Source organism: Oncorhynchus mykiss, chromosome 12 (genome assembly GCF_013265735.2).
Source record: "Oncorhynchus mykiss isolate Arlee chromosome 12, USDA_OmykA_1.1, whole genome shotgun sequence".
Taxonomy (NCBI): Eukaryota; Metazoa; Chordata; class Actinopteri; order Salmoniformes; family Salmonidae; genus Oncorhynchus; species Oncorhynchus mykiss.
The window spans coordinates 56,260,855-56,405,033 of NC_048576.1; the positions used below are offsets into that span (position 1 = coordinate 56,260,855).

Below are 144,179 nucleotides of genomic sequence, written 5' to 3' on the forward strand. Positions count from 1 at the left end.
CTGTCAGCATAGTGTCCAGAGCATGGAGGTGCTACCAGGAGACAGGCCAGTACATCAGGAGACGTGGAGGAGGCCGTAGGAGGGCAACAACCCAGCAGCAGGATCGCTACCTCCGCCTTTGTGCAAGGAGGAGCAGGAGGAGCACTGCCAGAGCCCTGCAAAATGACCTCCAGCAGGCCACAAATGTGCATGTGTCTGCTTAAACGGTCAGAAACAGGTGAAAGCAGGTTTACATTGTGCACATGTGACAGACGTGACAGTCTGGAGACACCATGGAGAACGATCTGCTGCCTGCAACATCCTTCAGCATGACCGGTTTGGCGGTGGGTCAGTCAAGGTGTGGGGTGGCATTTCTTTGGGGGGCCGCACAGCCCTCCATGTGCTCACCAGAGGTAGCCTGACTGCCATTTGGTACCGAGATGAGATCCCCAGACCCCTTGTGAGACCATATGCTGGTGCGGTTGGCCCTGGGTTCCTCCTAATGCAAGACAATGCTAGACCTCATGTGGCTGGAGTGTGTCAGCAGTTCCTGAAAGAGGAAGGCATTGATGCTATGGACTGGCCCGCCCGTTCCCCAGACCTGAATCCAATTGAGCACATCTGGGACATCATGTCTCGCTCCATCCACCAACGCCACGTTGCACCACATGCTTTAGTCCAGGTCTGGGAGGAGATCCCTCAGGAGACCATCCGTCACCTCATCAGGAGCATGCCCAGGCATTGTAGGGAGGTCATACAGGCACGTGGAGGCAACACACACTACTGAGCCTCATTTTGACTTGTTTGAAGGACATTACATCAAAGTTGGATCAGCCTGTAGTGTGGTTTTCCACTTTCATTTTGAGTGTGACTCCAAATTCAGACCTCCATGGGTTGATAAATTTGATTTCCATTGATAATTTTTGTGTGATTTTGTTGTCAGCACATTCAACTATGTAAAGAAAAAAGTATTTAATAAGAATATTTCATTCATTCAGATCTAGGATGTGTTATTTTAGTGTTCCCTTTATTTTTTTGAGCAGTGTACTTTATTTTACAGAAATGCCAGGTATTTACTTAAAAAGTACATGGTAAATACACAATAATAGCATAATAGCTTTTATAAAGCTATCATGTTAAAAGTTATTGCACTCTGCTTGTTTTTCCAGGTTCCATAATAAGGCTGCTGTGTCTGTCAAAGACTGCTGTTTGTATAGTCAATGGGGAGACAGGCCTACTTAACACCTCATTCACTGACAATCACAATGCCACTGAGACAGGGCTATCAGCTGTCGGCAACAAATGGAGCAGCTATAACTTCTGGATTTGTTTGACCCTGGCAGTGCTGTCTGCCTTCCTGATTGGAGGAAGTGTGATGCAAGAAGAAGGCTAGACATTTTTTTTGCTCCTTTGCACCCCAGTATCTCTACTTGCACATCTATAACCCCAGTGTTTAATTGCTGAATTGTAATTATTTCTCCACTATGGCCTATTTATTGCCATACCTCCCTAATCTTAGATTTTTCTATTGTGTTATTGACTGTTCGTTTGTTTTTCCCATGTGTAACTGTCTTGTTTGTGTCGCACTGCTTTGCGTTATCTTGTCCAGGTCACAGTTGTAAATGAGAACTTGCTCTCAACTGGCCTACCTGGTGAAATAAAGTTTAAATAAAAAAAATAGCCTGTAATGAACAGACAAGAGCAGGTGAGTGTCTTCTAAGGAAACAATGTTTAAGGATGCAGAAAAACAAAAAGAGATCTACAGTATAGGGCTTTGTTCCTGTTCATTGAAATGAAATGGTATCGACTGACAGTAGTTCTTGCACTATGACCTTACAGTATGATATTTCAGCTATCCATAAGAAAAGGGAAATTGAACAGTACATCCAGCCACTGTTAAAGGTTGTTGTAGCACTCGAAACTGGGCAGGAACCCTGACCGGAGCAATGCACTGTCTATAAAGGGTTCTCTTATTCGGTTATATAACATTTGATTGAACAAACTGTACTAGCATCAAGGTTTTCTGAGGACATGACACAACTTTATGGCCTTTACAGGAGGTTGGAACTTAAAGTGATGTTTCACGTCAAGCAATCAATCAACTTCATTTGTTTATTGCTTGATGTCATTTATTTGTTTGTCTTCTATTTTATTGAGTGCTTTGTCTGTGTTTGTGCAGGTGAAGGTGGTCATGAATATTTAAAGGACTGGCTATGGTGGGGTGGCCTTCTAACCAGTGAGTTTGTTTTGCCAAGTAGCGAAATCTACTCTCAATATTCACCAGAAGCACTGTAGGGCTGGAAATTGCCAGGGACCTCACGATACAATATTATCACCATACTTAGGTGCCGATACGATATGTATTGCGATTCGATACTGCGATTTAATTGCAATTTGATGTTCCAAATATAATGCTCACCATTATTTCTGCTGCAGAGAGACAAGAGAGAGCATGATACCTTTTTTGGGGATCAGTCATGGAAATAAAAGTCCTGTAAACATGTTGGCTCACTATTTAGAAAGGAGAACAATCTATAGGATGAAAATACATTTGTCTTGGCTCAGGTATAGCCAACAAGCTACTAGTGTTAGCTAACACTACCAATCGATTTAAAAAAAAAAAATTACAAATCCATACTTGGAGTCAAAGTAATAATATTGCGATATGTAACTGTATAAATATTTTCCCCTCATCACTAACTATATGTCATATGGGAGTACTTGTATTTTGAGTAGTTTCACTACATTTCTGTTGGGCTACTATCACGACTTCCACCGAAATCGGTTCCTCTCCTTGTTCGGGCGGCGTTCGGGGGTCGGCGTCACCGGTCTTCTAGCCATCGTCGATCCACTTTCATTTTCCATTTGTTTTGTCTTGTTTTCCTACACACCTGGCTTTCATTTCCCTCATTAATTGTTGTATATTTAACCCTTTGTTCCCCCATGTCTTTGTGTGGAATTGTTTGTTGTAAGTGCTTGTGCACATGTTGTGCGTTGTTTTTTTTACAGTTACCATAAATGTTTGTTATTTTCTGCTTCCCCAGTGGGTGCCGGCGAAACGGCCAACTTTGCAACATACATGTTTGCCCCAGCTACTGTGGTGATTCCTTTTGGCACTCTGAGTGTCATTATAAGGTACCCTTACCTCTCTGTTACCTGGCTTATATCTACATACAGCTAGCTATCATTACATTCTCTCAGGTGCCTCACTTTCCATGACTGGAAAACCGTATACCTATGTCACAAACCAGGTACCCATCCAACCTTTTTATGCGAGTAACGAGCAAAGTACATGTCTGATAAAAAATGTAACGACAGGCCTGATAGAAACAGAACATTTGTGTCACGACTCCTACCAAAGGTAGCTCCCCTTCCTGTTCGGGTGGTGCTCGGCGGTCGTCGTCACCGGCCTACTAGCTGCCACTGATCCTTTTTTTTCCCTTGTCTGTTTATTAGTTACACCTGTGTTTAGTTAGGTTAATTGGTTGGGCTTTATTATCCAGCTGGCCCGCCTGCTGGGTGTGCGGGATTGTTTTCTGTGTACTATTGTGCACGCCTGTAAGTCACGGTTGTGCGTTTATGTGTGTTTTTCTGGACTGTTTAGTTCCCTGTGCTTTGGGGCATTTGTTTTGGGTGGCATCGTTTTCACCGGTGTGGTGAATTAAAAAGTATCGCTACCCTGAACTCTCTGTTTCCTGCGCCTGACTTCTTCCTCCACTACACCCCGGCCATTACAATTTGTCTGTAAACTTTCCAAATGTCGACAAAACAAAATACGCTAGACAAGATGTGATCTTTTTGTGTCGGTAAAATTAACTATGCGAGAAATGTCGGTGGAAATGCTTTTATGTGCAAATATTGATATAATAACTATTATATCGAAGTGTACTTGGAGTCACGCGATGACATGTTGTGTGGTCCTCCCACTATGGCTCGTCGGGAAAGCATGCATTTTCTTAGGCTATAGAGTAAATAAATGATAATGAACATCACAGAGTGGTGAAAGTGCAAGGTTGGAGCTTGATGCTCCTTTCCAATTAATATTGAGGGTCTTATTCTGGTGACATTGATCATCTATGCTTGGCTGCCATCTGACAAATAAAAATTATATTTGTCCGTAGTAATTTCATCATGTAGGCTATACCCGCACTGCATCTGCGAGCTGTTGGCGAGAGAGCCTGTGCCAATACCAAAATGTGCACAGTTCCTATACACTGAGTGTACAAAACATTAGGAACACCTGCTCTTTCCATGACATAGATTGACCAGGTGAATCCAGGTGAAATATATGATCTCTTATTGATGTCACTTGTTAAATCCACTTCAATCAGTGTAGATAAAGTGGAGGAGACAAGTAAAATGATTTTTAAGCCTTAAAACAATTGAGACATGGATGGTGTATGTGTGTCATTCAGAGGGTGAATTAGCAACACAAAATATTTATGTGCCTTTGAACATGGTATGATAGTAGGTGCCAGGCGAAATGGTTTCAGTGTGTCAAGAACTGCAACGCTGCTGGGTTTTTCATGCTCAACAGTTTCCCGCATGTATCAAGAATGGTCCACCACCCAAAGGACATCCAGCCAACTTGACACAACTGTGGGAAACATTGGAGTCACCATGGGCCAGTATCCCTGTGGAACCCTTTCGACACCTTGTAGAGTCTATGCCCCGATGAATTGAGGCTGTTCTGAGGAGGTGTTCCTAATGTTTTGTGAGAAATGCACCATTTTTTTGTGAGAGCAGAGTCGAAAATGCCCTAGAATATTTTTTATTCGGTACATGTGAATTTAACGGCTAAAGGTATTTTTATGTGCAATACCTCATCCCGCACAGCCTTTTATCTGCCACAAGTCAATTTGATGTAAACATATCTCTGGTGGGAAAATGCATACTGTTTATATGCAGATTTTAGAATATTCGCATGAAAATCTGTTGCCAATTAGTTGAAAACCTAGCTAGTGTTATCATGTTGTACCCTTATGTTGGTATATGTGAACGAGTGCTGAGTGATTAGTGCTGTTTGAGGTCTGTTCATTTTTCTTTTACATTAAATGCGCTATGCATTATGTGGGTTCAATGCTGTAACAACACAGAATAAAACAATTATTACAAGTCCCATGATGGCAGTGACTGTCCGATACTGCTTATCACTTATTAACCATCATTTATTCACATTTGTTTTATTTGATGACTTAATTATTTCATTCCAAGTCATCATCTCATCTCTATAGAGCTGCTGCCTATGCTGTCTGACAAAAAACAACAACATTATTTTAGGAGTTCTTCAAAGTAAATCAACTTAAATCTGTTTTACCTCATTTCTACCACCATGTTACATGTGCAGTAAGAGAAAAAAAACTATAGTCCACCTTTATTTGCTCAATATGAAAGTGGTCAGATGACGCAGATGCTAAGATACAGGACTGGTTTGCTAGGACAGACTGGAATATGTTCCGGGACTCATCCGATGGCATCGAGGAGTATACCACATCAGTCACCGGGTTCATCAATAAAGCATCGATGACATTGTCCCCAGAGTGACCGTGCATAGATACCCCAAACAGAAGCCATGGATTACAGGCAACTTCCTCACTGAGCTAAAGGGTAGAGCTGCCGCTTTCAAGGATCAGGACTCCAACCCACTAAGCCGATGTAAGTAAGACCTTTAAACAGGTCAATATTCACAAGGCAGCAGGGCCAGACAGATTACCAGGATGTGTACACCGAGCAGGCGCTGACCAACTGGCAAGTGTCTTCACTGACATTTTCAACCTGTCCCTGGCCGAGTCTGTAATACCTACAGTTGAAGAAACAAAACAACCATTCATTGTGTAGCTGGGACCCCTGGGATTGCAAAGAGAGGAAGATCTTCAAAGATAAGTGATTTATTTTATTGCTATTTGTGATTTTGTGACGCCTGTGCTTGTTTGAAAAAGTATTTTGATGTGGCGCACTGTCCTCAGATAATCGCATGGTATGCTTTCGCCAAGGCCTTTTTGAAATCTGACAATGCAGTTGGATTAACAAGAAGTTAACCTTTTAAATGATGTAAGACACTTGTATTTTCATGAATGTTTAATATTACGATTTTGAATTTCGTGCTCTGCAATTTCACCGGATGTTGTAGTGGAAAGCTAGCGGGACACCGAGACATAAGAGGGCTTGTAAAAGTAAGCATTTCACGGTAAGGTCTACCCATGTTGTTTTCGGCGCATGTGACAAATAACATTTGATTTGGATAAATAAGGCATACATTTATGGCTGCTAAATACCAACTATCAATCACTAAGATCATGTATTTTCAGGTAGAGATACCTCGCGAAGCAACTGCTCTTTACGCCTCTCAATCACGCGTTCTTCTTTCTTCTCTTCATCGCCGTGCCTGCCCCGTAAGCGGCAATGGATTGTGGTCATTGTAGTTAATTACAATGTCTTCTGCGCTAAACTATGGAGAATATCGGCCTGATGGAAACTACAACTCCCTACTACATCACACAGTTCGGGCTTCATCTGATTTATCTCTAGAGAAACTGTGTATTGAGCTCACAGAAAAAAACTGAATGAAATGGTTGGTCAATTAGTTGCTTAAAAACCTAACATGGACTCAGAAATTCAAAAGTTTTGAGAATGTTTCTGGCCAAAACTTACCTAAAAAACTATTTAATTGTCAGGAGCTGTTCTGTGTAAGTCATTGTTTTACAGCAATCTGCTGTTTTGGGGTTTGCATTGATATTGAAATGACTGTAGTTGTGGCTTCTCTCTCGACTGAGCACCCCTGTTCATGATGCATCAAGGTATTTAAAAAGGATATGGTTATTTCAAACCCAGTATCACAGATTATTACGAAATAGACACAATTTGAAAATGTGTACAGGCACACGCAAAAGTATACTTTCTTTGTGTGCAGTACATTATTTTGCATACAGTGCATTTCAATCACAGATAAAGACAGTAAGTTACTTCAGACAGAAACAATAGGAGGGAAGTTGTTGGGGAGGATGAGTGGTTGTATAATGCAAATGTCTAGTAACACAAAGGTTGTGTGTTCGAATCTCATCGTGGACAACTTGAGCTAATTAGCAACTAAATTCTACTACTTACCACAGTAAAATTGTCAAAGGTTCCAGCCACCCTAGCCATAGACTGTTCTCTCTGCTACTGCACGCCAAGTCTAGGTCCAAGAGGCTTCCAAACAGCTTCTACCCCCCAAGCCATAAGACTACTGAACATCTAATCAAATGGCTACCCAGACTACTTGCATTGCCACCCCCCCTCCCCCCCTTTAAGCTGCTGCTGCTTTCTGTTATTATCTATGCATAAGTCACTTTAATAACTCTATGCACATATATATTACCTCGATTACCGTACTGGTACCCCCTGTATATAGCCTCTCTATTGTTATTTTACTGCTGCTCTTTAATTATTTGTGACTTTATTTCTTATTATTGTAGGTATTTTTCTTAAAACTGCATTGTTGGTTAAGGGCTTGTAAGTAAGCATTTCACTGTTGTATTCAGCGCATGTGACAAATAAAATGTGATCGGATTTTTAGCTACATTTCATATCTTTTGTAGAGGCATTGTTTTGTCTGAGTCACTTCCTTGAGTGTGTGTTTATGTGTGACTGTATCTGTGCGCACACGTGTGCCTGTACATGCGTGTGTGTGTTTGTGTTGCTCTGGTTCCTTGTGTATCACTATCCCAGTCTCAGCGAGGTGTACTGTGGAGAGGAGAGCACGTTTCCCCCATCCTCACACTTCAATCCCTGTTCCCTTATGACAATCCTCATCATATCCAATTATCTGAACGTAATTCAAAATAATACCATGTCTGTTCTTTACGTTAATTGTATGACTTTTAAATGATAATCTAAAGACTGCGTTTGGAGTTTTAGAACATTAGTGGTTCATGTTTCACATCGTGCATTTAATAATAAGCATGCAGTAGAAAATAAAGCTTGACTGATAGCCAAACTTAATAGCTCAAATAAAAGCACCAAGACATTATGATGTCACAAGCAATACACAAGATGTCCAGTAGATGGAGTTACGCACCCAGTTATAGACAAGTCTAACCATTCTTCTGGTTTAGGCTACTTATCACCCATACTACCATAGACGACAAGAACACAATACCAGCATGCAGAATAACAGATATCTTAAGTTCGTACATATTATACAAAAACAGCTTGGACTCTTAAGAGAAATGTCTACTTAGGGTGTATTAGGGACTATTGTACTATCTTGATATAGACGCATTAGCAGCCTACATTTGTGACAGACAGTATGAACCAGTCAGCATCAGTCAAAGGTCAGGGTTGTGGCTTTGAACAAAGTAGTTTCACTGCACAATTTAGTTAATCAGCTCTTTGATTGTGAAGAGAGTTTATCCTTGTCTGATAATGTCCCAGAAGCACAAGCAATATGGAAATATATGACTTTTCTAAACTTTCCATCAATTTGCAATCAGTATAGCTAAGAGATGATCATCTTGTGTTTTTCTACTCCAATCATCGGCATTATGATTATGAAGAAGGGCTGATTATGTCGGTGGCTGAGGAGGAGAAGGACTCATTCTGTTCTGTAATAGAAAATATGGAAGATATCGCTGTTGTTTGCTTCATTGACCATAATGGAGTGTTGATGAAGTGATTTAGTCTCAGTCATTCATCAGCCAGTGCGTCAGTGAGCTCACCCCGTTCCTCCTCATGTTTATCAACCAGTTGGTTTCTGCCTTTGATGGTCATTTAAATCCCTAATCTTCTCACAGGGATTTGTCTCGCTGCCACTCAACTTGAAACAACATTTTGGTCACAGTAACATATTATGTTGTGCTTCCCTCCTTCAGTCGTTCTAGTTGTGTATAGTGACAAAAACATGTTATTAACTGAAAGTGGCAAGGGATTAAATGCATAGGCCTTCATAAGTCTGCGCATATTTCCTTTTTTTTGTAAAATGCCTTTTGTTCACCCTCATTGTGTGTTGTGTTAATTACTGCGATCACTCACCATTGAGTCCCGCTAGGGGTTCCAGCTGCCTCCCACTCAAATGAAGGATGCACAGAAACTAAATTATCAACTAAACCACACTATAAATTGTCTACCCCTGGCTAGATTGTACCAAGTAGAGAGATCTTTGTAATATTACTCATAAAGCTTACATGTAGCTAACCTTTACGTGTAGTAGCAATTCCATTCAGAAACAATTCCTCGTCAATCTACACATAATACCCCAGAATGACAAAGCGAAAACAGGTTTTTAAAAATGTTTGCAAATGTATAAAAGTTACAAAACAGAAATAACTTATTTACATACTTTAAGTATTCAGACCCTTTGCTATGAGAGTCGAATTGAGCTCAGTTGCATCCTGTTTCCATTGATCATCCTTGAAATGTTTCTACAACTTGATTGGAGTCCACTTGTAGTAAATTCAATTGATTGGACATGGTTTGGAAAGGCACACACCTGTTCATATAAGGTCCCACAGTTGACAGCGCATGTCAGAGCAAAAAAGACAGGATAGTGTCGAGGCACGGATCTGGTTAAGGGTACCAAAAAAAATTCTGCAGCATTGAAAGTCCCCAAAAACACAATGGCCTCCATCATTCTTAAGTGGAAGAAGTTTGTAACCACCGAGACTCTTCCGAGAGCTGGCCGCTCTGCTAAACTGAGCAATCTGGGGAGAAGAGCCTTGGTCAAGGAGGTGACAGAGTTCCTGTGTGGAGGAGAAAGTTACAGAAGGATAACCATCTCTGCAGCACTCCATCCAAACAGGCCTTTGTTGTAGAGTGGCCAGACTGAAGCCACTTCTCAGTAAAAGGCACATGACATCCCACTTGGAGTTTGCCAAAAAGCACATAAAGAGACCTCTCAGACCATGAGAAACAAGATTATCTGGTCTGATGAAACCAAGATTGAACTCTTTGGCCTGAATGCCAAGTGTCACATCTGGAGGAAACCTGACACCAAATGGTGGTGGCAGCATCATTCTGTAGGGATGTTTTTCAGCGGCAGGGACTAGGAGACTAGTTAGGATCGAGTGAAAGATGAATGGAGAAAAGTACAGAGGGAACCTTGATGAAAACCTGTTCCAGAGCGCTCAGGACCACATACTGGGGCAAAGACCTTCCAGGACCTAAGACCTTCCAACAGGACAATGCAGGAGTGGCTTCGGGACAAGTCTCTGAATGTCCTTGAGTGGCCCAGACATAGCCAGGAATTAAACCCAATCTCTGGAGAGACCTGAAAATAGTTGTGCAGCAACGCTCTACATCCAACCTGACAGAGCTTGAGAGGATCTGCAGAGAAGAATGGGAGAAACCCCCCAAATACAGGTGTGCCAAGCTTGTAGCGTCATACCCAAGAAGACTCGAGCCTGTAATTGCTGCCAAAGGTTTTTCAACGAAATCTCCATTGATCTTTTTATTTATTTTTTATTTCACCTTTATTTAACCAGGTAGGCTAGTTCAGAACAAGTTCTCATTAGCAACTGCGACCGTGCCAAGATAAAGCAAAGCAGTGTGACACAGACAACAACTCAGAGTTACACATGGAGTAAATAATAAACAAGTCAATGACACAGTAGAAAAAATAAAGTCTATATACAGTGTGTGCAAAAGGCATGAGGAGGTAGGCAATAAATAGACCATACGTGCGATTAATTACAATTTAGCAGATTAACACTGGAGTGATAAATGAGCAGATGATGATGTGTAAGCAAAGTAAATCAAATAAAAACAGTATGGGGATGAGGTAGGTAGATTGGGTGGGCTATTTACAGATGGACTATGTACAGCTGCAGCGATCTTTGGGGCTGAATCTGTGTTTGAAATTCACTGCTCGATTGAGGGACCTTACAGTTAATTGTATATGTGGGGTACAGAGATGAGGTACTTATTAAAAAGTCCAAGCAACTTATTATGTGACTTGTTAAGCACATTTTTACTCCTACATTTATTTAGGCTTGCCATAACAAAGAGGTTCAATACTTACTGACTCAAGCCATTTCAGCTTTTCATTTTCAATACATTTGTTGAAATTAATACATAATGCCACTTTGATATTATGTGGTATTGTGTGTAGGCCAGTGACACACTCAATTTGACCCCTTTTAAATTCAGGCTGTAACAAAACAAAATATGGAAAAAGTTTTTTTAATTTCTTTTTTATTAAAAGAGGGTGTGAGTACTTTCTGAAGGCACTGCTACTACATGATATAGGCAGCAAGGATAGTAATGCCTGTCATATAAATCCTTTGTGGATGTTTCAGAAGCTTGACGAGCATTTCTAATATGTTAGAAACGCTCGTCAAGCTTCTGCACTCATAACTCAATTATTTGTTGCCTATAGACGTTCAAGCCTCTCCAGATGCAAGTGGACCTCCAATGCCACCATAATCTGATTAACTTCAATCAGGCATTTCCCTCTCCTAATACATAGAAGATGCATTAGACATTGTGGAGCTGTCATCCTAAGTACATAAGGAAGAGGCATTATAAAGACTCCATATTTTTTGATGTGTGGTAAGGTCAAAGTGCACGTGTCCATGTGTTAAACATCTGGATGTCTAGGCTGCCAACCAGAGGCAACAGTTTGAAAGGAGTTTCTTTATGCACACTTTATGGACAACACAACCTGTCCAATGGACCAACTTTAGGCTACCTGCTATTAGAGAAATCTCTGTGTCTGTGAAATAATGTCCAATCATCTTTGTGCACGGATTCGATCACATGCCTTATGGCACACTTGATATCGTACAGTTTAACACTCACTTTGAACACATTTCATAATATCACATTCTCAGCACATTGGGCTGCACATGTGCATCAAAGCAGGGACCGAGAGACTGAAAAACAGCTTCTATCTCAAGGCCATCAGACTATTAAACAGCCACTACTAACATTGAGTGGCTGCTGCCAACACACTGACTCAACTCCAGCCACTTTAATAATGGGAATTGATGGAAATTGATGTAAAATATATCACTAGCCACTTTAAACAATGCTACTTAATATAATGTTTACATACCCTACATTACTCATCTCATATGTATATGTATTCTTAGCAGTATTCTTGGCAGACTCGACAGCCTTGGTTTCTAAAATGATTGCCTCGCCTGGTTTACCAACTACTTCTCTGATATAGTTCAGTGTGTCAAATCGGAGGGCCTGTTGTCCGGACCTCTTACAGTCTCTATGGGTGTGCCACAGGGTTCAATTCTCGGGCCGACTCTCTTTTCTGTATACATCAATGATGTTGCTCTTGCTGCTGGTGATTCTCTGATCCACCTCTACGCAGACGACACCATTCTGTATACTTCTGGCCCCTCCTTGGACACTGTGTTAACTAACCTCCAGACGAGCTTCAATGCCATACAACTCTCCTTCCGTGGCCTCCAACTGTTCTTAAACGCAAGTAAAACTAAATGCATGCTATTCAATCGATCACTGCCCGCACCTGCTCGCCCGTCCGGCGTCACTACTAGTGATGCTGGACGGCTCTGACTTAGAATGCGTGGACAACTACAAATACCTGGGTGTCTGGTTAGACTGTAAACTCTCCTTCCAGACTCACATTAAGCATCTCCAATCCAAAATTTAATCTAGAATCCGCTTCCTATATCGCAACAAAGCATCCTTCACTCATGCTGCCAAACATACCCTCATAAAACTGACCATCCTACCGATCCTCGACTTCGGTGATGTAATCTATAAAATAGCCTCCAATACTCTACTCAACAAACTGGATGCAGTCTATCACAGTGCCATCCGTTTTGTCACCAAAGCCCCATACACTACCCACCATTGCGACCTATACGCTCTCGTTGGTTGGCCCTCGCTTCATACTCGACGCCAAATCCACTGGCTACAGGTTATCTACAAGTCTCCACTGGTAAAGCGCCGCCTTATCTCAGCTCACTGGTCACCATAGCAGCACCCACTCGTAGCACGGGCTCCAGCAGGTGTATCTCACTGGTCACCCCCAAAGCCAATTCCTCCTTTAGTCGTCTTTCCTTCCAGTTCTCTGCTGCCCATGACTGGAACGAATTGTAAAAATCTCTGAAGTTCGAGACTCACATCTCCCTCACTAGCTTTAAGCACCAGCTGTCAGAGCAGCTTACAGATCACTGCACCTGTACATAGCCCATCTGTAAACAGCCCATCTATCTACCTACCTCATCCCCATACTGGTATTTATTTATTTATTTTGCTCCTTTGCACCCCAGTATCTCTACCTGCACATTCATCTTCTGCCAATTTACCATTCCAGTGTTAATTGCTATATTGTAATTACTTCGCCACCATGGCCTATTTATTTCCTTAACTTACCTCATTTGCACTCACTGTATATATACTTTTTGTTTTCTTTTGTTCTACTGTATTATTGACTGTGTTTTGTTTATTCCACGTGTAACTGTGTTGTTGTATGTGTCAAATAGCTACGCTTTATCTTGGCCAGGTCGCAGTTGCAAAAGAGAACTTGTTCTCAACTAGCCTACCTGGTTAAATAAAGGTGAAAAAAAATGTATATACTGTACTCTATATCATCTACTGCATCTTTATGTAATACATGTATCACTAGCCACGTTAAACTATGTCACTTTGTTTACACACCCTACAATACTCATCTCATATGTATATACTGTACTCGATACCATCTACTGCATCTTGCCTATGCCGTTCTGTACCATCACTCATTCATATATCTTTATGTACATATTCTTTATCCCTTTACACTTGTGTGTATAAGGTAGTAGTTTTGGACTTGTTAGGTTAGATTACTCGTTGGTTATTACTGCATTGTCGGAACTAGAAGCACAATCATTTCGCTACACTCGCATTAACATCTGCTAACCATGTGTATGTGACAAATAAATGTGATTTGATTTGAAGTTTACCATTGTGTAACATTAAGAGATGTAATGAAACAGAAACGCTTCTGACTCTGCAGCAACCAGGCTCATTCAAGGACTCAAGTCATGTCGGTAGAATTGCAAGGTTGGCATGGCAACATTTTTGGGGGACTGAAAATGGAGAGGTAGAGTGTTAACACCTTGAACAATGAAGTTCTCCTTGAGTGTGTAACGATACTGCTGTGCTGCCTAGGCTCCCTAGCCCACTAGTCTAAGACCAGACACAGACAGTTGACTTGATACAAGACGGGTTTATTCTTCTCCACCCTGGGCTCTGGGGAGATCTGCTTCATTAGCCCAGGCAGGCAATAAGGGTCAGTCCACTCTGGAGGGACGAGCTATTGTTCATTTGTTGTCGCCACATAGAACGATGGCCAGAGGTTGACAACACATTAGATCACGTGATGTACAGAGTGATTGAGCCAGCGCTCATCTATCCTGGAGAAGTCTTAGATGAGGATGCTATGGTTTATACAGTGCGTACTGCAAGCATTGCATAAGGCACACGAGAGAAAATGAAAAAGTCAAGTCAACAACAACAGAAATCTTTCAGCTCCAAATTTCTCTTATCAGCTGTAACAATGCTCCTATAATGCTCCCCACTCAGGGACTTATTCAACTGGAAGTGTGAAGGAGGGAGATGGAGAGAGCAAGAGAGGGATAATAAAGTGCTGTCATTATTGCGTGGTATATCAGGAATGGTGTCTTTTTTATTTGATAAATACTTGCAAATATTCCTGAATATTCCTGATGAAAAGGCACCTTTTCATATGAGCTTATGGCGTCTATGTGATGTCAAGAATCAGCGAGCTCACCCTGTACACAGTGAGTTTGGGATTTCAGCTACAAACCTTTTAAGATGCAAAGGTGGGTGGCAGAGATAAGAGTGGGACAAAATGATTATATTTAAGAGCCCCATACTTTAATGCACAAACTTATTTCACTCACAAAGGAAAATAAGTCACTTTACTACCTGTATGAAGATGTATAACTCTCAATAGCCTGTCAGTCCATGTCAAAAAGCCAGTTCATTCAAATTCAGAGGTTGGCAGTAAGTGTGACTGCAGATAAGAAAGGTTTTCTTTGGTGGATGATGGAGATCCATTTGGCTCTCTAAAGCTAAAAAAAATGAACTGCTTTAGAAACCGTCTAATGCTTGAAACTTGGAGAATACTGTCAACTAGCAAAATTCGATACTGAACAACAACAAAAATGTATAAAATGGTCTCACTATCATACAGTCATGAAATAATAAAACAACAACATTAGCTTCAAGAGACAACCAAGTGGGCGTAGACATTTTGCAACCATACAACGGTCAGTTATCACTGGACCCAACGCTGCTAATAGAAATACAAGGGAGAGCATAAACATCATGTAAAGAATTATGTTTATTCACAAATAAATCAGATGGCATAACAGAATAAAAAAATGTAAAGGCTCAGCCAAATTAAAATGCAAATAAACTATCTATTTTAGATTGGTAAAACAGATTCGATATGTGAATGCTTCCATACAGCCAGTACACAGTAGGTAGTGTAAAGCATAGCAGAGAGAACATTCGACCAACCTTTACTTGGCAATACTTAATTCCCGACTTGGAAGACTTCTAAACTTCCATGTCTAGTTGCAGGGGGTTCATTTGAATTTAGAAAATGCTCCTTTATTAAATTCATGTTTTGCTCCATAAACTAATCCAACAATGTGTTCCCCTGTACACATTGTTGGATTACTTCCTCTCTTCCTAAAACACTCACTTGCTATATCAACTCAAAACAGGAAGGAAAAGTGGGATCCTTGGGATGTCCAACTCGGACGACACCCCATTGAATATTAATGTAAGGGTTAAGGTTAAGGTTAGGGTTAGGTAAGGGTTATTATAGTTCAATTTGGGGTAAGGGTAGGGTTTAAGATTTGGGTTTAGGATAGAGACGTCCCAGAGCCCAGAGACTATACACACTCAAGGAACCATGGAACCTTGTGGGTAACAGCTATATGAAGGTGGCAGCAGGTAGCCTGGAAGTTAAGAGCGTTGGGCCAGTAACCAAAAGGTCGCTGGTTTGAATCCTTCAGTCGACTAGATGAAACATAACATTTGTTGATGTGCCCTTGAGCAAGGCACTTAACCTCAATTGCTCCTGTAATTTGCTCTGGATGAGAGCATATGCTAAAATATAAAAAACGACAGTTGAAGTCGGAAGTTTACATTCACCTCAGCCATATACATTTCAACTCAGTTTTTCACAATTCTTGACATTTAATCATAGTAAAAAATCCCTGTCTTAGGTCAGTTAGGATCACCACTTTATTTTAAGAATGTGAAATGTCAGAATAAATAGAGAAAATTATTTATTTCAGCTTTTACTTCTTTCATCACATTCCCAGTGGGTCAGAAGTTTACATACACTCCATTAGTATTTGGTAGCATTGCCTTTAAATTGTTTAACTTGGGTCAAACATTTCAGGTAGCCATCCACAAGCATCCCACATTAAGTTGGGTGAATTTTGGCCCATTCCATTCCCCCTGACAGAGCTGGTCTAACTGAGTCAGGTTTGTAGGCCTCCTTGCTCGCACACGCTTTTTTGGTTCTGCCCACAAATCTTCTGTAGGATTGAGGTCAGGGCTTTGTGATTACCACTCCAATACCTTGACTTTGTTGTCCTTAAGCCATTTTGCCACAACTTTGGAAGTATGCTTGGGGTCATTGTCCATTTGGAAGACCCATTTGCGACTAAGCTTTAAAACCTGTTGAGGCGAGGGGTTCCCCTACGGGAACTCCACCCCCCCCCCCCATTCAGCTGACACGGTGGGCAGGGAATGCAAAAATATTCTTAGAAATATTTAACCTCCACACATTAACCTGTTAGATCTCTAGGGGCGCTATTTCATTTTTGGATAAAAAACGTTCCCGTTTTAAGCGCGATATTTTGTCACGAAAAGATGCTCGACTATGCATATTCTTGACAGTTTTGGAAAGAAAACACTCTGAAGTTTCAGAATCTGCAAAGATTTTGTCTGTAAGTGCCCCAGAACTCATTCTACAGGCGAAACCAAGATGATGCATCAACCAGGAATTAGCAGAATTTCTGAAGCTCTGTTTTCCATTGTCTCCTTATATGGCTGTGATTGCGCAAGGAATGAGCCTACACTTTCTGTCGTTCGCCCAAGGTCTTAGCAGCATTGTGACGTATTTGTAGGCATATCATTGGAAGATTGACCATAAGAGACTACATTTTCCAAGTGTCCGCCTGGTGTCCTGCGTGGAATTCGGTGCGCAATTGCCAGCTGCTCGTACTTTTCCATTTGATATAGGGGAGAAACCATGTGTCCAAGAACGATGTATCAATGAAGAGATATGTGAAAAACACCTTGATGATTGATTCTAAACAACGTTTGCCATGTTTTCAGTCGATATTATGGAGTTAATTTGGAAAAAAGTTCGCGTTTTGAGGACTGAATTTTCGGATTTTTTTGGTAGCCAAATGTGATGTATAAAACGGAGCTATTTCTAATACACAAAGAATCTTTTTGGAAAAACTGAGCATCTGCTATCTAACTGAGAGTATCCTCATTGAAAACATCAGAAGTTCTTCAAAGGTAAATTATTTTATTTGAAGGCTTTTATGTTTTTGTTGAAATGTTGCGTGCTGGATGCTAACGCTAATGCTAACGCTAAATGCTAACGCTAAATGCTAACGCTAAATGCTAACGCTAAATGCTAACGCTAAATGCTAACGCTAGCTAGCTACTTTTACACAAATGATTGTTTTCCTATGGTTGAGAAGCATATTTTGAAAATCTGAGATGACAGTGTTGTTTACAAAAGGCTAAGCTTGAGAGATGGCATATTTATTTCATTTCATTTGCGATTTTCATGAATAGTTAACGTTGTGTTATGCTAATGAGCTTGCTGATAGATTTACACAATCCTGGATACAGGGGTTTTTTCATAGCTAAACGTGACGCAGAAAACGGAGCGATTTGTCCTAAACAAATAATCTTTCAGGAAAAACTGAACATTTGCTATCTGAGAGTCTCCTCATTGAAAACATCTGAAGTTCTTCAAAGGTAAATGATTTTATTTTAATGTTTTTCTGTGTTTTGTGTAAATGTTGCCAGCTGAATGCTAATGCTAAATGCTACGTTAGCCATCAATACTGTTACACAAATGCTTGTTTTGCAATGGTTGAGAAGCATATTTTGAAAATCTGAGATGACAGTGTTGTTAACAAAAGGCTAAGCATGAGAGCTAGCATATTTATTTCATTTCATTTGCGATTTTCATGAATAGTTAACGTTGCGTTATGGTAATGAGCTTGAGTCTGTATTCACGATCCCGGATCCGGGATGGGGAGATCAGAAAGGTTAACAAGTCCAATACCTCAAATGAAAGACAAACACCTTGTTCATCTACCCAGCGTATCAGATTTTTAAAATATTTTACGGCGAAAACACAGCATATATTTATGTTAGACCACCACCAAAACAAAGAAAAAACATAGCCATTTTGTCCAGCAAAATATAAATTGACAAAAGCAGGATTTTAAAAAAAATCATTCACTAACCTCTTGAAAATCTTCATCAGATGACATGTTACAGAGTACATTTGTTTTGTTCGATAATATGCATTTAATATCCATAAATCTCGGTTTACATTGACGCCATGTTCAGAAAATTCTCCAAAATGTCCGGAGGAATTATAGAAAGCTACGCCAGATAACAGAAATACTCATCATAAACTTTGACTAAAGATACATGTTCTACATATAATTAAAAATATACACTGTTTCTTAATGCAACTGCTGTGTCACATTTTTTTTTTACGTTACGGAAAAAGCCTAACATTGCATTCATGTTCATCTGGGGCTGATTGGAACAGCCGAAGCACTCGAACGCAAATGCACCTCACGCACATGGAAATCTTTTGCGACACTTACTACTTTCCTTCCCATTAGGTCAAAGTTCACAGCAAATGCTCCATTACACTTTCTACTGAATGAGGACATCTAGTGGAAGACATAGGAAGTGTTTCCAGATCCATAACTTGTTGGGAAGGGAGGGGGCGATGACGTCAAAGTTGCCCCAACTTTCAGGATTTCAAAACTAGTTTGGAAGATTGCCTGCCCTGTGAGTTCTGTTATACTCACAGACATCATTCAAATGGTTTTAGAAACCTCAGAGTGTTTTCTATCCAATATTATTAATAATATGCATATATTGGCAATTTAGGACAGATTTTGATGCAGTTCACTATGGGCACGCAATTCATCCAAAGGGGAAATACTGCCCCCTATCTCTAACAGGTTCTTCCTGACTGATGTATTGAGATGTTGCTTCACTATATTCATGTAATTGTCCTTCCTCATGATGCCATATATTTTGTGAAGTGCACCAGTCCCTCCTGCAGCAAAGCACCCCCACAACATGCTGCCACCCCCGTGATTCACGGTTGGGATGGTGTTCTTCAGCTTGCAAGCATCCCCCTTTTTCCTCCAAACATAACAATGGTCATTATGGGCATGCAGTTCAATTTTGTTTCATCAGACCAGAGGACACTTCTCCAAAAAGTACGATCTTTGTCCCACGGGCATTTGCAAACGTTAGTCTGGCTTTTTTATGGCGGTTTGGACCAATGACTTCTTCCTTGCTGAGCGGCCTTTCAGGTTATGTCGATGCACTGTGGATGCATAAACTTTTGTACCTGTTTCCTCCAGCATCTTCACAGCATCTTTGCTGTTGTTCTGGAATTGATTTGCACTTCTCACTCCTTCCTGAGCAGTATGACGGTTGCATGGTCCCATGGTGTTTATACTTGTGTAATTGTCTAATCAGGAATGTCAATTCTGGTAGGAGTAGTAGATGGACAGTGAAGACGTGGAACTTTCTTTTGGTTTGAGTTTCACACATTCGTTTGTACAGATGAACGTGGTACCTTCAGGCATTTGGAAATTGCTCCCAAGGATGAACCGGACTTGTGGAGGTCTAATATTTTTTTCTGAGGTCTTGGCTGATTTCTTTTGATTTTCCCATGATGTCAAGCAAATAGGCACTGAGTTTGAAGGTAGGCTTTGAAATACATCCACAAGTACACCTCCAATTGACTCAAATGTTGGCAATTAGCAATCAGACGTCATGACATCATTTTCTGTAATTTTCCAAGCTGTTTAAAGGCACAGTCAACTTAGTTTACCTGTATGTAAACTTCTGACCCACTGGAATTGTGATAGTGAATAATAAGTTAAATAATCTGTCTGTAAGCAGTTGTTGGAAAATATTACTTGTGCCATGCACACTGTAGATGTCCTAACTGACTTGCCAAATCTATAGTTTGTTAATGAGTGGTTGAGTGGTTGAAAAACAAGTTTTAAAAACTCCAACCTAAGTGTATGTAAACTTCCGACTTCAACTGTATGTGGTTAAACAGCTCCATATCCCTACAATGTGTATTGAGGTGACTTGTGTCACAAATAGGCCACTGCTGTACATCATGTAGGAAATAAACATCCTGTTTTCCAATCTGAGGCTATTCTGACATGTTGTCTGACATTTTAGACCAAGTGTGTAGATGATGTCCAATTTCATGCAAATTAGTTCAGTGGTTGATTCCATAGCCATTGATACAGGTGCTTCTTCACACAGGCAGGTAGACTTGAATCTGGGTGAATCTACAGTACTGATTTCTACATAGATTTTTTTAAATTTAACTAGGCAAGTCAGTTAAGAACAAACTCTTATTTACATTGACGGCCTACCCCGGCCAAACCTGAACGACGCTAGGCAAATTGTACACCGCCTATGGGACTCCCAATCACGGTTGGATGTGATACAGCCTGGATTCAATCCAGGGACTGTTGTGATGCCTCTTACACTGAGGTGCAGTGCCTTAGACCGCTGCGCCACTCAAGAGCCCACTTGGGATGCTGGAGTGCCTTATCAGTTTACAGCTGCTGGAACACTCTTCCATTTCTATATTTCGCTCTCAGACATTGTGATAAAGTTATTTTAGAATCCATTTCATCCTGTAGTGCTGCAATGCTGTGCAGATGATGTGTCTGTTATCTGTGTGCAGAGATATAGTAGGCTCACTGAATTAGATATTCATCTGAATAACGTTTTTTACAGTGTGGGGTAGATCTACTAAACCATTCTTGTACCGTAGGCATGTGCAGATACTGTACGAATTGTACTGGTACTGTATGTAGGCCTATGGAACATTGACATGCAGGAAACTGCAATATATAAAACATTAGAGGTTGCATTTGATCAGGTTAGATACTGGATCAATGTTGATGATTCACTTACGAACCGACTAGTGGAGCAACATCATCAGACTGTCTCTATATAGGGAACAAGCTAATAATACTAATAATACAATCTAAATCAGCAGAAAATTTAATTCAAATATTTAACAAGAACCAAGATCAGATTGAACTAGTGACTTAGCCCTGTGACACTACAAGACTTCCCCAGAAAGTTTTAATGAGGGAACAATATAACGTAATGACCCATTAACTCACAATTATGGGCTTCTCAACTAATTGCCAGCTCTTTTTTAGCGTGTGTCTCCCCTCCTGATGCCAGTGCAGTCATTAGTGTTGTGTTATGCTGTCTGGTGCCTCCAGTTCACAACAGAAAGAACAAAAGGTCCTGGACCAGGGATAATCCACTAGATTCAGCTTGAGCGGATCATTTGTAGATTGCAAATTCACAGCAAGAAGCCCAAACAAGACCCCTTTTTGCCCTCAGAACAGCCTCAATTCGTCAGGGCATGGAATCTTCAAGGTGTTGAAAGCGTTCCCCAGGGATGCTGGCTCATGTTGACTCCAATGCGTCCCACAGTTTTTGTCAAGTTCACTGGATGTCCTTTGGGTGGTGGACCATTCTTGATACACACAGGAAACTGTTGAGCGTAAAAAACCCAGCAGCGTTGCTGATGCGCCAGGCACCTACTACCATACCCTGTTCAAAGGCGCTTAAATATTTTGTCTTGCCAATTCACCCTCTGAATGGCACCCATACACAATCCATGTCTCAGTTGTCTCAAAGTTTAAAAATCCTTCTTTAACATGTCTCCCCTTTTCATCTACACTGACAAAGAGATTTAACAAGTGACATCAATAAGGGATCATAGCTTTCACCTGGATTCACCTGGTCAGTGTCAGTGTCATACTCAGTGTATATCTCTCTGTTATGTGTGGGGATACTTTGGAACAGATTTCCAAAATTATAATCACTTGGATATGCTGGTATTTTTACAGTCCATTATGTACAACAATAAAAAATAAATTATCAGTAGCCAGTTGAGGAACCCCGTCCTATAGGTGTGATGCATTGGACATTTTGTCTCTTTGAAGAGTAAAAAGTCTTTCACTCAGAGAAAATAACAGAAAGAAAGGAATAGAAAGGAACAGAGGGAAACAGACAGATAAAATCTAAAACACTGCCATTTGAGGCCCAGTAGGTTTCAGCTAGCCCTGAAATTGGATCAAGTCTGAACCTTTTTGTCTTTCTTTTAAAACCACAAAAAATGCCTCAGGATGTTTCCTGTGTTTGATATCGAGTGAAAATGGGCTGGGGTTTCTCCGACAGCGCCTTGCCTGGAAAGGTCAGCTCCGTGGGGGAAATTAAAGTGAGAACAAATGTGGCATTTATTATGATCAATACCCCACTTTGGGCCAACAGGAAGAGTCTCCCAGCACAGCAGGCCATGTGAAAAGAAGACCATTGAGACAATGATCTATGTACTCAACACCAAACACACATTAATGTACAGGTACTCACCTGTAGGAAAATCAGGGGAGGGTAAATAGGAGAAAAGGTTTTACTCCTACGTAGTAATGAGGTGGGATCCACTTGATACCTCCAGTTTCAGATACTTCATCAGGCCTTTTGTGAGGATTCTAAAAGGCACTCTTAAAACAATTACCCATCTTCAGTTCACTGATTTAATGACACTATAGACTATAGAGAGGAAAAGGAAAAGAGAATCCAGACAATCCCAGTCATGTGGTTACAAAAGTTATTTTATTGAGAGCACTGTTACTAAACTATGTTTTATTTCCCCACCTATTGAAATCCAAGACACATCTTGGATCAGTCTTTTCTAAAAGCTATCTCTCTTGAGACAAATGTGAACACAAAGACATAAGGTAGCTGTTTCTTGCATTTTTAGAAGTAAATTAAACAAAGTAGTGGCAGACCAAAAATAGTATTTAAAGGACAACATACATTGAATCTCACTATAAATGCACAAAATGAATTGGACTGAAAATAGATTAAAACAAAACTGTCTGAACCAATAGTCAACTGAATGGAACACCATTTCAATATCATCAGGGTGTCTGCACATATAGTTCATATCATACAAATGTGGATGTTATTATTAGTTTTTAAACAAATTGATTAAGGTACAAAAACATTTTCAGTTATGTGACACTCCCTTTTATTGTGCTATGCCAAAGATGATGACAAATAGGGAGAAAATGTATAGAATACAATTACTCTCAAGTCATACAGTAACATATTAGGTGATGGATAGTAACAGATACGATGGATGGCTGCTCAGTGGACTATGAGATGCTTTCCCTTAACAGTAGAATACCATGTATAATATACAGCGTGTATTTTGAGTCCATTTTAAGAGTGTTCTTAAAAGGGAATGTTTATCACAAATCCATTCATGTACTGGTACTCACCTTAGATGTACTATGGATCAGCTGTGGGAAACTGTCTTCAATCATATGCCTTATTTTAATTTAGTAGGTTTAAAAGAATGAAACGTTAGTGGATTTGTAGAGTTAAATAAAAAGGCACACCTTAATTTGTGGGCTAATTCTGCCATCCTCTCACATCCCCTCATTTGCAGTTCTAAAGCCACTCTATTAATCATCTCATTAATGTCAAAGATGTTAAACCACTAGATGTTGTACTGCCATCTACTTACCAGCTAATTGGTAGTGGAACATTTCCATCTCTTTGTCAATGGCTTATACTTCAACCCTGAAGTATTAATGGCAAAATGCATCATGAAATAGCAGGTAGAAATTATAATCTCTTCTATCTGTACTCCGTTTAATCCTTTCACCTTAGTTTGAAATCTAGTTGGATTCTTGCCAAACGTCACTGCACTTAAAGGATATCACTGTGGTATCAAATGACAGGTAATAGATTGCCTACAGACTGGTGGTTTGAAACATTTATGAACAACAGAGAAAATGGTTGGGAAATATGTCATGTCTGCACAAAAACTTCACTCTAAATAGTCATTTCAAAATGTCACATTTTTCTCCATGTCAGGTGTTGAGCAAATTAGAGAGGACATCTGTATGAGGCATTCCATTTCAATGGAGTGACATTAACAGAATGACAAAACAAAATCATCCAGTCCTGTGATGTGTCCTTCCAGTGCAAACATACAACAATACTTTTATTCAGTATACTGTATGCATCTATAGATAGTGTACTAAGTGGATGTGAGCCAAATGTTTGGATTTGGAAATGCTTGGATCTTTGTGTCTCGAGGAACAAAACCACTGTTCAGTATAAGGCAGACGACATAGCTGTTCATGACTGTTATTGACATATCAAAGTAAACAAGACAAACTGAATTGGCATAGTGCAATAAAGTGTCACTATTCTTGGGTTGGGGGAAGAGCTTCTCTTTTTAGATACACCCCGAAATTATGCCCTCGATCAAAGTCCAAGACAGCCTCTTTATTGCAGCAGAAGAGATCCGGATAAATCTCTTTAGACAAGTCATTTTGTTCGTATTTTCTATCTTCAGGAGTCCAGCGTGAGCAGTCAGTGAATCCTCTTGGCAGTAGTTCAGTGGCGGTTGAGCGAAATGCCGCAGTGCAACACTTTCCCACCTTCTCTTTTTCCTTTCCTCATTTTTGTGGGGTTTGGGGAAAGGCTGCCCGATCACATGCCCGTGGTGCTCAGGCCCATGCCCGCCTGGCTCATGCAGGGGAGAGTCTGGGCAGCTTTGGGGAAGTCATGGGCGACCAGCCGTCCGTTCTCTCCCCCGCTCCCTGTCCTGGTCATTCTGCTCAGGGTGGAGCTCAGCATGGCCGCATCAATGATTTGCTGCATGGGAGAGTTTCATTACACTACTGTGTTACATAACAACAACACAGAGGAACACATGATAGTTACGCATGAACTCTACTGAACTCCACTAAGGTAATCTGTTGAACTATTGAACTCTACTGAGTTAATCTACTTGAACTCTACTGGGTTCATTTTCCTTTTCTGAGTTCAATCCTTCGGTTATGCGTAAAAACAATACAAAATTACTTGAAACAGCTACTAAGTCATCATTATCGATTCAGTGACTTTGTATAAAGCAGGGATTTGCAAACAGACAATCCTGACTTCTGTACTCTGAGTCACTCAGTTGCTTTTATTCCCTTGTAAACTCTTGTGAAAGATGAGAGCATGAACTCATTCTCTCTGCTTATTTCTCTTTGTTTATTTCACACAGTGGAGAGCCATGTGCAATAATTGTAGCATGCAAAATACGAGGCCGAACCCATAACAATAATGCAAGCAGAACCGCGCGGCGCTAGCTCCCAGCCTACTCTCTTTTGCATTAGTTTAACATAATGAAACCCTGTAGGCTTGAAACTGGAGCTAATGATCTAGATGTGGGCTGCTACATCCTCTGTGTATAAATGATTTAAATCCAGCACACTTCAATGGATTCCGAGGATTATGCTCTTCGGATGATGCAGACTAATTGGTATATTCGCAGCAGCGATTTGTGGCTGTGATACTTTAAACACAGCAGTTATGTGATTCTGCTGTCTACACGACATGACAAGGAAACATTTTCAACAGAACGGCTGTTCATGCTGGAGAGTTGAACGTGTACTGTAAAGCAGGCATGTAATCATATATACATTCAAATATAATCCCGTCATTAAATCACTTCTGCTGCTCATATGCAACAACAACAAAAAAGTCCCTAGTTTCACGTCTTCTTAACTGATGTAATTGGATGATCGTTTTTTTATATATAAATACATTCAAACCCAAAACGTTGTTTGGGAAACCCTGCACTAGCTGTAAGTAGCTCTGGATAAGAGGCTCTGCTAAATGAATACAATGTTGTTGTTTTTTATTATACATTCTAATATTAAGCATTAAGTTCCTGAGGTTAATGAGAAGTGGCAAATGAAAGTTATATACAAGTCTGAACTAACTCTCTGATAAGATGAAAAGATACCCACATCTTTGATCTAAATAGGAACTTCTACTCTAGCATGATCAAATGCATCTGCCAGTTTAAAATGTGATTGTTTTCAAGGGTCACCAGAGATGGAGATCACAAACATTAACACAGACGACGTCTCTATTTCCAGAAGATACAATACACCACAAGGGGAGACTGAGTACTGTACAACTAAGAAGTGGTGTGACATATTCTCCACCTACACACAAACTCTTCAGCACAATTACTCAAATCATAGTCATCTAGTAGCTGTAGGACTGCATAGAACCCTTCATTAAAGCAGCTCTTTGCCCCACAAAGTGCGTTAGTCTTCAGTCCTATAGTTGAGTGGGATGTACAGTATCTCTGTATGAGTCATAGGGGGCGGCATAAGTAGACAATAATGGGTGCCAAGGTAGAGTCATGAATATTGGCTCTTATTACATTACAGAGCCTTCGTCATTTCATAAGGGTTATGGCAAGCGCTGCCTGTAGTCCTGCACTTACCTTCATCCTCCTGGACTCAATCCTGGACTTGTAACAGAACTCGACCAAGGCCACGAGCATAGCCAGCCCCAGCCCACCAATCAAGATGTAGAACACCCCAGCCACATTGCTGAGGCTCAGAGCACTGGTCTTGTCCTACAGACACAGAGACACAGGGTGAGCTGCACCAAATCACGCCCAAGAGACACACCACAGCACATCATAATACACAAGTATAAAAGGTAGGATAAACATACAACTGCTCTCTAAGGCTACTACACTGTCATAGTGACCTTATACGGCGCATACCATTAAGCGTGCCTTCGTGATTAATCAACAGGTTATTGTTTATCACCTATAAAGGTGCTGGCATGTCTTTCTAATTTAAGTGACTCCTATCAACAACAAACTTGATACAGTATGTGTCTAAGACTGACGGAAACATGCAGAGTCATGCATATCTAACAAGCTTGGGGTGAACATATCCTCAGAAAGTAGCGAATTCATGTGCATTTATGGTATACTGTATCTTTTACGTGACATAATTTCCACTCAGTCAAAATCACATATGCATTAAAAACCATGAATTCCATTCTACATCTCCTCGCTTATTTATTTATCCTTTACTTAAACCAGGAAGTCCCAGAATTATATGTAGTTGGTGTTGTGTATTCTAAATAGAGTGGATCCATGCAAGAGGAAAAAAGGTCAACATTGTTTTAGGTTTACTTCATAGGTAGGGGTACCTCTATAAAATATCATTACATTTTCAAATAAATGCACCAAATAAGGGAGGGCAATTGGTTCCGACAAACCATAGTAGTCATGACACCACAAGAGGGTTGTGCACATCCATGACATGCATGGTCTGGGTTTGGGTCTGGTGCCTTGGGTCTTATACAATAGCATGCACACTGTCTAAACAAAAGACAGAGACGAGGAACACAGCACTAGAGGGGCCGATTCTGGGAGAGAAGATCGAGATATGGAGTTGGTCTCGTATCAAGGGCTTTCTCTCCGCACCGTCATTTACACTTGTGTCTCTTCATTCGATTTTGAAAGTTAAGATCACAAATCAATCTAAATTAAATTCAGTCAGCAAACTGTGAATACTTTGTCCGTTGATGACTCAAGAATATCCCAGACATTGGGAAAGATGGTATTGGAGCTGACAGTAACTTTATGGTTTTTAGCCATGTTTTTCATATACAATACAACTTCTATTTGTTATCATCACAATTGGCTGCATCAGCATTAGCTACTCGGATTTTGGAGAAGAGAATCCAACACTAGGTATACGTTTTGGTTAGATGAAACAAGCATTTGCCAAGATCTAATTACGGGCCGTTGACTTATCCATCGGACGTGAGGACACAGCAATTAACACTAATCACTAAGGTGTCTGAGTTCCACAGCTGACATGAATCGCAGTTATAAGGACACCAGTTTGGGTAAATGGCAGATTGGAGACAAAGAGAAAAAGTGCTGAGTGCTAGGGAGGGGACGAGGGACCTTACAGAAGTGCTAATGCTCAATCTTGGTGTTAAGTATAGGACCAACACATGGACTGACCTTTCTTCCGGAGTCCTTGCTTCCACACTCTCCCTTATCGTACCACCATTTGTTCTTTAGTTTGTCTAAGACGGCTTGCTCATTGAGTTTCAACACCGCTAGGTTTACGGGGATTCTTCAACCAGGGAAATAACATAAATAACATTACCCATGTTATCTTATGTTATTCAGCACATAGTAAACATACACCCATTATTATGTATAGATATCTAGATAGATAAACAAAAAAAACACAATCACAACTTGAAACTGTCACTGCCAAAGTGATATGCATTAATACTCCATCTAGCTTTGTGTCCTTTCTCCCTACTGCAAGATGTGTATTACTATATCACTTTGGGTAACCGGCAAAATGTAAACACTCAGATATGCAAACCTGTCAATTATTGTTGCTCTATAAAGACAGTAGTTGAGAAAACATACTCAAAACTGTGTTCTTTCCGGGATTCCTAATAGAACTAATTTGAATGTAAACGGCACATTTTTGAAGAATTTATAATACAGTATAGTTCTACGGTTACACAAACTAACGTCACCAAGGACGACGGGGGATTTGTGGTATTGCAGCCAGTGTGTTTTTCAAGGTACATTGCCGGTTACCCCCATCGTCGTGGTTACCCGCTAGGTTTCTCATACTGGGGCTGACCTTGGAATCACCTCCCCCGCTGCCGCATTCGCCCTTGTCGTACCACCATTTGTTTTTCAATTTGTCCAACAGGCCCTGCTCGTTCAGTTTTAACACTGCCAAGTTTACTGGGTTTCTTGAAACGATAATAGAATGATACTGGTCAGCATTTATGGAGATGTGATATGTGGTGTGTGGCAGAGGTAGTTCAGAAATAAGGTCTAAATACTAAAAAGTAGGAATTGTCATCAGAACAATGAGGAATGTATAAAATAAAAAAAAGGTAACTAATAATGTGGCTGACACTGTACAATTAAGAAAAACATTTGTTTCTAGTATGTACAAATGATATAATATGGCTAAACCATGACAGATTTTACCAAGTCAGACAAGGATTGTAGGTAGGAGATCTATATACATGTCAGTGATGTCTTAGATTTTGGTGTGTGATTATATCGTTCTATGAACATTTCCTGAAATAAGTAGTTCCCTGGATAAGGAAAAGACGTAAATAGCCAACTTGCTGATTCACTTTGCAATATTCAGTTTCCGTCAGTCATCATTCATTCATTGTGTTATTGTTGTGGTCAAGGAGCACCCATCCAAAGCCTTCACCCTTTGCTATTGCAGATCCACTGTGGACAACCCTCTCATTACTAACATGGCAGAAGGTGCTGCTGAAAAGAAGACTAATGGAAACATATAGCAGCATGAACCTCAGCAAGCTAGAGTCTTTCTCAGTAAAACCCCTGAATTCTTTCTTATCCAGAGAGAATTGGAAAGAAAGAGGTCAGTCTGCCTTTTGGATGAGTTAAAGAAATCCACATCCTGTATTAGGATTAGTAGCATATATCTTTGAGAGCATCGGTTTTCTTGTGATGCAGCTGACAAAATAAAGGGATGTGAGTGACGTTGATGTGGGGAAAAACAGGAAGGAAGAACATTACGTTTTCAACAGGTAAGGCAAGATTAGGCAAGGGTGAGATGGAATGGTGGGCCACATCAGAAGCATAGCAGTGAATGACTCTTGGTCCAGTTGTGTTTCAAGGATATTATGGAGAACTGATTACAGTTTACAACTTTATGATGGTGGATAAGGGTGTTGTCCGAATCTGACAGAGCAACATTGGTCGTATTTGGAACTCATGGTGAAGAGATTTTCCAAATGATCAAAAACAAAGCTCATATAGAATACTGTGCATCTGATGTGGCACAGTTGTTACAGTTCATACAGTAGTTATTTCAACAGCATTTTCTACTTCCAACATACACAGACAATCATTAAAGTGCAAATATAGTACACTGTGGCATGGTGATCATTGATTGGTTAGAGCTAGTTTTAGATGGTTCGTTCTCAAGAGCAAGATTTTTGCAACTTCAAGAATATAGAATAGGAAAACATCAATCCCATATACAGTACGTAACTCCAAATAAAGATCAATTCACATAATTGGCTCAGAACTTGATAGCGAATTTGAATTCCCAGCCACAGTGTGATACAAGACAGTTAATCTCAGAGCATGTATGAGGCAGTCCAGCCCAGTCTGCACCAGCCATCACATCAGTGAGTGTAACTATGAAAGCCTTTGTGAAACACCACTCTCTTCAGTCACATTGATAAAGATAGTATATGTGTATCAAACATATGTGATGCAGGTAATGTGGAATTGGTAGACTATAAACTAGGTAAATGACATGAGTGATCAATCAAAAAGGCTGCTAGGTGTGGTTGCCAAAGCCTATGGGCTATGCGAATGGTTCATTAAGACATGTTAATATGAGGAAAATAAAATCGGATTGAACACAGATGCATGGAAAGTGGTGAAACTCATGACTTCCTAAATTTGACATAAATAAAACTGGGTTACAGTGCCTTTGCCTTGAAATAACTAGGCAAATACTGGGTAATAATTGTTTTTTGGTACTAAAATAAAATGGTAATTAAATCATGAGAGATGGTACAGGAAAGGTAACAACTAAAATGTACGATTCTATTTCTCGGGCTGTTTCTTGCAAAAATTCTGATTTGATATTTACTACCAAAGTACTCATCTCTTGTAGTGTCTCCATTGTCTATTGTGTTTCCAAATTCATCCGTCTAACAGCACCACAGAGCTTGAAGACAAAAAGCTGCAGGTAGTAACATCAGGGCTTCATTTAAAGTTCCTTTTAATTGGCTTTCATGTACTATATGTCAAGACTGAATTTATATTGTCATAACCGTTGTCGTCCCGTTTGCCTAGTTATTTCCTGGAGAAAGACATTGTAACATGATATTGTATGAATAAGTAAAAGGACTGAACAGTCATGCTTCCAACATAAGTACGTGTTGATGATACTTTATTAACTTCATTAACTGAGTTGAGACAGTGGGGACACAAGCATTCTAGAATTCTGGTGAGAGTGGTTACAAACCATAAGTACAGTATAGTTATCTATGGCTGAATGAGATCTCACTATACCACCACATGAACTATTATGTAAGTATTATGCATTATTACTGAAACAGACAAAATGTGCATAATTTACCCATGAATTGTGAAATTAATATAACATTTAACTAAATGTATTGAAGCAAATATCTCTTCACTCATTATTATCTACATTAGAATTACATCTGGAAAATCATTTATAATTTATGTAAGCTCACTTACCTCATTGTGGCATTCACATGTAAAACACAACATGTGGTCGATCGTCATGGTGATGTGACCAGCCTGTAATTACCTTAGTGCTGATCCCTTGGGCGTGGCAATGCCGTATCCTTTAGAGTCCAGGTTCCCGCCCACCTTCATAGTGTCACATGGTTTCCTCTGCTCGATGTACTCGTTCATGGTGGACTCCAGCAGGTAAGCATACCTCCCTTTGGACTTCCTGACCCGCACCACGCCCTCGTCTGTGGTCTTCACAAACACTGACGGGTCGGCAGACTTCATGTAGGACCACATCTTCTCAAACACGGCGATCTTCGATCTCTGGGGTGCAAAAACATGAATGACTTGAGTGAACTATAAAGGCTACAGATGTGCTCTTTGAGAATGTAACCGTCACATCAGAAACTATATAGCCACATCATGACTTCCTCCAGAGTGGCGCAGCGGTCTAAGGCGTCACTACAGACCCTGGTTCGATCCCGGGTGTGATCGGGAGTCCCATAGGGTAGCGCACAATTGGCTCAGCGTCATCCGGGTAAGGGGAGGGTTTAGCCGGGGTAGGCCGTCATTGTAAATAAGAATTTGTTCTTAACTGACTTGCTTAGTTAAATAAAGGTTAAATATTTATTTTTTTAAATTACTATTCTTTTTCAGTGATAACATCTAGAGGCCCAAAAAATTGTCAATGACTCCAGTCACCCAAGTCATAGACTGTTCTCTCTGCTAGCGCACGGCAAACGGTACAGGAGCGCCAAGTCTATGTCCAAAAGGCTCCTTAACAGCTTCTACCCCCAAGCCATAAGACTGCTGAACAGTTAATCAAATGGCCACCTAGACTCTTTACATTGACCCCTCGCACCCTCTTTGCTGTTACACTTCTGCTACTTGCTGTTTATTATCTATGCATAGTCACTTTACCCCTATCTACATGTACAAATTACCTCAACTAACCTGTACCCCCGCACATTGACTCGGTACTGGTACCCCCTGTATATAACCTCATTATTGTTCTTTTGTGACTTTTTATTTCATTTTTTACTTTAGTTTATTTAGTAAATGTTTTCTTAACTATTTCTTGAACTGTTAAAGACTTGTAAGTAAGCATTTCACGGTAAAGTCTACACCTGTTGCATTCGGCGCATGTGACAAATACAATTTGAGTTGACTTCATTAAAGCAGCAGCTCACCCTGAAGAACTCTTTGGTGGAGCCTCCGTCTAGGGTACCATAGGCGATCTCTGTCTGCTTGGCCAGGTCCTCAGCACTCTCTATGGGTGACACCATCCTCTCTACTGTGAGGAAAGCAGCCAGGTTGGCCGTGTAGGAGGAGATGATGATGAGGGTGAAGAACCACCACACGCCCCCCACGATGCGTCCAGAGAGGGACCTAGAGAGAAGAGAGAGGTATCTTTAATTATCAAAACATTGCCAATCTACGATAGAAGCAAATGAAAAGGGAAAGTGTTGCGTGAGGTGAGTGACAAATCCATTTTTCAAGAGTAAAACTAATCGTTTCTTGGCACACAATGACACTGCATTGCATTCTGTTGACACTACGGATAACCACTCAATCAATTGGATAATCACAGTTTCTCACAATGCCACAGGTATAGTGAGATTTCTAACATACACAATATGAGCAAAAGATATGCTCTTAAAATAGAGAGGGGGGGGGGGCGTGTTTGCGCCACAGGGTTTTTTCCTCACTGTCGTTGTACCGTTGGTACTTTATTTAGGAGTAGAGATTTCTTTGGTGGGTTGGGACTTATAATAAACGACTGTGCAAACTGGAATTTCCTTGCTCTCCTGACTCCTGCACCTACCTCTTCTTAGGAGGCACCTAACACTTCCGTTCAACTTTTATGGTAACAAAAACCCTCATTTGCTGTATGATTTGGAAATGTTGGAACTGGGCCATGTCGGTTTCTAAAAGAAAGCACAATGGCTAATCTTTTGCAGTGACTTTCAAACTGAAAAAGCATACCGCTTATAAGTGCCAAACACTGGCCGCACAATCTGCAAGATCGATTGTATATTCAAACAATTTCCATGTAAATGCTGCCTACAGCCCACACGTCTATGCAAAAGACGAATGATTGTGTTTCTATCTCCTGCCTCGGTATAGGCTCTGAGATTAAACAGGCTATGATGTTGCACTGCTTACACGCAGAAATGCTGTAGCCTACCGATACTGTCAAATATTTTAAATAGGCTTGGTCTATTTACTTTTGAGCGTGGTCGACTATCAAATGAGCGATGGATAAATGGTAGCCTACTATTTGTTGTGTAGCGGGAATAAACCAGTCATGTCAGAAAAGGAGAAACATGCCCTGTAATATGATTGATTTAGCCCTATATAATAAAAGTAAAATATATTAGGTGGGATGCTGCTACAGTGGGGCAAAAAAGTATTTAGTCAGCCACCAATTGTGCAAGTTCTCCCACTTAAAAAAATGAGAGAGGCCTGTAATTTTCATCATAGGTACACTTCAACTATGACAGACAAAATGAGAAAAAAAATGCAGAAAATCACATTGTAGGATTTTGAATGAATTTATTTGCAAATTATGGTGGAAAATGAGTATTTGGTCACCTACAAACAAGCAAGATTTCGGGCTCTCACAGACCTGTAACTTCTTCTTTAAGAGGCTCCTCTGTCCTCCACTCGTTACCTGTATTAATGGCACCTGTTTGAACTTGTTATCAGTATAAAATAAACCTGTCCACAACCTCAAACAGTCACACTCCAAACTCCACTATGGCCAAGACCAAAGAGCTGTCAAAGGACACCAGAAACAAAATTGTAGATAAGCAGCTTGGTTTGAAGAAATCAACTGTGGGAGCAATTATTAGGAAATGGAAGACATACAAGACCACTGATAATCTCCCTCGATCTGGATCTCCACGCAAGATCTCACCCTATGGGGTCAAAATCTTCACAAGAAAGGTGAGCAAAAATCCCAGAACCACACGGGGGGACCTAGTGAAAGACCTGCAGAGAGTTGGGACCAAAATAACAAAGCCTACCATCAGTAACACACTACGCCGCCAGAGACTCAAATCCTGCAGTGCCAGAAAAAAGAACACCATACCTACTGTGAAGCATGGGGATGGAAACATCATGCTTTGGGGCTGTTTTTCTGCAAAGGGACCAGGACGACTGATCCGTGTAAAGGAAAGAATGAATGGGGCCATGTATCATGAGATTTTGAGTGAAAACCTCCTTCCATCAGCAAGGGCATTGAACATGAAACGTGGCTGGGTCTGTCAGCATGACAATGATCCCAAACACACCGCCCGGGCAACGAAGGAGTGGCTTCGTAAGAAGCATTTCAAGGTCCTGGGGTGGCCTAGCCAGTTTCCAGATCTCAACCCCATAGAAAATCTTTGGAGGGAGAAGAAAGTTTGTGTTGCCCAGCAACAGCCCCAAAACATCACTGCTCTAGAGGAGATCTGCATGGAGGAATGTGCCAAAATACCAGCAACAGTGTGTGAAAACCTTGTGAAGACTTACAGAAAACGTTTGACCTCTGTCATTGCCAACAAAGGGTATATAACAAAGTATTGAGATAAACTTTTGTTATTGACCAAATACTTATTTTCCACCATAATTTGCAAATAAATTCATTAAAAATCCTACAATATGATTTTCTGGATTTTTTCTTCTCGTTTTGTCTGTCATAGGTGAAGTGTACCTATGATGAAAATTACAGGCCTCTCATCTTTTTAAGTGGGAGAACTTGCACAATTGGTGGCTGACTAAATACTTTTTTGTCCCACTGTATTTGATCTCCTCCAATGGCAAATGTACAGTGCCTTGCGAAAGTATTCGGCCCCCTTGAACTTTGTGACCTTTTGCCACATTTCAGGCTTCAAACATAAAGATATAAAACTGTATTTTTTTGTGAAGAATCAACAACAAGTGGGACACAATCATGAACTGGAACGACATTTATTGGATATTTCAAACTTTTTTAACAAATCAAAAACGGAAAAATTGGGCGTGCAAAATTATTCAGCCCCCTTAAGTTAATACTTTGTAGCGCCACCTTTTGCTGCGATTACAGCTGTAAGTCGCTTGGGGTATGTCTCTATCAGTTTTGCACATCGAGAGACTGACATTTTTTCCCATTCCTCCTTGCAAAACAGCTTGAGCTCAGTGAGGTTGGATGGAAAGCATTTGTGAACAGCAGTTTTCAGTTCTTTCCACAGATTCTCGATAGGATTCAGGTCTGGACTTTGACTTGGCCATTCCAACACCTGGATATGTTTATTTTTGAACCATTCCATTATAGATTTTGCTTTATGTTTTGGATCATTGTCTTGTTGGAAGACAAATCTCCAACCCAGTCTCAGGTCTTTTGCAGACTCCATCAGGTTTTCTTCCAGAATGGTCCTGTATTTGGCTCCATCCATCTTCCCATCAATTTTAACCATCTTCCCTGTCCCTGCTGAAGAAAAGCAGGCTCAAACCATGATGCTGCCACCACCATGTTTGACAGTGGGGATGGTGTGTTCAGCTGTGTTGCTTTTACGCCAAACATAACGTTTTGCATTGTTGCCAAAAAGTTCAATTTTGGTTTCATCTGACCAGAGCACCTTCTTCCACATGTTTGGTGTGTCTCCCAGGTGGCTTGTGGCAAACTTTAAACGGCACTTTTTATGGATATTTTTAAGAAATGGATTTCTTCTTGCCACTCTTCCATAAAGGCCAGATTTGTGCAATATACGACTGACTGATTGTTGTCCTATGGACAGAGTCTCCCACCTCAGCTGTAGATCTCTGCAGTTCATCCAGAGTGATCATGGGCCTCTTGGCTGCATCTCTGATCAGTCTTCTCCTTGTATGAGCTGAAAGTTTAGAGGGACGGCCAGGTCTTGGTAGATTTGCAGTGGTCTGATACTCCTTCCATTTCAATATTATCGCTTGCACAGTGCTCCTTGGGATGTTTAAAGCTTGGGAAATCTTTTTGTATCCAAATCCGGCTTTAAACTTCTTCACAACAGTATCTCGGACCTGCCTGGTGCTTTCCTTGTTCTTCATGATGCTCTCTGCGCTTTTAACGGACCTCTGAGACTATCACAGTGCAGGTGCATTTATACGGAGACTTGATTACACACAGGTGGATTGTATTTATCATCATTAGTCATTTAGGTCAACATTGGATCATTCAGAGATCCTCACTGAACTTCTGGAGAGAGTTTGCTGCACTGAAAGTAAAGGGGCTGAATAATTTTGCACGCCCAATTTTTCAGTTTTTGATTTGTTAAAAAAGTTTGAAATATCCAAGAAACGTTGTTCCACTTCATGATTGTGTCCCACTTGTTGTTGATTCTTCACAAAAAAATACAGTTTTATATCTTTATGTTTGAAGCCTGAAATGTGGCAAAAGGTCGCAAAGTTCAAGGGGGCCGAATACTTTCGCAAGGCACTGTATCTGTTTTATCATTAGGCCTACATTTATGTTTTTATTAGACTACCATTATTATAATTCCTGTGCATCAAACAACGCTACTTCCCCCAAAATGACTATATTTGCTTGCAATACAGTTTATCAACCGCTAGAAATTGTGCGTGTGCATGGTCTGAGATTTGCATGCAGATACGCATACTTTCTCGTCAAGTTCAAAAGGGATCAACACCAACCTTTGCGGGAAAACTGGCGCACGCAAACCTTTGATAAATGAGGACCCTGAACCCATCCTTGGTCTAAATCTGAGAGCCTTCTCACGTTCTGCTACAAATGTGTTCTAAACCACAGCAGGGACAGAGAGTTGCTGCAGCATGTCTGCCCCAAAGATCACAGCGTCGCTGCGAAACAGTGATCACATTTATGTAAACAGAAACAAGTATTGTTGGATTGTCTTTTGTAGGCTGCAGCCATCCAATTATTATGCATTGTATGAAACAATCTTCTCAAATTCTGGCAGATCAGGCGTAAACAAACATGAAAGTTGTGTGGGCCGAGGGGAAGATGGGGAAAGCTGATAGATCTGTAGCAAATGGCGTTCAGCCTTACAGAAGCACTGAGGGTAAAAGCAGATTTCTCAAAGATGACACTTCTCTCTTGGAAGCAGCAAGGCAGCTAACCAAAGCAGAGTAATTGTGTGAAAATAAAAATAGCAAAGTGTTGTTCTCTGTTGTCTTAATCAAAGCAGAGGATAAGCTGACTCCAGTATTTGGATTCACCCTGCATATTCGGGGAGAAGAACATCCTCACCCACAGACCTGTTTCCAAATCCAGAAATCACTGCAATCGTTTCTCTGGAAGATTTGCTGAACAAAAGCTTGTTTTATTGCCCCGAATCCCTGCTGCACAATGCAGCTCACACACTAAAAGAGAATTTAAAAACAGCAACAACAGAGGGAGCCCAGGAATAGGGGTGGGGGGTGGCATGTGAGAATGCCACTGATAATACCAACAATTGAAAGCAAAAACAACTAGAGAAGTACATTTCCAGAAGAAAATGTGTCTTTGCTAGCTTGTGGTTGTGAAATAACTTATAGTACTGGGTAATTAGTAATGCTAATTTATGTAAATATAGATGTTAACGTTGTTTAAATGTTTGTAGATTATATTGTTAAAGAGCAGTAGCATTTAACATGTTTACCACTGTGTTTTTATAGTTGGCATTGAACCCATTAAGTTGTATGCTAATTTACGCAAATGAAATAGCTTTGTAGTTCATAAAGATTTGAAAGTTGGTCTTGTAATTGACCAAGGAGCAGGACCATTTGGAATAGCTACCACTGTGTTCTTATTCAAACCCATGTTATTTTATGCAAATCATGTTTGTAATTGTTATTGTTGAAAAAAAATGTATAGCATAAAAAATCTGAATGCAAACAATATAAGTTGGGTCAGTCTGAATATCTCAACGTTGGTTTGGTGTTGATAGCTTAAACGGTGAAAGAGGAGATGGGTCTAGAATTTTTATTTATTTTTATCATTCAAGTCTCGCCCCTTTTTGCAATTGAAATGCATTGGTAGCTAATTTAAGACAGAGAAATTTAAGACAGAGAATTTAAATAATGAAGTTAATTTAGAGTTTCTATCTTGAACGGTTAGAAAGTAGTGGCACTGTGAAAATCTACCTCTTATTGTCACCATTTACTCTAATGTAAATATTGTACGTTTTAAATACATAGCAAAAAGTATAAATTGTATCAAAAAGCCTTTGATATGAAATCTAAGCAGGGTCGTTCTCAGCATCTTATCGTTGGTTTAAACGGTGAAAGAGGAGATGCGTATCCATTTTCAAATGTTTCACCATTCAAGGCTATGGCTGTTGACTTGCATTGGGTTTTATGCAAATATGGTTGTAGTACAAAAAGCATAAGAGGTTTCAAAAAGACGTTCTTAAGGAACCTGAAGTGGTCTGTCAGCACAGTCTAACGTTGATTTGGTGTTAATAACATAAGCAGTTTAAGCGCTAGATAGAGCAGAATAATAATAATAACAATAATAATAACGTAAGTATGTAAGAAATCTAGAGTGTTCTTGCCTTCAGCAGGTACACTAATAAGCCATTTCTTCTTTTCAACTTCAATTCATGGCAGCTAACAGGCACAAGAACTGGACACAGGGGAATGCTCCAGGTCCAGCCACAAGATGGGAAAAACCTCAGCATGGTCGTCCAGTTACACTTCCAGCATGTTGGCAGCGGGGAACTCTTCTAAAATTGACATTTGTTTACTTACATTTTCGTGAAAATGCAACTAACTGGTCAGCAGGGTTGATATTAATGTGGATAGCTATAACACTGCCATCAATTCAATATAAGAGGTAATGAGGTACAATAACGATACACAAAATTGCCAATGGCAACAGTAAAATGAAAATTACATAATTTCCCAAGTGTGTGCTACAGCAAACACATGCCCACACGCATACACACACACACACTAAGTTCTCCGTCACGGTGAACTGTCCTCTCCAAACATTTCAGCTCATCAGAGGGAGGCAGTGTTATGTCAGTAGGTCTTTCAGCCAAGTCTGAGCAGGTAACGAGTCTCCAGAGGTCTGTATTATCTGAACAGGACAGTGCAATGATAGCAGTACACAGCTCAGATGGGACGGTCATCTCTGTTTTTGACAGAACTATTGTTCTGTTAAACAATGTTGAGCATGTCATAACACTCAGGGTGACTGGGTCACCTCTGCACTGTGAAAGGGCTGTGAGGCACGCAGGGTTGAGTTTCTCTGTGTGTGTGTGTGTGTGTGTGTGTGTGTGTTTGTGTGTGTGTGTGTGTGTGTGTGTGTGTACGTGCATGACTGTGTGTGTGTGTGGGTCGGAGAAACAGTGTGTACTGTAAAAGGAGGAGAATGTGTGAGTGTGTAAAGGTTTGTAGCTATGGGATGGTTGGGTGTTGGGGTGTGTGTGTAACTGCAGAGCTGAAATGACAGGCTGTGCCTGGGGGAGGAAGAGGAACGTCTGGGCATCTGGTCACGCTGATCACATCTGCCTGGGGCCTGGAGATCTGACCCTTTCAAAACCATGGCTCACTGCAGACACAGACAGGAGGACAGGGGGACTAGCCAATGATTACACAGTGATCCTTCTCCACTGTGTACACCAGCGGAGGCTCCTCAGAAGAGGAATGGGAGGACCATCCTCTTCAGTGAATTTCATTTTTATTTTTTTTATTTTACAAATGTAAAAAAGTTATCCTTTTTAGATAAAACTATTAATGTCACCAAATAATTGATTAAAACACTGTTTTGCAATGAAGGTCTACAGTAGCTTCAACAGCACTCTGTAGGGAAGCACCATGGTTTAGACACCTAGCTTCCGTCCTCCTCTGGGTACATTGACCAATACAAAATCTAGGAGGCCCATGGTTCTCACCCCCTTCCATATACTCACGCAGTAATTATGACTTCTTCCAGAGGACATCCAACCTATCAGAGCTCTTGCAGCATGAACTGACATTGTGTCCACCCAATCAAAGGATCAGAGAATGAATCTAGTACTGAAAGCATAAGCTACAGCTAGCTAGCACTGCAGTGCATAACATGTGGTGAGTAGTTGACTCAAAGAGAAAGACAATAGTTGAACAGTTTAACAAATTAATTTCTTCCAAAATTAAGGAGAAGCAAGAGAGAACTAAAGAAAGATTTTTTTCAATTGAGCTTTCTTAGCTAGCAAATTCAGCAAGCTAGTTCAGCCTACTCAAACACCCAGCTCAAACCAAGGGATACTATGTTAGCTAGATGGCTATGACTATCCAACACAACACTGGAACTCTTCCCAGGCAAGGTACGTTTTTGGTTTTAAAACAATGAACTGTTCTTACAAGTTATCAGGGGTGTATTCATTCCGCCGATTCTGTTGGAAAAAAAACGCTTATTAAACGGAAGCAAATGGAACAAAACGGGGATAAACATAACTGAATTTGTCTAATAGAACATTCTCATTTGCAACGGCTGGACTAATAATTACACCCTAAATCAGCTAGATGCAGGCAAGAGTGTGCAAGGCGGTATTGAATGTGTGACTGTCCAAGTGTCACCACCCAAAAAATTATTGACTTGTGTGCACCTACGTTATAAACTTTCATTCATAGGCTAGGTTGTAGCAACCTCATGATATGTATAGGAAAAACTTACAACTTATGTTGTAGCTTAAACCTATCACTGTTACATTGAACTGGGTGAATGGAATATGAACGACAGTCATCCAATATGTGGTAAAAGAAATGAGGCCATGCTCATTGAAAAAAAGAAAAAAAAAAAGTGTCCTCTCATCTTAAATGGCACCGACCGCTACTGGTGTGCACACACATACACGTTTATTTCAGTAAGTTGATATCACCCTGGCTAGTGGCAAAATATGTGCTGTCAGAAGAAGCCAGATTATATTTAATTATATTAAAACCCATCTTAACCCTTTCACAACTCACCTATCTACAGAAGCCTCTTATGACATAGGTAAGTATGCAATACTTGTCCAGTAAATTACATTAATATGGTGAGAAATGTTACAGTAATGTTAGAGGTGCAGCACACATTCCTCCAGCAATAGAAGAGGAGCGTATGAGACAGAGTGAGAGGGGCGAGGGCTGGCGAAGGTGTTCATAATCAACACGGTCATTTCTTCACTGCCTCACTCAATCCCTCAGTAAAACTCAAACTATTAGATTGCCTCATTGAATGGGAGAGAATCCCATCAGCTTTACACAGGGGAGAACAAAAAGTTTGCTCTAAATCTAGCTGTCATGTATACATTGAGTATACCAAACATAAGGAATACCTTCCTAATATAGAGTTGCACCTCAGCATTTTGTCCTCGGAATAGCCTCAATTCCTTGGTGTATGGATTCTACAAAGTGTAGAAAGCATTCTAGAGGGATGCTGGCTCATGTTGACTCCAATGCTTCCCACAGTTGTGTCAAGTTGGCTGGATGTCCTTTGGGTGGTGGACCATTCTTGATACACAAGAGAAACTGTTGAGCATGAAAAAGCCAGCAGCGTTGCAGTTCTGGCAACTACTACTGTTCAGAGGCGCTTAAATATTTTGTCTTGCCAATTCACCCTCTAAATGGCACACATAGACAATCCATGTATCAATTGTTTTCAAGTTGTGAAAATCCTTCTATAAAACCTGTTTGGGATAGGGGGCAACATTTTCACATTCGGATGAAAAGCGTGCCCAGAGTAAACATGGCGGGCATGTTGTGGAGTCAACAGAAGTCAGAAATAGCATTATAAATATTCACTTACCTTTGATGATCTTCATCAGAATGCACTCCCAGGAATCCCAGTTCCACAATAAATGTTTGTCATGGCTTGTTTTTGTGTCTGAGCGCCGTACTCAGATTATTGCATGGTGTGCTTTTTTCGTAAAGCTTTTTTGAAATCTGACACAGCGTTGCATTAACCTTTTCATTTTTGGAAAAATAACGTTCCCGTAGTAAACGGGATATTTCGTCAGGACCAGATGCTAGAATATGCATATAATTGACAGCTTAGGATAGAAAACACTCTAAAGTTTCCAAAACTGTAAAAATATTGTCTGTGAGTATAACAGAACTGACGTTGCAGGCGAAAGCCTGAGAAAAATCCAATCCGGAAGTGCCTCATGTTTTGAAAACGCTGCGTTCCAATGTGTCCCTATTGAGCAGTGAATGGGCTATCAACCAGATTACTCTTTCTCCGTATTCCTCGAAGGTGTCTACAGCATTGTGACGTAGTTTTACGCATTTATGTTGAAGAATACCCGTAGGCGGCTACATTGCGCAAGTGGTCACCTGATGCTCCCAGAGAGATTCTCGCGTAAAATACAGAGGTAGCCATTACTCCAATCGGTCCTATTGAAAAACAAATTATTTTTCGTCGTTTTCGTGACTGCAATTTCCGGGCGATTTCTCAGCCAAACGTGAAGAACAAACGGAGCTATTTCGCCTACAAAAATAATATTTTTGGAAAAAAGGAACATTTGCTATCTAACTGGGAGTCTCGTGAGTGAAAACATCCGAAGCTCATCAAAGGTAAACGATTTAATTTGATTGTTTTTCTGATTTCGGTGACCAAGTTACCTGCTGCTAGCTGGACAAAATGCTATGCTAGGCTATCAATAAACTTACACAAATGCTTGTCTAGCTTTGGCTGTAAAGCATATTTTGAAAATCTGAGATGACAGGGTGATTAACAAAAGGTTAAGCTGTGTCTCAATATATTTCATTTGTGATTTTCACGAATAGGAATATTTTCTTGTAATATTTATGTCCGTTGCGTTATGCTAATTAGTGTCAGATGATGACAACGGTCCCGTTCACGGGATGGGGTGTCACTAGAGGTTAAGGAGAAGTATATCTTTCATTCTGTGCATAACACTTGTATCTTTTATCAAAGTTTATGATAAGTATTTCTGTAAATTGATGTGGCTCTGCAAATTCGCCGGATGTTTTCGAGGCACAACATTACTGAACATAAAGCGCCAATGTAAACTGAGACTTTTGGATATAAATATGAACTTTATTGAACAAAACATACATGTATTGTGTAACATGAAGTCCTATAAGTGCCATCTGATGAAGATCATCAAAGGTTAGTGATACATTTTATCTCTATTTATGCTTTTTGTGACTCTCTTTGTCTGGAAAATGGCTGTATGTTTTTTTGTGACTAGGCTCTGACCTAACATAATCATATGGTGTGCTTTCGCTGTAAAGCCTTTTTGAAATCGGACACGATGGGTAGATTAACAAGATTTTAACCTGTGTCCTCCCATTCATCTACACTGATTGAAGAGGATTAAAACAAGTGACATCAATAAGGGATCATAGTTTTCACCTGGATTCACCTGGTCAGTATGTCATGGAAAGAGCAGGTGTTGTTAATGTTTTATATACTCAGTGTACATGCTGAATTAATTAATTAATGATGGATGGATTAATGCAGCTTTATGTCTGTTAAACGAATCAGTGATCTGTAATCAGCATGCATTAAGACGTCACATACAGACATTTACCGCAGAAGTTAAACTAGGCGTTAAGCGGCTCCTGTGGGTTGCAATGTGATGCGCCCTCTCCAAGTGGCAGTGCTGACATTTACAGAGAACAAACACATTTTTACCATGAATAAATAGCTGGGGTTTGCCCAGAAAGCTGCTCCTTCCATCTCCCATTGCTCTTGTAAAGATGTTGTTCTTCAAAGTCACGTTTCGATCTGGCTGTTTGGAGATTATCATCATTATGCACAACATGGCAGGTCTGCTAGTTACCGCATTCTCTGACAAATAACATCCTGCCAAACGCAGCTGGCCGACCAGTCTTTAAACTGCTCCCTCAGAGCTGTTGTCTATATATAACATTTGAGTTGTTGCACTGCAGGCCTTCTCACTGAACTCCCCAGCATGGGTAGCTAGTTGACCTTTCTATTTTTACTGACCTTCAGGGGACCTTTCACAATCCCCCACATCTCAGCAGCAAATTAGACCCCCTCAGAGATACAGTACCATCACTGTAGTGTACATACTCGCTCAGCCTCACATTGCACACCGTGAAATGTATGCAATACTGAAGAACCTACATGTGTATACAAAACACTTAGAACACCTGCTTTTTCCATGACAGACTGACCAGGTCAATTCAGGTGAAAGCTATGATCCCTTATTGATGTCACCTGTTAAATTCACTTCAATCAGTGTAAATGAAGAGGAGGAGATAGGTTAAAGCCTTGAGACAATTAACACATGGATTGTTTGTGTGCCATTAAGAGGGCAAGTGGGCAAGCCAAAAGATTGAAATGCCTTTGAACAGGGTATGGTAGTAGGTGTCAGGCACGCAGGTTTGTATCAAGAACTGCAATGATGCTGGGTTTTTCACGCTCAAAGGTTTCCCATGTGTATCAAAAATGGTCCACCACCCAAAGGACATCCAGCCAACTGGACACAACTGTGGGCCAACATCCCTGTGGAATTCCTTCAACATCTTGTAGAGTACATGCCCCAACAAACCGAGGCTGTTCTTAGGGCAGTGGGGGGGGTGGGGGGGGGGGGGGTCGTGTCCAACTCAATACTAGGAAGGTGTTCCTAATGTTTGGTATACTCAGTGCAGATTCTTGCCGTAAACAATCTCAGAATGAGAAAGAGCGAAGCATAAGAGTCTTCAAACTAATGGGAGATGTGTTCTTATATAAGTAGTACCTCCATTGTGATGTGTTACTGATTAAGAGACCCACTATGTGTGAGAGACATGAATGTAGCTTATCTGTGCTCTGGCCCCATGGGTAAAGAGCTCCTCATCCCACTGAATTCTTCCATCACTGTCTGACCCCCTGAGGTAGCAGGGAGGTGAATCACCACTGTGTCAGGCAGACCTCCTCTCCTCTGACAGCCTAGGAGACAAAGTCAAATCACCCGTCCGCCCAGAGGCTTAGACTATGAAACCCGAGAGACAGACAGAGAACGAGAGAGCGGGAGAGCGCTCCCAAGCAAGTCAACTGAGGAGAAGGCACTTAAATGTTGGGCAAAATAGCAGATAAGAGAAGATCAATGCATTTGTAAAGATTTAATTTAGAGCAATCACCCATCTGCAGTACACCACCATGCCTGGTCGGAGAGTATAAAGGGACAGAGGAATAGGGGAGAGGAAAATAAACATGTACAGTACAAACTAAGACGAAGTGCTTGGGAGGTTCTTCTCCTGAAGCTTAACCATTCTGGCAGAGCTAAATGGACGCATCTATGACAGGGAAAACAACATCTGTCACAGGCAGCTTTCTGCAAATGTAATCTAATTTGAGCCCATTAGTTCCCCCAAAGTAAAAGGATACACATGTCCTACCTAAATGTCAGACGGTGGCTGAGGAGCCAGCAGTTAGCACAAGCCAAGCGCCCAGAGGAGGGGGAGGCAGTGAGCCATCAGCAGGAACTTCACCAAACCGACCTGCACTATTGATCTTGTAAAGAATCCCCATATGACTTCATGAGAGGATAAACATATAATACACAAATGTTAACTGAGCTGAGGTGACAGTGGAATATGAAAGAACAAAGGATGCCAGGCGAGGATCAGAGTGTCTTTACCTGCAGGCAGGCAGGCAGGGACGCAGGACAGTATGGTCAGTTGAAAACAAAGGCGCAGGGCAGGGAATTGTGATAATGAGAATGGAACTCCTGCCCTATGCCAAGAGAGCAGTACGTAAGGAGACACATACATACGACCAAAGCAATTGCAATCCAATATGTGTCTGTCATTTCCTTTCTGTGAGATACACAGGTGGCACAATGTCAAAAAAGGGTTGCTTTATTGTTAACTCACTGGAAGGAATGCATCAGGTAAGCACCATAACCAAATATATCTAGTTACTCCAATTCTTCTTTTGAAATTGACATATCTACTTACAGAGAATCAGCATGAAAAAGAAACCCTCTTTTGTGTCCCCAAAAAGAACACTATCTTAAGGAAACCTTTGGATCTCCTCTCTGAGAAGCGTCTGTTGATGTCCCTGTCTGCCCTGCTAAGAGCACAACAAGCCCCTCCAAAAGCAGCCTCCTGGACTCTGTGCACTGGACTCTATGCACTGGGCCCTGGGGCTTGACCTGGGCTAGGGTACCCCTGGCCTGGGTCTGGCCTGGACCTCATTACTACTGCCGTGGGTTGTCAATAGAACAAAACCTCCTCAAGGCCCAGTCCAGCCATAGTGTCTGCCAGTCAGTCTGTCACTCTGCTCTGCTTCTGTCCTGTTCTACAGGATGCCTTTGTATCCTGTCTGCTGATGTCTCATCTCCGCTGTCTTTACTGTGGGGTAATTATTTTTGTTTACTGTGGGGTAACTACTTTTGTTCTTGACCTAGTTCATCACCATGTGGACGTGGGTATGGAGGGGACAATGCATTTCATCACACTGGAGGATTTATCTTTAGCAGAGTGCAGTTGCAGTAGATTGACAATGGTCACCTGCCTTTATCAGTTCAAATGTTTTTACGCATTACCTGGGTTAATTGTATTTTCATTACCTTGGTGTTAATCATAATCATTTATTTTGTTGTAAGACATTGTATGGAGGATCTCACCGTTAACAAATACCCTATTACTCAAGTACAACAATAATAAAAAAAACACAATTCAAGATGATGTCTGCTGATGATGACACATAGTAATACTGATGAATGAGGAAGGACGTTAACGTTGTTAATAGAAACACTACAGTTAACAGCAGGGGTAGAAAACAGATCACCTACCTTGGCGAGATGTCACAGCCCTGCTGCATGAAGGCGCCCAGAGAGAACCACAAGCTGTTGAATATCCCAAACTCATTGGTGTGCCCCTCGTTCTGCCCCTGGCCCTGTCCCTGTCCTTGGCCCTGGTTTTGGCCCTGTTGGGACTGGGACTGACCTGGCTCTCTCCTGGGACTGGAGGACGATGGCTGGTTGTGCTGCTGTCTCTGCGGCTGCTCTTGACCCTCCTCCCCATCGGAGTCGTCCCCCTGCCACTCGTACGGGCTGAACCGACTGACCAGGAAGAGAACCACGCTCACGCCAATGTAAGCAAACACAATGCACATCCAGATCTCGTAGGCCAGAGGATCCAGGAAGGAAAAGACTCCAGGTTTGGACTTGGTAGGCTTCTTGATCATGATGGAGATGCCCAGGGACATGAAGGGCTTGGAGAAGTCGATCACCTCCTCTCTTACCAGGGTGATGGTCAACGGGGCTACTGCCACATCCGCTTTCTAGGAGGCAAGGAGATAATTACGTGTTTATCTATGTATCCATCAATTCAAATCAATTCACCAACAGTATCCCTACACTCAGAAATCCCATCTCTGTACTCGTCCTTCCACCCATAAAGTCTTCAAGTGGAGATGACAAAAGTATTTCCTTAAGGTGAGGTGAAGGAATGTAAATAACTATTCCCATGGGCAGTGATTAGCATACACAACAGTAATGGTAAACTCTCTTTTCATAAGAGAGGACTTTCTGAGATATCTCTCTCTAGAGAGCTCCAGCTTACATAAACACTCAGTCTTTTCAAGCTGAATAATAATGAATCGCTTTCAAGAAATATTAGGCTTACTACTCTGAGAGAAAAAACAAAAACCCTCCAAGCGAGACTTGATTTGGTTGAGTCCACCCAGAACCTCTGTCATTGTATGGACAGAACATATTCTACATTACCCTAGACCAAACTGTTAGAGCGTATCTTTCATCTCAAGTTCCTGAGGGCAGAGAAATAGGGTTTGACATGATTCCCATGAAAAATTGAAGATATGGGAAGTGACAGTTTGGTAAGGGACATTTTCAATAACAGACTTCCTGGAATACACATCCAGCTACTGTATTGTGCTCATTCTGTTGCCTGTTACTCAACTTTTGGGGGGGTAACGGGCAACAGCTTTCGACTATTTGGTACCTTACCACTTCAACATTGACAGCCTGTCTGGGCCCATCTGCATTGTGTAGTTATGTTTTGACATTGAGGGAGCTGCTGGACATGTAAAGTGAGAGGTATAGTATACCTTTGTCAGAACATATCTTAGAGCTCATAGGGACACATTGTGTCCTGGCTGAAGCCAAGCTGTGACACACTTCTCCGACACATTGTTATTCTTCTCAAAGATGTTTACAGTGCCTTGCGAAAGTATTCGGCCCCCTTGAACTTTGCGACCTTTTGCCACATTTCAGGCTTCAAACATAAAGATATAAAACTGTTTTCTACACACCTGGTTTCAATTCCCCATTACATGTTCATTATTTAACCCTCTGGTTTCCCCCATGTTTGTGTGCGTGTTTGTTCTATTGTTCAGGCTGTATCTGACGGCTGGTATTTTGTTACCGGGCTTTGTTATTACGCCCGTTTATTTCCTGGTATCGGTATTTTTACAGCACCGTAGTATTGTGTTTATACTGGTGTTATCTTGTATTAAATACCTTGTCCACGCATCTCAGCTCTCCTGCGCCTGACTCCTTTCACCAGTTACCGACAGCCTTGACATACTCATTCATATATTTTTATGAACATATTCTTATTCATTCCTTTACACTTGTGTGTATAAGGTAGTTGTTGTGAAATTGTTAGGTTAGATTACTTGTTAGATATTACTGCATGGTTGGAACTAGAAGTCCAAATCCGGCTTTAAACTTCTTCACAACAGTATCTCGGACCTGCCTGGTGTGTTCCTTGTTCTTCATGATTCTCTTTGCGCTTTTAACGGACCTCTGAGACTATCACAGTGCAGGTGCATTTATACGGAGACTTGATTACACACAGGTGGATTGTATTTATCATCATTAGTCATTTAGGTCAACATTGGATCATTCAGAGATCCTCACTGAACTTCTGGAGAGAGTTTGCTGCAATGAAAGTAAAGGGGCTGAATAATTTTGCACGCCCAATTTTTCAGTTTTTGATTTGTTAAAAAAGTTTGAAATATCCAATAAATGTCGTTCCACTTCATGATTGTGTCCCACTTGTTGTTGATTCTTCACAAAAAAATACAGTTTTATATCTTTATGTTTGATGCCTGAAATGTGGCAAAAGGTCGCAAAGTTCAAGGGGGCCGAATACTTTCGCAAGGCACTGTATGTTAACCGTACTGGAAGTATTGGAAAGAAATAAACTGCACCACAGTATGTCCTTTGGCTACAGCAGCAACATAACGTACAATGTAGATCTGTACGTGTTCCAGAGAACAGAACATTATTTATCTGAAAAGCCACACTGAATTTGTTTTGTGTATTTAGTATGTGACAAACATCCACTAATGAGATCATTGTCTTTTGTAGACATTTGTTAGGTTAAAAATAGGTTTAAAGTAGTGTCTGGTTGAATATTGAAGCATATCACTGGGGAAGAGCAATAGTGAAGGTTGTGATGCAGGTATTCCCAAACTGAGGTATGCCCAAATCAAATCAAATTTTATTTGTCACATACACATGGTTAGCAGATGTTAATCCGGGTGTAGCGAAATGCTTGTGCTTCTAGTTCCAACCATGCAGTAATATCTAACAAGTAATCTAACCTAACAATTTCACAACAACTACCTTATACACACAAGTGTAAAGGAATGAATAAGAATATGTTCATAAAAATATATGAATGAGTATGTCAAGGCTGTCGGTAACTGGTGAAAGGAGTCAGGCGCAGGAGAGCTGAGATGCGTGGACAAGGTATTTAATACAAGATAACACCAGTATAAACACAATACTACGGTGCTGTAAAAATACCGATACCAGGAAATAAACGGGCGTAATAACAAAGCCCGGTAACAAAATACCAGCCGTCAGATACAGCCTGAACAATAGAACAAACACGCACACAAACATGGGGGAAACCAGAGGGTTAAATAATGAACATGTAATGGGGAATTGAAACCAGGTGTGTAGAAAACAAAGACAAAACAAATGGAAAATGAAAGTGTATCGGCGATGGCTAGAAGGCCAGTGGCGTTGACCGCCGAACGCCGCTTGAACAAGAAGAGGGACCGACTCCGGCGGAAGTCGTGACAGAGAGATGGTCGAACGGCATAGGTAAGATGCAGTAGATGGTATGGAGTACTGTATATACATATGAGATGAGTAATGTAGGGTATGTAAACATTATAAAAAGTGTGGTACACGCAACGCCAAATAAAAATGTGATTCACATTTTTCTTCACATTTTCAAACAGTCCATTTATATTTTCTAACTGGGCTATACATTTGGATTAGTTTTTTTCCCTCACCTGAGTAGCCTTGTTTCACTGCCAAAAATCTAATTAAACCATCTAGTTTTCAGCGAAATAACAACACAATGTCAAATACAGGTAGCTTAGTCAAATAATGAACATCAATCACATTAACCGTTACTCTCTCGCGGGAATTCCACTAACAGTCCATATGTAGCCAAACGTAGCTGCGGCTCATGTTGGTATCTGTACTGATGGCTCAAAAGCCATGACAGGGAGACATAGTGGAGTGGTAACGCGCATGCAAGTAGTTGTTCCCGACGCCACTTGGGTACACTGCAGCATCCACGAAGAGGCTCTTGCTGCCAAGATGTTTTGGACACTACAGTGAAAATGGTTAACTTTGTTAAAGCAAGGCCCCTGAACTCTCGTGTATTTTCTGCATTATGCAATGATATGGGCAGCGACCATGTAACGCTTTTACAACATACAGAAGTGCGCTGGTTATCAAGGGGCAAAGTATTGACACTTTTTTAAAAATTGAGAGACGAGCTTAAAGTTTTCTTTACTGACCATAATTTTCACTTGTCAGACCGCTTGCATGATGACGAGTTTCTCACAACTGGCCAACTGTGTGAGGTTTTTTCTCGCCTGAATGATACGAATCTTGGATTACAGGGACTCTCTGTATCTATATTCAATGTGCGGGACAAAATTGAGGCTTTGATTAAGAAGTTGGGGCTCTTCTCTGTCTGCATTAACAAGGACAACACACAGTTCTTTTCATCATTGTATGATTTTTTTTTTGTGTGAAAATGAACTCAAGCTTACGGACAATGTCAAATGTTTTATAGCGAAGCACCTGAGCGAGTTGGGTGCGCAATTACTCAGGTACTTTCCCGAAACGGATGACACAAACAACTGGATTCCTTATTCCTTTCATGCCCTGCCTCTAGTCCACTTACCGATATCTGAACAAGAGAGCCTCATTGAAATTGCAACAAGCAGTTCTGTGTGTGTGGCAGGCTTATAATGATGGCAAAAAACAACATTTGAGAGTGTGCTGACCCTGGTGCTAGAGGGGGTACGCAGCTGGAGGTTGAATGTTTGAAGGGGTACAGGACTATAACCAGTTTGGGAATAGGGATGGTACAATCGTGTGTACTGTTGCAAACATTGTACCACATTTGCAGCATTCTATTTTAGTTACTGCCAACTTTATAAACCGAATGAGCGGTTACATTAAAAATGAGTCAGGCTGTGTCAACTTAAAAAGCTATTATTGTCCTTGCCATTGGATGAGTTCCATGGACTGCTGTGTTGTCGGAGAGTGTATGATAAACACATTTGTCCTCTTAGAGCCTAGTGAGGTGCCTGGTATGTTCAGGAGATGGTTACTAACCCCATAAACCAGCTCGCCCACCATCCCGTTCCACATCTTGGACTCAGCGTCTCTGGCTCCGTACTTGCCATCGCTCACGACCTCTAGCTTATAGGTGTAGCCCACATGCTTGGCGATCTCGGCGGCCAGCTCCACACAATAGCCCTCATACTTATCGTTCCCCACCAGCTGCTCGTGGTTCTTCTTTAGCATCACATATGGAGATTCCTTGGAAAAATGAAGGACAATATTGGTTGTCTGGTTCTTTTACACATTTTCATCACATATTGCATGCATTCACCATGACTCTTTCAGGGGCATTTATTATAAAGCTTTCCTTGTCTACCTTTCTTTGGGATAATGTACACGATACGGTATACTATATCACCTTCTATGCAAACATTGGGCAGTGGTATAGTGCAATTTTTTTTAATAATGTCATCATTTCTCAATCAAAGTTTGTACTGACAGATGTAGCCTATTGAATATCATTGTAGAATAGGCCTATGCATAAAATGCATCCTCCAATTGCAACATCTGCCTATGACCACATAAAGCTTGAAGAAAATGTTATATTTTTAATATCCTCAAACAACAAGTGGCGCGTGCAGTTGATATTTTTTTTGTCTATTCAGCTTCAGATAAGAAATGACTGAGGTGTTTTTGGTGTAACATATTATAGGCATACTATGCTACAGTATATGCTATTATACCGAACCAAAATATAAACGCAACATGCAACAATCTGTCAATTAGGGCCTAATGGGAATACAAATATGCATCTGTTGGTCATAGACACCTTATAAAAAGGTAGGGGTGTGGGTCAGAAAACCAGTCTATCTGGTGTGACCTCCATTTGCCTGCCTCATGCATTCGTGACACATCTCCTTCGCATACAGTTGATCAGGCTGTTGATTGTGGCCTGTGGAATTGTCCCACTCCTCTTCAATGGCTGTGCGAATTTGCTGGATATTGACGGGAACTGGAACACACTGTTGTACATGTCGATCCAGAGCATCCCAAACATGCATAAATGGGTGACATGTCTTAGAGAACTGGGATGTTTTCAGCTTCCAGGAATTGTGTACGGATCCTTGTGACATGGGGCTGTGCATTATTATGCTAAAACATGAGATGATGGCGTGGATGAATGGCATGACATCGATAAAATGCAATTGAGTTTGTGATCCGTAGCTTATGCCTGCCCATACCATAACCCCACCGCCACCATGGGGCACTCTGTTCACAACGTTGACATCAGCAAACCGCTTGCCCACACGACGCCAGACACGTGGTCTGCGGTTGTGAGGCCTGTTGGACGTACTGCCAAATTTTCTAAAATGACATTGGAGGCAGCTTATGGTAGAGAAATGAACATTAAATTCTCTGGCAACAGCTCTGGTGGACATTCCTGCAGTCAGCATGCCAATTGCACTCCCCCTCAAAACTTGAGACATCTGTGGCGTTGTGTTGTGTGACAAAACTGCACATTTGAGATCGGCCTTTTATTGTACCAAGCACAAGGTGCACCTGTGTAATGATCATGCTATTTAATCAGCTTCTTGATATGCCACACCTGTCAGGTGGATAGATTATCTTGGCAATGGAGAAATGCTTACAAACAGGGATGGTAACCAATTTTTGAGTATGGAAAATGTCTATGATTTGACATTTTAGCTCATGAATCATGGGACTTTATATTTTGTTCAGTGTATATTTGGTTCTGTAATGTAAAATACTAATGAATCATTATGTGATCTTGCAAGACATTGATTTAGCTTTGGTGTACCTTTACTAATCGAGCATCATTGTGAGAAGTGAGAAGTTTCTATTTGTAATATTATTATTGTTATTATTATTATTAAGTGATGAGTAGAACTAATAGGCAACAGATCTTGATGAGAGTTATTTTAAGCGATTTGAACACGCTTTGAATCATGGTGGTGAAAGAACAGTACCGTAACCAAGTGCTCGCATATCGTTCTGGGTTCCTCTGCGCAAGAGGAGTCCCATGGAGCTTCATGAACGTCAAGGCAGACACGCTGTAAATTTGGATCCTTGATCTCATTGGTGTGATGATGAGGTTCATGCGGTGGATCAGTTTGTCTGAATATGCAACAGAGGTAGTACTTTTCTGTAAGCTAAGCTCTCGGACATTAGGGCGAGTTCAAGTGCGTCATACGTTAGCCCCAAGTCCATAACAAACTGTTTTGAGGACAGCCGTTTTAGAAACCCCTGGTAGAGTATTCTGTCTATCTTGCTATGTTGGATTTGGCCCGCTCAAAGTGGTCAAGCGTCTGACCAACGGGCCTACGCACACACACACACACAGCTACAGTTATTCATAATTCACGCCACTGCCAGAGAGAGAGAGAAGACAGGGAGGAAACCACCATTTACCTACCTATAGGCTGCAATAGCCTACATATTTATGTAGTTACTCGTTCTATCGTTTTCATGGAATTTTTGTGGTAATTAAATCAGAATAAAATGTACTGAAATATTTTTACCAGGCGTGCTACAGCAGCACTACATCCCTGACCATGGGGCTTCACACCAATGTATGTACATGTCTTTGTGTAGCCTACAGGAAGGGGCCTTCAAATGGCATTATTCATGGCCACCCTCTCGCACCTTCTCCTTAGTGTGGGTTGACTCAGATCTGATGGGCGAGCAGCACTCCTGCTATTTCTGGCTGGCCAGGCCGGGGTGACTGTAAAGGGGCTGTGTGGAGCTCTGCCCTCCAGATAAAGCAGAACAGAGCTACTGCGAAAACATCCCTCATGGCAAGGCTACAGGTGGACACAGCATAGCGTACAATCTGGAAATAGACCATAGTGTGGTCGAGATGGTGGTGTCAAAAGGACAGAATTAAGAGTTTAGATTAGGCCTGAAGCATTTTGAAACAGGTAAGGGCTCTCCCTCCCTGATCCCTTCCTACCTCATGTAGATAACTTGACCCACTGGAATTGATAGACCATTTCAACAGGGACGGCTTACATGGATGAATGTGCTGTACAAAATAGAAACCCTGCAATTAGGATATGAAAAGTTTAAATAAATACACTCTCCAATTTCTCTGGGAGAGTTGCCAATCATTTCTATCCCTTTGTGAATCTAACCAAAAAAAATCCCTATTTTTCAGTATAGCCTTTCCACCTGGCCGTCATTCTCATGCCAGTTCGTTCGACTGGCAGTGTTATTCAGCACAGCCGACGGGACTGATCAGAGGTGACCTGAACCTCTCTGATGTGTTGATATGGCAAAGCTACAACGGAGAAGCTGAATGCAGTCACCATGCAGAAAGGGAAAGAGCATAATCAGCAGGCTTGCCAACTCTGACCGCTCGGACTTCATAGCCAGGCAGGAGAGTCGCTTCTGGGACAGCCCTCAAAGACACACTAATACCACGGCTTCTGCTGCCAGGGCATTGTCATATGACAACATGAGAGAATTTGTGTATCTGTTCTTTTGCTTGCAGCTACCTTCTGTTTACAAAGCTGTGCAGATATCACTAGGGCCAAAAAATACAGACAGTTCTCAGGACTGTAACATCCTACTGCACTGCCATACTGCCACATGGGTTGATAAAAGTGACTCTACTGTTCTGTGTTTCCGTACCAAACGCAGCTGTAAACAACTGTCGTATTTTGGTCCATGGAACATTATCACCATACAAACACAGAGCCTTTCAGTGAAGCTAGTGAGACTCACAAGGATAGTGGTCACGACGTATGTCCTGTTTTGCAGTCCGAAGAATTCTTCAACCACCGGCGTGTATACGGCTGTGTTCACATAGTTCTCATTTTCATTCCAGTAGCCCACCTGCAGTCGGAAGAGGTACAGTATGTCAACACACATAGCAGAGGAAATCCTACATTTCTATTTATAGTGTAATTCGTATGAACATACTGTAGTGTATTGTGGGGATAAGCACATCCCTTAACTCATATGGTTAATCCCCTAGCTAGTCCTTAAGCCATACTCCGTGATAACCAACGCCTCCTACTGTACTTCTTGGCCAGCCTGTCCTACTCTCAGGTTGTAAGACTGTCTTGGTGATAACATTAAAGAGAAATATACAGCCATCTTAATGCACAAACTCCCTGCATACTAAATGATAAGAGGAATTTGCTCCACATATGCAAGATCACTAAGTTCTATAGCTAATGTGCCTCTGGTTGTCATGTGAAATATAAATGGGTATATTATAAACTCAAAGAACTAGGGTAACTCATGTTCTGATTCAATGTAAAGAAATTATTTGCATATGAATAACATAATATGCAAATAAAACAACTACGCAATGAAAGCAAATACAGTATGTCCTATTCTGACATGACGTGAACATTGGAGACACTCATTATAGACAATGCCATTTTGTTCATTTTACTGTTATGTTTTGCTTGGCTCCAGCTGTTCTTGATGCTGGGCATATTGTTAGTAAAAGACCAGTCCATTTCTATTGAAAAATAATTTGTCATTAACATTAAATCAATCATTAAATCAAACATTTAAATCAAATCGGATGGATTCATTATATTGTGTCTACTGTGTTTAGGTCAAATATCATACAGTATACTGTCTAACTGTACACAATAGATTTCCCCTGAGGATGATAAAGAGGTTGATTGATAATTATAGAGATTATAGACAAGTCCCGATTCACCTTCAGTGGTCCACTTGGGCTCAGCTCCATTATGCTGACCGTGAAGTTGGTCCGATGGCCTTTCTCGTTAAACTGGACATGTCCAGTCAATCCCTCAATCCGAACCTGTGGGACAAACCAGATATAGACCAGGATTGGTATGAAGAACTGCTAACTCTCGGAATCTGAATAACGCTCAAGGCTTTTTAAGTACAGTACACAAAGAAATCAACATCTGCTACATTTCACACAATACTGTATACATCATCATAGCTACAAGCAGAAATAGCATGACATCATTTTTCTTATCTCAAGAACACAAGATTGCTATCTCAGGATTATAATATTACCAGTTGGTTGGGTTGACATTGCATGATGTCTAACATAATACAGTATAAGTCTCCAGGTCACAAGATAACTATCTAAGAATTACATATTGCTCATAGGCTTGCAATTGCTGTTTCTCAAAATGTTGGTGGGCCTGAAACTGAGGGTTTTAACGCAATAGTACTTAATTAAGATGGTATTGTATTTTATTGCATTGTATTTTATTGTATTGTACAGTATTTCTCATTGTCATACATGATTCATTACCTGTGCGGCTAGTATTGAGTTTGAATCCAAGTCATTGTCATCCAGCTGTGGCTGTGGAGTGTGTGATGCTAACTGCCTACCTGCTGTAGGGCTCTCTGGATGTCGATACCCTGGCCCCAGGGAGCTGGTGGGTTGGCCAGACACTCGCCAGCATTACCTCGCCGGGAAATGTCAATACGCTGCTTCCGAAGGTTCTGAAACGCAGTTGCCATGACGCTCACTCCGTCGTATGTGAGGGCTCCTGTGTACTGAGAGGGCAAATCCGAGGAGGCAACATTAGAGGCTAACATACGTTTATTGTAACCTTGAACACTTGAATAGGGAGATCTCTGAACAATGAGACAGTTCGATCATACCTTCATTCTTCCCTTGGGTAGTTTGAGGTCTTTGCTGTCAAAGTCCACCCACTCCTCTATGGCCTTGCTGACATTTTCGTCGGAGTAGTTCATTAGCTGGAACCCGGTGATATTGGCACCACTCTTCTGGAACTCGGTGAAGTTCATGTCCAAAAAGCCCTAGGAAAGAAACCGAAGTAAACTTGAGCTAAGTAAACAAAACAGAGCCAAAAATGTCCCAGCCGTAATGATGGTGCAGATAATTGTATGGCAGTCTCTTTTCAGAGTGCTGGTATTGAAAGTTTTGATTTCTCAGAGCTGCTATTCAGCTGTTCAACCCCACTTGAGAAGCCAGAGATTAAAAAGTCCATGCAATCATTACAAATCTATGAAGCGCAGGACAAAAAAAACACTTTTCTACAGTTCGACGAGCAATCTCCGCAGCTGTCTTTTCAACTTCATCTGCCCACTTTTGTTATATTGATTTACAAATATGACTACTTATATTCATGCAAAGACAGAATAACACAGTTGTTTCAAGTCAAACACAGGACGGCACTCTCACAGTCTTCAAGCACGCGGGTAAGTGTGCATACTAAAACATACAGCAGACACACATCAAGAAAATTGCCTGAGGACTTCAAATTGGTACTTCAAAATTGAATTGTTCCAAGTGCTTTCTTTGATTGACGTAAGGATATGGTGGGCAACCATGTGGGAGAGACTCCCCTCACCGTATTTGCATTTAATTACCTGCATCTCCTTAGTCTAAGAGCATCAAACTACATTAAACCTCCCATCTGGAGTCATACTGCAGCTTGCCTCGGAAACAGGCTTCAGCAGACACTATTTTAATGCTTTCTTTGAATGATAAAAGTCCCATATTCACATATTTCATTCTTACCCCGAGGCTACAATTAATCAGAAGAACGCTGGAAGTATAGGGGATCTTCACCGGTTGATAACTAAGATCAAGTCTTGTTACATAGGCCATGCTTAATCAATAAAGAGAGGTAGTGTGAATGTGTTTGTGAGTTTATGTTTGTGTGTGTGTGTGTGCCCCCCTTCAGAAAATAGCTCCCATGGTAATGAACCGCAGGGATCCTATTCACACAAAGTGTTGCATCTTGCTGCCTTTATGATCATCATTATTCTAGAGTTGTCAGCTCCCCCGTTTACTGGACCCAATTATAAACTAAGAAATCCTACTTGTACAATTGCAGTTTTGGGGTGTTTCTTTTTCATAGCACAATCCAATTATGAATTTAACAATCCTGCCTGTGAAGTCACTGTTTTTTTCTCTCTCTGTTTCACAGTCCAATTATGAGGTCTACCACAAATGTTTCCAGATCTCTGAGTTGAGCCCTCTAGAGTGCACTTTTAAACCATGCTCTTGACATGCAACCTCAGGCCAAACGTACTGCATCCTCTCCTAAAGAAGTACTCCGTATAACACACCTAAAAGTTAACCCAACATACCACTAAAGCAATATGCTAGCTTGTTGCCTCTAGGGCGACAGTTAACTTCAGATCTCTGTATGAAGCTATGCTAACGTGAGAGTCAACCATAGCAATACAATAACTTACTAGACACTACAGTTCTATTTCTATGGAAACGTCTATACTTACAGTACACCTGGATACAGTAAGTGTAAATGCAGAAGCATTCTAACAGAGTCCCTTCTGCCTCATATTTATTGTATCTACTATAAGATCATAAGGTCCCTGCTGAATTTGATTTACCATCACAGTGCTTATCATTTTAGCCTACTAACAATAATAAAGTGATGGTGGCCATTGAATATAAACATCAAGCAATGAATTGAATCCATTGATAATTTAGGAATAACTTCTGTTTAGTTATGCAAAGGAAACACACACACACACACACACACACACACACACACACACACACACACACACACACACATTCCAATACCAAATACATAAGCACAAGTATAGTGTAAACATGCACGCCCTTACTCTTACACACGCACACACACACTTACACACGCACACACACACACATTTTCCTACACATAAAAAGCTCAGAGCCTTGCAATTCCTTGCAGGAGGATCATTCCCTTGCTCAGCGGGTAATCAGCAATCTGTCTACATTGTGTTCTGCATAGACAAGCAGAAGAGCTACAGTCAGTCAGATACAGAGAAGATGAAGAGGCACCAATACATGGAACAACGCCACCATCGATAAATCTAAACAATCAGTTTCTATCAATGCTGCATAAATTTAAGCTACAGTTGTGCTTCAAAGTGTTTGATCCGTCAGTGGGGATGGAGTTATTATTTTACTTCTCACTGTGGCATCTGTAGTGTTGTGAACAAAACAAATTCATACAACTTTCACAGTAGTGTTTCCTAACTGGGAGTTTCAGTAATATCTACGATGACATTTGAAATAGATTGAAAATAAATAATGAAATTGTATTATGCAATGGAGCTTGCATATTGCATTAAAGCTTCCATCGTTTCAGAGAGGGCCAGACTTACCAGGTTTGCCAATATGTAGTGATACTTTTTTAGGTTTTTCTTCTGAGCAGCGATCTGGAAAGGATAATAGAAAGGAAAATGATGTCATTTGGATCAAGCATTTTGCATCACGTCTAATGAAGATGAGGCCATTTCATTACAGATGTGGATTGAAGCGTCCCATTAATCGTGGTCATCCCAAAATAGGAGCTAATTGGTCCCATATTTGAGGAATTAATTGTTCATCACCCATCTCTGCCTGGATGTCTGAGTAAAATATCAGGGATCAGTAGAAAATGGGCAGCTGGAACAACTCACCGTGGAGGGCTGGGAAGGATCTGGCATATGTCACTGTGGGAAGCCCAATTAGATCTTTAATGAATACATGTGCACAATCTGCATCAAAATCACTAGTACACCTGTGATTGACAGGCCCGGGACAGCCTCTGGCTTTGGGGACACAAAATGAAGCAGCCGTCAGGGTTAATTGAGCCTGACCACTGATTTCCAAATGCTCATCTGAAACCTACACCTAATTTCACTAGCTCTCTGCTATTCAGACACCATGGCTGCATTTACACAGGCAGCCCATCTCGTATCTTTTTCTACTAATTGGTATTTTCCAATAATTGGCAAAGGATCAGAATCGGGTGACCTGTTGGCAAAGTGGACACAGAGGAACATGTATGAGTACAGGGCCTGTTCTGCTGATTATCATGTTGATGTCAAATTCTAACATCAGTATACAGCTGTCCATTGGAAAAAGACAGTACTAAAGAGATCTTACATATTCAAAATAGCTCAAGGGAACTGTTCTCTCTCTCAAACAAGATACACAACATTTATAAAAAGATTTTTGATCGTTTTGAAAGATAAAAAAAAAAATATACTGTATATATTTTTAAATATACTCACTGTGGGGATGACATTTCCAGTACAGTAAATAACTTTTACCAGGGAACTGTTGTTGTTCCCGGAGAACTGACTGATGTTATGATCTAAAATCATAGATATCTTTCTCTTCACTACAGACCTCTCTCCACTATCCCCTGTCCAGAGACTGGTAAAGTATAGCTCAGAGACACCATCGACATTACATGTTCAAACTGAATCCTTTTAACCCCTTACACTCAGGGGAAGTGTTTCGTGCAGAAGAAATATGGAAATGCATAACCATGGTTCGAATTTTAAATACAGAACAGTTGAGATTATGGGAACATTAGACTAAACGTCAGGACACAACAGTTCACTTGACACAAGAGGGAATACAAACATTACTTGATTTGATGTGCATTTGATCTTTACTGTACTTTTTGCTGCATTTGTTGATAACTAAATCTGAAAATACACTCAGATATTCTTGGAAAATTTGGGGTAGGAACTGTCCAAAGTGTGTACAGTTCCTAAGTAATTTCAATGCACTTTGGTGACTCAAAGAGTCTTCAACCACAAGTTGCTTTTTGAGTTCTCCTAGCTGTGTCGTTGAGGAACTAAAACAAGCACACTTAGTTTTGGCCTGCATCCCCGCCTTTACACAATTACTGTTGTTTACACAATCCAAAAACGGCCCATTATAAATCTCAATCTGGGTCAGGGGGAATCATTTGGAAGCGTGTTCTATTGCCAACATGACTAGTTAAATTATAAAATACAATCTTAGTGTTAGGCTTTCACAAGGCAATTCAGAGAAGCGGGTTGTCATTATGTGCGGTTCATCTCAAAATTTCTTAAAAATACAAACATAGGCATTCTTGTAACTGTACATCAAACCGTGTATATCACATGAGTTTTATGGAAATGAAGTGCACTTTAACTCACTGATGTTTGGCTTGTTTGTGACATTAAAGCAGAATTTATAATCTTTAATGTCTCATCTTTCAAAATACATAGAGTCCTCGTAATTTACAGGATTTCCCTTACTCGGACAACAACAAAAAATTGCAAAAGTTGCCCAATTACCGGGAGGGATGGGAGCAACTTCTTGTTGCGCGCACAGTGTTCAAGTTCTAAACAGTTGTAAAGCAAAACCAATAAATTTCCTGAGCTCTAACATGTTACTGAGTACAAAATATTACTGCGTTCCAATTTTGGCACTCAGTGTCCAAATCTGCCATTTTCAACCAGTATAAAGGTACAAGTGTAAAAGGCTACCTGAACCCTTGTCAATACCTTGAGTGGGAAAACTTAATGTAACGATGACGCCGTGAGTCGAGAAGCAGGTGCAGGTAAAACGTTTAATGAAACCATGAAACAAGACAGTAACAGATGCGAGGTAACATGGGTCGTGGGGGACAGCAGCTGCTAGGGGACCAGGAACCACCGGCCTGAGAAGGGAGACATGAAACAAGTGTGAGATACGGTAGTGACTGGGCAGCTATAACCTATACGTCATCTCATTGAGCCTCCTTGAAAGGCCCCACAAACCAGGGGCTCAGTTTCTTGCAGGGCAGGTGGAGGTTCCTGATAGATCCCCTGGGTGGAACACAGGGGTCTCACTGTGGACGGTAATCTGAAGTCTCAGGTGAGCGTCGCTCCACACTTTTGCATGCCGGAACCACTCAACCGCAGGAGCCTTGGTCTGGCCCAGAGTCCATGGAGCCAGGGTCGGCTGAAAACCCAGAACATACTGGAAAGGAGTCAACCCAGTGGAGGAGTGTTGCAGTGAATTCTAGGTATACTCTGGCCATGGAAGGAATTGTGCCCACTGCCGGTCCAGACAGTGACTCCTTAGGAACCTCCCCAGCTCCTGGTTCATCCTCTCCACCTGCCTGTTGAACTGAGACCGATACCCAGAAGAGAGGCTGACCGTGACCCCGAGCTTCTCCATGAAGGCCCTCCATACTCGTGATGTGAATTGGGTGCCACGGTCGGAGACGATGTCCTCCGGAAGGCTATAATGCCGGAAGACCTGCTGGAAGAATGCCTCAGCAACCTGGAGAGCAGTGAGGAGACCTGACTTCACAATCTATCCACCACCACTAGAATGGTGGTGAAACCGTCAGAGGGGAGATTGGTTACAAAGTCAATGGATAGATGAGACCAGGGTTGCTGAGGCACGGGAAGCAGTAGGAACTTCCCTGCTGGAGCATTCCAGGGAGACTTGATTTGGGCACATACGGAACAGGAGTTGAAATAACAAGTGACATCCTGTGCCAAGGTGGGCCACCAGTACTTCTCAGTGATGGAGTGGATGGTGCGAGATATACCTGGATGTCCAACGACGACAGTGGGGTGTGCCCAGGTCAGCAGCCGATCCCTTATCCTTGTAGGAACGTAGGTGTTCCCGGCAGGACAGTTCAGGGGTACGGGCTCCCTGGCGGCTCTCCACATATACGTCCCAGACCACAGGAGCTACTAAGTCCAAGACCACAGAAGCTACTACTCGGGAGGATAGGATTATAGGCTCACTTAGGACAGGGCTCTCTCCTGAATCGTAGAGGTGGGACAAGGAATCGGCCTTGGTGTTCTTTGAGCCTGGGCGACATATAAACCTGGTGAAGAAAAGGGCCCACCTGGCTTGGCGCGGATTCAGTCTCCTCGCTGTCCGTATGTACTCCAGGTTCCGATGGTCGGTGAGAATGATGAATGGTTCCCCTGTCATTGAGACAAAACTGCCCCACGCCTACCTCGGAAGCGTCCACCTCCAACACAAAGGATATAGTGGGAGCTGGATGTTTCAGCACTGGGGTGGTGGTGAAACGTCCCTTGAGAAGACTTTTAGATTAACTAACTTCTTAGTAATGACTCGGGACGTCGGGTTTGATACGAAAGCTTATTTTAGTAAGAATACTTGTTTACGTTACATTTAACAACAATTGTTTTGGTACAGAGCAATGCAGGTAAGATGCTGTTGGAAAGTCAGCCACAATCATCCGCACCTGCACATAATTGGCGCGTTATCACTCATTCCTCTCGCAAGGCATTCTGGGACTTGCAGTCAAAAAGCGTAATTCAACACAACCCAATACAATTACATATGCAAATAAATCTAAAGAAATATCTTTAGATACAGTTCAAAGAATAAACTTAAACATTAACTCTGTAACACATTAAAGTTACAACATCCTCCCCCCCGATGAACAATTGTGTTCATCTAGATCTCTAGGCAATATATCAACTGAATAGGTCTCCTCAACAAAGTCCCTGAAGCAGTACGAACTGAACATGATCTAACTAAGCCATCTCGGCCTGGAAACAGTTCCTCAATCTTTCCTAGTTTCCAGGTTTGTCTGGGTAGGTTATCTTCTCCAATGAGTACAACGTCACCCGCTTTCAGTGGGGTGGGCTGTGGTGTGTCACAGCGGTGTGCTGACTTTAGATCCAGCAAGTAGTCCCTTCGCCAACTGTTTCAGAAACTGGTCACAAGTCTCTGCCTGTACTTCCATCTGCGTGTCATTTCCCCCTCGTTTAACGTTGGGTGCTGAGTGTCAGCTGGAAATGGCTTTGGAGGCAAAGAGGTTAGTCTTTTACCCACCAGGAAGTGTGCTGGGGTCAGGGGTTGTGGTTCATCCACCTCATTGTGCACGAAGGTCAGAGGCCTAGAATTTAGGATAGCTTCAACCTCTGTCAGGACTGTGCATATCTCTTCAAAATTAAGTGAAGCTCTCCCAAGAACCTTTCGCAGGCATGTTTTTACTGACCTGATGAGTCTTTCCCAGAATCCGCCCCACCAGGCTGCTCGCTCTGCGATGAACCTCCAGGTGATGCCCCTTTCTGAGAAGAACGCCTAGAGTTGGGGCTCTTCGATTGCCTTCCACAGCTCTTTCAAGTCCTGATCAGCTCTCTTGAACGTTTTTGCATTGTCTGAGTAGATTACCTTGCATAATCCTCTCCTTGAGATGAATCTTTTTAGAGCTAACAAGAATGTCTCTGTTGACTGATCTGAGACCAGTTCCAAATGCACTGCTCTGGTTACAGCACAAGTGAACAGTGCAATGTATGACTTCTTCACAGAACCATTTTCTTTCACATAGAGCGGTCCTGCAAAATCCACACCTGTGACTTCGAATGGTGGGGATTCAGTTATTCTGTCTTTTGGTAAAGGCGCAGTGACCTGCTGTCCGGCCCTTGCCTTGAATCTCTTGCACACTATACATCTTGCCACTGTGCTCTTGACTAGCTGCCTAGCACTCAAGATCCAGTATCGCTCTCTGATTTGTACTAGAGTGTCTCTTGCTCCAGAATGCATCACCTTCTCATGTTGGTACTGTATCAGCATTTCTGAGTATCTGGACTTATTGGGCAGAACCCATGGGTGCTGCTCTCTGAATGTGAAGTTGGACTGTTGCAGTCTTCCTCCTACACTGAGTAGTTCGTGTTCGTCCAGGAAAGGTTTCAGTTCTCTGATTTTACAGTCATTGTTTAGGCTTTTTCCTGCCTTCAGTAGTTTGATTTCCTGTCCGAAACTCTGTTGTTGTGTTACCTTAATCGAGTACTTTTCTGCATCGAACAGTTCGTCAGCAGTCAGTTCACCTTGCATCTTTATGGTTGTACGAGCATTGGCTATGAATCTCTTTATCCAGGCAGTGACTCTGAACACTCTTTTCAGTTTGCTGTACCTTTGCTGTCCAACACAGGTTCAGTGCTGTCTGTGCTGTTTGCTGCGAGTTGTACAGTAACCTGGCAACTGGACTTGAGTTCTATATTCACCTCTTCCGGAACCTTGTTATCATCAGTCTCTTCGGACTGATTGGGTGATGTCAGAATTCTGGGTCCATTCCACCATAGCTCGCTCTGTGTCAAGTTTCTAACAGTTTGTCCTCTTGTAGGGAGGTCAGCTGGATTAGTTGTCCCTTCAATATGTGACCATGACTCTGGATTGGTCAAGGACTGGATCTCCGTCACTCTGTTCGCAACAAACTGTTTCCATTTCTGAGCTGAGCTGCAAATCCAATGCAGCACGATCATCGAGTCTGTCCACATGTTAATCTGTTTTTCTTCCATTTTCAGTGTGGTCATCAAGTTGTTTGCTAGTCTCGCTCCAATTACAGCTCCCATGAGCTCCAGGCGTGGCAGCGTCATTTTCTTAAGTGGGGCTACCCTGGACTTGGATGCGACTAGACTTGTTGTTTCCCTGTCTTGTGACTCACCTTGCAAGTAAGCTACTGTAAGCCCTTTCACTTGCATCACAGAACACGTGTAGTTTCAGGGTGTGGTTATTCTGTGGCCGCATGTCTGTTCTGTACCACCTTGGTATGGTGAGCTGGTGTAACTGGGGTAGTTCTGAACACCACTGTTGCCATTCTCGTGTCAGATCAGGTGGTAATTCTTCGTCCCAGCTGAGTCCCCTCTCCCACATTTCCTGGAACATGCACTTGATCCTGATGGTGAAGGGAGTTAAGAAACCAAGAGGGTCGAAGATACGTGCAGACGACTGCAGAACACTTCTCTTTGTGTTTTCCTTTTGCTTTAGAATGCTCAGTAGCGGCCTGAGGTCAAACACAAAGTCATCCGTTTCCGGCCTCCATACTAAACCTAAAACCTTCAGCACTACTCCTTGTGTTTGTAACGTCAACGGGTGGTCAGTTGTCGTACTCTCCTCCCATTTTGTTTTCAATTCAGGAGAATTGGTCATCCACTTGCAGAGGTCCATGCCTGCATTCGACAGCATTCGCTTTGCAGTTGTTATCACAATGTAAGCCTCTTCAACATTGCGTGAACTTGCAATGAAGTCATCTACGTAGAGTGACTCTCTCAGTATCTCTACAACTTCTGGTTGTTCTGTTTCATATTGTTTCAGGTGCTTCCTGATTGTAGCTGCCAGCAAAAATGGACTTGGGGAAGCTCCAAATACCACTCTTTTCATCCTCAGCACACGCAGCTCCTCTTCATTTTCTCCTCTTGGTGGGCCAGTGAGCCATAGAAATCTCACGGCGTCTCTGTCTCTCTCTGCTAGGGATATCTGCAGGAAAGCTTTCTTGATGTCTGCCATGAATGCGATCTCATGTAGTCTGAACTTTATCAGAACGCTGAGCAGATCTGGATTCAGGTTCGGTCCTGTGAGTAGACAGTCATTGAGAGATGGACAGCCATCTTCATGGGACGAGGCATCAAACACCACTCTCAGTTTTGTTGTCACCTTATCTTCTCGGAGTACTGCATGGTGAGGTAAGTAGTATTTTACGTTGTCTGCACTTGATGCGTTGTCCTTGGGCACGTCCTCTGCCATATCTTGTTGTAAGTAGTCTTCTACTACTTCATTGTATCTGCTGTACAACGTCACATCCTTCTTCAGCCTTTTCTTCAGACATTCAAACCGTATAGTTGTCTTGGAGTTCTGGCATTTCTCGTTTCCATGGCAACTCCACATGGTATCGCCCATCTTTGAAGGTGGTTGTTTCCTCAAACCTTTGTAGAGCCTCGGTTTCCTCTGAGTTCTGTGTTTTCTCGCTTAGAATACCCAGAGACTCAAGCTCCCAGAATGCATGCAATTGCTTGGAGACTAGTGTGTCTTCATCAAGTGGGATGAACATGCAAGTTGCCTCGGCGACACTTGACATGGACACGGGTCCCTGCACCGACCATCCAAAGGTGCTCTCTAAAGCAACTAGCGTCTCCGTCAGTCGCTCCACTCTGCCTGATACTATCTGCCAGTAGTAGTCTGCTCCTATCAGGACAGAGAGTTCAGGATCATTGTCATCTCCTGGAAAGTCTGCGAGCTGCAGTCCCCTTTTACTGAGCTCATGCTGAATCTGTTCACCAGGAACCTTCATCACAGCTGTGCACACTTGTGGGGTTTCAATTGCCTCTATCTCTATTCTCTGCTGTTTGTCCCAGACATTCTCCAAGATGACTTTCACTGTGTTGCGTTGGGACGTTGCTGGGGCAGAGGAGCCAAACGTGTGAAGAGTGAGTGCCTCTTGTCTGATTACTGGTAGCTTCAAGCCCTTCACAAGGTTTTCATGTATGAAACTTCTTTGACTGCCTCCATCTAGTAAGCAACGAGCTATCTTCCTGCCCGATGGGCCTTCTACCCATGCCTTTGCCGTTTGTAGCAACACAGTGTTCTGTCCATCTGGTTTCATCTTCACTGAATGGGGAATAACTGAGGAAACAACAGCATCTACAGAAACAGTAGGGTATTGCACCTCCCTCCTCTTACTGGTACAAACCGCAATGTGATGTCTGCTTCCACATGACACATCTTTGACTTTACAGAATTTTGCTATGTGTCTCTGTCCTAAACATACAAAGCATCTTCCCATGTTCTTTAGTTTCTCTTTGCGTGTAGCAATATTGTAGTCAGTGCAGTTTTCTGATTTGTGGTCTGCACTGTCACAAAATAGACACGTTTGTTGTTCCTTCTGGCTGGTTGTATGCAGTGCTGCAGCAGAGGGCATGTTGGGTCTTTTTGTTTTCATTTCATTGGAGAAGCATGACTTGTTCCATGGTTTGCTCTCTTTCTGTTGGTTGTATGATCTTGTCATTTGTAGCGCTCTCTCCCTGCTTTGAACCTCTTTCTGTAGGAAACTGATAATCTCAGACACTTTCCATTCATCATCTACTCCCCTCTGACGACTATAGTCAAGAGCTATGTCCTCTGGAATCATCTGCAGTAAGATTGGGAATAGTAGGCTTCCATAGGTTTCTGACATTACACCCAGTGATTCCAGGCTCCTAATCTGAATTTCACATTCATCATATAGCTGCCTCAATGCATTTAGATCAGAGGATTTCTTCACAGGTGTGAGATTCAGCAGATGACATATGAGCACTAATCACAAGATCTTTCCTTCCAAATCTGCTCTTGAGTAGAGTGATTGCATTATCATAGTTACTGTCTGTTAACATCAGTCCTGCTACTGCCTTTGCAGCTGGTCCAGTGAGATATGTTTTCAGATAGGTAAACTTCTCTTTTTTACACAGTGAATCATTGTTGTGAATAGCAGTCTCATATTGGCTCCAAAACTCCTGCCACATACTGACATCTCCATAGAATTTCTCAATAATCAACTTCGGTAGCCTTACTGATTGTCTCTGTGATATGTTTGAGTTAGCGTCACTCACCCGGGCTGGTAGTGGATTGACGTCCTGTTTCTTCGTTATCACTCTTTGTGCACGGCTCTTCAGCATGATAATGCGTTCTTTGTAATCCTCCGTGCATGCAATCTCTGCCTCCAATCCGTCCAATGGCGTTAACTGTTCAATTCCACGATCGAGCTCAAACAAACTGTCCTCCTTAGCGGATAGCAATTCCAACAATGTACTCAAGTGATCGGTATCCGGATTTGACTGGGATATTTCCACGTCAATCTGATTCAAAATCTGCGTTGTTGCGCCTCGAATGGTACCCCGCTTTCGTCTCATTCTTTCTGCTTCATGCCGACGTTCCTCCTCAGCCATTTCAGCCACTTCTTCGTCGCAGCTCATATCCCGGGTTTCGGCACCAACTTTTAGATTAACTAACTTCTTAGTAATGACTCGGGACGTCGGGTTTGATACGAAAGCTTATAAGAATACTTGTTTACGTTACATTTAACAACAATTGTTTTGGTACAGAGCAATGCAGGTAAGATGCTGTTGGAAAGTCAGCCACAATCATCCGCACCTGCACATAATTGGTGCGTTATCACTCATTCCTCTCGCAAGGCATTCTGGGACTTGCAGTCAAAAAGCGTAATTCAACACAACCCAATACAATTACATATGCAAATAAATCTAAAGAAATATCTTTAGATACAGTTCAAAGAATAAACTTAGACATTAACTCTGTAACACATTAAAGTTACAACAAAGACAAAAGGCCTCATCGGCTGATGGACCCTCCCTTAAGGAGAGAGCTGAAATTCCTGATGATCGACAGTAGAAGTTGGCAAACTTCTAAAACCGTTGTACTGGCCATGACCTGACTGCATCTACTTTCTTGTCATTAATCTTCACTCCCTGCTGGCTGATTTGGTAACCCAAGAAGGCCCTCTGATGGAATTGACACTTCTCAGCCTTGACGAACAGTTGATGGGCTAGGAGGCGTTCCAGGACTGCTCGAACATGTGTGATGTGATCCTCCAGATTAACCAAGTAGATGAAGATGTCATCAATGTATACGATCACCCGGCGTCTGAGCATGTCCCTGAACACCTCGTTGACGAATGCCAGGAACACTGACGGAGCATTGGCTAAGCCAAAGGGCATCACCAAGTACTCGTAGTGGACAGACATTACGCTGAATGCAGTCTTCCACTCATCCTCCTCCCGGATGCGGATGAGATTGTAGGCACTCCGCAGGTCCAATTTGGTGAAGAAGCGGGCCCCGTGGAGCTGCTCGACAGCAGACGGCACCAATACTTCTTCGAGTCCTCTGTAACCAGTGCAAGGGTGTAATCCTCCACCCTTCTTGGCCACGAAGAAGAACCCAGCTGACGCAGGAGATGTAGAAGTGCTGATGAACCACTGTTGGAGCGCCTCCTGAATGTAATCCTCCATGGCCTGGGTCTCAGCCACAGACAGAGGGTAGATGCATCTGCATGGAGGTGTTGCATCAGCAAGCAGGTTGATGGCACAGTCCCAGGGGCAATGAGGGAGATAGGTGGCCCGGGTCTTGGAGAATACCTCCCTCAGATCCTGGTACCTCCGGGATGTTGGGCTGAAAGGCAACCAAAGGGCTCTCAACCGACATGGAACCACAGGGAACAGGGAAACAGGTCCTCTGACATTCAGGTGACCAGTCTGTGATTCTCATCCTCGACCATGAAATGGTGTGGTTATGGCGTTGAAGTCAAGGGAGGCCGAGGATGATCTTGTGAACTGGTGATGAAGGGGATATTCTCCTGATGATTGGACTCCACAGTGAGGGTAAGCGGTTGAGTGATGTGTGTAATGGTTCCGGAACCTAATAGCCGACAATCAGGGCCTTGCAGCGGAAAAGGAGAGGAGGGCGTGTATGAAGTAATATTGAGAGAGGCGGCAAGGGTCTGATCCAGAAAATTCCCTGTGGCACCGGAATCCACTAAAACTGTTGACACAGGACATGAGGGACAGTTTATTGTGTTATTAGCTTGTTTATTTTTGACTCCATGTGTAACTCTGTGTTGTTGTCTGTGTCACACTGCTTTGCTTTATCTTATCCAGGTCACAGTTGTAAATGAGAACTTGTTCTTAACTACCCTACCTGGTTAAATAAAGGTTAAATAAAATAAATTTAAAAAGTCAACCAACGAAATGGACACCAAAAAATAGCCTAGCAGGAAGTGATGAAGAATATTAGCTCCTGGCCCAGGGGATGGCAGATCACGTGACCGTCCCGCTATTCTAGTAGATCCAGGATTTAGCTGTGCCGGACACCGCTGGAGTCTGTGCCCTCCTTGACCACAGTACATACAGAGCTCCAGTTGTATCAGTCTGCAGCGCTCCGCCGCGGGGAGGTGTGTGACCCCTACCTCCATGGGTTCAGGCTCTGATTCCGAGTGTTCGCTGAAGGAGGGAAAGAAGCAATGAGAATGCCGACACTCCCGGAAAAGGTTATGAGCGCGTCCAGGGTAAGGTTGTCGTCTCGGCAGGCCAATTCCGTCTGGACCTCGTCGCGCAAACCTCTTCTAAATAGCGTGCGAAGCGCTGGAAGGTGAGCGCGTACTCAGCAGCAACCTGATCTCCCTGCCGTGATTGAAGAAGATGCTCACCTCCCTCTCTACCCTCCGGGAGATGATCAAAGATCCATTTAAACAGAGCCATGAACCCCTCATGAATTTAGCTCTTCTCCTCGACCGCCGTAGCCCATTCCAATGCCCGCCCTGTCAGCAGAGAAATAACCGTGGCAACCTTACACCTCTCGGTAGTAGGGGTTTCCATCTGGTGTGTAAAATAAAGTGTGCACTGAAGTAAGAAGCCACAGCATTTGGATTGGATACTGTCATATTTCTCTGGGAGGAATAAATGGGCATCGCTTCCCTGAGCAGTTTGCTGAATGGGCTGTTGGGCTGGCTCACTGGGTAGGCTGGTTCTAGAGTATTCTCCACCTCCTGGAAATGTTTGAGATCCTACAAACTGCGAAGGACCTCATCCATGGGCATCCCCAATTGTGCCAGCTGGTCATGGTGCTGAAGCAGAAGGTAACCCTGTTCGTCGACCGTCTGAGAGATATCCAATTTTCCTGCTGCTTCCATTTTTTTTGTTGGTAACAATGACACCATGAGGAAAGACGCAGGTCAAACCTTTAATGAACACAACAAACGTGAAACAAGACAGCGTGACAGAAGCGAGGTAACATGAACACAGGTGCAGTACCAACTGAGGAATGAACAAAAGGGACCTATAAAGGGGAGGTAATGAGGTCCAGGTGTGAGTCATAATTATGAGTGCCAGGTGCGCGTAATGATGAGTGCCAGGTGTACGCAATGATGATTCCCAGGACCGGTGGTTAGTATTCCGGCACCGTCGCACGCCGGAGGGGAGGAGCAGGAGTAGACGTGACACTTAAGTAAGAGGAGAAAGGGTTATTTTGTCACTCTAGCTGAGTGGTCCTCTTGTTGGAGTGAACCCATCCCACCATTGAAGTAATGTGTCTAGTTTACATCTATCTCCCTTTTCATTACTGGACAGTCTGTCAATCCAATGTTATTTACCAGGTTGAGGATCATGTTGAGTCTCTCCAGCTCACAGTCCAGGATGATGTTGTACTCCTTCTTCTTCTCTAGGTCCTGAACCACCTTCAAGAAGGCCGTCTGATCCATACCACTGTCCAGGTTCACTGATGTCACCTGCCATGTCTTCTCTGCTGCAGTGTCCAGAATCTTCTGGAGTACTGTCAGGCCTAAATGACAAGACAAACACCAAAGGAAAATACTAATTAGTCTGGGCATATTTGAGTAAGTAAACCAAACTTAGGTCTATATATGTAATTTCTTTTCATCCTTTGTAGCCACTTAAATTGCATTTACACCTGCTTACTTGACCTCACCTACTGTATGGAGCAAGTCACAACAATTTTGTTGTGACCTACAAAACCTATTGAATTAACAGAGTTGATTTTCTCTAATCAGCTTCTATAGAAGAGTGCCTTCATAAAGTACTCACACCCTTTGACTTTTACAGCATGAATTTAAAAAGTTTTACTTTAAGATTTTGTGTAACTGGCCTACACACAATACCCCAAAATGTCAAGTGGAAATATATTTTTCAAAAATGTATTACAAATGAAAAGCAGAGTCAATTAGTATTCAACCCATTTGTTATGGCAAGCCTAAATAAGTTCAGGAGTAAAAATGTGCTTAACAAGTCATATAATAAGTTGCATGGGCTCACTCTGTGGACAATGATAGTATTGAACATGATTTTAGGATGACTACTTCATCGATGTACCTCACACATACAATCATCTGTAATGTCCTTCAGTCGAGCAGTGAATTTCAAACACAGATTCAACCACAAAGACCAGGGAGGTTTTCCAATGCCTCTCAAAGAAGGGCACCTATTGGTAGATGGGTAAAAAACAAACAATGTATTTCCCTTTGAGCATATTAATTACACTTTGGATGGTGTCTTAATTCACCCAGTCACTATAAAGATACAGGCGTCCTTCCTAACTGAGTTGCCGAAGAGGAAGGAACCTGCTTAGGGATTTCAATGGTGACTTTAAAACAAATACAGAGTTTAATAGCTGTGATAGGAGAAAACTCAGGATGGAACAACATTGTAGTTGCTCCACAATTACTAACCTAAATGACAGAGTGAAAAGAAAGCCTGCACAAAACCCAAATATTCCATAACATGCATCCTATTTGCAAGGCACTAAAGTAAAACTGCTAAAAATGTGTCAAATAAATGTACTTTATGTCCTGAATACAACGCATTATGTTTCGGGCAAATCCAACACATCACTGAGGACTGCTCTCCATATTTTCAAGCATGGTGGTGAATGCATCATGTTATGGGTATGCTTGTCATCGTCAATAACAAGGGAGTTTTTTGGGGGGACAATAAAGTGAGGGGCGCCACCAACCCAGAAGATTGGGTGATCTCGCTCTCCGGGGCCAACTTGAGTAAAGTCTTTAATCAGGTCAATACCCACAAGGCCGCGGGGCCCAATGGTATTTCAGGGTGCATTCTCAGAGCATTCGCAGAACAGCTAACCAATATACTCAAGGTCATTTTCAACCTCTCCTTGTCCCAGTCTGTAATCCCCACATGTATTAGGATGGACATCCTTCCTGTTCCCAAGAACTCAAAGGCTTCATGCCACAATGAGTACCGGCTTTAGCACTCATATCTGTAATCATGAAGTGCTTTGGTGAGGCTGGTTATGAGACACATCAACTAGATCCACTCCAATTTGCATACCGCCATAGACAACGCAATCTCAATTGCACCCCACACTGTCCTCACCCAACCTAGATAAGAGGAATACCTATGTGAAAAATGCTGTTCATTGTTTACAGCTCACTGTTCAACACCATTGTCCCCTCCAAGCTCGTCATCAAGCTTAGGAAGCTGATGGAGTGAGACTAAACACCTCCATCTGCAAACTGGAACTTGGAATTCCTGATGGGCCGACCCCAGGTGGAGAGGGTAGGCAACATCACCTCGCTAAGCTGACCCTCAACACGGGGACCCTACAGGGGTGTATGCTTAGTCCCATCCTGTACACCATGTTGACCCACCATCACAAGTTTGCTGACGACACGACTTGGTAGGCCTGATGACTGGCGACGCTGAGAGCCTACAGGGAGGTGGTCAGTGACCTGGCAGTGTGGGGCTGGAAGGACTACAGCAAATTTGGGCATGAGCACGCCCTCATCCACAATGACGGGGCTGCAGTGAAGCGATGTCAAGAGCTTCAAGTTCCTCATGTCGAAATCACTAAGAACTTAAAATGGTCCGCACACATACGCGCAGTCGTGAAAAAGGTTAAGGCATGGGCCGTCAGACCCTAAAAAATATATACAGTTGCACCATTGAGAGCATCTTAGCTGGCTGCATCACTGCTTGGTATGAAAATAGCACCGCCCTCAATTGCATGGCGCTACAGAAGGTGGTGCGGACAGCCCATTACGTCACTGGCGCCGAGCTTCCTGCCAACCAGAACCTCTATATCAGGCAGTGTGAAAGGAAGGCCTGGAAAATTGTTGACAACTTCAACCACTCAAGCCATAGACTGTTCTCTCTGCTTCCGCACGACAAGCGTGCATCAAGCCTGACATCAACAGGCTCCTGAACAGGTTATGATCCCCATACCATATGACTGCTAAATAGCTAACAGCTGAGTTGACATTTTCTATTTTATTCCTATATTTTTCACTGTCTATTCACAGGGCCCTACACACTAATCACATTGATACTCCAACACACATACAAACACTCACTCCATCATTTGCTCTCACACACATAACATGCACATGCATGTATAGTTGTTTTCAACTCTCTAGAGACAGCTGGAGTGGTAGAGATCGGCTATGAAAAGCCAACTGACATTTACTCCTGAGGTGATGACTTGCTGCACCCTCGACAACTATTGCGATTATTATTATTTGACCATGCTGGTCATTTATGAACATTTGAACATCTTGGCCATGTTCTGTTATAATCTCCACCCGGCACAGCCAGAAGAGGACTGGCCACCACTCATAGCCTGGTTCCTCTCTAGGTTTTGGCTTTTCTAGGGAGTTTTTCCTAGCCACCGTGCTTCTACACCTGCATTGCTTGTTGTTTGGGGTTTTAGGCTGGGTTTCTGTACAGCACTTTGAGATATCAGCTGATGTACGAAGGGCTATATAAATACATTTGATTTAGATTTTTTTAGTGACTCTACACAGATCCACTCCCATACAATCATCATATATGCTGCTGCTACTGTTTATCATATATCCTGATGCCATGTCAAGCAATAAGGCACTGAGTTTGAAGATAGGCCTTGAAATACATCCACAGGTACACCTCCAATTGAATCAAATGATGTCAATTAGCCTATCAGAAGCTTCTAAAGTCATGACATCATTTTCTGGAATTTTCCAAGCTGTTTAAAGGCACAGTCAACTTAGTGTATGTAAGCTTCTGACCCACTGGAATTGTGATACAGTGAATTTTAAGTGAAATAATCTCTGTAAAAAATTGTTGGAAGAATTACCTGTACCATGCACAAAGTAGATCTCATAATCGATTTACCAAAACTATAGTTTGTTAACAAGACATTTGTGGAAATGATGAAAAACGAGTTTTAATGTCTCCAACCTAAGTGTATGTAAACTTCCAACTTTAACTGTATACTACCACCGTTCGAAAGTTTGGGGTCACTTAGAAATGTCCTTGTTTTTGAAAGAAAAGCACATTAAAATAACATCAAGTTCATTAAAAATACAGTGTAGACATTGTTAATGTTGTAAATGACTATTGTGGCTGGAAACTGCTTTTCAAAAGATATTATAAATAACTACATAGGCGTACAGTCTAAAAAAAAGGCCAGTTTTATTGCTTCTTTAATCAGGACAACAGTTTTCAACTGTGCTAACATAATAACAAAAGTGATTTATAATGATCAATTAGCCCTTTAAAATAATAAACTTGGGTTAGCTAACACAACGTGCCATTGGAACACAGGAGAACACAGGAGAACACAGGAGAACACAGGAGGTGGTTGCTGATAATGGGCCTTTGAATGGCTATGTAGATATTCCATTAAAAGTCAGACGTTTCCAGCTAAAATAGTCATTTACAACATTAACAGTGTAGACAATGTATTTCTGACTCATTTGATGTATTTTAATTAAGATTTTTTGTTGTTGTTGCTTTTCTTTCAAAAACAAGGACATTTCTAAGTGACCCCAAACTTTTTAACGGTTGTATGTATGGTATGTATGTCGGTATGTATGTATGTGTGTATGTATGTATGTCGATCCAGTATCCCTTGACATTTTAAATATGGTACTGGTACTGACCCTGTATAGTATACTTGCTTACTTTATCATGTTATTCTTATTTCTCCTGTGTTTTGGTTTTAACTTGTTATTTTTAGTTTTACATTGTTATTGTTACTGCATTGTTGGATTTAGAGCTTGCAACAAAGGCATTTCTCTGTACACGTGCATGTGACATTAAAACTTGAAACTAGAGCTAAGCACAGGCAAAATCCCACAGGAAAACCTGGTTCAGTTTGCTTTCCAACAGACACTGGGAGCCAAATTCACCTTTCAGCAGGACAATAACCCATAACACAGGGCCAAACACACTGCAGCTGATTACCAAGATGTCATTGAATGTTCCTGAGTGGCCTAGTTACAGTTTGGACTTGAATCGGCTTGAAAATCTATGGCAAGACATGGCTGTCGAGCAATGATCAACAATCAACTTGACCGAGCTTGAAGAATTGTGTACAATCCCGGTGTGCAAAGCTCTTACAGACTTACCCGGAAAGACTTGCAGCTGTAATCACTGCCAAATGTGTTTCTAACATGTTTATTTTTCAATACATTTACAAAAAACGTAAAAAAACATGTTGTTTTCACTTTATGGGGTATTGTGTGTGTGTGTGTGTAGATGGGTGAGAAAAACAATTGAATCAATTTGGAATCCAGGCTGTAACAAAATGTGTAAGTCAAGGGGTGTAAATACTTTCTGAAGGCACTGTACATACTATGTGTACTCTTGCCTTTAAATCCACCTTGGTAAATAAATGGGTATTATAAATTCATAATGCTTTTTGATCAGGAGTGGTTTGTTTAGCACAGTGCCACTGCATAGAGGGAACAGAGGATATCACCGAGCTAAACAGCAGACTGCGTGCGAGGCAGAGCTGCGCAGGTTGTTTTCACACCAGTCACCTGAAATCACTGTCACCACACCTAAAATTGACAGCCAAGCTGAGGCACCATGCTGCTGTCTGCATGCCTATTTATTCTCCTCAGCCAAATTATATGTGCTGCTTCGTATCTGCTTTCCCAAAGGCCCAAAGTTTAAAAAGGGACACATTTAGCATTTCAAATGGCTTCCCCCCCGTTTAATACTGGAAATGGAAAGGCTAGAGTATTTTGCAATGAGGAAGACAAGGAGGAAGTATGTTTGAAGACAGCTAATCTGAAGACATTATGCAGTTGGGGGTGATCATAGTAAAAAGAGCCTATGAAGTGGAGGGAACTACTTCAGTGGCCCCCCTCTCCCCTTCCTTCCCCCATTCACGTCTCTTCTCTCCTTGAGGAACACGACTTGGAACTTAGATGGGTGACGTGCGACTGCAGCTGAACCATTTGAATTAATGCCATTCCTTCCCTGTATCAATGCCTTTCCTTCCCTGTATCAATGCCTTTCCTTCCCTGTATCAATGCCTTTCCTTCCCTGTATCAATGCCTTTCCTTCCCTGTATCAATAACACCGGCACATCAATATTCCCCCCCATATAAATTTCCTCCGATTTATGTTCACCCATATGTTTAATGATGTGGTGGAGGAAGTGAGGCTTGGGTTTTCTTTCTCGTGTGCCCTTCTGTTTATGTAAATCCGTTTTGAAGCAGAAGTATTAGCATGAAAATAAGGATCGTCTGTTCTGAGACATTGTTTCTGACATATCGTACACTCCCCTACACATTTAAAGTACTTGGACAGTGAAGCTAAAATGTTTAATTTGGCTCTATATTCCGGCATTTGTCTTGATAAAATGTGTCATATGAGGTGACAGTGCAGAATGTCACCTTTTATTTGATGTTATTTTCATATTTTTTACCACTTAGAAATGAAAGCAATTTATGAACAGTTGAAGTCGGAAGTTTACATACACTGAGGTTGGAGTCATTAAAACTCGTTTTTCAACCACTCCACAAATTCCTTGTTAACAAACTATAGATTTGGCAAGTCGGTTAGGACATCTACTTTGTGCATGATACAAGTAATTTTTCCAACAATTGTTAACAGACTGATTATTTCACTCACTGTATCACAATTCCAGTGGGACACTAAGTTGACTGTGCCTTTAAACAGCTTGTAAAATTCCAGAAAATGATGTCATGGCTTCAGAAGCTTCAGAGAGGCTAATTGACATGATTTGATTCAATTGGAGGTGTACCTGTGGATGTACTTCAAGGCCTATCTTCAAACTCAGTGCCTTATTGCTTGACATCATGGGAAAATCAAAAGAAATCAGCCAAGACCTCAGAAAAAAATTGTAGACCTCAAAGTCTGGTTCATCCTTGGTAGCAATTTCCAAATGCCTGAATTTCCAAATACCAGAGTGACTGTCTTCAAATCACATTTTTGATCAAAACAGACAGCCTCCTACAAAGTACCACTGCTAGGCAATCTTGTTAAGGCAACAATTAACAATAGAGCTAAAACAAAAGTATCAGATGCAATTTAAACACACCAACTTCAGCTTTGACCTGAAAATGACCAACCTGATAAATTACTTTATAATTCATCAGGTAAGTAGGCTACTTAGCATTTTCATATGTTATAGTATAGAGGCAATTCCAGGCATTGTTAAAAAGGCAAGCCGCCACCTTTAGGATTTGGTTGGCGGATCGCATTCAACTTTTAGGTGCCTTCACCTCCACCTACTGTACTGTTGTGTGACCTACCTACATTAAATTCTTCATATGGTAATATAAAATTATTAGCCCTCTCAACAACAAACAAAACACCACCCCATTCCACTATTTAACCCTATCTAATCATCCTCCAGACCAACGGTCTGAGAGGACAGAACACTCCCGAACTCTGTCTTTCTGCCCCTGAGAAAGGCAGTTAACCCGGGTGCCGATGACGTGGATGTCGATTCCGAGGGGTTGGGTTAAATGCGGAAGACACATTTCAGTTGAATGCATTCAGTTGTACAACTGACTAGGTATGCCCATTTCCTTTTACCACTCAACACCCCCTGCAACTGTTTTGTAGTAAATCCTCGTAATCCTAAGTACTTCTCAGCTGGTGCCACCACAACCTCTATTTTCTGTGACTTCTGATCCATTTATGCAGTACAATTGACAAGCATGGCTATGAATGCTAAAAAGCCCACCTTACTGAAGCACATACTCTTCCCATCGCTCTCTGTCTACTCACAGGAATCATTTCAGTATCCCTCACCTTGCAACCATCTTCCTCTACCACACTCTTCACTGCTTCGGCATACAACACTTTCTCTACTTCTCTAACCCTGGCAACCTCAACCTGCCTTTCTCTCATTGGACACCTCGAAACTCCAGCCCCATTGGCACCCCCACAACTTTCTTCACCGATACTACACATTCCTTCGCCTCATGCACTCCTGCACACTTTCATATCTAGGAATCTCCCTTCTACACACTGCTGTAACATGCACATAAACTTGAAACCTTAAACATTGTAGTATTTCAAAACAAAAGCTCTCAAGGGATAACTTACACTTCCTAACTTGTCCTTGTCAGGCAAAGACTCTACACCAAAACACAGCAGGACAGACAATCACTTCTCTGGTTCCCCACGCTCTCCACCGGGGGTCTGCATCGCACCAAATGGCGGGCATCACAGACACTGGCAATATTACATTTCTGATCCTCCTCAACACTCAATGCCACCTCTGTTATCACTTCTTTCAAAGGCGACTTGCTCCGGAGAGCAAAGAAAGTCACATGTCTTGTCCCTAATCACGTGATCCGTAGCGCCCTCTCCCTCTGGACTGAAGAAACACAATAAATCATCACTATTCCGCTCCGAGTTACTCTCACCAACTCAAAAGTCCCCAACCTCTTCTCCACCCAACCTTACACCACATATGGATCAACAAATCTCACTGCCACTGAGCCAGAATTATCCTTTTCATCCTCGGGACGAGGCCCGACCTCGGCGGTCCTCACCGCACGTACTACATCCATACTTTCGGCAGGTTCCATCTCTAAGAAATTAGAACCTGTGTTCTAATGCTGTTGTTCGAATGCTTTTTGCACTTGGCACCAACCTTCCTCATCACACCGCTTCCCTCTACACTCAGCTCCTTCTCAGCAGTCATCACTGTACCGCCCCCACAATTAATTTGTCCTCAATCTCTTCACGTTCACTTTCCTTCTCTAACTCTTCCAAAAGTTCTGTGCGATCTTCCATTCCGTATTCCCTCAAAACATAACTGCCTTGAGTAAGGCAGTTAACCCCTAACAATTGCTCCCTGGGTGCAGATGATGTTGATTAAGGTAGCCCCCCAAAACCTCCTTGGCATGAACAAAGTGGGAGATGATTTCTTTAGTTGTGATGTGGGAGAGATTGCTGTTGTTTTTCTCTGGCCCTCTGTTTATAGTAGTACATGTTGTCTGAATCAACCAGTGGGTGACCTCAGTACCAAAGTCCTCAGAATTCTCTCTAAAACAACAGCTTTGTTCAGAAGGAAGAGCATAAGATGACATGTAGGTCTGGGTAGAGAAGAAATTATGAATATAGATCTCTTTCTACACCGCATATGATTTGCATAAACATTAACAATGCATATCATTTACCAAAAATACCCAAGTACACCCAAATGGAGATCATACATTTGGAACCACAGCAAGCTGCTGCCTTTCTATATCAAGCTATCACTGGAGCCATGCAGTCTATGTAGTAATGCACTCATAAAATTAGTCACAGCTTTTAATTTGTATGCAGATAGAGCAATTACATCATGCATACGTGATGCACAGGGCTAAGACTTTTCCTGACCATGTGATCTGGCAAGAAAAATCTCCTAGTGATGTGTGCTATGTATAATAATTTTGCCTTTGCATTCATTAGCAGTAAAAACAAAATATTTCATGCTCTGAGAGAGATTGAATGGTTATCTAAGTCTGTTATTTTCTGTCATATATAGAAACAGAAAGTGGCGTTTTTCAAATTTTAGTTGCGACATGGATTACGCAACAGATGACAAAAGTAGGTTGTCAAAAGTAACAGTGAGGTTTAAATGCATTTAATGTGAATTAAAACACTATGTCGAATCACATTTTTAAACTGCCTCTGCTCGCCTTGCAATACACTTCCTGTCGTCTCTGTACAGGCACATAGAGCTCATCTCAGCAGCTGTGAAATTGTCTCACACTGGAGAGCAAACCAGCTTTATCGTCCACTGAGCAGCACTAACCTGCAGATAAACTAGGGAGACAAACGCTGTGCTCCCTCTATCTGTCTCAGCGCTAGCAACGCGTCACACCACTGCAGCAGTGAAACGGAAGAGATCAGTGTTGGGATTGGCAAAGAAAGCAGCCTGGGCTCCTATCGGTCCCTTTCTCTACTGCTTTCACTGACCTGCCCATCACAGCTCCTCTAAAATGTTGCACAAACCCAAATTCAATTTCTGCACTGTCTCTATTTGTGTAGTGTAGATTTTTTTAACCCCGATATACAGTGCGGATTTTGGTCTTTATAATATAGACCATGTCTAGGTTTTAAGAGGCTGAGCCTTTGTTGTGAAACATTGGTGTTGTCTTCCTTTTCACTATTGCAAACATATGTGTAAACTAGCAAAGAGGAGCCAGAAAACTGGCTTACAATTATAAAGAGTCACGGGAAAACAAAAGACACCATACAACACAAAAAGTTAAAAACAAGTTAAACCTTTTACAGTCCTCTTGTAGTCTGTGAGGGCAATCATTAGGGCCAGGACGATACCAGTATCGTGATACTAGTTAGTATCTAGGCAAGGAATTTAACTTCTTTAGAAATGCAGCCCTAATGTTGTAAACAAACATCAGGACGGTGTTGTCATCCAGAGTCACATGCATTTATTTTCCAATCTATAACACACAATATTTTACATTCAGAAGGTTTTTAAAGGACCAAGGTCTGCTTCATGTTTGAAGTTTAGTCATGGGGGAAAAAAATATTGTGAAACTGCTATCGTTCCAGCCCTAGCAATCATACTGTAATGTAACACTTAAGGGAAAGTGGGATACCTAGTCAGTTGTACAGCGGAATGCATCTTCCACATTTAACCCCTCTGAATCAGAGCTGCCTTACACTTACATCATCTGCATCCGGAGAGCAGTTGTTGGGGTTTAACTGCCTTGCTCAGGGGCTGAACTACAGATTTTTACCTTGTCAGCTCAGGGATTTTATCCAGCAACCTTTCAGTTACTGGCCCAATGGTCCTACCCACCAGACTACGGGGAATCATGTCTTGCCGTATGGTTACAAAACTGTTCTCTGGAGTCTAGCCTTGAGGCGTCACACAACGGAGCAGGGCAGTGTGGTATCTCGAGGCCTGAGCTCTGGCTTTAGAGTTAGAGTAATGCAGGAGTGATTCATCTCTGGTTATATCCTGAAGAGTACATATGTAATGTAAGCCTCAGCGCACGCACACACACACACACACATTACACAGACACATAGTCACAGACATAAACATTGGAGTGAAGTTCCCTAAAAGGCTTAAATAACCACTGACTGTGCGGTGCAGTATCCAGGCAACAGGGCTTGAATCAATGGCGGTGAGGGGGGTGTGTCACTCGGATGTGTCATGAAGAAGTCGACAACCTTGAGTTCCTTGTCCAAGACTAAAGCGCTATGGCTAGATAAACAAATCGATGGAGCATTTGTCCCGCTGCATGGATCTCACCGGAAATATACAACAACAAAAAATTATCCATTGTCAAAGAACCACTTGTGTGCAGATCACACACTGTACATGTTAAAAAATAAGCAAGCAAGTACACATTATGTAATTATATTTGTTCATCTACGGTTCAGACACTTAGGTCTACATGTCCTGGGCACATCCACTGCATCAACCAGACTCTGCATCATTAAGCAGTTCACATCTCCTACTAGCTGCATCTGTTTCTGATGGCACTGAAGTTGAGTGAAGGTTACAGTTGAGTGGCTGCAAATTGAAGAGGAACACGCACCAGGGGCTCATTTCCCATAGGAGACCATCGCAGTTAAATATGCCCATCCAAGCACAAAATGTGCATTGAGGACGTACAGTTTACAGAGTACAGCTTACACATCTAGAGGAGCTTCTGGCAGAATACCAAACAACGCATTTAACAAACACAAATACATCCACAGATGTTGTAAAACAATATCACATACCATATACAGCATGGCAACACTCATTGTCAGAGAGGAAACAGTATAGCAAACTTTAATTGGACGAGTCTGACTGTACAACATTCCAAACCGTTTCAATTAATGCCACTCTGAACTGAGAGAGAATACACCTAACAAATATCAACAATATATCCACAAATACTTCAATAATAGAACGTATCCAGAATGATAGCTTGGTTACTTCAAATGTATCCACAACAACAATTGCAGAGACGCCTGAGCTTAACATTGATCAACTGTGCTTTATCTGTGTATTGTGAAAGTATGCATCTCTTTTTGCCAAGTAGCCTAGTGTACAGTTTGACTTTCTCAAGAGGTTCCACAAAACAAAAATGACCGAATGATGAACAGTACCTGAGTGTGAGCTGTACATGTAAACGAACTTGGTCCATTTGTAGTGCTGGATCAGGGCAATGAGGGGCTCCTGGAGTTCCGGTCTCAGCTGGATCACAAACTGGTTGTTGGTTTCTATGGGGAAACTGGGTGTAACAAAGCAGACGTGGAGAGCCCCACAGAATGACATGAGCATGTTCATGGTCTTCCTGTCATACAGTCCGATGATGGCGTAGACTCCTTTGGAAAACTGTGAACAAACTGTGGAGAGGAGAAAAGAAAGAATGGGAAAGGTGATCACATCTGATTGCTATGTTTATTCATACAAAAGACTGAACAGACAGGAAATCGGTGAGATATTAGAATGGGTGTAGGCATACATGTTAACTCCCCTAGAACAGAGACGGGACTGCCTTAAGTAGGCCCGGGGATACATTTTTTTAAAAGGAACTCAGTCGAGGTCTCAACTTACTGTATACACAAAGTGCAAATTCGAAATTTGTTTGTGCACCAGCAATTTTTCTCTTATGTCAGTCACTGATAGTCACTCAATTAGCCCGTGTCAGCAAACAAAAAAAATGTGATCGGTTAATTAGTCTAGCCAGCTTTCTAAGCGTGCAGTGATCATGGTTGAATTACCGACCCGGGTGGCCCCCACTCTCGGATATCATGTTAAAAACTGCAAACATTTCTCTCCACCCTATGGATCAGTAGAATTGCATGAAATTACTTATATTACAAATATTCTCTCTGCCCCATGGCAACATTTTTGAATTGCAGTAAAATTTGTAGACTTGGAGGAAATTACTATAAAAAAATGATCTCCTCTGTCAAGGAAACAGTCCTACTTGTATGAGAACATCATATCAGGAATGCAACATAGTATTATCCCAGCAAACAGGGAACATTTCCAGAACATTAGCGAAGATTCCCATTAAGTTCTATTTAGGGTTTTATCTATTGGGATGATAATTTTTTTGATAAATAAAAATGTTATTTAATTATTTTAAATGAAATATCCTTGGAATGTTCTCCTAGCATTCACTAAAATGTTGTGCACAACATCTGTACCAACCACCATAGAACATTCCCAAAAAGTTCTCATTAGGTTTCCAGGTGATAACACAATGTACCTGCAATGTTTTCCCAGCAAACCAAAATTTGATTCGTCAAGGTTGTGGCAAATGTTTTCATAACACAAAAACTGTCCAGTTGCGCTGTTGATTAAACCATGTTTGTATGAAACATTTGCCAGAACACATTTTGTCTGTTCTTTAAAGGTTCACAGAATGTTTCATTAGGTTGTGGGAACAGTCGGGTTGGGTACATTGTGGGGACATCACAAAATATATGTTCCCAAAACCCCAAAACTGTCCTGTTGTGTGAATGATTATACAATGTTTCTTTTAGGCTGCAAAAAAACATTCACCTGATGTTACAAGAACATTCTCAGAACACATTTTGTCTGATATGTAAAGGTTCTCAGAATGTTTCCTTGGGTTTTGGGAACATTGTGGGGATATGAGTTCCAAAACACAAAAGTGACTGAAACATGGTCCTGCTCCTCTTTTTTTAACCAGCTCATGTTTAAAACAAATACAATGTGTTAAAACACCACTGGAGATACAGCTCAATACTATACCTGCGCCTCTGCTCTAGCCATTTTGTTTGCCTCCCTGTTGTGCTGTCTATCCGTCTCAGCATCTTCTCTGCTGTCATTATGTGCTTCTTCTTGTTCTCTGTCTGTCTTAATGCCTTTATGTTATTAAAGCCAAGCTAATGACTTAAGATAAATTGCAAATTAGTGCCTCTCATGTGTTTTCCTACCATAAGTTTTAATTAATATTACAGGGCTCCCGACTAACATTTTCCCCTGGTATCACTGGTGCCATTAACTTTTACAGTTTGTGGGATCAGCCCATGATTTTGTCGGACCCAAAATCATGAGGAATCATCTTGTGGAGTCATTCATCAAGAAGTATGATACATAGACTACTGAGGTATTCAATAAATAAATGGTTTCATCTAACAGCTCCAAGCAGGAATGCATGATTCAAGATATTTTAATGGGCAACTTTAATCCAGTGATTATCATTAATTTTGGGTTGACAATTAGACTATAGTTACTGTCAAAATAGGACTGCATAATGTCTTAATTTCTTTTTGTACAATAGAGATGAATCTTTATGTGCACTAACTAATATCCAAGCTGGTCATTAGAAATAGACATTGATTTGAAAAGGACGTAGAACGTCCATATATACATTTAAAAATGTAAAAAAGATCGCCCAGCACTGGGAGAGCGCGAACTCATAGGTCATCCTGATCTCGCAGGCTTACATTCTGTTTTGCTACAAATATAGTCTGGCCACGACCAGATTCAAACTATTTGAGCCCCTCCCTTCCATCCACTGTATGGCCAGACCAATCAACATCCTCTGATCAACTGTGGTTTGCAGAAGTCAAATCATAACAAAACTGTCTTCTCTTGAGGAGGTTGGTGTTGATGCTGGTATAGCGGCAGTTATATCAGAACTGGAGGGCATAACTTAATTGAAAGAAAAGAAAATAACAGCATTGAAGGCTTTTCTCAGGAGTGAAGACATATTTGCTCTACTCCCGACTGAAGTTCGCCAAGAGCTTGATTTACCAGCTAGCTCTGTTTGGTAGACAAGAAAATGTGGCAGATTGAGTGTCGTCATTGGTTGCCCTCATGGAAGTTCACATCACATACACATAGTAAATATACAGCGCATTTGGAATGTATTCAGACCCTTTGACTTTTTCCACAATTACTTTACAGTCTTATTCTAAAATTGATTAAATTGTTTTTTCCCTCCTCAATCTAGCTACCCCATAATAACAAAGCAAAAAATGTTTTTTAGAAATTTGGGCATATGTATTAAAAATAAAAACTGAAATATAACATTTACATAAGTATTCAGACCCTTTGCGCTGTACATATTACAGCCTCAAGTCATCTTGGGTATGATGCTACAAGCTTGGTACACTTGTATTTGGGGAGTTTCTCCCATTCTTCTCTGCAGATCCTGAAGCTCTGTTGGGTTGGATGGGGAGCGTCGCTGCACAGCTATTTTTTCAAGTCTCTCCAGAGATGTTAGATCGGGTTCAAGTCCGGGCTCTGTCTGGGCCACTCAAGGACATTCAGAGACTTGTCCCGAAACCTCTCCTGCATTGTCTTGTCTGTTTGCTTAGGGATATTGTCCTGTTGGAAGGTGAACCTTCGCCCCCAGTCTGAGGTCCTGAGCGCTCTGGAGAAGGTTTTCAACAAGGATCTCTGTTCATCTTTCCCACGATCCTGACTAGTCTCCCTGTCCCTCAAGATGAAAAACATCCCCACAGCATGATGCTGCCACCACCATGCTTCACTGTAGGGATTTTGCCAGGTTTCCTCCAGACATGACACTTGGCATTCAGGCCAAAGAGTTCAATATTGGTTTCATCAGGCAAGAGAATCTTGTTTCTCATGGTCTGAGAGTTCCTTAGGTGCCTTTTGGCAAACTCCAAGAGGGCTGTCATGTGCCTTTTACTGATGAGTGTCTTCTGTCTGGCCACTCTACCATAAAGGCCTGATTGGTGGAGTGCTGTAGCGATGTGCGTCCTTATGGAAGGTTCTCCACAGAGGAGCTCTGTCAGAGTGACCATCAGGTTCTTGATCAGAACCAAGAACCTGTTGCATAATTTGCATAATTGCATCATTTGATATCAAGCGAGTCCTTGCTATTGATAAAAGACAATACTGTGCAATCGCCTACATCGACCTGGCCAAGGCTTTCAACTCTGTCAATCACCGTATTCTTATCAGCAGACTCAACAGCCTTGGTTTCTCTAATGACTGCCTCGCCTGGTTCACTAACTACTTCTCAGATAGAGTTCAGTGTGTCAAATCGTAGGGCCTGCTATCCGTACCTCTGGCATTCTCTATGGAGGTGCCACAGGGTTCAATTCTCGGGCTGACACTTTTCTCTGTATATCAATGATGTCGCTCTTGCTGCGGGTGATTCTTTGATCCACCTCTATGCAGAGGACACCATTCTGTATACATCTGGCCCTTCTTTGGACACTGTGTAACAAACCTCCAAACAAGCTTCAACGCCATACAACACTCCTTCCGTGGCCTCCAACTGCTCTTAAATGCTAGTAAAACAAAATGCATGCTCTTCAACCGATCGCTGCCCGCCCAACTAGCATCACTACTCTGGACGGTTCCGACTTAGAATATGTGGACAACTATAAATACCCAGGTGTCTGGCTAGACTGTAAATAAACTCTCCTTCCAGATTCATATTAAGCATCTCCAATCCGAAGATAAATCTAGAATCGGCTTCCTATTTCGCAACAAAGCCCCCTTCACTCATGCAGCCAAACATCTCCCTCACTAACTTATCTCCCTCACTAACTTTAAGCGTCAGCTGGCAGAGCAGCTTACCGATTGCTGCAGCTGTACACAGCCCATCTGTAAATAGCCCATCCAACCAACCAACTATCTACCTCATCCCCATATTTGGTTTTGTTTTTCTGCTCTTTTGCACGCCAGTATTTCTACTTGCACATCTATCACTCCAGTGTAAATTGCTATATTGTAATTACTTTGTCGCCTTACTTCCTTACTTAATTTGCACACACTGTATACAGATGTTTCTATTGTGTTATTGACTGTATGATTGTTTATCCCATGTGTAACTCTGTTGTTTGTGTCGCACTGCTTTGCTTTATCTTGGCCAGGTTGTAGTTGTAAATGAGAACTTGCTCTCAACTGGCCTACCTTGTTAAATAAAGGTGAAATAAAAAAATTAAATAAATAAAAAGTTGAACATTAATTGTACTCCTAGCTAGCAGTGGATAAGTAACAGGCCTTCTCAAAGACAATAAGCTAGCTAGCTTAGTTAGCAAACTATAGCTTGCTATATGACTTGCTCTAACATAACGTTGCAACGATACGGACAGTAATGGACAATATGATGACTTCTGTTTGCAAGTCCATAAATATGGATGTTATTGATATACTTTCTCATGTAGAGTCTTTTGGATCTTATTTTCTTTCAAGTCAAATGTTTGTCACATGCTTCGTAAACAACAGGTGTAAACTAACAGTGAAATGCTTACTTATGGGTCCTTCCCAACAATGCAGAATACAATAAAACAATTTTTTATTTTTATTTTTATTTTACCTTTATTTAACCAGGTAGGCAAGTTGAGAACAAGTTCTCATTTACAATTGCGACCTGGCCAAGATAAAGCAAAGCAGTTCGACAGATACAACGACACAGAGTTACACATGGAGTAAAACAAACATACAATCAATAATACAGTATAAACAAGTCTATATACAATGTGAGCAAATGAGGTGAGAAGGGAGGTAAAGGCAAAAAAGGCCATGGTGGCAAGGTAAATACAATATAGCAAGTAAAACACTGGAATGGTAGATTTGCAGTGGAAGAATGTGCAAAGTAGAAATAAAAATAATGGGGTGCAAAGGAGCAAAATAAATAAATAAATAAATAAAAATAAATACAGTAGGGAAAGAGGTAGTTGTTTGGGCTAAATTATAGGTGGGCTATGTACAGGTGCAGTAATCTGTGAGCTGCTCTGACAGTTGGTGCTTAAAGCTAGTGAGGGAGATAAGTGTTTCCAGTTTCAGAGATTTTTGTAGTTCGTTCCAGTACCGAGATTGTGTGCAGGGTTACAGCAGCAGAACACCCTGCATCCCACTGCCTGCTTACCTCTGAAGCTAAGCAAGGTTAGTCCTGGATGGGAGACCAGATGCTCCTGGAAGTGGTGTTGGAGGGCCAGTACGAGGCACTCTTTCCTCTGGTCTAAACACATATATATATATATATATATATATATATATATATATATATATCTCAATTCCCCTGGGCAGTGATTGGGGACATTATCCTGTATAGAGTGCTGTCTTTTGGATAGGAAGTTAAATGGGTGTCCTGACTCTGTGGTCACTAAAAATGCCATGGCACTTATCGTAAGAGTAGGGGTGTTAACCCCGGTGTCCTGGCTAAATTCCCAATCTGGCTCTCATATCATCATTTCCACCTAATCATCCCCAGCTTCCAAATTGGCTCATTCCTCTCCACTGTAACTATTCCCCAGGTTGTTGCCGTAAATGAGAATGTGTTCTCGGTCAACTTACCTGGTAAAATAAGGTTTAAATACAACATGTAAATGTGTACATAGGAGAGAAGTGACTAGGCAACAGGATAGATACTAGACAGTAGGTGTGTATGTGTTGGAGTCTCAGTGTTGGTGCATCGAGTCAAAAAGGGTTAGTGCATGGGTCAAAGCAGATAGTTAACCAAATAGCTACCCGGACTATTTTAGCAATCTTACGGCTTGGGGGTATTTGTATTTGTTATCTACACTACTCTACTACATCATATATACAACACAACATCCATGTGTAGTGTGTGTATAGTGCATATGTTATCATTTGTATGTGTGTGTCTCCTCACAGTCCCTGCTGTTCCATAAGGTGTATTTTGTATCTGGTTTTTCAATCTCATTTTTCTGCTTGCAAGAGTTACAGTACCTGATGTGGAATAGAGTTCCATGTAGTCATGGCTCTATGTAGTACTGTGCATGTCTTGTGGTGTATGCAGGGGTGTCTGAGCTCTATGCTAATAGTTTTTACAGACAGCTCAGTGCAGCTCGGTGCATTCAACATGTCAAAACTTCTCACAAATACAAGAAGTGATGAAGTTAAGTTTATTCTGAAGTGGTGGTTAGTAGGTTATTTGTGATGCACAATGAATCAGGGGTGTAGATATGTACGTATGGGCCTGGGTTGACAGAGACCCACCCACTGGGGAGCCAGGCCCTGACAGGCCCACCCAATCAGATTGATGTGGTTTAAGCATTGTTGTGGACTTAGACTATCACATTTTTTTCTATTTTTTTTCTATGAAAACAAGTGTGATTTTTGAGATTGAAAATCTTAAAAATCTATAGGAAAACTTCGGAAGACATTTTTCACACACGGTGCCTTTCCTTCGCTGGGCGGGCCGTTTGAGAACTTCTTGGCAAAATTAGAGTACAGTATATCCACTTCTCTAGGCTCCACTACACCACTGCATAGGGCAGATGGGAAGACAGCAGTCACACACAGCATTATGTTAAAGGATAAGTAGTCAATGAACTCGGACATAATAAGCCAGTAGGTCCCAATCATAAGAATACAAAAACACAACCATTAACACTTTCCCAATCGAAATGTACAACTATTACTTCCCATTGCAAAAAACATTTCACGTTTAGCACACAAAGTAACAGGTGAACCTAAAGTTTTTCAAATTCAAGTGAAATTGACAGCGTTTTAACTACTTTGCAGATTTGAAACAGCCAATCATATCATCAGTCAAAAATATCAAATTCCCAGTTTTTGCTACAAAACCAACTTTATAAGAAATGTAAAAAGTAATATACAGTATATTTTACTCAACGTAGATGGAGGCAGTTCAATGCATGATTAATATAATTCATCAAAACATTTCTTGGTAGTTCAAAAAATATTGCTATCAGGTTGTAAATCACAGCTGGCCTGCTACATTGTTTGCCGCCTCCATTTGGGATGCACTGTTTCAGTTTCAATGACTCATATTCTGGACAAAAAAAGGACAAATGTAACTAAGGCTGGGAATGTTAATACAATCCAACTAACAAGGGCAGTGATCACAAGTCAGTCATAATGTGGCTAATAGGCTAGCATTTCTATTTATGTATAATAATAAAAACACGGAGCCTAAGAGTGTACAAAGCTGTCATCAAGGTAAAGGGTGGCTACTTTGAAGAATCTGAAATATATACATTATATTTTGATTTGTTTCAACACTTTCTTTTGGTTACTACATGATTCCATATGTGTTATTTCATCATTATTATTCTACAATACAGAAAATAGTACAAATAAATAAAAACCCTTGAATGAGTAGGTGTGTCCAAACTTTTTAAAGTCGCACTGTTGCAACTGCCTGTAAACACACAGTCCAGTTCAAAGTGAATGATGGCAGGCCTGTGTGGCAATGGCTTGTCTGCATAAAGGCCTACAGTAGCTCTGATTTGGCTATGTTTCACCGGTCTGCGTACACTTCGGTCCTGGACAAGACTGATGTTTTTATTAGTTTTTAATTACTGCAGCGTCTATTAATTGTCCAAACACACGGCCGCTTTCCCACTCTATATTGCTATAGGATTTTCACAAATGCCTTAGTATACGTAATTCTCAAACATTTCTAAGAATTTATGAAAACGTGATGACCATGACCATATTTTAACCTTTAATTTAACTAGTCAAGTGAGTTAAGAACAAATTCTTATTAACAATGACAGCCGACCCCGGACGACGCTGGGCCAATTGTGCGCCGTCCTATGGGACTCCCAATCACGGCCAGATGTGATACAGCTTGGATTCAAACCAGTGACTGTAGTGACACCTCTTGCACTGAGATGCAGTGCCTTAGACTGCTGCGCCACTCAGCACATGGCCTGTATAGAATGCTTTGATGTACGCATATCATCTGCTAGCGACTCAGCTGCCTTCATTCAAGTAGACATGGCTGTTCAGTGGAGAAAGAAAACAATACTAACAAAAGAGTACATTTTTAAAGGGGCAATCTGCAGTTGTTACATACATTTTTGGACTTAAATTATTGGTATGTACCCATTTAGATTTTTATAGGAATGTCCTAAGTTAACATTGTTTTGGAAGTGTCATTCTTCCTAGGGGTGTATATGAACAAACTTTTTATAATATTTGTTGCTAAAATTCTGTCAGCTCCACTTTAAACTTTAAAAAATAATGTGATGAATGTCATAAAAACAGAATTACTGTATTTGGAAAATGTGCAATATTGTGGGAATGTTCTGTGGAAACTGTGTATATCAAGAATATTCTTGCAACATCCCAGACAACTCTTATAACTTAATAAAATATTCTGGGAACCTAACTTAGACCAGGTGTTTTTGTCAACATTCTTATAACACTATAGGAATGTCCTGTGCAACCCAACCTAACCTAATGAATGTCAACACAAGTGAGCATATCTTGTGTTTTCGGAACCTCTCTTGTAATGTACCCAAACTGTTCCCACAACCTAATTCAATGTTCTGGGAACATTTTAAAGAACTCAATGGCTTTTCTGTAAACATTCTAGCAACATCAAAAGGAATGTTTTGTTCACCCTGATACAAAAACTATCTGAATGTCAGCACAACTGGACAGGTGTGGTGTTTTGGAAACCCATAATGTTCTCACCAGACTGTTCCCACAACCTAATGAAACATTCTGGGAACCTTTTAAAGAACAGACAGAATGCGTGTGGGATGGGATGTTTGTGACAGCTGTCTTTGCATTGATTCTCTAAGCTGGTGTTCCTTTTATCTTATTCATGTCTGTGTATATATTTAATTTCTTTCCATAGTGTAGCGCAATCATTTCTGCACTGTCACTCATTGTTGCATCTCTCTGCAGGTTTCAGTTTCAATTGTTTGCTTGTTATTCATTATGAGTCTCATGTAGGGAGTCAGCCTGGAGCCAAAAGCCATCTAAAAAGACTAGAGCTGGTGGCATAAAACGACATGATAAAGGACTGTCGCAATGGTGCTGTATACACATGGCCTATATAGAGCATTTTTATGTATGTATATTATCTGCTAGCAACTCAGCTTCCTTCATTCAAGTAGACATGGCTGTTCATTGGAGAAAGAAAACCAATGTTAACCTTTTAAATGGACCAACTGCAGTTGCTACATCAATTTATAGACTTAAATTATTGGTAGGTACCCATAGATTTTTGAAGAACATAAGTTAGAAACGCCTCATTAGCTAAGTTAAATTGTCGTAGCCCATCAGAACACAAAATATAAGCTTGTTTTACTTTCAATGTTTGTAAACAAAGTAAATGTAAACAAACACTGTATAGCCTCCCCAAAAAATTTTGGACGATCATTTTTATATCATGAATGGTCAATGCATCCAACCCCATCCCTCAGCTTACTACCGAAATAGTGGCGACGAGAACGCTTTGTCATTGTCTGAAATTCAGATTGCCCCTTTAGGGGAGACTGGCCCAAAAAAGAATCAGAATTGGAATGACTTTTGTAATGCTGATTTGAATGAATTATTATTATTATGATGAATTATGCTAGTTTGTCTGATTTATATTGTGCTGATTTGATTAACTTTACTGTGTACGTTATGTTGTTTCTATTTAAATCACAACTTCTGATTGAATTTGTCCTTGTAAAAGCCAGGGCCATATTTTCCTCCAATGCCAAAGATACCAGAAGCTGACAAAGGATATTTTATTACTTTCAAGATACACATCTTTCTCTTTAGGAGATACAAAAGCAATACAAGACTCCACAGTTCTGTTATCTCCTTTTACCACAGTACATTTTCCCATGTACCTTTTAATCTCGTCATAATTTACCCTGCATTGTATTTCATACAAACTATACAACACATTCCTATTCATGAGCATGACCTTGGACTGTTCTCAATTGAGGTAGTTCATGTCACAGCCTGCATTAAGCAGTGAGAAAAACAGGTGTTTCTCCTGGGATGATTTGGGCGAAATGCAGAACGCTCCAGAAGTGAATGATCCTCTCTGATCCTCTGGCTCCCCAGTGAAGATCAGCTGATGGCAGCTGGGGCTCTCTGTTCTGGCAGCCTGCTCTCTTGCTACAGAGAGGATCAAATAAAGACTGGCCGTCCAGTTGGGACTGTCTTACACAGCCGTATCATTGCTGAGGCACTTTGTGTTGACAAACAGTGATAACACATATTGACTTTTACGAGCATCATGCTGTAACTGGAGCCAGGCCTCATCATGAATCAGAGCCAGAGCTCAATACAATCCACTTCTTAGGCCTAGACTCAGGCTCTTAACGAGAATTGTAAGGCTTTCAATCTGCCCTCATGTTCTGCTGGCTTTGGTGCAAAAAAAGTTAACTTGTTACAGAGTTTATTGAGTGAGATTTGGTGCTTTATGATTCCCAAAAGATATCTGCCATAGCCACTATCAGTAGAGCCAGACTGCACCAGACTATATAGCTACATGAGCTCTGTCAATTGTGTGATGCGCCCTAGTGGCACTCCCAACTGCTGTGACACTAATTCACCCAGTGTAAGAAGGATACAGACATAATGTCACTTAATGCGGACCAAGTCGTTTAGGGGTTCTAAGCCATTTCATAAAATCGGTCTGAAATATGGCCATACAACCAAATACTTAAAGCTCTTATATGAGTGGACAGAAAAAACAGACAGTATATCTGAACAACCCTGCACAAGGAGACCAGCTGTCCTCTCTGACCTTGGGTCTGTTCCTGTCGGCAAATTCTATCAAGCTAATGAGATATGTCACATACAATCAACATAGAAACCCCCTAAAACCAACCTATTCCACAACAGCGGGCTAAAAGACAATGCCCAAGTGTGACAGCGCTTTATTTTTAAAGATCCCAGAACCCTGCTAATAGTTGTTACAGGGCCTGCAGCTCGCCCTTGCTTCAAAGACAATGCCTCACAAAATGTAGGTGTTGGCTGCATGATTCAGAACCTTCAGCGGTAGCGTGTGGAGAACGAGGACTTCTTGTTGAAAAGACTGCGGGGAAGAAGAGGGGAGAGGCTTTCTGCTCTCTGTGTGTGTTTAACATAAACACTGCTATCACCATGTAGGCTGCTGTGGGGCTGTGGTTGAGTGACATGACTGGGGTGTCTGGCCTGGCTGCATGCATGTCACCACCCTGAAGGAGCTGGCGTGTTGGGAGGATGACCAAAAGCACTCTCTGACGGATGAAACGAACACACCGGACAGCCTGACACAAGGATGACGTGCTACTAGTGTGGGTGTCCTGACAGGACTGAACAGTGGGGACCTGAATTTATTTGTGCCTCTCTCTTACTGCTGAAATGCATAGTCCTACACATCTATTGGAAACACCTTGACTTTGAGCATGACATGGGGCCTTGTATTTTTCTAACTGAGAAGGACTGACTGTGTACAGGATTGCACTTGTTAGTTCAGATGTCCTATTCATGTGACAAAACACACACACACATATTCAAAATTTGACAACATGCCAATTGTTTTATCCAGACATATTGTACATTAATTCCCTTAGGCCTCAAGAGTTACCAAGATCAATTGCTTTGCATTTTCTTTTGAAATATGGTGACTTTTGTTCAGAATCAATGTAAATTGATGAGGCTGCATCAGACAATACATTAGATAGTCACGTCACTCATTTCTCCATATTCTAGCCACACCTTTAGGCAGGAGGCAAACAATGCACTCACATTGATGGATGTGTGCCACACAATAGAGAAACAGTAGTCTGAGACTGACAAGCATAGAATACCCAAACAATGGGAGCAGACCAGGGGCTTAAGATGGCACAATATCTTTGCCTGTAATGGAATTACACTGAGACTCTTTGGACAATGACTATTTTTAACAATTTACACAGTAAATACAAATCTAAAAAACATTTACTGGAAAAAATGTGCACAACTAAAGTTTGGTAAGAGAATTATGGTAAAATCTCCCTCAGTTTGTATCTGGACGGTTCTTAATGTAAATGTGTTTTTGTAAAATTGTCTGTGGAAATAGTTAAAAGTAGTCATTGTGCATAAAGTGCATGGTTTGTTAACGTTTTGAATCAAAGTTTTTTTGTTTGGTATACATTTTAAAGTGAAAATCCGAGTCTCAGCGTAATTCCGTTACCATGAAATTGCCCATGCGCACTGGAGAGGACAACAACACTTTGCCTTTGATTCCCACATACTCTTCTGTCCAACTGCCCACACTGAGGTCCATGCCATGCCTAATGGCCACTGCCCTCCTCCGCGGCACAACCCCACAGGCTCCTGATCAAGCATGCTGCTCCTGCGCCCCATTTGTATCAGATCACATTGTCATTTTCTACAAACAAGCAATGTCTTGCCACAGTTTACGGAGTATGGCTATCATCTGGATACCTGCTACTCCCCTTGATATCGTAATCTAAGCATTACAGAGCCTAACCACAGGAGAACATTTGTCCTACAGTGGCTAAATACTTTCAATCCACTCCTACTTAAAAAGATTTTTAACAACTGCACTTCCCCTTCTGCATTACCCCAGAGTTAATAGCCGCATATTCACAATTCTTAACTGCAGAAAATAATCCGTTTAGTTATGATGTAATGAATAATAGATTAACCCTTTGACGCACACGATCAGATATTTGTGATCATTGTTGAGTGGTCCCTGCGGCGTACCATCGCAAATACGTGATTGGAACAGTAGCAACAGAACACATGACGCAACAAACATGCGTAAACAGCATTCTTGTCTGAAAAGCACCTAAACAATGTTTTCTACTGATGAGAAATAAAGATCTTCACAACTTTAGTCCTCAGTTTGATCTTTCAATGTAAAGGATACATGCAAACTTCATCATCCAAACATCACATGGAACACATCCACAGCCAAACGTATTCCATAAACAAGTCTAAATAACAGGTTGCGCTGACAAAAAAATTAAACATCATTTAGCGACCTGACAGCTAGACTTGTTTACAACGTATCACATCTCTGGTGACCACAAGGGAGAAATGTAATATTGTTTAGAAAAGAGATATGTGTCAGCTAAGCTAACGGCAGCTAAATTCTTTATGATGGCAGCCATGTTTGTTTATATTTGACAAGCGAAAATGCCCTAATCCCAGAATGCCATTCACTATAAAGAGGCAAATAAACTACTATAAGAGGCAAATAAACTAAGTCAAAGTCAATATGGCTGCTCCCATTGCCTGAAAAATATGAACTGAGTTTGTCCTCTTTCCAGCATATTACAAATCTTCGACGTACTTGTTACAGTGTATACAAGAACCGGAGCACATGACTTGACAAGTAGTTAACCATTTTTAACAAATCACAAAGCAAATAAAATGTGTTCACCTCACAGATCATCACCACAAATACAAGCCTACTGCTTAGTTTAACTGTCATGCCCTGATCTGTTTCACCTGTCCTTGTGCTTGTCTCCACCCCCCTCCAGGTGTCGCCCATCTCCCCCATTATCCCCTGTTTATTTATACCTGTGTTTCTGTTGCAAGTTCATCTTGATTGTTCAAGTCTACCAGCGGTTTGTCTCAGCTCCTGGTTGTCCCAAGTCTCTCTTCTTTTGAGTCCTCTGTTTTTTTTTTCTTTAACCTTTGCTTGTGCTGACTTTGTACCCGCCCGCCTGACCACTGCCTGTCTCTGAGCCTGCCTGCAGTCATGTACTTTTGCTCCGCCTCTGGATTACTGACCTCTGCCTGACCTGAACCTGCCTGCCTTCCTGTACCTTGGCCTCTGCTCTGGATTATTGACCCCTGCCTGCCTTGACCTATCGTTTGCCTGCCCCGGTGGTTACAATAAACGTTGTTACTGCACAGTCTGCACAGTCTGCACAAAGAGAATTGTTCTTCTCCCTTTACTCGCCCTCTCCATGCCAACCTGCTGTGGGGCGACCAGTCCAAGTCTCTTCAGGTACTCATCGACTCGGGAGGCCAATATGAGTCTCATGGACGTTACCCTGGCATCCAAGCTGGGCATCCCCAATCAACCCCTCTCCATCCCCCTGGGTGTTAGAGAGCTAGATGGGTGCTCTATAGGCCGGGTCACCCACCAGACCACCCCCGTCAACCTACAAGTGTTGGGGAACCACAGTGAGACGATCCAATTCCTGCTGGTTGTCTCCGCAGGGTCCTGTGGTATTGGGAATCTCTTGGCTCCAGCGATACAGTCTCTCCATTGACTGGGCTACTGGTGCCATCGTGGGCTGGAGCCCGTCCTGCCACACTCATTGCCTGAAGTCAGCTCTGCCAGCCTTGGGATGTCTTCTTGGGGCTTGGAAATTTGCCCCGGTTCTCTTCACCATGTCTGACTGCCCCTTGTCTACTGTTTCCAGGCCCACTCTTCTCCCTCGTATCATCGATACCTGACCAGCTTACATGGTGAGATTTTTTTAATTTATTTTTATTTCACCTTAATTTAACCAGGTAGGCAAGTTGAGAACAAGTTCTCATTTACAATTGCGACCTGGCCAAGATAAAGCAAAGCAGTTCGACACATACAACGACACAGAGTTACACATGGAGTAAAACAAACATACAGTCAATAATACAGTATAAACAAGTCTATATACGATGTGAGCAAATGAGGTGAGATAAGGGAGGTAAAGGCAAAAAAAGGAAATCAAGGAAATAAAAATAATGGGGTGCAAAGGAGCAAAATTAATTAATTAAATACAGTAGGGAAAGAGGTAGTTGTTTGGGCTAAATTATAGGTGGGCTATTTACAGGTGCAGTAATCTGTGAGCTGCTCTGACAGTTGGTGCTTAAAGCTAGTGAGGGAGATAAGTGTTTCCAGTTTCAGAGATTTTTGTAGTTTGTTCCAGTCATTGGCAGCAGAGAACTGGAAGGAGAGGCGGCCAAAGAAAGAGTTGGTTTTGGGGGTGACTAGAGAGATATACCTGCTGGAGCGTGTGCTACAGGTGGGAGATGCTATGGTGACCAGCGAGCTGAGATAAGGGGGGACTTTACCTAGCAGGGTCTTGTAGATGACATGGAGCCAGTGGGTTTGGCGACGAGTATGAAGCGAGGGCCAGCCAACGAGAGCGTACAGGTCGCAATGGTGGGTAGTATATGGGGCTTTGGTGACAAAACGGATTGCACTGTGATAGACTGCATCTAATTTGTTGAGTAGGGTATTGGAGGCTATTTTGTAAATGACATCGCCAAAGTCGAGGATTGGTAGGATGGTCAGTTTTACAAGGGTATGTTTGGCAGCATGAGTGAAGGATGCTTTGTTGCGAAATAGGAAGCCAATTCTATATTTAACTTTGGATTGGAGATGTTTGATATGGGTCTGGAAGAAGAGTTTACAGTCTAACCAGACACCTAAGTATTTGTAGTTGTCCACGTATTCTAAGTCATAGCCGTCCAGAGTAGTGATGTTGGACAGGCGGGTAGGTGCAGGTAGCGATCGGTTGAAGAGCATGCATTTAGTTTTACTTGTATTTAACAGCAATTGGAGGCCATGAAAGGAGAGTTGTATGGCATTGAAGCTTGCCTGGAGGGTTGTTAACAGTGTCCAAAGAAGCGCCAGAAGTATACAGAATGGTGTCGTCTGCGTAGAGGTGGATCAGAGACTCACCAGCAGCAAGAGCGACCTCATTGATGTATACAGAGAAGAGAGTCGGTCCAAGAATTGAACCCTGTGGCACCCCCATAGAGACTGCCAGAGGTCCAGACAGCAGACCCTCCGATTTGACACACTGAACTCTATCAGAGAAGTAGTTGGTGAACCAGGCGAGGCAATAATTTGAGAAACCAAGGCTGTCGAGTCTGCCGATGAGGATGTGGTGATTGACAGAGTCGAAAGCCTTGGCTAGATCAATGAATACGGCTGCACAGTAATGTTTCTTATCGATGGCGGTTAAGATATCGTTTAGGACCTTGAGCGTGGCTGAGGTGCACCCATGACCAGCTCTGAAACCAGATTGCATAGCAGAGAAGGTATGGTGAGATTCGAAATGGTCGGTAATCTGTTTGTTGACTTGGCTTTCGAAGACCTTAGAAAGGCATGGTAGGATAGGAATAGGTCTGTAGCAGTTTGGGTCAAGAGTGTCCCCCCCTTTGAAGAGGGGGATGACCGCAGCTGCTTTCCAATCTTTGGGAATCTCAGATGACACGAAAGAGAGGTTGAACAGGCTAGTAATAGGGGTGGCAACAATTTCGGGAGATAATTTTAGAAAGAAAGGGTCCAGATTGTCTAGCCCGGCTGATTTGTAGGGGTCCAGATTTTGCAGCTCTTTCAGAACATCAGCTGAACGGATTTGGGAGAAGGAGAAATGGGGAAGGCTTGGGCGAGTTGCTGTGTGGGGTGCAGTGCTGTTGACCGGGGTAGGAGTAGCCAGGTGGAAAGCATGGCCAGCCGTAGAAAAATGCTTATTGAAATTCTCAATTATGGTGGATTTATCAGTGGTGACAGTGTTTCCTATCTTCAGTGCAGTGGGCAGCTGGGAGGAGGTGTTCTTATTCTCCATGGACTTTACAGTGTCCCAGAACTTTTTTGAGTTAGTGTTGCAGGAAGCAAATTTCTGCTTGAAAAAGCTAGCCTTGGCTTTTCTAACTGCCTGTGTATAATGGTTTCTAGCTTCCCTGAACAGCTGCAAATCACGGGGGCTGTTCGATGCTAATGCAGAACGCCATAGGATGTTTTTGTGTTGGTTAAGGGCAGTCAGGTCTGGCGAGAACCAAGGGCTATATCTGTTCCTGGTTCAAAATTTATTGAATGGGGCATGTTTATTTAAGATGGTTAGGAAGGCATTTAAAAAAAATATCCAGGCATCCTCTACTGACGGGATGAGGTCAATATCCTTCCAGGATACCCCGGCCAGGTCGATTAGAAAGGCCTGCTCGCTGAAGTGTTTCAGGGAGCGTTTTACAGTGATGAGTGGAGGTCGTTTGACCGCTGACCCATTACAGATGCAGGCAACGAGGCAGTGATCGCTGAGATCTTGGTTGAAGACAGCAGAGGTGTATTTAGAGGGCAAGTTGGTTAGGATGATATCTATGAGGGTGCCCGTGTTTAAGGCTTTGGGGAGGTACCTGGTAGGTTCATTGATAATTTGTGTGAGATTGAGGGCATCAATTTTAGATTGTAGGATGGCTGGGGTGTTAAGCATGTTCCAGTTTAGGTCGCCTAGCAGCACGAGCTCTGAAGATAGATGGGGGGCAATCAGTTCACATATGGTGTCCAGAGCACAGCTGGGGGCAGAGGGTGGTCTATAGCAGGCGGCAACGGTGAGAGACTTGTTTTTAGAGAGGTGGATTATTAAAAGTAGAAGTTCAAATTGTTTGGGTACAGACCTGGATAGTAGGACAGAACTCTGCAGGCTATCTTTGCAGTAGATTGCAACACCGCCCCCTTTGGCAGTTCTATCTTGTCTGAAAATGTTGTAGTTTGGGATGAAAATTTCAGAATTTTTGGTGGTCTTCCTAAGCCAGGATTCAGACACAGCTAGAACATCCGGGTTGGCAGAGTGTGCTAAAGCAATGAATAGAACAAACTTAGGGAGGAGGCATCTAATGTTAACATGCATGAAACCAAGGCTATTACGGTTACAGAAGTCGTCAAAAGAGAGCGCCTGGGGAATAGGAGTGGAGCTAGGCACTGCAGGGTCTGGATTCACCTCTACATCGCCAGAGGAACAGAGGAGGAGTAGAATAAGGGTGCGGCTAAAAGCAATAAGAATTGGTCATCTAGAACGTCTGGAACAGAGAGTAAAAGGAGGTTTCTGGGGGCGATAAAATAGCATCAAGGTATAATGTACAGACAAAGGTATGGTAGGATGTGAATACAGTGGAGGTAAACCTAGGTATTGAGTGATGAAGAGAGAGATATTGTCTCTAGAAACATCATTGAAACCAGGAGATGTCATTGCATGTGTGGGTGGTGGAACTAATAGGTTGGATAAGGTATAGTGAGCAGGACTAGAGGCTCTACAGTGAAATAAGCCAATAAACACTAACCAGAACAGCAATGGACAAGGCATATTGACATTAAGGAGAGGCATGCTTAGTCGAGTGATCAAAAGGGTCCGGTGAGTGGAGAGGTTGGTTGGGGGTCACGGCGATTTAGACAGCTAGCCAGGCCATCGGTAGCAAGCTAGCATAGGATGGAGGTCTGTTATTAGCCACCTCTTGCGTTCCGTCAGTAGATTAGTGGGGTTCCGTGTGGTAGAGGGGATTAATCCAAATCACATAACAACAAACAAAAATAAAAACACTAGATATAGTTATAGAGGCCCAAGAAGAGAAAATTATTATAATAATAATAAAAATAAATAAATAAATTGTCCGATTGTCTATTCAGATAGCAGCCGATAAGACAGCCAACGGCTAGCAGGCCGCAGATGGGCGCCCAGGCAACGTCGCGACGGAGGAGCCAGCAGGACAACTTCCTCGGGTAGACAACGTCGGCAGTCCAGCTGTGAAGGCCCGGTGGGGCTCCGCGTAGGCAGCAAAAACGGGTCCGGATAGGTGACTGCAGCCAAGGAGTGATTGATGGAACTCTTCAGCTGGCTAGCTCCAGAACAATTGATGTTTGCTCCGGAATCGACGAAAGCCGATAGTCACATGGATAGCAGCTAGCTAGCTGTGAGATCCAGGTATGACTGTCCAGAGCCAGCGGCCGAAATCCAGGGACATGGAGAGAAAAATTGGTCCGGTATGTTCCGTTCCGAGCCGCGCTGCGCCGTACAAAACTGCCGATAGATTCTCGAGCCAAAGGACAGCCGATGACCACAAACCGTGGTTAGCTGGTTAGCTTCTTTACTGGCAAATCGTTAGTATTCAGCTAACTAGCTTCTGAAATTGCTTCTGAACTAGCTTCTGAACCAGCTTCTGATTAGCTCCTGGCTAGCTCCTGGCTAGCTCCCGGCTAGCTCCCGGCTAGTTTCTGGCTAGCCTCTTGGAGCCTCCGGCTAGCTTCTTGGAGGAGGATTACAGATCTGAGGTACAGATCTGATCTGAGGTAAATAATACTTTTTTATAAATATAAATTGGTGAGGCGGGTTGCAGGAGAGTGTTTTGAAGATGAGTTTATGGAAAATTTTAAAAAATTATGTGAAAAAAGTTTGATATATATATATATACCATACAAGACGAGGACAAAAGACGTCTGAACTGCTATGCCATCTTGGACGTAGATCTTGGACGTAGATGCCTCCTCAAGGTTTGACCTCGGGGCAGACGATTCCAGTACCTGGTTTCGCTTGTCTCCACCCCCCTCCAGGTGTCGCCCATTATCCCCTGTGCATTTATACCTGTTTTCTGTCTGTTGCCAGTTCGTCTTTTGTTCAAGCCTCCCAGCGTTTTGTCTCAGCTCCTGTTTTTCTCTAGTCTCTTTTCCTCATCCTTCTGTTTTTTTTTTTTTTACCTCTGCTGTCTGACCACTGCCTGTCTCTGAGTCTGCCTGCTGTCCTGTACCTTGGCCTCTGCTCTGGATTATTGACCCCCTGCCTGCCTTGACCTGTCGCTTGCCTGCTCCAGTGGTTACAATAAACATTGCTACTTCACACAGTCTGCACCTGGGTCTTACCTTGATTCCTGATACTAACTGTGATGCGAAAACCGGGCATGAAACCATTTTAGGGGGATTTGTTGGGTTTTCAAGTCTATGGGGGGTAGAAATGGAGAAGGGTATCATGGGGGGAAATTATGCAGGAAATATTACTATGTTGGGGGATTTATCGATAAATGGGGTTTCAAACACAGGAAGTTTATACACTAAATAAAATTAAAACCCTTGGAAAGTGGGGTCTGAGCTGGCAACCCTGAGCTACCAGTTACAATCTGATGCCGTGTTTAAAACAACTGGGAACTCGGAAATTGCCGACTTCAGTGCATTCAAGAGAACTGGGAACTTTGGGGGAGGAACTAGCGCCGACTTGGAAACCGGTCATCCAACCCGGAATTCCAACTTCGGAACTTGGGTCTTTTTCTAGAGCTCTGGCTTTCCGACCTGAAGATCACTGACGTCATGATTTGACCTCACCATTTTTCCGAGATCCCAGTTGTCTTGACAGCACCATATGTTAGTCAAGTGAACTATCCCTTCACCTTGTTTTTTTTCTAACATCTTTGGTCTGACAGACCCTAAAGTGACAACCAGAATGCATTGTATGATGTCTACAAACATGGCACCACACATAGCTGGACAATAGCTTAGCATAAGCTCATAATCAGTCCATCCTTCAAAGTATTTTACACACCTGTCTATTACAATCTATGCAAGAATCGGAAAGCATGATTTGTCACCAGTACTTGAAGAAATTTGAATAAAACACTACATTATTCTCCATACATACGGTATGCAACAGTAGAAAGGACAACACGATATACAGAAAATAAGGGACTTACTGTGATAGGAATGCACACATTATTTGTAAGGGAAACAATGACAGCAATGCGGCCACCAGCCAGACAATGTACCAGGGGGTGCTGACTAGATGCGCACTGTCTTCATACTTCATACTTAATTGGGGAAACGCTTGGGCTCTTGTCAAAGAGAGAAGTTTATCCGCCTCAAACAAATTGTCCGCAACAGTGAATTGGGCTACACAGGTGAAGTAATGAGGCAGAACACACCTCAATTCAAACTGTTGCAAGAAAATCTCATCTGTTAGAAAATAATTTGAAATTGACAAGTTGAAACAGCCTATAGATAACTAGCAGGCAGCATACCTTGGTTTGAGGGCAGTGTGGGTTAACTGTCTTGTTGCATAACAATCACATTTTGGAACAGTGAGTGCATTCTGACATCACGTGCATAAAAAAAACTCACGCTGGGGCGACCATTAGAGATGTTTGGAACTTGCGCATGAAAAGGTTAAATGGGTTCATTGAGGCAGGGGCCTGCTAAACAATTCACATAACAGGCACAAACTCCTTGGAGACACCAACGTCACTTAGGTTACAATTTCTTGCTATATCAAAGTAATCACACAGGATTAGTTCTGTATTACACATGGACCTTTAACATGATTGTCTTTCCAGCTATGACTTTTCACCACTATCATGAGGGGAAACGGGTGTGTACTGTAAATGTGCTGTTCACCACTTCCACCACACACACATACTGTAGGTTACAGCTCAGTTTTCCCTATAGCCAAAACTTTTGGCTTCAACATAGTGGTAGCACTAAACCATGTACAGTACCAGTCAAAAGTTTGGACACCTACTCATTTAATGGTTTTTCTTTATTTTTACTATTTTCTATACTATAGAATAATAGTGAAGACAACACTTTGAAATAACACATATGGAATCATGTAGTAACCAGAAAAAGTGTTAAAAAAATCAATATATATTTTATATGTGAGATTCTTCAAAGTAGCCACCCTGTGCCTTGCAAAAGTATTCACCCCCCTTGGTGTTTTTCATATTTTGTTGCATTAAAACCTGTAATGTAAACATAGTTTTACTTGGATTTCATGTAATGGACATACATAAAATAGTCCAAATTGGTGAAGTGAAATTTTAAAAATTACTTGTTTAAAAAAAAAGTGGTGCGTGCATATGTATTCACCCCCTTTGCTAAGTAAGATCTGGTGCAACCAATTACCTTCGGCAGTCACATAATATACACCTGTTCTGAAAGGCCCCAGAGTCTGCAACACCACTAAGCAAGGAGCACCACCAAGCAAGTGGCACTATGTAGACCAAGGGGCTCTCCAAACAGGTCAGGCCAAGGTTGTGGAGAAGTACAGATCAGGGTTGGGTTATAAAAAAATATCAAACGTTGAACATCCCATGGAGCTCCATTAAATCCATTATTAAAAAATGGAAAGAATATGGCACCACAACAAACAAAACCTGCCAAGAGAGGGCCGCCCACCAAATCTCACGGACCAGGCAAGGAGGGCATTAATCAGAGAGGCAACAAAGAGACCAAACATATCCCTGAAGAAGCTGTAAAGCTCCACAGTGGAGATTTGAATATCTGTCCATAGGACCACTTTAAGCTGTACAGAAGAGTGGCCAGAAAAAAATAAGCAAACATGTTTGGTATTCGCCAAAAGGCATGTGGGAGACTCCCCAAACACATGGAAGAAGGTACTCTGGTCAGATGAGACTAAAATTGCGAAAACGCTATGTCTGGCGCCACCCCAACACCTCGTATCACCCCGAGAACAACATCCCTACAGTGAAGCATGGTGGTGGCAGCATCAAGCTGTGGGGATGTTTTTCATCGGCAGGGACTGGGAAACTGGTCAGAATTGAAGGAATGATGGATGGAGCTAAATACAAGGAAATTCTTGAGGGAAACCTGTTTCAGTCTTCCAGAGATTTCAGACTGGGACAGAGCTTCACCTTTCAGCAGGACAATGACCTTACGTGTAATTCTAAAGCAACACTCTGGTGGTTTAAGGGAAAACATTTAAATGTATTGGAATGGCCTAGGCAAAGCCCAGACCTCAATCTTATTGATAATCTGTGGAATCTGTGATTTCTGTACATAAGCGGAACCCATCCACCTTGAAGGAGTTAAAGCAGTTTTGCCTTGAAGAATGAGCAAAACTCCCAGTGGCTAGATGTGCCAAGATTATAGAGATATACCCTAAGAGACTTGCAGCTGTAATTGCTGCAAAAGGTGGCTCTACAAAGTATTGACTTTGGGCGGGTGAATAATTATGTATACTCAAGTTTTCCGTTTTTTGTCTTATTTCTTGTTTGTTTCACAATAAACAATATTTTACATCTTCAATGTGGTAGGCATGTTGTGTAAATGAAATGATACAGGCCCCCCCCCCCAAAAAAAAAACATTTTAATTCCAGGTTGTAAGGCAACTAAATAGGAAAAATGCTAAGGGGGTGAATACTTTTGCAAGCCATGGTACGTACACTTTCAGTCATGGAATTGTGAACCAAAACAACTTATTGTGACTCTCAAACCTGGGTCTGGGAGAGTAATCATCGCCTGACACTAATTAGCATAACGCAACGGACATAAATCTTCCTAGAAAATCTTCCTATTCATGAAAATCACAAGTGAAATATATTGGAACACAGCTTAGCCTTTTGTTAATCACCCTGTCATCTCAGATTTTCAAAATATGCCAACGCTAGACAAGCATTTGTGTAAGTTTATCATAGACTAGCATAGCATTATGCCATGCTAGCAGCAGGCAACCTTGTCACGAAAATCAGAAAAGCAATCAAATTAAATAGTTTACCTTTGATGAACTTCGGATGTTTTCACTCACGAGACTCCCAGGTAGATAGCCAAACGTTCATTTTTTCCCAAAATATTATTTTTGTAGGCGAAATAGCTCCGTTTGTTCTTCACGTTTGGCTGAGAAATCGCCCGGAAATTGCGGTCACCACAACGCCGAAAAATATTCAAAATTAGCTCTGTGATATCGACAGAAACATGGCAAACGTTGTTTATAATCAATGCTCAAGGTGTTTTTCTAATATTTATTCGATAATATATCCGTCGGGACAATTCGTTTTTCAGTAGGACCGATTGGAGTAATGGCTACCTCTGTATTTTACACGAGAATCTCTCTCGGAGCCACCATGTGACCACTTACGCAATGTGGCCGCCTACGGCTATTCTTCAACAGAAATGCGTAAAACTACGTCACAATGCTGTAGACACCTTGGGGAATACGTATACGTAGAAAGCGTAAGCTCATTGATGGCACATTCACAGCTGAATAGGGACTCATTGGAACGCAGCGCTTTCAAAACCTGGGGCACTTCCGGATTGGATTTTTCTCAGGCTTTCGCCTGCAACATCAGTTCTGTTATACTCACAGACAATATCTTTACAGTTTTGGATACAAAACGTGTTTTTTATCCAAAGCTGTCAATTATATGCATATTCTAGCATCTTGTCCTGACAAAATATCCCGTTTAAAATGGGAAAGTTTTTTTTCCAAAAATGAAAATACTGCCCCCTAGTACCAACAGGTTTTAACTAAATGTTTCATTAGTTTTATGGACGATTTTTGTAGAAGCGAGAAGACACCAGGAAGTGACATTTCAAAGACCTCGCACACTTTCCTTCTGTGGCTGTGCAGACAAAATGGAAAAAAATGTCATGTTTCTGTCGCTTAATTTGTCATGTTGTTAAAGGTTTGTAATGTGCAAAAGTACAATGTAAGTCTTCAAATAGCAAGATAGATACCATTGTTAACTAAATGTTTTATGAGTTTTATGATGATTTTGTAATGTTTACTGACCAAGTTGGAAGACATGTTGACATTTCCAGGGGCTTAGCTAGCTTCCAGCTAGCTACATTAGTGAATAAGGGGAAAATGCTAACTATCTTTACCACCCTGTGTAAGTATGTTTTACTCACTAAATTTGTTTTTTCGAGCTACGAGTCTGAAATGAGGAATTGAATTTCAATGCAGTGAATATTTGTTTAAAGTCAAACTGAAAAATGTCTATAGTAGGATTTTTCAGCGATCTCCTCAGCAAATGTTTTATCTGGAAAATTTATATAAAATGTTTATATTTCCTTTACAATTCTGTGTTGTGTCCCTGTTCTTTTACAATTATTCATAAATCCTTTATGAATGGGAAAATATAAATTAAATTACATTGACTGCATAGAATTCATATATAGATGTTTAATGTTGGTGTTATAGAGCAGTGGCAAACTGTACAATTGATTAATATCAAGTGCTTAGCTATAAATGCTTTCTAAATGGGAACATAGACTTTACTCTACCTTGACTGCATATATACTGAACAAAAATATGAATGCAACATGCAAGAATTTCAAAGATTTTACTGAGTTACAGTTCATTTAAGGAAATCAGTCAATTGAAATGAATGAATTATGATTGGGAATACAGATATGCATCTGGACACAGATACCTTAAAAAAAGAAAGCCTGTCAGTATCTGGTGTGACCACCATTTGCCTCATGCAGCGTTACACATCTCCTTCACAAAGAGTTGATCAGGCTGTTGATTATGGCCTGTGGAATGTTGTCCCACTCTTCAATGGCTGTGCAAAGTTGCTGGATATGGCGGGAACTGGCGGGAAGTTGCTGGCGGAACTGGAACATGCTGTCAAACACGTTGATCCAGAGCATCCCAAACCTGCTCAATGGGTCACATGTCTGGTGGGTATGCAGGCCATGGAAGAACTGGGACATTTTAAGCTTCCAGGAATCGTGTACAGATCCTTGTGACATGGGGCCATGCATTATCATGCTGAAACATGATGTGAAGGTGGTGGATGAATGACACGACAATGGGCTTTAGGATCTTGTCACAGTATCTCTGTGCATTCAAATCACCATCGATAAAATGCAATTGTGTTCGTTGTCCGTAGCTCATGCCTGCCCATACCATAACCCCAACGCCACCATGGGGCACTCTATTCACAACATTGAAATCAGCAAACCGGTCACCGGAAACAGACGGCTAACAAGTCATCAACTGGCAGCTTCATTAAATAGTACCCACAAAACACCAGTCTCAATGTCAACAGTGAAGAGGTGACTCTGTGATGGTGGCCTTCTAGGCAGAGTTGAAAAGAAAAAGCCATATCTCAGACTGGCCAATAAAAATAAAATATTAAGATTGGGCAAAAGAACACAGACACTGGACAGAGGAACTCTGCCTAGAAGGACAGCATCACGGAGTTGCCTCTTCACTGTTGACGTTGAGACTGGTGTTTTGCGGGTACTACTATGCCAGTTGAGGACTTGTGAGGTGTCTTTTCTCAAACTAGACACTCTAATGTACTTGTCCTCTTGCTCAGTTGTGCACCGGGGCCTCACACTCCTCTTCCTATTCTGATTAGAGCCAGTTTGCGCTATTCTGTGAAGGGAGAAGTACACCGCATGGTACGAGATCTTCAGTTTCTTGGCAATTTCTTGCATGGAATAGCCTTCATTTCTCAGAACAAGTTTTGTTTTCTGGCCATTTTGAGCCTGTAATTGAACCCACAAATGCTGATGCTCCAGATGCCCAACTAGTCTAAAGAAGGACAGTTTTATTGCTTATTTAATCAGAACAACAGTTTTCAGCTGTACTAACATGCTTGCAAAAGGGTTTTCTAATGATCAATTAGCCTTTTAAAATGATAAACTTAGATTCGCTAACACTATGTGCCATTGGAACACAGGAGTGATGGTTGCTGATAATGAGCCTCTGTACACCTATGTAGATATTCCATTAAAAATCTACCGTTTCCAGCTACAATAGTCATTTAAAACATTAACGATGTCTCCACTGTATTTCTGATAAATGTTTTTTAAATGTTATTTTAATGGACAAAAATGTGCTTTTCTTTCAAAAACAAGGACATTTTTAAGTGACCCCAACTTTTGAATGGTAGTGTAAATAAATCATATATACACTGAGTATAGCAAACATTAAGAACACCATCCTAATATTGAGTTGCCTAAATGTTTTGGTTTCATTTTGTTAAGACAGTCCAGGACGGTACTTCTACATAGCAGATTGTGGAAACAATCCTTTTTAAATTTTTCTTAGTAAAATACTACAGAAAGGTACCTAAAATACATTTTTGACAATTTTTTTACAAGAAAATGTTATCTAGAATAAAAGTTTGAAAACATATCAACAATTCCCTATGTATTAATCTGGAGAATGCGTCTGAGGATAACAACACAGATGCTTCTGAGGCATAAAAATTAGTTAGTGTGTGGAAAAGGGCAGTTAAAGACAAGTACACTACCAATCCCCAGACACCTATTTAGAACCAATCACCATCTCTTTGAAGTAAGTTACTACATATATTCCAGTTTGTAACATTTTATATGAAATGGCCTTTTAAAAGTCATTACAATTCATCACAATTTGATGACGGTAGTATGATATGACTTTTTGAATAAACTAATTTTAATACACCAAAATACCCAAATCTCAAAATGTAATTTTAGCCTGTGGTACCTGGTCTTAAGATGAGATCCAATAGAATGTTCGGGCATTGTTTTTTGAGAAACTCATTTTCAATGAGCATGTGAACGTTCCAACTTGTCTCAACAATCCTTTATCAAAAATCTGCCTTTGAACATTCAATTGCATAGACTCCCACACAACAAGACATATATAAATATGAAAAACAGATAAGCTACCTTTTTAGAGAGGTTATCATATATCAATTGGATCAGGGGCTTGTGGGGAACAATTTAATACCATCAAATCTTTGCCACCCCAAAGTGGGCAAACTTCTAGTCTGACCCATGGACTTACTTAGGAAACTTCTTCACTCAATGAGGATTAGCTTCTAGCACAATGTATAATTCAACAAAAAAATACTCCAGCACTGATAGATCATACAGATAGCGGTTTGGGATGACTGGCAAATCCTATTCCATTCAACTTTGTCCATCTTTATCTGTTTGTGCCTACAAAATGAATGACAATTCTAGACTCGATTGATTAGTGAACTAGTATATCTAGTCATTGAAATTGGTTTTTCTCAACCTTTTCACTGGAAAACCAGTCTTTTGAATAAACAGCACTTGGTTTTACTGGACTAGAATACACTGTAGCCATCACCACTTATTTTGTCTATGCCCCGACATTGCCCTCTATAGGCCTGATGTCTGGATACAGGGCATGACATTATGGCTTCAACCTATACACTTGTGGTGGTTAGCTTTAGGTGGTCAGAGAGTAAATATCAAGTACTAATAGAAATGTTTGAATACCTTATAGGTCTTTAAGACCAGGCTGTAATGTCATTTTTGCATCGAACTATCAATTTTGAGATTTGTTGGTATTTTGGTCCGTTCATATTAGTATTTTCAAAAAATAAACATATTTTTTTTACATTTTAACCACTTTAAAATGTACAAGCTCTCTACATTGAATTACACATAATTTAAAAGCCCATTTCATACAGAATGTTACAAACTGGACTATATTTACTAACTTACTTTGAAGAGATCGGTGTTTGGCATTTGGTAGTCTTATTTCAGTGTACTTGTCTTTAACTGCAATTTTCCGAAAGATAGACTCTTCCCACACGGCAATTCATTTTTCTCAGCTTCTGAATAATCTGCATTCACCACATTTCACATTTTGTGTGGTTATGCTTAGCTATATTATCCAGACCTGCCCATAGGAAATTGTTAATATGTTGTACATTTTTTCTTTGGAAAAATGCACCAAAAATGCATTTTACATAAATGTTATGTCTTACGTACATTTTATGTGTTTAGTATTTTACAGATAAAAAGATGAAAAGTATTTATCCACAATCTGCTCTGGACATGTCCTGGAGTGTATTAACAAAACCAAACCAAAATATTTTGCCGACTTCATTCATGTTTCCAGAAAAAAAAATGTGCTGCAAATATGCGCATTTCTAATTAGATATTGGTCAATTCTACTTCCCCAGAATCAGATGAACCCATGGATACCATTTTGATGACTCTGCATCCAGTAGGAAGGTAGATCTAGTTTTGTCCACAAGTTCATCTGACTCTGGGGAATTGCCAAAATCCTGAAATATCCCTTTAAGATATGTAGCTATGTGGGACACCTTAGGTCATGTGTGGCACAAAAGACTGTCAAGAGTCCACATACTCCATTTACCATGTGTGTCCAAGCTCTCTACAAGGTGAGTGATACTGTGCTGCCTCGGAAAAGCAGGCAGCTGTGTCTGCACTTCCTGAGACCCTGGCTGAAGATGTGTGTGAACGTGTTTGTGATGCATGCAGTCACATTAGCCTGAATAACCTCAATGCATTCCGCATTAATCCTTCACCATGGTAGGCATCAAGTGGTTTCTCTGAGTTATTGGTAGCCTAGTTAATGGTTCTAATATAATAATTGGATGTTATTATTATTCTACTATACAGTTATAATTGTAACTGTTATTATGACTCTCCATGTCTTGTCATTCGTTTCACTCACCCTGGGCAATTAAATTATGTTTTTTTATGATGATGGTTGCTAGATTATGACCACGTAGTCATCTGTCTAAAGTAAATCTGACAGTATCATAAATGATGACAAAAGGGTTTCCTACTAATGGTTTGCTTTCTTAAAAAAATATCCTTGTATTCCCAAGACACTGTTCACCCACGACTGCGTGGCCACGCACGCCTCCAACTCAATCATCAAGTTTGCGGACGACACAACAGTGGTAGGCTTGATTACCAACAACGATGAGACGGCCTACAGGGAGGAGGTGAGGGCCCTCGGAGTGTGGTGTCAGGAAAACAACCTCACACTCAACGTCAACAAAACTAAGGAGATGATTGTGGACTTCAGGAAACAGCAGAGGGAACACCCCCCTATCCACATCGATGGAACAGTAGTGGATAGGGTAGCAAGTTTTAAGTTCCTCGGCATACACATCACAGACAAACTGAATTGGTCCACTCACACAGATAGCATCGTGAAGAAGGCGCAGCAGCGCCTCTTCAACCTCAGGAGGCTGAAGAAATTCGGCTTGTCACCAAAAGCACTCACAAACTTCTACAGATGCACAATCGAGAGCATCCTGGCGGGCTGTATCACCGCCTGGTATGGCAACTGCACCGCCCTCAACCGTAAGGCTCTCCAGAGGGTAGTGAGGTCTGCACAACGCATCACCGGGGGCAAACTACCTGCCCTCCAGGACACCTACACCACCCGATGTCACAGGAAGGCCATAAAGATCATCAAGGACATCAACCACCCGAGCCACTGCCTGTTCACCCCGCTATCATCCAGAAGGCGAGGTCAGTACAGGTGCATCAAAGCTGGGACCGAGAGACTGAAAAACAGCTTCTATCTCAAGGCCATCAGACTGTTAAACAGCCACCACTAACACTGAGTGGCTGCTGCCAACACACTGACACTGACTCAACTCCAGCCACTTTAATAATGGGAATTGATGGGAAATGATGTAAATATATCACTAGCCACTTTAAACAATGCTACCTTATATAAATGTTACTTACCCTACATTATTCATCTCATATGCATACGTATATACTGTACTCTATATCATCGACGGTATCCTTATGTAATACATGTATCACTAGCCACTTTATACTATACTATGCCACTTTGTTTACATACTCATCTCATTTGTACATACTGTACCCGATACCATCTACTGTATCTTGCCTATGCTGCTCTGTACCATCACTCATTCATATATCCTCATGTACATATTCTTTATCCCCTTACACTGTGTACAAGACAGTAGTTTTGGAATTGTTAGTTAGATTACTTGTTATTACTGCATTGTCAGAACTAGAAGCACAAGCATTTCGCTACACTCGCATTAACATCTGCTAACCATGTGTATGTGACAAATAAAATTTGATTTGATTTGATTTTGATTTGATTTGACACTATAGTGTACTTAAGACAAAATCATCATTGGCCCCCATTGAGAATGCCTGGGGCAGCACAGTCAGAATGGGAGTCAGTCGGGCTGAGAACGTCCATCACAATAGAGTGGCGCGACCGTGAAATCCATCAATAGGTTGTCTCCTGTCTTATAATACAGCCCAGTATCAGTATGACTTTGATCATGACTACGATCAATTGTGCTATCCGAAGAAAAAAAGGTCATTTACAGTGCATAACCTACATAGTCTACGCCTTTTTAAAACGCACAATACAGAATCTAGATAGTCCAGTCTATTTAAATGTAAAGTACAGAATCAAGATAGTCCAGTCTATTAAAATGTACAATACATACACGTAACCTATATAGCCCAGTTTATTTACATGTACAGTACATCATCTAGATCGACATTGACCATTTAAATCAACTGATAAAAACACAGCTTCTCCCTTCCTAAAGCAAATCCTGATGTCCTGAACAGCTCACACTAATGTCTTGAATCAGGAGGCATTGATAGGAACAATAATGAATCACTGATCTCTTATAACAAGAGCCCTGGACACAAAAGCCACTGTCTAGTAGTCTAATGCCTTTTATGTAGACAGGGCTGAGGTTAACATTCTTGGAAGCTTGAGGAAACTTAGGAAGACAGCCTGAAATGTTTTTATTATAGGCTACTCAATTGAGTAGGTTGTGTCATTTTTCAGATAATTTGCTTCTCATATTTTGTAAATGATGGTTCCCTGATAGTGCTGTTGCACATCATTCCCCCCTGATACAGCTCAACTCCCCCTGTTGGATGACACATTTCATGACTGAAATGATTAATAAAAGAACATCTCTTAGTAGTTTCTGGCGCCCTTAATGCCCATTAACTGTTGGGCAGCTTCCTTAGACAAAATGAAAGACAAAAAAAGTAGTTGCATGATGCCAACATAATGGTGCATTAAACTGTTTTAATCTATCAGAAAACTGCAGATTTATGGAGGTATGTGTGCCTAGGTAGGATCATTTCCTACCTCTAAAATCAAAATGTCAGAATGTAGAAGGGGTGAATGACATGATCTTTGACATGTATTAAAGCAACAGATGTTAATGCAATCCAGACAGCATTTGAACACCTTGAACACTGTCATCAAAATGGGAACACTGCAATCACATGTAATCTTCATTCGGGGGATAAAGGCTAAACTTACATGCATATGTCATAGCAAAGCTACTTGCGGTGTCGACCATGTCCACTTGTGGTACCAGTCTGGGGATATCCTGGTGATGGGAGAGTGCAAAATGAAAAACCTCATTTTCATGGGAGCCCTTTGGGAACAATCCCCCTGTTAGCAAGACAAAGACAATCATTGAAGACAAGGTTGAAAGTAGGTTCACATCAACTGTCATCATACAACGAATATTTGAATGTATTACAACATTTGACGTATGGAGACTATCATGCAACTTTGGAAATACGCAGCAGTTTAGATATCAAACTAACAGGATGCAGTAGTGATATAATTAGCATTCCGTGTTGATAATACTCACCTATATTGATATTACTTGGGAAACTTGACCCATAGCAAAACCCAACACAAAAACTGACAAAGACCAAGGTAAAGCTTCGCTGCATATTTCCTTTTGCATTGGCGACGAACAAAGAGACAAATTCCAAAAGGTCTGCTTCTGTTTCTCACAAGGCTCTGTCAGTTCACTGACTCACAATGCATCCATAGTTGTAATAGACAAACTGAATTTGCAGAACTGTAGCGCAGCCTGGTCTCATAGCAGCTTCAGAACCGCTCTCTCCCTATGGTGGCACTCTCTTTCGCTGACTCTGCTGTGCACGCAGACCTAAGAAGAATAACCATGCCAATAAACGGACCGACTGAGAGCCCTACCTAGATTAGATATAGTCTGCGGAGTTTCAATTATTATATCCGTATGAAATGGGAGGGAACGATGGTTTTATCATTCTAGCACCGTATTCATACACTGAAAATGACGCGTAAATGAATTGGCACAGCACTGGGAATGCCCAAATCCCTTGCCCAGACTGGACCACTTTTGTAGCTGTTAAAGTAGCGGAGTTGCCAAGACGTTTATGGCATGCAGCTCTTTACCTGTCTATACCTGTCTATTTTTTGTAATACATGTATGTACACAAGTATAGTAAAAAATATTGACACTTGATTAGCTTATTGCAGACTATAAAATGTATAGCCCAATCACCTGCTCTGTCACATAATAGCATATAGGACAAAGTGTTTAAATTCTGCTGCTGGAGCAGAAATAAGAAAACAAGACGTCGGATTGTCTTCACTGGCAACCGAGATCAACTCTGCGCGCACTATTCAAGGACATCTGAAAATAATGGGCGCCGTAGAATGCTGCGTGATTGCCCTGATAATAACCTCATTACAGCCTTGTTTGAACCCACTATTGTTCTCTTGTCTGGAGCCTTATGACTTTGGATCGTGGGAGAGACACCGACAGAGAATATATCTTTTTGGACAGCATAATATTTGTTTTTCTGTTTAGATCGGCAGATTTGGCGCCATACTGTAGGTTTTTGCAAACGGAAGAAACAATTGATCCTGTTTATTCGAACACTTGAAAGGCTTAAAACAATATATTTGTTTATAATTTAGTAGACGGTCTTATCCCGAGCAATTTACAGTAATGAGTGCATATATGTTCATACTTTCCCCCAGTGGGAATCGAACCCACAACCCTGGCATTGAAAGCACCATGCTCTACCAACTAAATCAAACCCATACCGCTGACGTTGCAAGTAGCACACTATACCAACTAAGCGACACGGGACAATACAGTGATACAAAGAGGTTCAACATTACTTAAAACTGCAGAGCAAAAGTAAAACCATAGGTAGTAAAACATCCCCTTGGCAGGACAACTCTCCAAACACGTCTGAAACAGGTTAAAAATGCATGTTCCTTTACTAGGTAAAAGCATGTGCACCTGTGTCAGTCTGCACAACCAAGGAGAACACAATTATCAGCAGACAATTATCAGCAGTGGTGTAAAATACTTAAGTAAAAAATATTTAGTAGTTTTCTGGGGTATCTGTACTTTACTATTTAGATTTTGGATTTTTGTTTTGTTTTACTTCACTAGATTCCTAAAGAAAATAATGTACTCTTTACGCCATACATTTTCCTTGACACCCAAAAGTATTCCTTACATTTTGAATGCTTAGCAGGACAGGAAAATTGTCAATTATACGCTTGTCAAGAGAACATCCCTGGTCATCCCTACTGCCTCTGATCTGGCAGACTCACTAAACACACATGCTTCGTTTGTAAGTGTTGGAAAAATATAAACAATAAAATTATGTCGTCCGGTTTGCATAACAATAGGGAATTTTAAATCGTTTAAACTTTTGCTTTTACTTTTGATACTTAAATATATTTGAGCAATTACATTTATTTTTGATAATGAAGTATATTTAAAAAACAAATACTTTTACTAAAGTAGTATTTTATTGGGTGACTCACTTTTACTCAAGTCATTTTCTATTCGGGTATCTTTACTTTTACTCAAGCATAACAATCGGGTACCTTTCCCACCACTGATTAGCAATTGAGGTGTGCGTGGCAATCAGCACAGGCTATATGGAATGTTTGAATGGAATGGCAAATACAAAGACATCACTTGCTTCAACGGTTAAATAAAATAGTCTAGTCCAAGTGAAGTCTCTCTCTCATTCACACTGGATTTGTGAGAGGCCTCTGATAAAAAAAAAGACTGAGTTGTTCATCTCTTACATATCTGTATCCACATCCCAGAGTTTACAATGTTTCCATGCTAGCACTAAAGCAACATCTTAAAACAACATTGTTGTCATGAGCATCTACTGCGCAATTCTATACATTGCAAACTCACAGCAAAGAGCACATGAACGATTAATGTTAACGTACTTCTCTATTTTCCACAAACTACAGTGGGAAACCAGGAAATTAATCAATTATGAATGCATTGTGCATACACAGCATCTATAAAATGCAGAATGACAATGCATTACAAACCTGAGAAATTAAACGCTGTTTAAATCAGTTCTGCTATGTGCTGTGGGCACAGTTTGCAGTAGGGGGCGGGAGTAAAGCCCATGCATTGCGCTTACATCCATGGCATGTTGTTTTGTGGTATTCATAACACATTATGCAAGATGCAGTGTCATCCAAACACATTTCCTCACCTTGGATTCTAGATGAAAATGTAGATATCGTAAATACAGCAATATAGTAGTGCAGAGTAAAGATGGCATTTTCACCGCCACAATGAATCACAGAATTTCACAAGCATAGAGTCAGCCATTGTTAAATTCACAATGCGTACAATAAGATGAATATTTCTGAAATATGAACATTTCAGTGTATTGGTTAGAACACAAACACTATGTGGTAAGAAGGAATATGGTTTGACTTGTGAATGTGTTTGGAGACAGTTGAGGGTGAGTGTGGATGTCACCTCAACAGGAATGTCACCATGGTACTGGACAATATAGAATGACTAATGAGATGAGTAGGAGGAGGAATGCAAGGTACCACTGTCACTTCATATGTATCAGAGATGGTTCACTGAACCACTCCTCCATGAAGAGTATAACCTTAACTCAGACCTGAAGACCTGTGTTAGCTCCAAGAGCCAATGTCTTGGCTTTAGCTCACTGGGCTATACTGTCATCTAGAGTTGTGCAGACGGTAAAAGGTTTGATGCCTGTCGTCAGCAACACACGCACAAGTGATTATCACTTTATGTTCTTAGTTGAAAATAGATTTTTTTTAATCCCCAAATAATATAATGGATGTTTTACAATTGAAGTGTTCAATGGACACTTGATTTGTTCAATTGAAACTACAATGACTGATGTCACAAACACTCCTACAAGGCTATAATGTTCAAGATCTGCATTATTCACTTGGATACGAATGCTCTATTTCATATCCAAGCAACAGATAGAATGCTGAGCTCTTACAGTGTGTTGTTAAAAGTAATTAAAAGAGAGGTGAGCACGAGCACTACCAACTCGGGAGATCATTAGATTACATAGGGAAAGAACAACTTTGCTTTGGAATGCCATTTTACTAAACAGTGTCTTGTTAGTTTACAATTATGGCTTTTGCTGTTTAAATATTAAATGTACACATAGCAGTAACACCAGGGTGGCATCAAAAGGCCTCTACATTGTGGAATTCACCCAGCTCTCCCATGGTAATTTTGCCTCTGAAGCAAGTGCCAGGAATATGCCTTATGGGAGTTAGTTACTGCTGTTGTTGAGAGTCGGTTGAAACACAAAACAAATATATAATTGAGTATTCCTAAATAATACATTAATGCTCTAAATTTAATAATTTAGTTTGGCCTGAGGGTATGTAATCCTTGTGTGATATGTAAGGTGACTACAGAGTGTGTACTGCCCTTTTTGGGGAAAGAGACCCTAGTGACAGAAAAGGGGAAAAGGACAGCTTGTCTCACAGCCTTGTGTGGCACTAAACTTTTTGAACCATGTATTTAGCACTGACATGCCCCCTACAGTATACTAAGCAAGTCAAATAAACAAAGTAATTGTCCATTTGGTAAATAACATAGGAAATAGGACAGTATGTTTGTGAATGAGATTTTAACATCAGCCCTCAAAACTGGCTATTAAAGTGCAAGGAGATAAGCCTCACCATTTCACCCACTATGTTAAAGATCATGGGACGGCGATGCATCATATGTTAGTGTTTGTTGCTGAATGAAACATCTAGGATTTGAATTGTCTCTAGGTAAGTCCCACTGACCTCTTTGTCTGTCTCAGCAATAAATAATCAGATCCACAAAAGCACATACAGTGGGGCAAAAAAATATTTAGTCAGCCACCAATTGTGCAAGTTCTCCCACTTAAAAAGATGAGAGAGGCCTGTAATTTTCATCATAGGTACACTTCAACTATGACAGACAAAATGAGAAAAAAAATCCAGAAAATCACATTGTAGGATTTTGAATGAATTTATTTGCAAATTACGGTGGAAAATAAGTATTTGGTCACTTACAAACAAGCACAAACTGGCTCTCACAGACCTGTAACTTCTTCTTTAAGAGGCTCCTCTGTCCTCCACTCGTTACCTGTATTAATGGCACCTGTTTGAACTTGTTATCCGTATAAAAGACACCTGTCCACAACCTCAAACAGTCACACTCCAAACTCCACTATGGCCAAGACCAAAGAGCTGTCAAAGGACACCAGAAACAAAATTATAGACCTGCACCAGGCTGGGAAGACTGAATCTGCAATAGGTAAGCAGCTTGGTTTGAAGAAATCAACTGTGGGAGCAATTATTAGGAAATGGAAGACATACAAGACCACTGATAATCTCCCTCGATCTGGGGCTCCACGCAAGATCTCACCCCGTGGGGTCAAAATGGTCACAAGAACGGTGAACAAAAATCCCAGAACCACACGGGGGGCCCTAGTGAATGACCTGCAGAGAGCTGGGACCAAAGTAACAAAGCCTACCATCAGTAACACACTACGCCACCAGGGACTCAAATCCTGCAGTGCCAGATGTGTCCCCCTGCTTCAGCCAGTACATGTCCAGGCCCGTCTGAAGTTTGCTAGAGAGCATTTGGATGATCCAGAAAAAGATTGGGAGAATGTCATATGGTCAGATGAAACCAAAATATAACTTTTTGGTAAAAACTCAACTCGTCTTGTTTGGAGGACAAAGAATGCTGAGTTGCATCCAAAGAACACCATACATACTGTGAAGCATGGGGGTGGAAACATCATGCTTTGGGGCTGTTTTTCTGCAAAGGGACCAGGACGACTGATCCGTGTAAAGGAAAGAATGAATGGGGCCATGTATCGTGAGATTTTGAGTGAAAACCTCCTTCCATCAGCAAGGGCATTGAAGATGAAACGTGGCTGGGTCTTTTAGCATGACAATGCCCACCTGGGCAACGAAGGAGTGGCTTCGTAAGAAGCATTTCAAGGTCCTGGAGTGGCCTAGCCAGTCTCCAGATCTCAACCCCATAGAAAATCTATGGAGGGAGTTGAAAGTCCGTGTTGCCCAGCAACAGCCCCAAAGCATCACTGCTCTAGAGGAGATCTGCATGGAGGAATGGGCCAAAATACCAGCAACAGTGTGTGAAAACCTAGTGAAGACTTACAGAAAACATTTGACCTCTGTCATTGCCAACAAAGGGTATTAAACAAAGTCTTGAGATAAACTTTTGTTATTGACCAAATACTTATTTTCCACCATAATTTGCAAATAAATTCATTAAAAATCCTACAATGTGATTTTCTGGATTTCTTTTTCTCATTTTGTCTGTCATAGTTGAAGTGTACCTATGATGAAATTACAGGCCTCTCTCATCTTTTTAAGTGGGAGAACTTGCACAATTGGTGGCTGACTAAATACTTTTTTGCCCCACTGTATCTCTTTGGGATTTACATTACCACATGAATCACTGAGGGCTTTGATTTGTAAATTGTATAATGTGTGCATTGATTACACCAGTTGACCACTAAAATCTCAAAGACTGGTTGAATCTGAGACGTCGAACGCCAGGACAAATAGCCCCAGACAGGCAGGCCCATTTTGTACATTGTGTGTAGTAATTGGTCAAGTCCTGAGGCACGACATGTTTCAACATGGCACCCATTTATGTAAAGAGGCCAATGGATGAAATATTAAACAGATGAATAATGGAACGAAACCATTCGACCAGCTGACATCCATTATTCTTCAACTATGTGTCGCATTGATTGTGCATTTTTGTTCACAGCGCAATCAAAACACTGGCTATTTTAGCTTCTCTCCAGGTCCTGACTCTTTTCCCGGGCTTGCGAGAAAGTTGATAGAGCATGGCTAATTCACTGGTGCTCAGAGGTAACATTTGCAGCTTTAAAAGCCTTTCACCTTTGAAGAGCAGACAGTGAGACAGGTGGTCTCAGTGTGTTCACCCACGTAGAGGAAGGAGAAGGGCTATTACCGTCATTATTACACAAAGTAGTCTGTGGTGCAAAAAAAGCCTCCTGCCTTTCATATTAAGTTTGCTTTGGCATCTCAACTGTCATATCTTGTTATTGCTGGAGGCGAGAGGAGAAGCAAGTGTTTGTCTCAAAATGAGGCGCACAGGAGTTTTTTCACAAGATGGGATGATGAGGGGTAAGAATCATACTGTCAAATCTGTCTGTGAAGGACTGGCTACATCAGCTTTTCCTGTTCAAAGTCTTTGATGTGGGAAGAAGAGAGTGAGCCTTTGATTGTGCATCTTTGATTTTTAAGTCGAAGCCTTTATAAGCCATTTCTATACACACTATATCGAATAACAGATGATAGATCTAACTGTGGCTTTTGTACTGAGTGTGCTGCTAGAATGAGAGTTTTGATTAAATCAATCAGAAAAAACACTGTGTGAATCAAAAGAAACTCAACTATCAAGTCAGCACTCTCCCAGTGCATGAAGAGTGTTGATATACCTTAACTCAGGAAACTCTGCATACTCTGAAGACCTGGATATCTGTAAACAAGTGTTACCTGACATGTGTTACTCAACATACTGTAAGTGTTACCCAACAATGGAAGTACGGTGAATTCATTTCCAATGCTACCTCTGAAAATAGAGACATTTGACATAACTGCAGGAAACAGAGATCATGGAGCGTGTTGCCATTTTTAAATTTGGCCTGTGAATTTCACTGTATCATGTCTGGATCTCCCTAATAATTACTCACATGTTGCACAAGCAGTGGATTGACAGGTATGTCTCACATGAGTCTTCTCAAGCACCCCCTGTGGATAGGCCAAATACCCCCCAGGGGCCCTAGTACCCCTGGTTGGGAACCACTGCTCTATACTCTCAGAACGTACATAGTTCTGAGTGGCAATAGTAACCAGCATTCACAGAGTGCTTGATAACAGTATGCCTCCTCTTTGGGCATTGCTTATCCACATTGTATCAGATCAGTCAGACTTTAAAGCAGGTTAACACTAAAGGTCAGAGAAACACCATCAAAGACACTGCAAATGCTACCCCTCATCGGAGACCTTTAGGGGCCCAACGTGAGAGAGGATCTGTTGAGAGCTCATTTCTCTCATTTCCCTTGAACTACTAACACTTCTCAGAACATTCTGACCTCCATCCTCTGTGTCTCAAATGTTATTACTGGAGAGCCAGAGGGGAAGATAGTGTCCTTAGCATGAAGTGTAGAGATGTCAAATTACTCCGCTGATTGAAGAAGACTGGGATGGCTTTGTCACCGTCATGGCAGAGAGGAAGTGGATGAGCACAGCAAGTCACCTCATGAGTGTAACGATGTTCGTCTGAGGAAGAAGGAGTAGACCAAAGCGCAGCGTGGTACGTGTTCATATTTCCTTTAATTAACTGAACACTAAATACAAAAGAACAAGAGAATAAATGAAAACCGAAACACTCCGGTACACTGAAACGGAAAACAACTACCCACAACCCATAATGGGAAAGCAGGCCGCCTAAGTGACAATGAGAGAATTTTGACTGAGTCAGTCTATGAGTGGAGACCTCAGGTTCTCAGGTGAAACACATTCTGAATTTTCTTTCTGAATATTCCTGTAGGAACTGCAAACGTTCAAGCTGCTATTAAAAGTTAAGGCCTCATACAATGAAAGTGATTGTGATGGCAATATGAGTCAGTAATTATATTGCAGTAATGTGAACACTAAGTAATTAAAGTTACTCAATAGATGTCATGTTTTCCGGGGCTCCAGAGCGGTGCTGCGGTCTAAGGCACTGCATCTCAGTACTAGAGGCGTCGCCACAGACCCTCGTTCGATTGCAGGCTGTATCACAACCGCCTGTGATTGGGAGTCCCATAGGGCAGTGCGCAATTGGCCCAGTGTCATTAGGGTTTGTCCAGGGTAGGCCGTCATTGTAAATTAGAATTTGTTTTTAACTAACTTGCCTAGTTAAATAAAGTGCCATGCACAGACAAACTTTAAGCTCAAACCGACATGCCAGGAAAACCACTATAGGCCTCTTTGTTAATGTATATTTTGATTCTATGTCCATGAGAAGGAAGACTATGATTCATGGTTCAAGGGAACCTGATTAACTAAAAGCATGCTGATTTGCAGGTAAAACATTGTTGGGGGAGGAGTTCTAAACCAAGATGTGGGTGACTCCATGGGCTACTTTGAAATTCCGTCTCATCAGCCTTATCTCCTTAAATCATATATAATTGATTTTATTTTGGTTGTCATGACAACTGTGGAACTCTTTGAAGCCATTTTATTGCTTCTGGGGGGGGGTTGTAATGACTTTCAACTTTATAGCACCACGAATAGACTGTGCAGCGCTGGAGCATAAACATCGTGCACCCTGGGCTTTGTGAAACAGAAAAACTGACATGCGTAGAGATAGAGGAGGCGGAGAAGGATAAAAATGAGATAAAGACGTGACAGACACCTGCTGTGAGGACTTGCTAATGAAGCCCATACACTGAAACGAGAACGTGCAGCTTTGCAAACACAACAGGCAGCACATAGTAAAACTTTTTTGAGAGGGTTCTTTCAGCTTTCTATTGTCTCTGAGATGCTTGACAACAGGAAACATACGGCACTAAGTGAATCTGGCAGCCAGAACTGAGGCACCCCAGAGCTCATCACACATCATGGAAGCCTAATTAATACGGTAATGGAGTCAGTAGTTTTATGCTGGAATTAAGATATCAGCTGTCAAAAAAATAAATTACTGTAATTCTATAGATGCTGTTTTAAGTGATGGATCACAGAAGAACAGGAGCAGATGGCATCCCTAGCCACGTCCTCAGAGCATGCGCTGGCTGGAGTGTTTACAGACATGTTCAATTTCTTCCTATCCCAATCTACTGTCCCCACATGCTTCAACATGTCCACAATTGTTCCTGTACCCAAGAAAGCAAAGGTAACTGAACTAAATGACTATCACCCCATAGCACTAACTTCTGTCATCATGAAGTAATTTGAGAGACTAGTCAAGGATCATATCACCTCTACCTTACCTGACACCCTAGACCCACTTCAATTTGCTTACCGCCCCAATAGATCCACAGACGATGCAATCGCCATCACACTGCACACTGCCCTACCCAATCCAGACAAGAGGAATACCTATGTAAGAATGCTGTTCATGGACTATAGCTCAGCATTCAGCACCATAGTACCCTCCAAGCTCATCATTAAGCTTGAGGCTCTGGGCCCCACAAGGATGTGCTCAACCCCCTCCTGTACTCCCTGTTCGCCTCCAACTCAATCACCAAGTATGCAGATGACACAACAGTAGTAGGCCTGATTACCAACGAGACAGCCTATAGGGAGGAGGTGAGGGCCCTTGGAGTCTAGTGCCAGGAAAATAACCTCTCACCCAATGTCAACAAAATAAAGGAGCTGATCGTGGACTTCAGGAAACAGTAGCGGGAGCACCCCCCTATTCACATCGACGGGACCGCAGAAGAGAAGGTGGAAAGCTTATATATCACTGACAAACTGAAATGGTCCACCCACACAGGCAGTGTGGTGAAGAGGGCACAACAAATTTGGCTTGTCACCTAAAACCCTCACAAACGATGTCACAGGAAGGTCAAAAAGATCCTCAAGGGCAACAACCACCCGAGCCACTGCCTGTTCACCCCGTTATAATCTAGAAAGTGAGGTCAGTACAGGTGCATCAAAGCTGGGACCGAGAGACTGACAATTCTGTTAAATAGCCATCAATAGCACATTAGAGGCTGCTGCCCTGTATACATAGACTTGAAATCACTGGCCACTTTAATAATGAAACACTAGTCACTTTAATAATGTTTACATATTTTGCATTACTCATCTCATATGTATATACTGTATTCTAACCTATTCTGTGAACCAAATATTTATATATGCTTAATTCCATTCCTTTACTTTATATTTGTGTGTTTTGTTAGATATTACTGTTAGATATTACTACACTGTTAGAGCTAGAAACATAAGCATTTCGCTACACCCACAATAACATCTGCTAAACACGTGTATGTGACGAATACAATTTGATTTGAATTGATTTGAGATGGAAAACGTTTTGAGTGTATTCGTGTGTGGTGTGTTGTGTGTTACCAGACACGGAACAGGAATATTTAGTACAGCCTCTGTAATGGTAGCTTTTTAAGTGCTTCCTTTGTCTATTATGACCCACAGTACTGTAGTACTGACTCTGATGTTCCTCCCCCATCAGCCATTTTGCTGAGAATAAAGTGAGGCTAAAATATGTAGCTTAGGGAATGGTTAGTAGGGGTTCCAGCTAAGTTTCCTGCTGAAAGTTGGAGATGAAGTCAATGCTTTATCCATGTTTTTTTTATGTTGTTATATTCGGGAAGCTAGAAAGCTGAGCTTGCAGCAGAAAATAAAAATCAACAAGAAAGTTATGGGGAAATATAAATGTGACTCATATCAACTTGCAGGCAAATTGTTACAAAGTGCTGAAGAAACTGAAACATGGACGTATATAGCTTGAAACTACTGTATTTAGAAATTTTAGAACTGCAAACTGGTGAATATAATTTCTTAGAGTTTCTCTTACAAGAGAAAACTGTACTGTAAAGAGTTGGATTACACCATATTCACATGTATATTTAAACATAAAAACAAAACATACTTTTTCAGGTTCCAGAAACCCAAGTGTTTACAGTGTTATGCATGAAACCACATAACATAATACATTTTCATAACATAATATATTGTTACATTTGTCCTTAAACAGGGAGAATGCCCAATACACCATCATTTTAAAAAGTTAAATGTATCATCATTACCATCATCATCATGTTAACTTTTAAATATGATGGTTAACTAATCATAATGTTTGGCTAAATCTATATATTGGGCCGTTCTGGCTTGGAATTACTAACTTTACTAAGTAAAGCTAACTTACTTACTTTACTTTTACTTACTATACCTGGATATTGGAGGTTCTTGTGGAGAGAGCAGAGCAGGAAGTGTATTCAGTGCAGTGCGTACTGTCAGCAAGGGTGTCCTGCACACTTTGTCTCACTTAAGCACCATCAAACATTAAAATACATCCTTCAATTAATATTTAAACGATGCTCTGTGCCAGCCATCCAATCTAATTGTTCATGGCACAGCATTAATATTTTGGGAAGGAATGATTTAATAAAGGTGGAGGCTCTGCTGTTATAAACATTATTTGTGCTCTTTATTGAATATTGATAATTCAATGTGCATTCACTTTTCATGTTGTCACAAAATACTGTATTTTATGAGCATGATTGGAATACATATTGTCAGATGTAGCTAATTACTGTAATACTTTTTACATTGTGTCATTGTGTCTACTCATATGGATAATGAACAGAGTGAAAAGTGATTGAAAACACATATAGCCTAAATAAAATAGCCTCCCCCACATCTACTCCTGGACTCCTCAATCAAAACACATCATAAAACATGCTCCAAATAAGAGGGGGAAAATGCATATCTGACACTTTCATCTGCTTAGAAAATTTGCTTGTAGTCACTTGTTCAGTGGAGTGGAACTCAGAAGGTAACTAATTGCAATGTTTACACAAATCTGGAACGCAAACTTCCTTTCTCTGCCAACAATCAGTCTGTTGAGCTAACATAGCTTGCCTCTACATATGGCAGACACAGTTCCGTTCTGCTGTGCAGTCTGTGAAGAGGGGCAGTCAGCCAAGGAAGACCTCAGAGAGAAGGGGAGAGGACATCCAATACGACAAAGGCACTGGAGCTGGAGTTCCTTCTCCTTCAATCACCCTGCCATGGTTGTCATCAGTATTAGGATTCCTGCACACCCATGATCACCCCAGCTCTAACCTAGGGCTCATATAAATGTTTGATCATATCCCAACCTAAAGAAATGACCCCCAGTCCTAACCCGGGGGTGGTTCTGATTTTCTTCTTGCTCACCACTCAAATACAGTATCTGACCAAACATTTTTCGGAATACTGGAAGTGATGTATGTGGTTAATTATTAAGATCTTATTACAATCAAAATTGGGTTGCTCCCCCTGAAACCTGAACAGGTCATTACTATTCTTTGAATCTAGATCCAGATAAATACATAATGTATAATAATGTACATCATGCACTAAAGACTATACAAAGGTTGATCTGTTTTACCACACCAGTTAATGAGTTTCACTACTGCAGGGATTATGGTACGCTGCTCATTAAAACACTGTGTAGGTCATCACTGCAGAGCTTTCAGGATACACATTTTCTTATATTCTCTAACAGGGAAACATTGATTACTCCAGTAGGTGACGTAAATAAACATGGAACCCTGGCTGCTCACAGTAGTGCTCCAGCCCATTAGAGGAGACCAAGGTCAATCAGTGTGCTCACGAAGCATCAGCAGCTTCCCTAACTCTCCTGCCTGTCTGTGACCTGTTTCATCACATTCATGTGGTTACACAAGTTCTACAACGTACTTTCAGGGTTGCTTTTGGCTTAGTCCCCCCCCCCCCCCCAAAAAAAAAATATATATATAAAATATAAATATTTGACATTAAAATCTCTCCCTGCCAGTGTAACAGGGTTGGTTATGTTTCCACTTGACACTGCATAAATATGTATTTGACGTTTATATATTCTAATTGGTTGGTTCAAGTCAGATGTCAATAAGGTGTTATGCCATTGGTCATGCTTGCAGAGACGGGAGATCACGATACTTGATACTGACCTGCAAGCGGTGGGTCACATTCTGAAATACTGTATTCTATTTTCATATTTACAATGTGTAGGAATTCACTATGTCCTGATGTGTATATACACTGAACAAAAATATAAACGCAACATGAAACAATTTAAAAGATTTTACAGTTCATATAAGGAAATCTGTTCATTTAAATTAATTAATTAGGCCTAAATCTATGGATTTCACATGACTGGGAATACAGATACGCATCTGTTGGTCACAGATACCTTAAAAAAAAAAGATAGGGGCGTGGTTCAGAAACCTAGTCAGTATCTGGTGTGACCACCATTTCCTTCATGCAGTGCAACACATCTCCTTCGCATAAAGTTGATCAGGCTGTTGATTTTGGCCTGTGGAATGTTGTCCCACTCCTTTCAATGTCTATGCAAAATTGTTGGATATTGGCGGGAACTGAAACACGCTGTCGTATATGTCAATCCAGAGCATTCCAAACATGCTCAATAGGTGACATGAATGGTGAGTATGCAGGCCAAGAAAGAACTGACATTTTCAGCTTCCAGGAATTAGGTACAGATCCTTGCGACATGGGGCTATGCATTATCTGAAACATGATAATGCACAGACCTCAGGATTTCGTCAAGGTATCTTTATGCATTCAAATTGCCATAAAAAAAATGCAATTGTGTTCTTTGTCCATAGCTTATACTTGCCCATATCATAACCCCACCGCATTCTGTTCATAACGTTGATATCAGCAAACCGCTCGCTCACATGACACCAAACACACTGTCTGCCACCTGCCCGGGAACAGATGAAACCGGGATTCATCCCTGAAGACCACACTTCTCCAGCGTGCCAGTGGCCATCAAAGGTGAGCATTTGCCCACTGAAGCCAGATACAACACCGAACTGCAGTAAGGTCAATACCATGGTGAGGACGATGAGCACGCAGATGAGCTTCCCTGAGACGGTTTCTGACTGTTTGTGCAGAAATTATTCAGCTGTGCAAAACCCACAGTTTCATCAGCTGTCCAAGTGGCTGGTCTCAGATGATCCCGCAGGTTAAACAATCCAGATATGGAGGTCTTGGGCTGGCTTGATTACACTGCCAAATTCTCTAAAATGATGTTGGAGGTGGCTTATGGTGGAGAAATGAACATTACAGTTCCTGGCAATAGCTCTGGTGCACATTCCTGCAGTCAGCATGCCAATTGCACGCTCCCTCAAAACTTGAGACATCTGTGGCATTGTATTGTGTGACAACACTACACATTTTAGAGTGGTCTTTTTTTATTGTCCCCAGCATAAGCTGCACCTGTGCAAGGTTCATGCTGTTTAATCAGATTATTGATATGCCCCACCTATCTTTCCAAAGGAGAAATGCTCACTAACAAGAATGTCAACAAATTTGTGAGGAATAAGCTTTTTGGGCATATGGAAAATATCTGGGATCTTTTACTTCAGCTCATGAAACATGGGAACATCATTTAACATGTTGCGTTGATATTTTTGTTCAGTGTTAGATATTGGGGCATCCTGGGATTTTTTGTCTTCGGGTAATTTCATACAAGCATGATTTCTCCCTCCCAAAGCCATAATCTTGTTGCAGCCATGCAGGATGCCTGTGACTCTGTATGATTTAACAGGCAGAGTGGAAAGGTATGGCCCTAATCCACTGACAGACTAAAATATTCGTCCTCAATTCATCCTCAATATTCCACAAGTGAACTACACACACTTTTGATCTTTCAACAACAGAGGTGTTCTGCTTGTGTATTTGTGAGTGTGTCTCATCTGTGTTTGTGTCTGAATACTGTAAGGAGCATCTGCACTTCTGTTACAGACATATACCGAAAGCTGACAATGAGAAGTCCTCACTTAAAGATATTTTTGATTGATCTGCTCCCACTGTTTTTAACTCAAGGTGAAATAGAATGTGATTAACATTAGGTAAATAAAGCCATTATTCATTGGTCCTTCTCTTGCCAGTTGTGGCTTTTGGAAACTTTGACCAAAATCTTTTTTTTCTGTCTGAACCTCATGTCATGTGTTTCTTTCTGTCAGTCTCCTTGTTGTTGTTTATCCCGATGCGTCTATCCTTGCCGTTGAGCATGAGATGCTGTGCAGGAGAGATAGCACCACGTTCTCTCAGTAGCATGATGAGTGTGACTCATTTATGCCCTGTTCTGTGACAATGACCCACTGAACTCATCCCCTCATTTCTTTGAACCAAGATCTTCGGGGGGGGGGGGGTTCCAGGTAAAAGTACATTTCAATTTTGTGTGTGTGTGTGTGTGTGTGTGTGTGTGTGTGTGTGTGTGTGTGTGTGCGTGCGTGTGCACAGTAAAAAAATAATAATAATTCAACATACAATTGTAAAGCAACCAGCTGCAATTGGTTTGTAAGTTTGCTCAACATTTAGGCGTATACTGTAGCTGAACTAACATACATTCTGAAGCGAAATTGTAAGTTCACTCAGCATTGAATTTTAGTTTGAGCGACCATACATTTCAACTTGAGAATTGATTTTACCTTATTTGTATATTTCCCAGTGCCTTGCCTTTCAAGTAAATTGTAGTTACCACCCATGACCTTATTTGTTAGCGACAGATTCATGGTTTTTGTATTCAGTCCTGTAGTCTTCACCAAGTGAGTGTCTAAGTGAATGTTATCATTCAAATTAAATTCTTTATGACAATATGTTCCACATATCATAAGGCCTTTCTTTGAGGGCCTATAGTGCCTTGCAAAAGTATTAATCCCCTTTGGCATTTTTCACATTTTGTTACAACCTGAAATTTAAAATTATATTTATTTGGATTTCATGTAATGGACATACACAAAATAGTCCAAATTGGTGAAGTGAAATGAAAAAAAGAACTTATTTTAAAAAATAAAATAAAACAGGAAAGTGGTGCGTGCATATGTATTCACTCCCTTTGTTATGAAGCCCCTAAATAAGATCTGGTGCAAACAATTACCTTTGGATGTCACAAAATTAGTTGAATAAAGTCCACCTGTGAGCAATCTGTCACATGATCTGTCACATGATCTCAGTATATATACACCTATTCTGAAAGGCCCCAGAGTCTGCATCACCACTAAGCAAGGGGCACCACCAAGCAAGCGGCACGATGAAGACCAAGGAGCTCTCCAAACAAGTCAGGGACAAAGTTGTGGAGAAGTACAAGTCAGGGTTGGGTTATATAAAAATATCAGAAACTTTGAACATCCCATGGAGCACCATTAAATCCATTATTTTAACATGGAAAGAATATGGCACCACAGCAAACCTGCCAAGAGAGGGCCGCCAACCAAAACTCACAGACCAGGCAAGGAGGGCATTCATCAGAGAGGCAACAAAGAGACCAAAGTTAACCTTGAAGGAGCTGCAAAGCTCCACAGCGGAGATTGGAGTATTTGTCCATAGCACCACTTAAGCTGTACACTTTACAGAAAATTGGCCAGAAAAAAAGCCATTGCTTAATGTGTTCGCCAAAAAGCATGTGGAAGACTCCCCAAACATATGGAAGAAGGTACTCTGGTCAGATTGAGCTTTTTGGCCATCAAGGAAAACTCTATGTCTGGCGCAAATCCAACACCTCTCATCATCTCGAGAACACTCATCATCTCAATGTTTTTCATCGGCAGGGACGGAATGAAGGAATGATGGCGCTAAATACAGGGACATTTCAGTCTTCCAGAGATTTGAGACTGGGACAGAGGTTCACCTTCCAGCAGGACAATGATCCTACACAACAACACTTGAGTGGTTTATGAGGAAACATTTAAATGTCTTGGAATGGCCTAGTCAATGCCCAGGGTGAATAGTTATGCACGCTCAAGTTTTCCGTTTTTTTGTCTTATTTCTTGTTTGTTTCACAGTAAAAAATATTTTGCATCTTCAAAGTGGTAGGCATGTTATGTAAATCAAATGATGCAAACCCACAAAAAATCTATTTTAATTCCAGGTTGTAAGGCAACAAAATAGGAAAAATTCCAAGGGGGTGAATACATTCACAAGCCACTGTAAATAAGGTATTTCCGTTTTTTCGGTTTGTCATTATGGGGTATTGTGTGTAGATTGATGATGGATTTTTTAAATATTTCAATTTTTTTCCATTTTTTTCCATTTTTTTCATGGACCTCTTTGTTGCTGATTCTTGTGTGCAAAAGTTTCCCCACTCTGTATTTTTTCTAGTTAACTGAAATATTGATCACTCTTAGCAGTGGAATTTTCAAAGCAAAAGCAGTGGCGTAGGTGCATAGGCCTTATTTCTCTGTGCAAATGCTTTTCCTGTCTTTTGGGAAGCTCATTTTAGAAGATCCACAATATGCCACTCTTGATGTTGCAGCTGGAAAGTGTATTGTTGCACGGCTCATTTAAATTTCCCTGGATACCCAGATTCCCTGCTAAGGCCAAACACTACGCCACGCCCACGGACGTTAGTTTCTTATCTGCATTGAGTCTGGATCTAAGTACCTCCCCAACCCTTTACCGAATGCGGGGAATTCGGGCCCTCTGACTGGTCCAGAAAGCAATGGGTTGGGCCAGAGGCAGAACACACGTGGGTAAAGCGGCATTTTGAAAATCTGTCATTGGCTTTGACACTCTGATTGGTTAGAGAAGATCCAATCATTGGTGACTTTGTTTTGTAGAACACCTCTCATGCCCTTCTTCACCACTAACAACTTCAATGTTGGCAGTCTCAGACTAAAGTATGTAGCGAACGACAGAGCACCGGAAGAATTTTGTGTGATTCGTCAGGCTATATTTAAATAAGGCTTCTGCTGGAAATGGCTGGAATCAACTGCAGAGAGAGACTCCATGAGTTGGAGCTGGTGTGTACATGATGCCTCCTGATGTACAGGCTAATTCCATATATAGTACATCAGCACATGTGGCAGATACACGGGATCAGGCATTAGGGACATCATCATCCCTGCAGTCAGTAAAAGAGCAATCAAAGACTGGAAAATTTCATGCTTATATCAATATGATATTAATGCAGCAGGATAGAATATCTTCTGTCCTCCTTCTTCAACACGTCAACACGTCACGACAAGTTGTGGCGTAAATCATCTTCATTTGGCCTATCTGTATTCATATTGGCTAATCATATTTCCCCATGTAAAGGCTTATTTTCTCAATGGAAGTGTCATTTAATATGCAGACTGCGCTCAAAGATTGTGGGACTGTGTTTGTGTGTGTGTTGAGTCCCATGTACTAATGCTCTCACCATCTCTTGCTGTCATTCTCCATCTTACTCACACAGACACACAAACATATACACAAACATATACATATATATATATATATATATATATATATATATATATATATATATATATATATGCAGTGCCTTGCGAAAGTATTCGGCCCCCTTGAACTTTGCGACCTTTTGCCACATTTCAGGCTTCAAACATAAAGATATAAAACTTTATTTTTTTGTGAAGAATCAACAACAAGTGGGACACAATCATGAAGTGGAACGACATTTATTGGATATTTCAAACTTTTTTAACAAATCGAAAACTGAAAAATTGGGCGTGCAAAATGATTCAGCCCCCTTAAGTTAATACTTTGTAGTGCCACCTTTTGCTGCGATTACAGCTGTAAGTCGCTTGGGGTATGTCTCTGTCAGTTTTGCACATCGAGAGACTGACATTTTTTCCCATTCCTCCTTGCAAAACAGCTCGAGCTCAGTGAGGTTGGATGGAGAGCATTTGTGAACAGCAGTTTTCAGTTCTTTCCACAGATTCTCGATTGGATTCAGGTCTGGACATTGACTTGGCCATTCTAACACCTGGATATGTTTATTTTTGAACCATTCCATTGTATATTTTGCTTTATGTTTTGGATCATTGTCTTGTTGGAAGACAAATCTCCGTCCCAGTCTCAGGTCTTTTGCAGACTCCATCAGGTTTTCTTCCAGAATGGTCCTGTATTTGGCTCCATCCATCTTCCCATCAATTTTAACCATCTTCCCTGTCCCTGCTGAAGAAAAGCAGGCCCAAACCATGATGCTGCCACCACCATGTTTGACAGTGGGGATGGTGTGTTCAGGGTGATGAGCTGTGTTGCTTTTACGCCAAACATAACGTTTTGCATTGTTGCCAAAAAGTTCAATTTTGGTTTCATCTGACCAGAGCACCTTCTTCCACATGTTTGGTGTGTCTCCCAGGTGGCTTGTGGCAAACTTTAAACGACACTTTTTATGGATATCTTTAAGAAATGGCTTTCTTCTTGCCACTCTTCCATAAAGGCAAGATTTGTGCAATATACGACTGATTGTTGTCCTATGGACAGAGTCTCCCACCTCAGCTGTAGATCTCTGCAGTTCATCCAGAGTGATCATGGGCCTCTTGGCTGCATCTCTGATCAGTCTTCTCCTTGTATGAGCTGAAAGTTTAGAGGGACGGCCAGGTCTTGGTAGATTTGCAGTGGTCTGATACTCCTTCCATTTCAATATTATCGCTTGCACAGTGCTCCTTGGGATGTTTAAAGCTTGGGAAATCTTTTTGTATCCAAATCCGGCTTTAAACTTCTTCACAACAGTATCTCGGACCTGCCTGGTGTGTTCCTTGTTCTTCATGATGCTCTCTGCGCTTTTAACGGACCTCTGAGACTATCACAGTGCAGGTGCATTTATACGGAGACTTGATTACACACAGGTGGATTGTATTTATTATCATTAGTCATTTAGGTCAACATTGGATCATTCAGAGATCCTCACTGAACTTCTGGAGAGAGTTTGCTGCACTGAAAGTAAAGGGGCTGAATAATTTTGCACGCCCAATTTTTCAGTTTTTGGTTTGTTAAAAAAGTTTGAAATATCCAATAAATGTCGTTCCACTTCATGATTGTGTCCCACTTGTTGTTGATTCTTCACAAAAAAATACAGTTTTATATCTTTATGTTTGAAGCCTGAAATGTGGCAAAAGGTCGCAAAGTTCAAGGGGGCCGAATACTTTCGCAAGGCACTGTATATATATATATATACACACACACAATTGCTTAATCAACGTTATTATGAGTGGACTTCAAAAGGACAAGAATTTGAGCTAATGTGTTCAAGTTCGTGGGGGGTGGAGACAATCACAAGACAGGTGAAACAGATCCGGGTGTGTCAGTACACCCCCCCCCCCCCCCCCCCCCCCAGCTGGAGACCACGTGAATGGGACCTTGGGAGAGGTGAAAGGGGAGAAGGCAGGATGCTGTAACCCCGGATGAACCTGGGGTAGAAATTGGCAAATCCCAGGAAGCGCTGCAGCTGCACTCTGGAGGTGGGTTGTGGCCAATCCACCACCGCTCTCACCTTTCCAGGATCCATCTGTATGTTGCTTGCAGCTATGATGCATCCAAGGAAGGAGATGGTGGAGCGATGGATTTCACATTTCTCTGCTTTGACGAACAGCTGGTTCTCTAGAAGACGCTGGAGGATGTTCTGAGGAAATGAGGAAAACAATGAGGATGTCATCAAGGTAGATGAACATGAACCGGTTCAACATGTCACAAAGAACATTGTTAACCAGGGCCTGGAACACAGCAACACAGTTGGTCAGTCCAAATGTTATCACCAGGTATTCATAGTGCCTGCTAGCTGTATTAAATGCAGTTTTCCGATGGTAGCCCCTTGGTGCTGTTCGAAAGCCGAGGCGATGAGTGGAAGCGGGTAACGGTTTTTATCCGTGATTTCATTCAGGCCCTGGTAGTCGATACACACGTGCCGGGTTTTGTCCTTCTTCTCCACAAAGAAGAAGCCCTAATACAACATTACATTTGATATCCTCAATCCTGTTGGCCCAACTCACCACATAGGGGTCATAACCTTAATGACAGTGATAACCACATTTAGCTACCTCCGATATGTGGTTTTCATACCAAAATATACACCACAGACATGAAAATCATCATTAGACTTTGCAACCCCAAAGTGGACAAATATGTGAAATGTGGCCCTCTCACCCATGAACTAAAAGCACCAACTGACAGAGCTATGGTGTGGTTTTAATGGAAATCTGGGCATGCCCTCTCAATTTGTGCATCAGTTGGTGTCCTATCATTTCTCAATTCCCCTGCACAAGTATTAGTCACAATGCCCTCCAGTAAAAACAGACATTAACATAATCTGCCATTGAAGATGATTAAAATTAAGGCAACAAACTCGTACATTTCCAATGTGCTGTTCATAGCAAGGCATGTTTCATTTAGATTCCAACATGGGAAATTCAATGGAACTTTCCATGTTTGTGCCAAAATCCCCCTTATCAGCTAATTACAGATTGGATGAGCGAAGAATGGAAATAAATTGCCTGGGTACTTTCTAGTCATCTGTTTTGTCTGTGCATAAAAATACATAATGTCAAACATTGTTGGGCAATCCAAAAAATAAAGACTGAACTTGGAGTCTTCCGTTTGCTTCTTGTGAGATAAGTTGACTTTGATGATTGAGAGTGGAGTGGCTAAGAGTGTACCTCCACATTGGTAAGAAACCATTTCAGTTAGATTATACAGTTGAAGTCAGAAGTTCACATACACCTTAGCCAAATAGACACACACCTGTCTATATAAGGTCCCACAGTTGACAGTGCATGTCAGAACAAAAAGTAACGAGGTCGAAGGAATTGTCCGTAGAGCCACGAGACAGGATTGTGTCAAGTCACAGATCTGGGGAAAGGTACCAACACATTTCTGCAGCATTGAAGGGCTCCAAGAACACAGTGGACATCTTTCTTAAATTGAAGAAGTTTGGAACCACCAAGACTCTTCCTAAACTGAGCAATCAGGGGAGAAGGGACTTGGTCAGGGAGGTAATCAAGAACCTGACGGTCACTCTGAAAGAGCTCCAGAGTTCCTCTGTGGAGATGGGAGAACTTTCCAGAAGGACAACCATTTCTGCAGCACCCAACCAATCATGGCCTTTATGGTAGAGTGGCCAGACGGAAGACCCTCCTTAGTAAAAGGCACATGACAGCCCGCTTGGAGTTTGACAAAAGGCACCTAGAGGACTCAGAACATTCGAAACAAGACTCTCTGGTCTGATGAAACCAATATTGAACTCTTAGGCCTGAATGCCAAGCCTCACTTTTGGAGGAAACCTGGTGCCATCCCTACAGTGAAGCATGGTGGTGGCAGCATCATGTTGTGGGGATGTTTTTCAGCGGCAGGGACTGGGAGACTAATCAAGATTGAGGGAAAGATGAATTGAGCAAAGTGCAGAGAAAACCTGCTCCAGAGCGCTCCGGATTTCAAACTGGAGGGAATGTTCTCCTTCCAACAGGACAATGACCCTAAGCACACAGCCAAGACAACGCAGGAGTGGTTTTGGGACAAACCTCTGAATATCCTTGAGTGGCCCATCCAGAGCACGGACTTGAGCCCGATCGAACATCCCTGTAGAGACCTGAAAATAACTGTGCAGCGATGCTCCCCATCCAACCTGACAGAGCTTGAAAGCATCTGCAGAGAAGAATGGGAGAAACTCCCAAAATACAGATGTGCCAAGCTTGTAGCGTCATACCCAAGAAGACTCAAGGCTGTAATTGCTGTTAAATGTGCTTCAACAAAGTTCTGAGTAAAGGGTCTGTAAATGTAGTATTTGCATTTTTTTGGTTGAATGAATTTGCAAAAATGTTTTAAAAAAAACAGTTTTTTCTTTGTCATTATGGGGTATTGTGTGTAGATTGATGAGGGAAAAATGATTCAATCAATTTTAGAAAAAGGCTGTAATGAAACCAAATGTGGAAAAAGTCACGGAGGCTGAATACTTTCCGAATGCACTGTATTTCCTCAAGTCAAATAGGGCTAATGTAATAGAAAACAGAACATTTCCTCTCTCCTAATCATGAGTTCTGTGTGTACTCAGTCTTACACCCCCTATAGTGGGTGAAAGGCAAACATCCAAGTCAACCTGCTGCATTCAATCAATCTATATTCATGCTTGCTTCATTGCTAATGCTGCCTCCATCTAATGCACACCCACAAAGACAAACACACAGACAATCACATGTATAGTTAGCTCACCTCTCACAGATACTACCTTTACTCATGTTTTTTGGAGTGAAAGCTGAGCAAGAGGAATGGGAAAGGGAGAGCTCCATGAGCAGGGGGCTTGTCATTCCCTCAGCTGCCCAGCCTGAGGGCTCACAGCTGGGAGGCGCTTCTGCTCACCCCTGGGCCTCTCCTGGAGGGGTCAGCAGTGCTTCAGCATACGCTAAAGAACAGAAAAAGCCAACATTTAGATGCCATGTTTCAGGTCTATTAAGTAAGGGACTAATAAAAAAACGATTTTGTGTCAAATGCACCAAAAATAGACTTGTCAAATGCTCAACGCTCTTTTGACTAACAATGTGAGTTCCCATATCATAGTGGCGTGTTTAATATGCACATTTTATGCACTTCAAAGAAAATGTCAATATTAAGAGGGTAGATTTATGGTTAGCACTTTAGTTTACAGTGCTGAAGTAACAGGGTCATGACTCGAAAGTAACAGGAAGTAACAGGGAATAAGACGGCAATGACAAGGTTAGAACATGGTAGAACCCATTAATAGATTCACCATGGTTTCCGTGTACCTACAGTGCTTGGGCACTGTATTTTAATGCAAAGATCTGTTCCCCCATTACCATGTTAATTACTACTGCTTTCTTTATAGTTTCTAAACAAAACATTCAAAGTAGAAGAACCTTGTTATTGTTCAGGTTACTTTCACTTACATGAATGTAGACACATGGTCAGTGTGCTCCCATGTACAGTACCGGTCAAAAGTTTGGACACCTACTCATTATTTTTTAAATTTTTTTAAAACTATTTTCTACATTGTAGAATAATAGTGAATACATCAAAACTATGAAATAACACATATGGAATCATGTAGTAACAAAAAAGTGTTAAACAATTGAAAATATATTTCATATTTGAGATTCTTCAGTGTAGCCACGCTTTGCCTTGATGACAGCTTTGTACACTCTTGGCATTCTCTCAACCAACTTCATGATGTAGTCACATTTAACAGGTGTGCCTTGTTACAAGTTCATTTGTGGAATTCCTTTCCTTCTTAAATGCATTTGAGCCAATCAGTTGTGTTGTGACAAGGTATGGGTGGTATACAGAAGATAGTCCATAATTATGGCAGGAACAGCTCAAATAAGCAAAGAGTAATGACAGTCCATCATTAATTAAAGACATGAAGGTCAGTCATTGTGGAACATTTCAAGAACTTTGAACGTTTCTTCAAGTGCAGTCGCAAAAACCATCAAGAACTGTGATGAAATTGACTCTCATGAGTACCGCCACCGGAAAGGAAGACCCAGAGTTACCTCTGCTGCAGAGGATAAGAGTTCAAGCAACAGACACATCTCAACATCAACTGTTCAGAGGAGACTATGTGAATCAGACATGGTCGAATTGCTGCGAAGATATTACGACTAAAGGATACCAATAAGAAGAGACTTGCTTACGAGCAGTGGACAATAGACCAGTGGAAATCTGTCCTTTGGTCTGAGACATATAATGGCGCCGGAGGAGATGGCTGCCGTTTTACGGTCCCCGAACCAATTGTGCTATTGTGTGTGTTTTTCGCATTATTTGCAACTTATTTTGTACATAATGTTTCTGCCACTGTCAGGACAGCGATTACTCACCTCGTACTGGAAGAAGATTTTTTACTTCAGACACCCAACAAGGCTGTCATCCCCGTCATTCACAGGAGAAAGAGTTGGAGAAATCGGGGATGTAGGTCGGGGTGCCTTGTAAGGATCCGATAACGAGTGGGTAATCTGCCTTTACCATTGGTCCTATTAGTCAACGTACAATCATTGGATAATAAAATAGACAAACAGCGATCATGTATGTCCTACAAATGAGACATTAAAAACTGTAATATCTTATGTATCACTGAGTCGTGGTTGAACGACGACATGAATAACATACAGCTGGTGGGTTTTTGCACTGTATCGGCAGGATAGAACAGCCGCCTCTGGTAAGACAAGGGGTGGCGGTCTATGTATAGTTGTAAACAACAGCTGGTGCATGAAATCTAATGAAGTCTCAAGGTTTTGCTCGCCTGAGGTAGAGTAAGCTGTATAACACACTATTTACAAAGGGAGTTTTCATCTATATTCTTTGTAGCTATATATTTACCACCACAAACTGATACTGGCACTAAGACCGTACTCAATGAGCTGTATACAGGCATAAGTAAACAGGAAAACACTCATCCAGAGGCGGCGCTAATAGTGGACTTTAATGCAGGGAAACTTAAATCCGTTTAACCTAATTTATTACAGCATGTTAAATGTGCAACCAGAGTGAAAAAACTCTAGACCACCTTTACTCCACACACAGAGATGCGTAAAAGCTCTCCTTTGCCCTCCATTTGGCAAATCTGACCATAATTTTATCCTCCTGATTCCTACTTACAAGCAAAAACTAAAGCAGGAAGCACCAGTGACTCTGTCAATTAAAAAGTGGTCAGATGAAGCAGATGCTAAGCTACAGGACTGTATTTCTACTGTAGCACAGACTGGAATATGTTCCGGGATTCTTCCGATAGCATTGAGGAGTACACCACATCAGTCACTGGCTTCATCAATAATACCCCAACCAGAAGCCATGGATTACAGGCAACTGAACTAAAGGGTAGAACTGCCGTTTTCAAGCAGTGGGACACCAAAGTTTATAATAAATCCTGCTATGCCCTCTGACAAACCATCAAACAGGCAAAGCGTCAATAAAGGACTAAGATCGAATCGTACTACACCGGCTCCAACGCTCGCCGAATGTGGCAGGGCTTGCAAACTATTACAGACTGCAAAGGGAGGCACAGCTGCGAGCTGCCCAGTGACACTAGCCTACCAGATGAGCTAAATTATTATGCTCGCTTCAAGGCAAGCAACACTGAAACATGCATGAGAGCATCAGCTGTTCAATCCGACTGTGTGATCACGCTCTCCGTAGCCGATGTGAGTAAGACCTTTAAACAGGCGGATTACAAGGACATGTACTCCGAGCATGTGCTGACCAACTGGCAAGTGTCTTCACTGACATTTTCAACCTGTCCCTGACTGAGTCTGTAATACCAACATGTTTCAAGCAGACCACCATAGTTCCTGTGCCCAAGAACACCAAGGAAACCTGCCTAAATGACTACTGATGCATAGCACTGACGTCTGTAGCCATGAAGTGCTTTGAAAGGCTGATAATGGCTCACATCAACACCATTATCCCAGAAACACTAGACCCACTCCAATTTGCATACCGCCCCAACAGATCCACAGATGATGCACTCTCTATTGCACTCCACGCTGCTCTTTCCCACCTGGACGAAAGGAACACCTATGTGAGAACGCTATTCATTGACTCCAGCTCAGCGTTCAACACCATAGTGCCCTCACAGCTCATCACTAAGCTAAGGACTCTGGGACTAAACACCTCCCTCTGCAACTGGATCCTGGACTTCCTGATGATCCGCCATCAGGTGGTAAGCATAGGTAACAACACATCCGCCATGCTGATCCTCAACACGGATCCCCTCAGGTGTGCGTGCTCAGCCAGGCACGACTCTAACACCATTATTACGTTTTCCGATGACACAACAGTAGTAGGCCTGATCACCGACAACGACGAGACAGCCTATAGGGAGGAGGTCAGAGACCTGAACGTGTGATGCCAGGATAACAACCTCTCCTTCAACGTGATCAAGACAAAGGAGATGATTGTGGACTACAGGAAAAGGAGGACCGAGCACACCCCTAATCTCATTGAAGGGGCTGTAGTGGAGCAGGTTGAGAGCTTCAAGTTCCTTGGTGTCCACATCACCAACAAACTATCATGGTCCAAACACACCCCCTCAGGAGACTGAAAAGATTTGGCATGGGTCCTCAGTTCCTCAAAAAGCTTCCTACCATCCAGGACCTCTTTACCAGGCGGTGTCAGAGTAAGAACCCTAAAGTTTGGCAAAGACTCCAGCCACCATAGTCAGACTATTCTCTCTGCTACCGCATGGCAAGTGGTATCGGAGCGCCAAGTCTATGTCCAAAAGGCTTCATAACAGCTTCTACCCCCAAGCCATAAGAATCCTTAACAGCTAATCAAATGGCTACACAGACTATTTGCATTGCTCCTGGCAACAGACAAACAGAGAACACAGGTATAAATGCTCAGGGGATAATGGGGAAGATGGGTGACATCTGGAGGGGCTGGAGACAAGCACAGAGACAGGTGAAACGAATCAACTGCAACTCCACTTTTCCTGTCAGGGCTGAGATTAC

The 144,179-nt window shown here is 41.5% G+C and overlaps 1 protein-coding gene across 6 annotated transcripts; it reads right to left on the minus strand.

The window, feature by feature from the left end:
- Positions 1-22,898: 22,898 nt before the first annotated feature.
- Positions 22,899-117,253, minus strand: LOC110537819 (glutamate receptor 1). 6 transcript variants are annotated; one of them, XM_036937848.1, is made up of 16 exons: positions 116,756-117,234; positions 116,416-116,550; positions 84,316-84,555; positions 72,558-72,745; positions 60,022-60,075; positions 57,535-57,693; positions 57,259-57,426; positions 56,606-56,710; positions 55,651-55,761; positions 51,958-52,164; positions 47,131-47,621; positions 32,629-32,827; positions 31,515-31,762; positions 28,163-28,277; positions 26,612-26,746; positions 22,899-24,978 (listed from the first exon to the last, which is right to left on the minus strand). In XM_036937848.1, exons 1-16 carry the CDS (start codon positions 116,838-116,840, stop codon positions 24,814-24,816), a joined length of 2,805 nt encoding a protein of 934 aa, XP_036793743.1. In that variant the 5' UTR covers positions 116,841-117,234; the 3' UTR covers positions 22,899-24,813. The 6 variants fall into 6 exon arrangements, 4 of the variants coding, with proteins under 4 accessions (XP_036793743.1, XP_036793742.1, XP_036793745.1 ...); XM_036937847.1 differs by lacking the exon at positions 28,163-28,277 and adding an exon at positions 28,809-28,923; XR_005035026.1 differs by lacking the exon at positions 22,899-24,978 and adding an exon at positions 28,809-28,923 and having other exon boundaries at positions 116,756-117,253.
- Positions 117,254-144,179: the final 26,926 nt, after the last annotated feature.

What these genes read in the sequence shown, in the direction of transcription:
- LOC110537819 (XM_036937848.1), bottom strand. Translation starts at nt 116,840, where the DNA reads ATGCAGCGAAGCTTTACCTTGGTCTTTGTCAGTTTTTGTGTTGGGTTT. An exon ending in CTTTGCTATGACATATGCAT is followed by an intron (nt 84,556 to 116,415) that starts GTAAGTTTAGCC and finishes TCCTCTCCACAG; the next exon opens with TTTGTTCACAGTTTTCCAAA. An exon ending in TCAACATGATCCTCAACCTG is followed by an intron (nt 60,076 to 72,557) that starts GTAAATAACATT and finishes TATCCTTTCCAG; the next exon opens with ATCGCTGCTCAGAAGAAAAA.